The sequence below is a fragment of the Quercus lobata genome, chromosome 4 (assembly GCF_001633185.2).
Source record: "Quercus lobata isolate SW786 chromosome 4, ValleyOak3.0 Primary Assembly, whole genome shotgun sequence".
NCBI classification, from domain to species: Eukaryota; Viridiplantae; Streptophyta; class Magnoliopsida; order Fagales; family Fagaceae; genus Quercus; species Quercus lobata.
Window position 1 is genome coordinate 74,299,978 of NC_044907.1, and position 144,179 is coordinate 74,444,156.

At 34.2% G+C, this 144,179-nt stretch overlaps 8 protein-coding genes and 1 pseudogene across 11 annotated transcripts; 6 read left to right on the plus strand and 3 right to left on the minus strand.

Annotated features, from left to right (window-relative positions):
* The first annotated feature begins 15,203 nt into the window (after positions 1-15,203).
* On the plus strand, positions 15,204-16,089 carry LOC115985789 (TMV resistance protein N-like). Its single transcript, XM_031108686.1, has 2 exons — positions 15,204-15,319; positions 15,654-16,089. The coding sequence occupies exons 1-2, from the start codon at positions 15,210-15,212 to the stop codon at positions 16,087-16,089; spliced, it is 546 nt and encodes a 181-aa protein (XP_030964546.1). The 5' UTR covers positions 15,204-15,209.
* Positions 16,090-27,253: 11,164 nt separating this feature from the next.
* Positions 27,254-35,791, plus strand: LOC115985790 (TMV resistance protein N-like). Its single transcript, XM_031108687.1, has 5 exons — positions 27,254-27,303; positions 27,605-28,183; positions 32,971-34,063; positions 35,056-35,340; positions 35,599-35,791. Exons 1-5 carry the CDS (start codon positions 27,254-27,256, stop codon positions 35,761-35,763), a joined length of 2,172 nt encoding a protein of 723 aa, XP_030964547.1. The 3' UTR covers positions 35,764-35,791.
* Positions 35,792-36,548: 757 nt separating this feature from the next.
* On the plus strand, positions 36,549-38,043 carry LOC115985792 (disease resistance protein RPP2B-like). The gene is made up of 2 exons (XM_031108688.1): positions 36,549-37,358; positions 37,456-38,043. Exons 1-2 carry the CDS (start codon positions 36,573-36,575, stop codon positions 38,041-38,043), a joined length of 1,374 nt encoding a protein of 457 aa, XP_030964548.1. The 5' UTR covers positions 36,549-36,572.
* A 14,000-nt stretch (positions 38,044-52,043) lies between these two features.
* LOC115987722 (thaumatin-like protein 1) lies at positions 52,044-53,243 on the minus strand. Its single transcript, XM_031111317.1, has 2 exons — positions 53,150-53,243; positions 52,044-52,937 (listed from the first exon to the last, which is right to left on the minus strand). The coding sequence occupies exons 1-2, from the start codon at positions 53,199-53,201 to the stop codon at positions 52,255-52,257; spliced, it is 735 nt and encodes a 244-aa protein (XP_030967177.1). The 5' UTR covers positions 53,202-53,243; the 3' UTR covers positions 52,044-52,254.
* Positions 53,244-67,399: 14,156 nt separating this feature from the next.
* LOC115985793 (mitogen-activated protein kinase kinase kinase 17-like) lies at positions 67,400-68,566 on the minus strand. Its single transcript, XM_031108689.1, has one exon. It carries the CDS (start codon positions 68,564-68,566, stop codon positions 67,400-67,402), a length of 1,167 nt encoding a protein of 388 aa, XP_030964549.1.
* A 10,142-nt stretch (positions 68,567-78,708) lies between these two features.
* Positions 78,709-82,793, plus strand: LOC115986799 (zinc finger CCCH domain-containing protein 17-like). 2 transcript variants are annotated; one of them, XM_031110124.1, is made up of 8 exons: positions 78,709-78,831; positions 79,319-79,907; positions 80,286-80,471; positions 80,567-80,668; positions 81,103-81,255; positions 81,746-81,925; positions 82,152-82,249; positions 82,331-82,793. In XM_031110124.1, exons 2-8 carry the CDS (start codon positions 79,320-79,322, stop codon positions 82,455-82,457), a joined length of 1,434 nt encoding a protein of 477 aa, XP_030965984.1. In that variant the 5' UTR covers positions 78,709-78,831; position 79,319; the 3' UTR covers positions 82,458-82,793. The 2 variants fall into 2 exon arrangements, with proteins under 2 accessions (XP_030965984.1, XP_030965983.1); XM_031110123.1 differs by having other exon boundaries at positions 78,709-79,907.
* Positions 82,794-91,521: 8,728 nt separating this feature from the next.
* LOC115986800 lies at positions 91,522-95,527 on the plus strand (annotated as a pseudogene). The gene is made up of 8 exons (XR_004090886.1): positions 91,522-91,654; positions 92,136-92,736; positions 93,115-93,300; positions 93,401-93,502; positions 93,943-94,095; positions 94,593-94,772; positions 95,008-95,105; positions 95,187-95,527. The product of XR_004090886.1 is annotated as a zinc finger CCCH domain-containing protein 17-like (transcript).
* An 11,629-nt stretch (positions 95,528-107,156) lies between these two features.
* Positions 107,157-111,170, plus strand: LOC115988158 (zinc finger CCCH domain-containing protein 17-like). Of its 2 annotated transcripts, XM_031111803.1 has the most exons (8): positions 107,157-107,283; positions 107,765-108,365; positions 108,745-108,930; positions 109,024-109,125; positions 109,507-109,659; positions 110,144-110,323; positions 110,565-110,662; positions 110,741-111,170. In XM_031111803.1, exons 2-8 carry the CDS (start codon positions 107,766-107,768, stop codon positions 110,865-110,867), a joined length of 1,446 nt encoding a protein of 481 aa, XP_030967663.1. In that variant the 5' UTR covers positions 107,157-107,283; position 107,765; the 3' UTR covers positions 110,868-111,170. The 2 variants fall into 2 exon arrangements, with proteins under 2 accessions (XP_030967663.1, XP_030967662.1); XM_031111802.1 differs by having other exon boundaries at positions 107,157-108,365.
* Positions 111,171-132,937: 21,767 nt separating this feature from the next.
* LOC115985794 (mitogen-activated protein kinase kinase kinase 17-like) lies at positions 132,938-134,092 on the minus strand. The gene has a single exon (XM_031108690.1). The coding sequence runs from the start codon at positions 134,090-134,092 to the stop codon at positions 132,938-132,940; it is 1,155 nt and encodes a 384-aa protein (XP_030964550.1).
* Positions 134,093-144,179: the final 10,087 nt, after the last annotated feature.

Sequence of the window (144,179 nt, forward strand, 5' to 3'; positions counted from 1 at the left end):
GTTTAATACTTTTATTTCAGACAATAGGTCCTTTGTTTTTGGACATGTATGATGTTTTATTGAATGTATGGATTTTTGTCATTACTCTTTAACTTGTCTCCTTTTGCACTCATCGAGTTCCACCTCTCATTAGGTCTTTGGAACTTAGGGCTTTACTTGCCCCTTTGTAGTCGTCCAAGTTGAGGTAGAATAGCTTGGCTTGCTCATGTTAAGATCTAGGAGTAGTTTAACCTTTATTCGTCTGCTTTAAGGCACCCTTATGCCATTCATCAGGTTTTATTCATTAAGTTTTGTGGGACTTAAGAGTAGTTGAGCTACTACTTATCCGCTTTTAGGGTACTCTCATGCTACTTGTTGAGTTTTGTGGGACTTAGGAGTAGTTTGAGTTTTCTACTTGTCCACTTTTAGGGTACCTTTGTGCTACTCGTCAAGTTTTACTCGTCAGGTTTCGTGGGACTTAGGAGTAGTTTGAGTTTTTTACTCGTCCGCATTTAGGGTATCTTCATACTACTCATCAAGTTTAACTTGTCAAGTTTTGTGGGACTTAGGAGTACTTCGAGTTCTCTACTCGTCCGCTTTTAGGGTACCTTTGTGCTATTTGTCGAGTTTTACTTGTCAGGTTTCGTGGGACTTAGGAGTAGTTTGATTTTCTACTTGTCCACATTTAGGGTACCTTCATACTACTTGTCGAGTTTTACTCGTCAAGTTTTGTGGGACTTAGTAGTAGTTTGAGTTTTCTACTCGTCCGCTTTTAGGGTACTTTCGTGCTACTTGTCGGGTTTTACTCATCGAGTTTTGTGGGACTTAGGAGTAGTTTAAGTTTTCTAGTCATCCTCTTTCAGGGTATCTTCATGCTACTCGTCAGGTTTTACTCGTCGAGTTTTGTGGGACTTAAGAGTAGGTTGGTTTCTACTTGTCCACTTTTAGGGTACCTTTGTGCTACCCGTCAAGTTTTACTTGCTGGGTTTCGTGGGACTTAGGAGTAGTTTGAGTTTTCTACTCATCCGTATTTAGGGTACCTTTATACTACTCATCGGGTTTTACTCATCGAGTTTTTTGGGACTTAAGAGTAGTTTGGTTTCTACTCGTTCGCTTTTAGAGTACCTTCATGCTACTCATTAGGTTTTACTCGTCGAGTTTTGTGGGACTTAGGAGTAGTTGGGTTTCTACTCCTATGCTACTCATCTGGTTGAGTCAAGGTAGCTTGTCTTGCACCTTATCACTTGCCCAAATTGGGTCTTAAAGGTAGCTTCTGAATCTTCTTTGCTGCAACTTGTGCTCTGGATGTCTTGATGTGTCGAAATGCCTTAGGAAGGCTTCTATTTATAGAAGTTTGGGGTCGGTGAGTGACATGTTGCGGAGTCTGATTGGTGACACATGTCACAGCCTGATCGGAAGAGCTTTAAGACTTTTCTTCCTATACACATGGCATTGTTTGGTTAGCCGAAATGTCTTAATTTTCAAGATGACACATGTCAGCACCCAATTGGACTGCTTATGTCATTACTTACACGCGTCGATATGTGATTAGGGACGTTTCAAACAATTTTGTTAGTTAGCAACGTTTCCAAACTATTTAGGAAACTAACATCTCGAGACTTTTAGACTCGATATTACTGTAGCAACTTGAGCCTAAAAGACTTGAGGTCAATTAAAATTCATGGAACTCGAGCATATAAGACTTGATTTCCTTCTTCTTTTATTATTTATTTATTTAATTATTTTTTGGCTTCAATTACAAGCCTTTATGTTGGTCGGGATCTACAAGTAGAGCCATGAGTAAATTATATGTCTTATAGAAGAACCTAGAAGTTTGATGTCATTCAGAATGTGGCCAATTCGTAAATTAATGGGGACCATTTGCACATAGGTCCTTTAATCTCACACTCCACCACTAAATCCTGAAGCCCCAACTTTAATGCAAATTGCATTGCACTAGATAATCCTAGAGCCTATACTTCAACTCGATCATTTCCTTGTTCTATTCTTGCACACATAGCCCAAATACAATGATACCCACTATCACGATTTCGACAACGGAGCAAAAACCCAAACCCAAAAATCATGATCTTGGCAACGGAGCGACTTGGGTTTATTGATCTCAACACCAAAGGTTTGTATTCTGTGTTTTCTAGGTTGGTTTGTCTTTGATGGTGGTCTGTTTTCTGGGTTGGTTTGTCTCCAATAGAATGTTTTCTGGATTGGTTTGTTTGGGTTTTGGGTTTGAAGGAACTCGAGTCTTACAGACTTAAGTTTCACATGTAACTCGATTCTTTAAGACTTGAGTTACTACGTTGAATTCACGTCTAACAAACTCGAGATGCTAGTTTCCTAAATAGTTTGGAAACGTTGCTAACTAACGAAATTGTTAACAAAATGGTGTTATTTTGCAAAAAAAATCCTGTGATTGGCATTTTGCATGCTTTTTGTATTTTTATTTCATGACACTTAGCAAATTTCTATTGGTTTCTAAATGGTGATGTTAGAAACTAGTAGCAGTACGTGGCGCTTTGTAATTGACCATACTTTGTGGACTTGGTAGTATGATGTGTCAACTTGTGATAGGTCAAAAATTTTCCCTCTCTACAATATGGTTTACTCAATGGCAGGAAAAATATATTTTCAGGAATAAAAAACAAAATGCTCTCAATTCTCAAAGGAGCAAACTAGAGTAAGGAAAACTTCCTTCAGCAATTCAGCTTTCCCTTCAAACACCCCGACAACCATCTTTTTATATCTGAATTAAAATAAAGTGAAATAAAATAAAACAACAAAAACAAAACCAAAAAAACTGACAAACTTCACGCATTACTATTTAGCCCAATACACACCCCAAAATGTCAATTGTATAAACTAAAATATATGTATATGAACATAACCTCATAGCTGGTTACGGAAAGTTACCATGTCCTTTTCTATTGTTAAAAAACACTAAGCCTCCGTTTGGGAAGCACGTTTCCCAACAGAAGTGTTTTTTCTTGTGGGTCCTGTGCACTATTCATAGGATCCAGAAATACCATATTAAGCAACGTTTTCTTCAAAATTGAGTCCTACGACACTATTTACACATTTAAAAATTATTTTGCTATAGTGTTTTCAGTTTTTAGCAATAAGTGGTATCCAAACAAACCCTAAAACAGATAAGCTCATTAAGGGTCTGTTTGGGTCCGCTTATTTTGCTGAAACTGAAATTTTTTTGCTAAAAGTACTATAAATAAAGGTAAATATTAGTTGAAATAGTATAGTAGGACCCATGAATAATACCAAAAAGTGCAGTGGGACCTATGAATAGTAGCAAAAATAAGCTGAATAGTAAAATAAGTTGGTAAAAAATAAGCTAGTCAAACAGACACTAAGAAAGACGAGGGAATCAATTATAGACTTTGCATTTAGCGCTGAATTTTTAATGAGCGTTGATGATTATTGTCCTTTGTTAAAGGAATGGTGCCAAGAAGATCAGGGCCGACCTAAGATAGTTTGAGACCTAAGGCAGAAATTTTAAAGGAGCCTTTTACATCTAAATATCACTTGAATAATATTTATTTATTTTTCATTATATTTTTTTTATTTCAAATCAATTATTAATTCATACTTATTAATCTGACTAATTCACCCGAAGTGGACTAATGATACTTATAATATAGTTTTTATAAACTAGCATATCACCAATAAAAAAAAAAAAGTGATTCAAACATTCATTTATTATACTGTTTAAGTGACATCGATCATATTACTGTCACATTAGTTTATAAGTTTTTTGTCATAAAATTTGTATTAGCTTTAGCATTTTTTATTCACTTGATAGAGATTAGGTTGCATTTCTATTAATTCATATATATATATATATATATATACATATATATATATATATATATATTTTGTTGAGAAAATGCTAAACTTGCTATAAATTTTATTACAAAAAGCTTACAAATTGATGTGGCAATGAGGTGACACTTCAATAAAAAAATAAATGAGTATTGAATTACTTCATTTGATTAGTGACATATCAATTTATAGGACTTATGTAATAAAACTTGTAATATACTACCACAACCTTAATATTTTAGGCCTTGGGAAAAAAGGTACACCTAACTCACATATTTTCTTTAATTTAAAAAAAAAAAAAAAAATCCTTACTGCCCCCATATTTGGGGGCCTTTCCATGTTAGGGGGTCTTAGGCCATGGCCTAGGCCTAGGGCCGGCCCTAAAGAAGATGAGAAAAGAATGACACAAGATTCCTCACCTTCCCAAAATATGAACTGAAAGTGTAGACCCAGTGCCCATCCCCTGTTTTTTTCATTCACACAGCCACAATATTATATTTTTAGTCAGGTATGAACTTGCTCTACAGAAGCTAGTTCAAATTGATTTAGTAATTAGTAGCATTTTTTCTATTGGATAATTAAATTTTTGGAGAGGGCAATAAAAATGACTTACTACTCACCCCGATACACACCTCAAAATGTCAACTGAATAAACTAATATATATGAATATGAACATAACAACACCCCAAAATGTTCTATTTTAGCCTTCGTTGATGTAGAATAGAAAGTACATACCTTCTTAGAGCAGTAAGGGCACCGGAAGTCATGGTGCAAGATCAAGGGGGGTGCCAATAGAGGCAACCGAGGCGACAGTGTCGGAATTGTATGAATTTGGTACGTTGAAAGGAAATGGCATTCTGATCCAAACTCGAGGATCAAGTGTCGCCTAAATTTAGGCATATTCCTTCGTTAAGGCCCCAAAAACAGTGTTTTTGCTATTTATAGTATTATTTATTTTTCCTTAATAACTTTTAGTTTAAAATTCAAAATAAGTTTTCGTCTATTTTGGGATGACCCTTAAGGTCAATAGTTTATGATTTTGCATTTAACTCAATTTTACTATTTTTGGTAAAATTCGGTATTTTGCCATCTAATTTCGTGATTAGTGTGAATTATTGTTTCTGGGTGTTTTCCTAGCCGCTCTAGGATTTCTTTTACTATTTAAACATATTGTAGCCTCCAAGGTAATTCAGTTTTCAAATTTATTAATATACAGACTTTGTCTTTTTTTTTTTTTTTTTTTTCTAGTGGATTCTAGAACCATATCTCCTTATATTAGTAATAACAAAGAAATAAGGTTGTTTTATTGGTAAACTATGTTTTTGGTCCCTATCTTATGCGCCATATTTCAATTTGATCCATAACCTTTCAGTTGTGTCAATTTGGTCCTTAACCTTTCAATACCGTGTCAATTTAATCCTTGTTGTTATCTTTTGGATGAAAATTAATGACGTGTCTAATGACCAAAATAAAAAATTAGCTTCCATTGATGTGAGAATAAACTAAAATTTTATTTTGGTCGTTTTCCATGTTAGCAATTTTCATCCAAGATATAACAGTTGAGACTAAATTGACATGACACTAAAATGTTAGGGACTTAATTGACACCCTTGAAAAGTTAGGGATCAAATTAAAATTTAGTGTAAATGATAGGGACCAAATTTACAGTTCACCCTTATTTAATTTATATATTTAGTACTTATATATAATTATTTGGTTACTCCCATTGTGTGTGTGTTTATTTATTTATTTAAATTGGGTGCAAATTATAGTAAACCTACCTATGATTTGGCTCATTTTTACCTTACCTACCCATAGTTCAAAACTTAACACTTTGCCCACCTATGTTTAGCTCTGTTACCCACCTTTGGCTTTTCCATTAAAAAACAACTTTTACCACCAAAACATACCATAACACGAATCAAAAGGCTAGGGTTTGAATTTTTTCGAAAAATGGAAATGAACGTTACATACAAAACTCCAAACATTTACAAGTCAAATTGTTTGGAAGAGCTTAGGCTAGGAAGTTGAATTTACTGTTTGGAAGATCTCCTTGCCATAGTAGAAAATGGCATACTTGGAGATGTTGCTGAAGAAAAAGAAGTGGGAAGGAATGCTTAAAAAATTGAAAGAAACAAAGACACGAATATCTTTAAAAACACTTGAAGCTACAATTCATTTGCAGGAGCAAGTGACACAAAAGTTCAAAATATAATTGGAAAGGATGTGAACCACATAGCTATTGGTATTGAACGAAATCCATCTCCTTTCTTTGGTTCATCAATTTTTCCTTTTTCCAGTAGAGTTAATCTTGTTAATCTTTGAGTGCAAATTTGAAACTTTCAACATTTTCTACCCATTGTTCTTTTCCCAAATATCATAAACACGAAATCAAAAATCAAACAAGAAAATATAATCTCAACTTCAATTGCTTATCACATTCAAAACCCTCAAATCTCATCCTGTTGCCATTGTCCCTCTCTCTCTCTCTCTCTCTCTCTCTCTCTCTCTCTCTTGTCCACCTACAACCAATGTAATCATCATCAAAACCCACCAACACCAACGAACGCCCCACAATCCACAACCACCGCTAGCCATAAGCCACAATACCACCAAAATTAGATCAACCACCACTAGCGAACCAAAATCATATTAAACCCACAACCCAAAAGCAAAAAAAAAAAAAAAAACAAAAAAACAAAAAAAAACAAAAACCCACAAAATGGCCTGATTGGCCTCCTCAACTATAGGTGTTGCTGGGTTTTCATCTGATCAACCTCCTTATGGCCAAGTTTTCGTTGTGGTGCCAGATTGGTCTCCCTAATGCCATGGAGAGAGAAGAGATAAGAGAGAGAAAAATCAAAGATCTGAGTTTTGAGTTTGAGAGAGCGAGAGACGATGGGAGTTTGAGAGAGAGAGAGAGAGAAACAATGGGATGGGAGTTTGAGAGACAATGAGAGCTTGAGAGAGAGGATGAAGCATATGAAAATTGATACTCAGCTCTATCTATTTAGTTTCTTTACAAAATCCCCCATTTGATCTTGTTTCTTTGGATATTTTTGTTATTATTATCATTTTTTTTTAATGTTTTTGGAGGAGAGAGATATAATAAAATATAAGCAAAAAAACTTATTTACCAATGTTTTTAATAGAGGTGGATAACGGAGATCAAATAGAGTTAAACACAGGTGGGAAAAATGTTAAGTTGTAAACCACAAGTAGGTACGGTAAAAACCGGCCAAACTACAAGTAGGTTTACTGTAATTTACACTAAATCTGGTGTTGTAGTGTTGTGGTTATCTAGGTCTAGGAAGTAGAAGAAAAAGTAGTAATTAATAATTAGACACTCCCCCATAAAATATCACACCTACCCCACCTAACCCCAATAATTTAAACTTCATATTTCTCCTTTTATTCCTAAGTCTCCAAAGTTTAAACTACTTCATCTATGCTCCAGTCTTAAGTTTATCTCTCAGTTTCTCTCATTGCAGCAAAACTCAAGACAAAAAATTAGTGAGTTAAAGAAGCTAAAGGTTATCCATCTCAAGAAATAATCATGGATTACACACTCTCCCTCTTTGTAAAACACGTATCATGGTTCTAAATTTCTTTTACCTATATTTCACTTTTTTTTTGTTCAATACAATAGTATTTTGGTTTATCATCAAACATTCTTAAACTATTTTAATCACACTGGTTTTTGGTATTTTTGGTTGAATAGGGGGTTTTAGGTTTTTCATACTTTTTCTTAATTTCTAGTTTTTAATGATAACTAGATAGGGTTGGTGTCTGGTTCTCGGTTGAACCGACCGGTCCGGTCCTATTTTTAAAACGATGCATCCAACCCTATATTCCTTGTCTCTCCAAACTCAATTTGTGGAACTTGATTATGGGTTGCAGATGTGCAAACCTTTGTGACTGTTGATAGTAATTGGCAAGAGGAAAAGAATGAAAGTACAAAAAAAAAAAATTTTGAGTTTGGCTATTGCAAAATACTGCATCCTTTTGTGTGGGGGAAAGGGATTAAGATATTTCAAATGGTGGAGGGCGAAGGGGGTGGGAGGGGGAGATGAAGATGAGGAGTAACAAAGGAATGGCTAGGATTGAATTTGGAAAGAGAAGGGATTTGGGTTGGATGCATAACGGAGAGAAAACTAGATCTGTTAATTTTTCTAACGCAGACATAATTTGGATTTTTTATTGATGTGGTTGGTCTTAGTTGGGCCAAACTTGTCATATTATAGGTCATAACAATAGAGACTAAATTGATTGTAGGTTGAAAATAACAGGGACCAAATTGACTGCTATCAAAATGTAAGGACCAAATTAATTGTGACCACAAATTTAGGGTTTTCGCCTAATATTTTTAGTAGGCATTTAAAGTGTTTATGTACAACCTATAAAGCAAAATCACATTTGAATAATAAAAAAAAAATACAAAATTTAGCCACAAAATTGGTTGTAGCCTTAGGCCACAACCTTAATATCCTTTTATTGATGTGAATTTTGGCAAATCTACCATTGGATTACATCTTTTTCTTATATCCTTCATGCATGCAAAATTTCTAGAAAATTGAAGATCAATAATTACGTCATTAATAAATTGTTTATGACTATGAAAGAACTATTCATAATGTAATGCAAATTAAAAAGAAAAAAGTTTTAAAGTCAGCTCATAAATTCTGAAACAGAATCTCTATACAATTAGGCTGATGATTACAAAGTTTTGTTTAGTAGATTCATCATGATTACAGAGACAAATTAGGAATTTTACAAGATCCTTAGTAATATTATTACTATGTGAAGATTCTCCTTGCACCCCATTTATCTACATTGCAGCCACTTGATTTACTAAAATTAGTAGAGAATTATTGATTACTACTTAATTAATTTCAGTATTTTGTTTCAATTTGTTGCTGCAATAGTTTATGGGTTTTCATTTTCTGAGCATTATTTGCATTTCAGGTGGGGCGTAAGTGTAGGTTCTTCCAATGGCGTGATGATGAGATATGTGCTCATGGTAAGTTGCTTATCCCACAGCAAAGGCAGAAGATCATCACACTTGAGGCTGAGGTTGCAAGCTACAAGAAGAGGGAGAAATTTTTAGTTGTGGCTGTGGTATTGTTAGTGGTGATGTGTGTAGTTTTGTGTTTGGTTAGGTAATGTAAGTAATGTATGTAGTGTATGGTTAGGTAATGTATGTAGTGAAGGGGTGAGTAAATTGTTGCTGTGTCTGAGCACCACCTGCTATGTGCAAGCAACAACTGTTGCTGCTAGTGTGTGCTGCTGCTGCTGATGCTATGTGCTGTTGCTGCTGATGCTGTGTGCTGTTATCAATATTGTTAATAGGGTTGGCAGTTTAGATGTATGTAGGGTAGTGACTGTTATGGGAATTATTAGGGCAGTTTTAGTTTATGTTGGGCTGGCAATGTGTACAATTTTTGTATGAGATGTGTTTAGCCATGTATTACCTCCTGGTAATTTTGTGCTCCTACCAATTGTTAGCAACGTAACCCACTTCCCTATGAAATGAATACACTTTTTATTCAAGATATAAATGTAAATTCTGATTTGAATGCATCAACCTATGGATTCCACAATGTGAATGAAATGAATACACCAGTTGCAGAAAATGTATTTACCATACTATTGCTATTTCAGAAAATGAATACACTTGCTGTTTTGTAGAAAATGAATACACCAGTGTGTACTATTGCTGTTTTGTACCTGTAAATGTACTTGTTTTGCAGAAAATGTATCTACCTGTAAATGTATTAACCAGCTGGTTGTACTATTCTCAATGCAAATACATTAACTGCCTCTCATTAATGTGAGTACCAAAAGTAAAGGACATAAGATTCAATATTAAACTAAACAACACAAATTGAATAGAAATACATCTTCAACTTATCATTGACTGCTAGCAACTACAGTCACCATAATTACATAGTTCAACTACAACACTAACAACCATAGTCACCATAATTACATGGTTCAACACTATCATCACTAGAATTGCACAAAACACACTGGCATTGTTTAACTACAACACTAACACTAGTTGATACAATCACCATAATTACATAATTACATAGGGCATTGTTCCATAGTGAGGCAGATCATCATAAACTTCTCAAAACAGTAGACATAACTACACAAAATAGTTGACATAACCATACAAAATAGGTGACCCTCATCAACAAAAGGAAAAATCTACTTCTTGCTCTCTTCATTTCCTTGGACCCTGCACAGATGATTGACTTCCAGCATGTTTGATTGTTTCCATGTATCTGGATGGATTCTTAGAAGCCTTCAGAGTCTTTGATGTGAGCACCATTTTCTTTTTCTGCCTTGAGGTTGGGTTGTTGCTGTTGGAGCTGTGATGTGCACCTGACTGGTGTGGTGCATTTGGGGTGGCGCTATGCTGCTGTGTACTGGGATATGGTACAAACTAAGTGGCTGGTCTGAACTGGTATGGTGCACTTGGAGTGGATGGGCTATGCATGGCAGCCTAGGGTGGTGCAAATGATGTGGATGATGCTGTCTTGGCCTGCGATGGAGCACTTGTAGTTTTGCTGGTCTACAAACAGGGTTAGTAGTGAGTATTGAATAGCAACTATTTCACCCTAATGTCATTTTATTGCTTTATTATATGTCTTGGTTTTGTTTGCGGTGCCTGGCAGTGAAGAGTTCCCTCTAATCTCACCCTTGCAACTTCTCTTATTGTGTCCTAACTTACCACAAGTCTTACATTGCTTAGAGATGTCAGCTCTCTTACCACTTGTTGGCTCATTAGGTTCCCTTACTTTCTTCTTTTTAGGCCTGCCAGGTGGTCTTCTTTTGATAGGGGTTGAATTAGGGTCACATCACTTGGTCTCCACATATTCTGCCTATTGATTGGTGCTATGATTGGCTCTTAGCATGCTCTGTATGTAGATACATGATAACAGGGGTGAACATATTGCTCAACATCTTGTCTATTGAAAAATATGCAAGAGATTGCATGAGCACATGGTATGCTAGTTATGTTCCACTTCCTACAACTGCAGTGTGCTGTGGCTAAGTCAACAGTGAAACTTTGCAGACCATTTTTCACTTCAAACTGTGTCTACCCTGCCCAACAAGCTAACCACCTATTGGCTGCCAGCTTTTCCTTGTGCAACCTCTTCATCACCTTGGCATAAATATCTGACTCTAGCCTCACACCCTTCTCTCTGTTCTCTTGGAACCTAGTCATTAGATATAGCCTAATGCACTCAAGCTACAATCACATACAAGTACAATGAAACATTAGATATTAATTGCAACAACTGCCATAAACAGTACCAAACAATCACTATAATTAATTGTAGGTGATCATAAATATTCATACCATGCTAATTATGGGCTTAGATATGAATTTAAGAATCCTGCTGTTGAAATTCTCACACATATTGTTGAGTATAGAGTCAGTCAAGCCATCCTTACTAAACATGTGTCTGGCCCATTTTGTTGTTGAATGAGAATCCAACCACCTGTGTGCATCAGTATCAATCTCCTTTAGCTCATCCATCACCCTATCAAACTCTTGTTTGAAAGTTGCCTTGGTTGCCCTCCAAAACATATCTCTGATCAAAACACTAGGATGATCCTTCCTAAAATTGTTATAGAGGTGCCTGCAGTAAATCCTGTGTTCATACTGTGGCAAGTTGTCAATGAATGTTTGCACCAACCCCTATCACAAACAGTATCACAGGCAAGTATGTGAAGTTAGTGGACCAAAATTACAATGACTAAATACAGATTAAAACAACCAATGGAGAATAAACTACACACCTTTTGCTAGTTTGACATAAATACCCATCTCTTATTTTGGCCTATGTCTGCAAGTAACAAATTGATGAACTAGGTCCAAGAGTCCTTGGTTTTAGCCTCTACCATTGTAGATGCAAGTGGGAAATACTTTTCATTAGGATCTCTGCATACTGTAGTAATCAATTGTCCCCCTGACTTGTTTTTCAAATGGCAGGCATCCAAACCAATGAATGGCCTGCATCTAACTAGAAACCCCTTCTTACATCCCTCCAAACATATGTATAGCTTCTCAAAATAAGGCACTCCACACAGCAAGTCAGACTCAGCTGCTAAATCACCCTCATTGAAGGTATGTACCTTTATAAGTATTGTACTGGCAGAACTAAACCTCCTTAATTCCTCATAGTACTCCCATAGCTGGTTGTATTGTTGTGTATAAGCCCCATCCACATATTCTCTAACCTTATCCTTAGCCCTACTTGCTTTTCCTACACTTATGTTTATGGTATACTTCTCATGGACAGCTTCATGGATGTCTCTCAGCTTCATGTTTGGCTGTCTTTTCACCTTCTTCATCAACTTCTTCCTAATGTATGATGAAGTACACCAACGGTTCTTAAAAGTTCTAGAGCATGTATGTTCCAAATTCAATGTCCTTAGTTGATAGCTCCTCTCCCTTGGCACCTTTCCTAGATAGGCAACAAACTTGCAGTTTTCCTGGCAGACAGCTTTTACCCTTTGCAAGTCATTTTTTACAAATTTGATCCCCTATCCACCATGAATTGCATATTCTGTTATAGCTTCCTTGAATTGCTTGGGTGTTGTAAATAACATATCTTTTTCAAAAGAAATATGCTCTGCCTTAGCCACTGGCTTAAACACAGGGAACTTCTTCACTTCCTCATTTTTCTATCCCTTACCATTTTCCACATGTGTACTTCTATCATCCTCAGCATCATCATCACTGTCATACCCAAGCTCATCATCAGATGATGATTCCACCAAACTGTGCAATTCCCCACTCTTATAATCAGAGTTCATTACACTAGCACCCATTTGGCCTGGTTCAACATCATCATCATCATCATCCTTACCATCCCAACTGTCACTATTGTCTTCAACAAAGTCCCTAACACCATGGTTCAACTCTACCTCATCATCTAGCCCACTTCCCCCACCTCCACTATCACTGCCATCACTTATAATAAAAACTTGAGGTGGGTGCTCAATAATAGGTTCTTTACCTACTCTCCTTGAACCCACCTGGGAAGCAGCAACATCAGCATTAAAAGTTTGATCATTTGCATTCACCTCACTTGGCTCATCCTCATTGTTAAAAGTTTGATCATCACTATCATAAAAATTGAAAAAATCACTCCCATCATGGTCATCATCATCACTGCCATCATTATAATAACCTATAGGGCCTTGCTCCATTGCCAATGGCTGCACACCCTCACTAACATCCTTTCCTTCATCAACTAGTATAGGATCATCTATTGGGTGCTCCACATACACATGAATCTCTTCATGACCCTTCACTAATTCTGTCATGTACATGGCATCATGATCATCAACAACTAAATGGAAGTTTGCCCTTTCTTGGTCCATACCAAGCATTGTATACCACAGCCTGCTAACAGATGTGTACCCAAAGTCTCTACATATACCCTTATCTCAATCTTGGACCACTTATTAGGGTCACAATTATCAACTATATCTACTTTACCTCCCACATATATTTTAGGGTTCTCAGTAAAATAGCCACCATGATGCACGGATATACTGAATAGGTCATCCATTCTGCATGCCAAAACAACCTCAATTAAACAATGCAAGAACAATACAACACTCATTTACCAACACAACACCTAATAAAATATTTCATTTTGCATGCACACAACACAACACTCAATAAAGTATTTACCAACACAACACTAATCAAATAATTTTTCACAACACAACACTGACTTCAATGGTTTTGTCGTACTAAAATAGACATGCATAGTTATCAAATTACACAAAAAACCCTCATACAATACTGTTAGTCTTACTTAACTCTTTTCAACAGGGGCACATACGGAACACAGAGAACATAGGGAACAAATGGACCACAATCAAAAGTAAAATACAAAAGCATACAAAAAGCAAACAAAAACATTGTGGCCTTACTACCAGAACCAGCCAAAAACAAAGCAAAAGAGACTGTAGTGTAGAGTTTGCTAAGGACACCATTGCCTCTAACTATAAGCCAACCAAGCAAAAGTCTAAGAAGATCAAGTTGGTAGAGGTTGTGACTCGTGATGAGGAATTCTGAGGTAATCTAGGGATTAAAGATCAAAGATGATAAAGTAGCTGATTTCAAGTGACAAAGCTGATTTGGGGATTTTCACTGATAAAGTAGCCATGAACAGTGGGTGGTTGACACGTGAGGGACGCGTGTGTGAGTAAGTTGGGCGGGAAGGCCACATGCTAAAACAGACTGGCCACGGTGTACTTTTTATTATTTTTAAATGATTTACAGTTTTCTCCATCAGCCACATCATTAGTTGGTTGACGGTAAGGACTAAAATGTGGGGCGTTAATTGTTTTTGGAACTAAAAGTGGTAAAAAAAATGTAGGGACCAAAATAGAAAAATGTGCAAAATATAGGGACTAAAAGTGCATTTACGCCTTATTAAAATCAAGTTTCAAAATAAGGGCTTAAACCTAAATAGTTTCAAAAGAGGGACATATTGCTAAATTTTTAAAAAAATAAGGGAAAAATGCTAGAATTCCCAACCTATCTTATGTGATCTTAGGATGTGTTTCGATACTGCTTATTTTGCTGAAATTAAAAAATTATTATTGAAAGTACGATAAATAAAGGTAAAAATTGGTTGAAATAGTACAGTGGGGCCATGAATAGTGCCAAAAAGTACAGTGAAACCCATGAATAATAGCAAAAATAAGCTGAATAGTGAAATAATTTTAATTTTTCATTTCAATCCAAACGCACACTTAGCGTACGTTTGGATAGCGTTTTGCGCGTCCAACGTTGCGTGTCTAGCTATTTTTGGTGGGTTCGTATATTGTTCACAGGACTTGCAAGTATTTTTTTTTTCATAAAAATAGCTTTAAAACTAGACCCACGATCCTATTTACACATTTAAAATTTGCTACAGTATTTTCAGTTTTCAATTTTCAATTTTCAACAATAAACGATATCCAAAAAAACCATCTTATATTTTTGTTAACTTTTTGGGTCAGCCATGAGGCCTATGACATGAGCATGGGACACGCGGTGTGGGAATTGGGATAGAGACTTTAAGAGGAAAAAAAAAAAAAAAAAAAGGACGGCTATGAGCCTGCTAAAGAAAAAGGTGGAGAAGAATTCTAGAGAAATTGTTGCGTGATATTAGAGAGAAACGAGAAGAAAAGTAAGCTATCTCTCTCTCTCTCTCTCTCTCTCTCTCTCTCTCTCTTTCTTTCAATTAGGCTCTCTTTCCTTTGAATGGGTTTGGGTTTGGGTTTTGATGCTCTAATTTCCATTCATTTTACTAAAAACCAATTACTATCTGATAGGAACTGAATTCGGCCTTGTTTCAAGATGAATATCGACGATGACGACAACCTGCCTTGTTTCGAGATGAATATCGACGACTATGACCTGCCTTGTTTCAATATGAATATCGACGACTACGACGACAACCTTGTTGAGTAAGTTCTCATTTCTCACTCTTTAATTTCTTTCCTTTCACTTCCTTCCTGAAATTAAAAGATCTACATATCAAATCGTTTTCTTCTCCTAATGTTTTTCTCCAGTTTGAATTGAATTTGAATATGCTTTTTTTTTTAAACGATTTTTTTTTTTTTTGGTTTTGACATAAATTTATTTGGTAGCAATCTTAAATAAGTTGAAAAACGATTTCCTAAATTTTCTTATTTAGCTTTTTTTTGTCAAAAAAAAAAAATTAATGAAAAATAAATCATACTTCTTATGTTGATTATTTAACTTTTTTATTAATATTTACTTTCCTGGTAATAACAAAAGTTGTAGCGTTAATAGCTCTTTCGAGGAGTTGCAGATGGCATGCTTGGAAATTCCAACGAATTCCATGAGCCCTCAAAGATTGTCAACATCATCACAATCTTCTTCTTCAACACGTTGGTGGAAATACGATGTCTTTCTCAATTTTAGAACGGAGGACACGCGGAGAAGTTTTACAAACCATCTATATGATGATTTGAAAAGGAAGGGTGTTTTGACCTTTAGGGACGATGAAAAACTTGAGAGAGGAAAATCAATTTCACAAGAGCTCTTGAATGCCATAGAAGAATCCAGATTTGCTATTATCATTTTCTCAAGAAACTATGCATCTTCGACATGGTGCTTAAATGAGCTTGAAAAGATTGTTAGATCCATGAAAGAGATAGGATTGACAATTCTGCCAGTTTTTCATGACAAACTTATTTCTTTTGATATATAAAGTTATAAACGACAATAATTCTTTTACATTCAATGAAGTATATAAATAGCTATTGGAATGTATCATAAAATGCTTGATTGAAATATTAAATATAGTAGTTAAAATTCTGTTGTATTTTGGAAGTTTGTGCTTCTGTTTTATTTTCATTCTTCCCTTTTGTTGTTATTTTTATTATTTTAAATCAAAAGGATCAGAATGCAGTGCAAGTTAAAGCATGGAAAATTATGAATATACTAGTCTAGTCGCATACCCGCGCGTTGCACGCGGTAATTTTTTTAGGATGGTCTAATTAAATATTTTATTAATACTATAATTTTAGTTATTAACCATTTGATTTTCATTAGTTTTTAAGTTAACAAAAACCTTAAATAAACCTTTTTTTTTATTTTATTTTTTTTATTTTTTTACCTTTACACACACACACACACACACATAGTGAATCTTTACACATACCTTTAAAAAAACTCTATATATTTCACTTTTTTGGATGCGTAAAATTATAGACTACTACTCCATAATGATAGTGGCTAATTAATTTTTTTTTTTTTTAGTGATCTCATTTGTAACGCTTCTTACCATTATCATATATTTACTAACTGATGATTTGCATAACAAAGACGATAAATGAGAGGTAGGATTGTTCATTAGATTTTCGAAAGTAATAGTGCATGAAAATTATATATATATATATATATATATATTATAAATAAGGTTAAATGAAATGTCAAAAAATGGATTTTTAAATTTTCTAACTTTATTTCTTATTCAATTTCTACTACTATCAGAGAACATCTCTTTTTTAGTTATAATTAATATGGTTTCCATAGTTAGAATTTGATTAGTTTTAAATTTAAATTTAGTACTATGATTGTATTTAATTATTGATTGTTGATTTAATTTTTTAAGTGAATTAAACGGTTTATGTTACTACACTGTAAAGTTTTTAATGTTCTCCACACGGTAATCTCTATTTTATTTTTTACTTCTCCTAACAACCTCTTTGTTTTCCAATCAACGATTACTAATTGACGTTTGGTTTTTTTTTTTTCTTTATCTACTCTTTATTACTTTGTATTGGTTTTGTTTTTTCTATACCATCTCTCTCTCTCTCTCTCTCTCTCTCTCTCCACTGGCAACCTATCGTTTTCCAAAATTTGATGATGATTCTATGACATTAAATATGCATTATTAATTTTTTTTTTTATTTAGTGTTTCTAACTTGATTTGTTTTGTATTTCATTCTTCCTTTGATGCATTGGGTGTGAGAATGAGTGTTTCCCTATCATTACTCCACTTAATGTGGACAATTTTATTTATTTAATTTAGGCAAAATATTATATTTAAAATTTTTAAAAATAAAAAAGGAGTGGAAATATAAATAATTTAATGATATATATGGGGGATGTGGTTGAATTTAAATGTTAAATAAAATGATATGAGAAAAAAAATAAAAATAAAATATATAACAATAAACACTAACTTATCCAAATAATTCTATGTAATATAATAATAGTACATTCTTATATACTATTTTTTAATTATTTATAATGAAATATGATAATATTTAACAATCAAAGACATAAAAAATAAATAAAAAAACTTAAAACACAAAGCTAAATCCCATAAACCAAAATAGAGCTCTAAAGAATACAAAACTTTATCAGGCTAAAATAGAGATGCAAGAAAAATAAAAATAAAAATCTACCAAAAAATTGAGGTAGAAAGAGTGGGAAATAACCACTTTTCTGTGAGATAAAATTATGTAAAGAATAGAAGAGTGAATGATTTATACTAAGAGGATGATAATATAAAAAAAAAAATAAAAGAAGATAAAAGGAAAGAGGAAGAGTGATATCAAGGTAGAATTTTTGGGGAGATGAAAAGGTAAAGAGAATGAGAAAGGTTGAAGAAAGTGTAAATGTTAAAAAAAAAAAATGAGTACAATTTGATGAGCACAATTTTCTTTTATTTGAATTTAAGTAAAATATTACATTTTTTATTTTTTAAAACAAAAAGAGAGAGAAAATATAAATAATTTAATGATAAGGAGGATGTGGTTGAATTTCAATATTGAGTAAAATGGAAGAGAAGAAAAAAATAAGAAAAATTAAAAGATATAACAATAAACACTAAATTATCCAAATTATGCTATGTAATGGAATACTATTTTATTTTTATCTACTATCTTTAATTTTTTATAATGTAATCGGATAAAATTTAACAATCAAAGAGCAAAATAATAATAATAATAATAACTTAAAACACAAAACTAAATCGTATCAACATAAATTAGAGTTCTTAAAAATACAAAATTTTATCAACCTAAAGCGGAGATGCAATAAAAAATAAAAATCCACCAAAACATTGAGAGAGAGAGAGAGAGAGAGAGAGCCTTTTTGTGAGAGAAAACTATGCAAAGAATGGAAAAGAGTGACAAATTTATAGTAAGAGGGAAGGGATAAGAAGAGACAAATAAAGGAAGATGAAGAGAAGGATGAATAGCAATATTAAAGTAGAGGGTAGTGGGGAGATGAAAAGGTGAGGGAAGAAGAAAGGTTGAAGAAAATGTAAATATTTAAAAAAATAAGTGAATGTAAAAAAAAAAAAATTATAGGAAAATTGGAAATAAAAAAGAAATATATATAGATGTTAAAATCGACAAAGATGAATATGTAAAGTCAATAATCTATTTATATATATATATATATGTAAAAAAAATAGGAATAAATATTAATTATATATAGATGTTAAAACCGACAAAGATGAATATGTAAAGTCAATAATCTATATATATATATATATATATATTTGTAAAAAAAAAAGGAATAAATATTAATTATGTGGCGAATGACGTGGTGATGAGGTGGCGCAACAGGAGCTCAGCAGCTATAAATGCCACGCTTCAGCTTTTAGTAATATATTGATGATGATATGCAAAAACTAAACGTGTATGCGCATACATGGTTTGAATTTTACAATTTTATATGTAAAACCCCCTTTTCTTTCCCATTAGTTTTCTTCAACCACCAATGTCATCAGAGAAATCAAAATACAATATCTTATTACATATAACCATAGTTATTAAACCTGGACTAGATGTTAACCCGGTGTATGAGTTGGGTCATTGGTTCAACCAATGGGTCACTAGTCAAACTGCAAGGTCAAATAAAGTTTTTTCAAAATTATATATATATATATATATATATATCTCTTATAAGAGTAAGTTTGAGAAATCATAAGTTGAATATGTAAATTTAAAAAATAGACATTTACCTAAATTGAACTCGCCATTATAATTCAAAACCAATGTTTCACAAGCAATAGCATTAGAAATTCTATAAAATTCACAATCCAAATAAATGAATGTCATAAGATAGCAGCAAAGTCTTTTCTAAATAAAATCTTGTTACATATCTTAAACTTCTGTATATTAAAAAAAAAAAAAAAAAGGAGGCAAATCTCAAACTCTAATGCGCTTGCTCTCAGTCTCTCACTAGTTGGTCCAATGAGTCCATTCGTATGGATTATGATTTGGGCCTAAACTCGATGCTCCATCTTCATTGAAAACTCCAACATCAACCTCGTTATTAGATCCTCTTTTTCATTAGGCTCCTCACTCCTAGCTTCATATTGGTTACTAGGATCTCCATCATCATCTTCAACCAACTCTTCCAAGTTTAAGTTATCTACATACATTTAAACTCTTGTATAAGGCCACAAATGAAATAAAAACAAAATACAAGCACCATCATAAGTGAATTTGCAATTAATGTAACAAACTAACCAATATCATTTTGGTTGTCTTGGATCGTACAAGCTGCTAATTCATTTTGGAATGTCTCCAATTCCTCCATTGTCCAATTTGTTGGCTCATCCTGTAATACCCAATTGGTATTCTCATAAAAAACTTCAAATTTAATAGGACCATAGTTCGACGCTTGAAGTAATTTCTACACAAATTTATTATACATGTGTTAAAAGTTAGAATTTGAAAGCAATGGAAATTGGAAGGAAGCAATTTAACAATTAGAGAGTTGCATGTAAATAATAATGATTAGTACCTTTGCTGCAATCTTAGTGAATGTGTTCAAAAACAAGCCAATTGCAACCATAAGATTTAACAATTGTCCAACATTATACAACAACAACAAATTTAAACTACATCTAAAATAAAAATAATAGCTAAGAGGATTTTTTACCAAAAAAAAAAAAAAAAATCTTCTTAAATATATTTAAAAATTAATTAATTTTTTTAATTTATTTTATAGCCATCATAGGGGGTGGCTCACTAGTGTAGTAACTAAATCACTAACTACAACTTTCTAGCCGTATCATAATTGATCTACACATACAACATCAAAATTTTTTGTTTTTTGTCTCAGGTTTTTTTGCTTCAGTGATTTTGCCGTAAGGTAGATGGTTCAGTCCTATTTTGGCATCCAATTTGTAAGTTTAAGAGTATTATACAATTTTAAATATTCTCCTTGTGCTCGCTAATGTTGGACTTGGACATTTTCTCCTGAAAAATTTTTGAACTGCCAAAACTAGAGACTTATTTTCTTCTCTACATGTCATTGGTGTGATGCCACTGCCTAAGCAGTCAAGAAGCAACTCCAATTACTCACTCAACAGTATGAGCGAATTATTAATTGCTTTCTTTTCGTTTCTTTTTTTTTTTTTTTTTTTGGTTAAAGTATAATGTAAACTCAAGTTCTCACATATTTGTAGATGATGATGATGAAGATTGGCATTTCTGCAGAAGTTGGCGCTCAGGTTCTGTTTATACTTCAACTGGCTGCTAAATAAGGAGGATTTTGATAGGATGAATTTCAAATGAGTCTACTGCTATTGGATGTGCACATGCATATATTTCAGTCAGCCAGACCATGTTTTGGATTTTTTTCTCTAAATCATTGTATGTTTTAAAAAATTTGTATATCATTTCAGTCATAATGGTTTAAATTATTGAAATGACATCCGTGCATCTTGTTTGATAATGACAGTGGAGTCAGGATATATGGTTTTAGTTACAATGGTTTTCATTGGATAAATTTCAAGTGAGGCTAGTGCTATTGGATGATTTACAAGTAAGTTTCCCACATTTATCTATTGTAAGTGGCTTTGAGTTAATGTCTATGAGACAATGAGTTGTGAATTTTGGGACAAAACTTTAGAAGTTATCTGTTTTTATTAATCTAGCTATAGTATCAAATAAGCATAAATTTTATTGTTTAGTCTTGAGCATTTTCCTTGCAATTCAAAGTTGAATGTTTCAAAAAAGTTTCTTCTTTAGAATATAACCTGTTAATAGTTATGCTTGCCTTGCCATTAAACTCATATTCTACCATGCATCAGGGCTAGTTAGAAGAAGAGGCTGGCATCATGTAGGACCCAATGTCAATGCTGGGGCATGGTATCTAGGTGGGGGAGTCTAGACTGTCTAGTATGTGCCTCGTGGCCTTTGTTGTACAATTCAGAGGGAAAGATCAGATTATTGACAGGATCTACAGTACATGCATTTTACTTGTTCTTGGTCAAGTTACACTAATAGGCAAAAACAGGTTATTAGTTGAAAAAAGTCTTCATTTCGACAAAATTGACACCAACCTCTCTCTTTCTGTGCAATTTATGATCGTATAGCATACAAATTTGGAACTAGTGTTGACACAAATAAATTGGCTGGGTTAATTGGGTTTTTGCTGTGGTGCCAAATTGGTTTCCCCAATGCCACGGAGAGAGAAGAGATGAGAGAGTAAAATCAAAGATCTGAGTTTTGAGTTTGAGAGAAAGAGAGACGATGAGAGAGAGAGAGAGAGAGAGAGAGAGAGAGAGATGGGAGTTTGAGGGACAATGAGAGTTTAAGAGAGAGGATGAAGCATATGAAAATTGATACCTAGCTCTATCTATTTAGTTTCTTTACAAAATCCCCCATTTGATCTTGTTTCATTGTATATTTTTGTTATTTTTTTTTTTAATGATTTTGGAGGAGAGAGATATAGTAAAATATAAGAAAAAAAAAAAAACTTATTTGCCAATGTTTTTAACAGAGGTGGACAACGAAGACCAAACAGAGTTAAACGCAGGTGGACAAAGTGTTAAGTTGTAAACCATAAGTAGGTACAGTAAAAACTGGCTAAACCACTGGTGGGTTTACTGTAATTTGCCCTAAATCTGGTGTTGTAGTGTTGTGGTTATATAGGTCTAGGAAGTACGAGTAGAAAGAAAAAGGTAGTAATTAATAATTAGACACTCCCCCATTAAATATCACACCTACCCCACCTAACCACAGTAATTTAAACTTCATATTTCTCCTTTTATTCCTAAGTCTCCAAAGTCCAAACTGTTTCATCTATGCTCCAGTCTTAAAGTTTATCTCTCAGTTTCTCTCATTGCAGCAAAGCTCAAGACAAAAAATCAGTGAGTTGAAGAAGCTGAAGGTTATCCACCTCAAGAAATAATCATGGTTTACACAGTCTCTCTCTTTGTAAAACACGTATCATGGTTCTAAATTTCTTTTACCTATATTTCACTTTTTTTTTTTTTTTTTTTTTTGGGTTCAATACATTAGTGTTTTGGTTTATCATCAAACATTCTAAAACTGGTTTAATCGCACTAGTTTCTGGTATTTTTGGTTGAATCAGGGGTTTTAGGTTTTTCATACTTTTTTCTTAATTTATAGTTTTTAATGATAACTAGACAGGGTTGGTGTCTGGTTCCTAGTTGAATCGACCGGTCCTATTTTTAAAACCATGCATCCAACCCTATATTCCTTGTTTCTCCAAACTCAATCCGTGGAACTTGATTATGGGTTACAGATGTGCAAACCTTTGTGACTGTTGATAGTAATTGGCAAGAGGAAAAGAATGAAAGTAAAAAAAAAAAAAAAAAAAAAAAAAAAATTAGAGTTTGGCTATTGCAAAATACTGCATCCTTTTGTGTGGGGGAAAGGATTAAGATATTTCAAATGGTGGAGGGCGAAGGGGTTGGGAGGGGGAGATGAAGATGAGGAGTAACAAAGGAATGGCTAGGATTGAGTTTGGAGAGAGAAGGGATTTGGGTTGGATGTGTAATAGAGAGAAAACTAGATCTGTTAACTTTTCTAACGCGGACATAATTTGGATTTTTTATTGATGTGGTTGGTCATGGTTGGGCCAAACTTGTCATATTATAGGTCATATAAGCTTCTCAGTTCACACTGTTTGCCACATTGGCTTTTCTCGTTAGTGAGTTAACAGTAGAGATTAAATTGATTATAGGTTGAAAATAACAGGAACCAAATTGACTGCTATCAAAATGTAAGGACCAAATTAATTGTGACCACAAAATACAGGGTTTTCGCCTAATATTTTTAGTAGGAGTATAAAGTGTTTATGTACAACCTATAAAGCAAAATGGCATCTGAATAAATAAAAAATAAATAAATAACTAAAAAAGAAGACAAAATTTAGTTACAAAATTGGTTGTAGCCTTATGCTATAACCTTACCCAATTTCCTTTTATTGGATGTGAATTTTGACAAATCCACTATTGGATTACATATTTTTCTTATATCTTTTGACTTTTATGCATGCAAAATTTTTAAGAAATTGAAAATCAATAACTATATTATTAATAAATTGTTTAAATTGCAAGTTTTTGTAGTTTAAAATTATGCATAAAATATAAGTTTATAAATCATATAGTAAATAATATCCTATTGACACAAAATTTAACATATGTATTAAGAACATATAGAATTAAATAATATTATAATATTAAGTACAACTAATTTTATAACTAAATTTCTCAATTTTTTTTTAAAGGCTGCTTCATTTATAGCTGTTCACCACCGTCATGAAATTACTGTCTTTCTATTTGGTGTTAAAAAAAAGGGTAAATTTCACTAACTACCCCTAAGGTTTGGAGTAATGCCAAGCAGGTCCACAACTTCTCAAAACTAACCAATTTGGTCCCAAGTACAGACGTTATTTTTTAACTCTCAATTCTGGCGTTCTCTCTCTTCTCCTCTTTGACCCAAACTTCTCTTCTCTCTTCTCACTCTATCTCAGACATTTCTTCTCTGTTCTCCTCTCTGACTCAAAGCTCTCTTCTCTCTCAAATCACCACTATAACCACCGAGACATAATTGGTGAGACCTATAGCAGAAGGTTGCGGAATGGGCTTTTTCTTTCTGGTATTTTTTGGTGGGTTGGATTTTTTTTTTTTGTTTTGAATTGGTGGTGGTGGTTTTTTGTTTGTGGGTCTCATTCATAGGTTTGGGTTTGAGAAGTGGTGGGTTTTGTTGAATTTTCTACTGTTTCTGGGGTGCAGTTTGTGAACCTTGAGTTTGGGTTTGTGGGTATTTTCTGTGTATGTGAACCGGGGTGTGTGGGTTTAGTGGTTTGAGTGGCTGAAATTGGTTTGGTTTGGCCGTGGGTTTTTGAATTGGTTTGATTTGGGTGGCTGTGACTGTAAATCTGTGGTGGTTGGGCTCCTATTTATGGTTTTGGTTTGTGGTGGTGGGCTTTGTGACAATGGTGATGAGGTGGTGGTTTTGGTATCTCAACGAGTGGATTTGTGGGTTGTGGTGGTTTTTTTTTTTTTTATTATCTTTTGGGTGTGATTTGAGTTCGGACTTGTCGTGAATCGGCGGCGCATGTGGGTTGTGGACCTGTGGTGTCGTGGTTTGGTGGTTGGGTGTCTTGCCGTCTGAGTTTTGGTGGTGGTCACGGTGGTGGTTTGAGATAGAGTGAGAAGAGAGAGAATGCCAGAATGGAGAGTTAAAAAATAAGGTATGTTAAGTCTGTTTAGAGATTAAGTTATACCCAGGGGCGGCCCAACATAATTTGGGGCCTAAGGCGAAAAATTTATGCGGGGCCTTTAATAGATAAATATTAATTAAACAAAATTATTTAATACTAATCAAATTAAGGTTAATTTGATACATTAAATACATAAATAATACCAACTAGACTAATGTTAATTTCATATAGAGAATTGAATATTATAGTTGAATTATAAATATTAATAAAAAGAAATAAAAATATATTGCAATTGGAAAAGATACTTTATTTTGGATATAAGACGATACATAGTTAAATAAAGTTGTAATCTAATTTTTAATTTTATATTTTGATTTTAAGAGAGAGAGAGAGAGAGAGAGAGAGAGAGAGAGAGAGATATTATTTGGTGTATGGTTTTGTAGGATATTAGTTTACAAAAATCAAAGTCTCAAACTATTAGGGGAGATTAATCTATAATTGATGATTTAACACATTTGCAACATCTTTTTGAAATATTTTAGGGTTTCAATTGAGTTAAGGTTGTCTCGTACTTTGAGAGTTTTAATAGAAATGAAAAAGAAAAATGCGCTAATTAAAAGTACTATAAAATGTTCCAAATATAATGTGATATTGTTTATCATTGATGAATTTCATCAATTTAACTAATGAATGTTTATATCACATTTTTTGTGATTAATAACATGGCAATTTGTAAGCTAATAGTAAAATTTGTACATCACTAATAAAAAAAATGTACAACATTTAGAAAATATATATAATTTTATAAAAATTTGGGACTTTAACTATAAAAAATGGGGCCTTTTTTCTCAAGAAAAAATTTATTTTTTAGTGGGGCCTTAGGCCTAGGCCTTGAGCCGGCCCTGGTTATACCTGGGACTAAATTGGTTAATTTTGAGAAGTTGTGGACTTGTTTGGCATTATCCCAAACCTCAGGGACAGTAAGTGAAATTTACCCTAAAAAAAATTTACGGCCATGAAACAGACAAAGGAAACTTGGGTTTGTTTGTTGTGTGCAGATGGGTTTACACTTTTATCCTTAAAATTTTTTAATTTGAACAGTTACAGAGCATGGGCCTTTTTGGACTTTTGGCTCTATCTTTTTTTTTGGGATGGAACTTTTGGTTCTATCTTATGTGATCTATTTTTTTCGCTAACCTATCTTATGTGATCTTATTCTTATATCTTTGTTAACTTTTTGGGTCAACCATGACATGAGCATGGCATGGGAGACGCGGTGTGGGATAGAGACTGTAAGAGAAAATAAAATAAAAAGCAAGATCACTTAACCTATCTTATGTGATCTTATTCTTATATCTTTGTTGTAACTTTTTGGTCAGCCATGACATGAGCATGGCATGGGAGACGCGGTGTGGGATAGAGACTGTAAGAGAAAATAAAATAAAAAGCAAGATCACTTAACCTATCTTATGTGATCTTATTCTTATATCTTTGTTGTAACTTTTTGGTCAGCCATGACATGAGCATGGCATGGGAGACGCGGTGTGGGATAGAGACTGTAAGAGAAAATAAAATAAAAAGCAAGATCACTTAACCTATCTTATGTGATCTTATTCTTATATCTTTGTTGTAACTTTTTGGTCAGCCATGACATGAGCATGGCATGGGAGACGCGGTGTGGGATAGAGACTGTAAGAGAAAATAAAATAAAAAGCAAGATCACTTAACCTATCTTATGTGATCTTATTCTTATATCTTTGTTGTAACTTTTTGGTCAGCCATGACATGAGCATGGCATGGGAGACGCGGTGTGGGATAGAGACTGTAAGAGAAAATAAAATAAAAGTCAGCCATGAGCCAGCTGAAGATAAAGGTCCGTGATTTTCATTTGGAGAAGAAAAATTCTAGAGAAATTGTTGCGTGATATTAGAGAGAAACGAGAAGAAAAGTAAGCTATCTCTCTCTCTCTCTTTCAATTAGGTTCTCTTTCCTTTGAATGGGTTTGGATTTTGATGCTCTGATTTCTATTCATTTTACTAAAAACCAATTACTTTCTAATAGGAACTGAATCCGGCCTTTTTTCAAGATGAATATCGACGACGGCGACGATGACCGGGTTTTCAAGAGGATTATCCCCCCTGAGTTAGTTCTCATTTCTCACTCTTTAATTTCTTTCCTTTCACTTCCTCCCTGAAATAAAAAGATCTACATATGAAATCGTTTTCTTCTTCCTAATATTTTCTCCAGTTTGAATTGAATTTGATATACTAACTACTTTTAAGACTTTTTTTTTTTTTTTTTTTTGGTTTGGCTTCGACGTAATTGTATTCGAAAAATTGAGTTTTTTTAAAGAAAAATAAGCCATATATTTTTTTTTTTGTTGACCAAATAAGGTTTTTTTTTTACTCATTTTTTCTGACACTATGAAACAGATTTTTTTCTCTATCGCCTTCTCTACGACGTGCTATGTGCAGTACAGTTTGAATTGAATTTGGAAATACTTTTTTTTTAACGTTTATTTTTTTGTTTCAAACATAAATGTTTTATAAAATTGAGTTATTTAAAAAAAAATTAATTAAATTATTTTATTTTCCATAATAACCTTAAATAAGCTGAACAACAATTTCTTAAATTTTCTTATTTAGCTTGTTGTTTGTTTTTGGGAAAAAAAAAATCAATGGAAAATAATTAGCCATATTTCTTCTATTGACCAAATAAAGTTTTCATTTGATAGGATTTTTAATTTTTAATTTTTTTATACTATTAAACTCTAGAAAATGCAAAAAGCTATCCAGGGCTGTCCCAGTAGTTAAGAGGAAGCTTAGTAGCCTTCGGATTCCAACGAATTCTGTAAGCCATCAAGGATTGTCAACATCATCACCATATTGTTCTTCAACATCTAGGTGGAAATTCGATGTCTTTCTCAGTTTTAGAGGGGAGGACACGCGTAGGAGTTTTACAGACCATCTATATGATGCCTTGAAAAGGAAGGGTGTTTTGACCTTTAGGGACGATGAAAAACTTGAGAGAGGAAAATCAATTTCACAAGAGCTCTTGAATGCCATAGAAGAATCTAGATTTACTATTATCATTTTCTCAAGAAACTATGCATCTTCGACATGGTGCTTAAATGAGCTTGAAAAGATCGTTAGATCCATGAAAGAGACAGGATTGACAATTCTGCCGGTTTTTTATGATGTGGATGCATCTAATATACGAAATCAGACAGGACCTTTTCAAAATGCTTTTGATGATCTTGAAGATCAATTTAAGGGAAATATGGAGAAAGTTGAAATATGGAGAGCTGCTTTGAGAGAAGTGGCTAATCTTGCTGGTTGGCCTTTACAAAATAGGTAATTTTCATGACAAGCTTATTTCTTTTGATATATTAAGTTATAAACGACAATAATTCTTTTACATACAATGAAGTATATAAATAGCTATTGGAATGTATCATAAAATGCTTGATTGAAATATTACATATAGTAGTTAAAATTCTGTTGTATTTTGGAAGTCTGTGCTCCTGTTATTTTTCATTCTTCCCTATTGTTGTTGTTATTTTTATTATTTTAAATCAAAAGGAACAGAATGCAGTGCAAATTAAAGCATGGAAAATTATGAATGCATATGGAAAAACCATACATCTATGCGCATACACTCGTTTAAAAATTTCATATGTAAAACCTCCTTTTCTTTCCCCATTAGTTTTCTTCAACCACCAATGTCATCAGAGAAATCAAAATACAATATCTTATTACATATAACCTTAGTTATTAAACCTAGAGCGGATGTTGACCCGGTGTATAAGTTGGGTCATTTGTTCAACCAGTAGGTCACTAGTTGAGCCACAAGATCAAATAAAAAAATTTCAAAATTATATATACATATACATATACATATACATATACATACATACATACATATATATATATATATATATGTGCAAATTTATGTAAGTTTGGGAAATCATAACATGAATATGTAAATTTTAAAAAATGGACATTTGCCTAAATTAAACTCACCATTATAATTCAAAATCAATGTTTCACAAGCAATAGCATTAGAAATTCTATAAAATTCACAAGCCAAATAAATGAATGTCATAAGATTGCAACAAAGTCTTTTCTAAATAAAATCTTGTTACATATCTTAAACTTCTGTATATTAAAAAAAAGGGCAAATCTCAAACTCTAATGCATATTGTTCCCAGTCTCTCACTAGTTGGTCCAATGACTCCATTTGCATGGATTACAATCCGGGCTTAAACTTGAAGCTCTAACTTCGTTGAAAACTCCAACATCAACCTTGTTATTAGATCCTCATTTTCATTAGGCTTCTCGCTCCTAGCTTCATATTGGTTACTAGGATCTCCATCATCATTGTCATCATCTTCAACCAACTCTTCCAAGTTTAGTTTATCTACATACATTTAAACTCTTGTATAAGGTCAAAAATGAAATAAAATGAAAATACATGCACCAACATAAGTGAATTTGCAATTAATGTAACAAACTAACCAATATCATTTTGGTTGTCTTGGATTGTACAAGCTGCTAATTCATTTTGGAATGTCTCCAATTCCTCCATTGTCCAATTTGTTGGCTCATCCTCTAATACCCAATTGGTATTCTCATGAAACACTTCAAATTTAATAGGATCATAGTTTCGATGCTTGAAGTAATTTCTTCACAAATTTATTATGCACGTGTTAAAAGTTAGAATTTGAAAGTAATGGAAATTGGAAGGAAGCAATTTAACAATTAGAGTTTTGCATGTAAATAATAATGATTGGTACCTTTGCTGCAGTCTTAGGTTGAAATGGACATAGAGTAGATCGTTAAGGCGTTGATGTTCCAATCTATTCTTTTTTTTTTTTTTTGTGAATGTGTTAAAAAATACTCCAATTGCAACCAGAAGATATAACAATTGTCCAACATTATACAACAACAACAACAAATTTAAACTACAAGTAAAATAAAAATAATAGCTAAGAGAATTTACAAAAATAAAAATATTTTAGACATTAATTTTTTTTTTTAATTTATTTATAGCCATCATTGGGGGTGGCTCACTAATGTAGTAACTAAGTCACTAACTACAACTCTCTAGCCGTATCATAATTGATCTGCACATACAACATCAAAATTCACAATCAGTATCAGTAAAATTCTACCAAACACAAGTTACACAATACATAATAGATTAATTAATTGGTCTAATGTTTATCTCATAAACACTGCAACCAGAAGATATAACAATTGTCCAACATTATACAACAACAACAACAAATTTAAACTACAAGTAAAATAAAAATAATAGCTAAGAGTATTTACAAAAAAAAATCTTCTTAAATATATTTAGACATTAATTTTTTTTTTTAATTTATTTTATAGCCATCATAGGGGGTGGCTCACTAATGTAGTAACTAAGTCACTAACTACAACTCTAGCCGTATCATAATTGATCTACACATACAACAGCAAAATTCACAATTAGTATCAGTAAAATTCTACCAAACACAAGTTACACAATACATAATAGATTAATTAATTGGTCTAATGTTTATCTCATAAACACTTACTACAAAGGTGCTAAGAGCCTTATAACTAAATTGATATTTCTTTGTGAGTCCAGGTTCAAAGAAAGCAAACATAGCATGTAAACTAAGTTAAAACATAGCATAATTTAGAAATTCAGAGAAAGCAAAGTGAGTAAAATAAATCAAATATTGTTAAAGTAAGAAAGCAAACATCAATGAAAAAATGTAAAATAAAGGCCCTCAAAATGAAGTACCCAAACAACCAAACAGCAAAATATGAAGAAGAGAGCCACGATTGAGAGTTTCAATAGGGCTTAGACTTCCATAGCTGATTGAGAGAATTGTGTTGGTTTTCTAGGAGAAACACCTTTAGGGTTGGGGGGTTTAGGTTAGGCTTAAATTTTCATTTTATCTTAAAATTAAATTTTCATGATGGACATGTCTCTATTTTTTAATTATTATAATTTTTTTAACTTTACCTTTGTCATTGATTTCTAACATTTTCTGGAGAAAAAAATTGGAGAGTGGAATGTTGTATCTGTGAGGGGTATTTTCATTAAGTCAGTCTCATAAAATTACTCACATGTGTCACATATATATGTGAAAAAACTCTAGGACGAAGCCCAAAAGAATTCATTTTAGTGGAAACTTTAATGATTTAGATGTAGTAATAGAAACTTTGTGTACTAAATTGTGAAAAGACCAAACTATAAGGGTAAATTATAATTACTCTATATATTTTGACTTGCTTTGGTAAGATAAGTTTACACACTAACTTCTCTGGTCAAAGTCTAACTCTAATTTCTTTTTTCTTTTTCTTTTTTGTTTTTTATTTTTTTATTTTTATAGAAATAGTACGTACTGGTTTTATTCATGAAACTGGAACATCAGCAACAACAAAATGTAAAATATCTTGGTGGAATAGACTCCATCCAGACTAGCAAAGGAAAAGAAAGCTGTTTGTTTGTCTAGACCCTTTAAAACAGATTGTTTAACTTAATTAATTAGCTAAGTGATTACTTAGATTAATTATGAGATTTAGGTTAAACAATGATAAATCATATCATGCATAGCAACGAAAAAGTAAATAACACACAGATATGATCACTCAGGAAAACCAATAAAATAACCTTTTCAAGGTAAAAACCTAGGGAGGATTTGACCTAATTATCCTCAAGGTAAAAAAAATCCACTAAAAGAGAATTGAAGTTTTTATAATAAAATTTAACCCTAAATCTATTACTATCTCCAATAGTAAGTTATTGACACAACCTCGTGCAAGCTCCGAATACATGGACTCTTTCTCTCTTGGATTTGCTTTGCACAAACGCCCATGTTTGTGACTTTAAAATCTCACTCAAAGGTTTAGCAATACAAACTCTCCAGTTTGTGACTCTAAGACCACCCTTGAAGGTTTAAATCTCTAGCACCTTTGATAACTAGTGATGGCAGCAACTTTTACAACATCGGATCTTGAGATTCTTCAAGGAATATTGCTGGTAGAAGACTTGAGAGGGATTTGGGTACAAAAACCCTAGATCTACAATAGGAGCGACAAGATGCACTCCTCTCTGTAAAAACCCCAGCTAGGGTTAGCTTATAATGTCTTTTAAATACTACAGCAAGCAGATCACGATTTGGGTTTCAAACGGACAAGTTTGGGCTAATGGGCCAAACAAAAAATTATGCAGATACAATTTTCAATAGGTCGAACTTGACATATTTTGAATTCTTGAGCCTGTAGCTTCCATTTTTTTTGTATTCTGACTTGCAATACCTTGAGCATTGTCTAATAAATCCTACAAACTCTAAGATCTATATCTAGACAAGTTTTGTCATAGTTTGCCAATTGTTCTAAACTTTTAGGACCTAACAAGAGCCTAGCTCCAAAATTATATGATTGGGCAATCATGGACAACCATTCAACGATTCCTCTAGACTAGTCCCTTCGAGAATTTAAGTTAAACGAACACCACTTTTGAAGACGTTTATAACACTTTTGTAACTCAAATATGATGTTTTAACGATCGAAAATTACCTTTCTTCTCCAAAAAAAAAAAAAAACAAAACAAAACAAAACAAAACAAAAAAAGAAACGATCCAAAATTACCCTAAGCCAAGTTATAGACTGGATTAAGTTCATGGTGAACATGTCAGCTGTTTTCAGAATGATTTAGCTATGGTTCAATTACATTTTTTGTGTTAAATAAAATCCTCAAAAGCATATTTTAACCATTTTATTCACAAACCAATTGTTTACATGAGTATTATTCTAATTTATGGTCAATCAATGCTAACCTAAGTAATGCTATTAACTTGCTTTCCCATACTGATATTTTTGCTGCTAATAATACGTCCTGCTTCTCTCCATCTTTCGCTGCCTTTTCAATTTTCTTTTTGGTTCGATAATTGGGAAGGCCCTTAATTGTTTCTTGGGAAATAATAACAATTGCCTGTAAGTTATCAACACGGATCTGTTTAAACTGAATATAACATAAACTATAGCTCCCTACCAGCTGTCCATTTAACATTTTCTTCCTTCCACACGCTTTTATGATTGGTTTGGACCATCACGTAATTATTGTTCTATCTTTCTTGCAGGCATGAAGCAGAATTTATCCAACACATTGTGGAAGTGATATTACATAAATTGAGTTCAGGTGTTTCGAGCATTCCCACCAACTTGATAGGAATAGATTCTTCAATGGAGGAATTGTTGACTTCATATTTAGGTTTTATGAACGATGTTTACATGATAGGGATTTCTGGTATGGGGGGACTGGGGAAGACAACTCTTGCTAGAGTTGTTTATGATAAATTTCGTTGTCATTTTGAAGCTTCTAGCTTTGTTGCTAATATTAGGGAAGAGTCAGAAAAGCGTGGTTTGCTTCCATTACAAAAGCAGCTACTTGCACAAATTTTGGAGGAAAGAAATATAGATATATGGGATGTATACGAGGGAGTTGACATGATCAAGAGAAGGATACATCATAAGAAAGTTCTACTTGTCCTTGATGATGTTAATCAATTGCACCAATTAGAAATGTTGGCTAGAGAGCATGGCTGGTTTGGATTGGGGAGTTGGATCATCATAACAACTAGAGATCAACATTTGTTGGTCCAACATGGGGTGCATAAAATATATAAGCCTAATGGACTAAACCATGATGATGCCTTAAAACTTTTTTGTTTGAAAGCCTTCAAAAGAGAGCAACCCCAAGAAGGTTACAAGCAGCTCTCCCAAGCTGTTGTAGTCTATACTAAAGGCCTTCCGTTAGCTCTTGAAACTTTGGGTTCTTTTTTGGTTGGAAGAACAATAGATGAATGGCTAAGTGCATTGGAAAATTTTAGAAAAATTCCTAAAAGAGAAATATTTGACATACTTAAGGTAAGTTACGATGGACTAGAAAGAATGTGGCAAAATATATTTTTGGATATTGCGTGTTACTTTAAAGGGGAGAGAAAAGACCGCGTTATAGAGATATTAGAGAATTGTGGTTTTGATGCACAAATTGGTATAAGAGTACTTGTGGATAAATCTCTCCTAAGCATAGAAAATGAAAAATTGTGGATGCATGATCTTCTACAAGAAATGGGTAGAGAAATTATTTGTCGAGAATCACCTGATGAACCTGGAGAGCGTAGCAGATTGTGGCTTTGTAAGGATTTGTTTCATGTATTGACCAATGCCACGGTAAGAATAATAGCAAAACTAGAATTTTATTTCAGTTACATGATTATAATAACATAAATTCATTCATTAAATTAGTTTTTTTTTTTTTTTTAAATGATCGAATAGATAAGCAGTTACCTAAGTACTTAGGTAATGAAATATAAGATACAAATTTTCATTTAAGATGCTAATATTAACAAATTGTCTTTGAAGATTTCTTATATTTTACTCTGAAGACATAATGTGATTGTGTCATTGATTAAAGATTCGAATTCAATTTTGTGATTCAATCAACCAATCTTTCAATCTATAATGAAAGGCTTTTTTTTTTACAAAACATTGTTTATGGCCTTCATTTCTTTTTGTTTTTTTCCTTATCATTTTAAAAGAAATGTTGTAATTTCCTATTTAGATTTTTATTTTTATTTTTTTTTGGCTCTAAAAGGCACCTTTTAGTTTTAATGTATAACTATAAGAATAATATATAACAATTTTAATATATGAATTTTAAACACCATTCTGATGTAAACTTTTAATAAATCTGTCTTAATAACTTTTCTGCTAATAGGGCTCGTAGTACACTTTTCTATTTTTTATTGTTAGATTAGAAGTTGGTCCCACCATTTGAGGGCTTCTTTTGGTGGAGGTGGAGAGGGGAAAATTCTTTAGGTACTCTAAAGAAATGGTGCCCATTCCACTCACATTTGTGTTAGATCCTAACATGAATTTAATGTGTACCATGAATGTGAGAGGAGGGAGCACTATTTTCTGAGAGTACCTAAAAATTACTCTTGAAGAGGAGGGGATGCAAAAAATAAATTGTTTTTCTCAAAGGCTCAAATAAACGGCAATTTCCCAAGGGTCCACCAATGGTTAAGAGGAGGTTATAAATTTGGAAAACACAGGGTGTAGCTATTTTCATCTCTTTTGACACAATATAAACATGAGTAATTCTAGTTTTCTTATCTTTTGTTGTGCAATTAATTCACTGATTGTTTGCTTTTGATTCTCAGGCAACAAAAACAATTCAAGCCATAGTCCTAAACAGTTATGAATGTGAAAGAGACTGGAATTTTGAAGACTTTCCTGAAGTTTTTTCAAAGATGTATAATCTTAGATTGCTTAAAATTCACAATGTGCACATCTCGAATGGCCTCAATCATGTTTCTAATGGCCCAAGATTTCTCCAATGGATTGGGTATTCTTCAGAAAGTTTGCCATCCAGTTTCCAACCAAAAGAGCTTGTTGAACTTAATTTACAGTCTAGAAAAATTAAATATCTTTGGGAAGGAGTCAAGGTAATTTTGTTCATTAAGCTGCCTTTCTACTACTACTACTTTTTTTTGGGTAAAAAGTACTACTACTACTTCATCTTCCTCTTATTATCATCACTATTATTATTATTTCTTTTCTTTAGGAGTAGCTTCAATGCACTCCCCGCCTATTTGAGACTTTGAGTTTCCTCCTTTTAATTATTGAATTTCCTTATATTAAAATTTATTTATCTTATTAAAATAAATTCTATGTTTAATGGTAGTTTTTTTTTTTTTTAACAGTATTTGGACAAACTAAAATGCATCAATCTTCAAGATTCCTATAACCTTATTCAGACACCTGACTTCTCAGGGGTTCCGACACTTGAGACACTAAATCTCACACGCTGTAGAAATTTGGTTGAGATCCACCCGTCTATTGGACTACTTAGTAAGCTGAATCAGTAGGGGTGTGCATGGGTCGGGTTGGGTCGGGTTGAAGGGATTTTTTGACCCAACCCACCATGGTGGGTCAAAAAAAATTCAACCCGACCCAACCCATCATATAAGTTCAACCCAACCCAACCCAACCCACATGGGTCGGGTTGGGTCGGGTTGAACCCATGGGTTTGACAAATTTTTTTAGTATTATTATTAAATTGAGTAGAAAAAAAAAATATATATTAACATATTAAAAAAACTTAAAGATTAGTATCAATGTAACTCTTTAAAGGCAAACAATGCTAATAACAAAACAACAATAGTAATTTATTAGGATTTGTGTGAACTAATTGACTTTTATATAAGATAGGAAGAACTGGCTATTTGAAAAAAATTTATTAATTATATAATATACTTTTTATATATATTAAATTAGTATTAGTAGGAGAAATTGAGGAAATGCTGCTCTACAACTATTTTTTTTAATTATTAAATATAATATATATTAATATATATATATATATATATAAAAGTGCCCTACAATTGATTTAAAAAAAATTATTAAATATAAAATATATTTTAAATATATATTAAATATGGGTAGGTGGTTCGGGTCGGGTTTGGCGGGTTTGTAATTTTATGACCCAAACCCAACCCGACCCGCCATAAAAAAAATTTTTGTAACCCAACCCAACCCACCAAGCCTTAAAAACCAACCCAACCCGGCGGGTCGGGTTGGGTTGGGTCGGGTTTGGCGGGTCGGTGGGTTTTCTGCACACCCCTAGCTGAATGTTTTAGATCTAAAAAGTTGCAAATCTCTTACCAATCTTCCGAGCATGACTACTAAAATGAAGTCCCTTATAATTCTTAATCTTTCTGGCTGTTCAAATATCAAGAAGATTCCAGAATTTGAGGGGATTATGAAAAGCCTATCAAAACTTTATTTGGATTGTACTGCTATCGAGAAATTACCCTCATCAATTGAGTGCTTGACTGCCCTTACTTCACTAAATCTAGAATACTGCAGAAATCTCGAATATCTTCCAAGAAACATAATTAGTTTGAGGTCACTTGAAATACTCATTCTTTCCGAATGCTCACAACTTGCCAACCTGCCAGATAACCTTTGGAAAATGAAGTGTTTGAAGGAACTTGATTTGAGTGGAACTGCCATTAGAGAAATTCCCTCTTCTGTTCTTGTCTTGAAAGATTTTGGATGTCTCAACTTTGGAAAGGTTGTGAGGCCTGAGTTTTCCCTAAAACAACTTAAACTGAGTAGGATGTCTCAAATTGAAGAAATTGGGCTCAATGGTATTGGCTGCTTCTCCTCATTAAAGTATTTAACACTAAGTGGAAACAGTTTTGCCAACCTACCTGCAAGCATTAGTCAACTTTCGAAACTGGAAGCTCTTGATTTGAGCAACTGCAGTATGCTTCAATCATTGTCAGACCTTCCATCAACCGTGAGATATATAAATGCTCAACATTGTTATTCCCTAGAACCATCACTAACTAAACCACTAGTACTGTTTGAACCCAGCATTTTTCCAAACTCCAAGTGGCGTCCAGATAATGAGAGTGTAAGCAGTGTGGCATATACAATATTGAACCGTTACTTACAGGTAATGTCTTCTCTCTCCTGCATCCGATGCAAAGTATATAACACCTCCTCTCTCTCAATGTTAAATGAAGTTAACATTTTTTTTTTTAATGGTACAGGGAATTCGTCCAAAAGCTGGAAATGAAACTCCTACCAAAAGGAAAGCAGATAGATCTGGAACTGAATTTCAGATAATTATTCCCAGAAATGAAATTCTGCATTTGTTAACGCATCAAAACTTAGGCAAATCAGTGTACATAAAGCTGTCTCCAAATTGGTGTAATAGTAGGTGGATGGGATTTGTTCTCTGCCACCAAATTTCTTATTCTCCTAATTCTGTTGATGAGTTTGATGTTTCCGGTGAGACATTTGGTTTTAGAGCTAATGTGATAAGCCTTGGTGATGGGTCTCGCGGTCATTATGCCTCTGAAATTTTCTTTAAGGTGTCATTTAGTGTGGACCACATTTGGCTGTTGTATCTGTCTCGTGATGATTGGCTTGCTACTGTTCCGAATGGTGATCAATGCAGTCAGATTGAGGTTAAATTTGAGACCTCTAGCCCACACACTCTGGTGCGGATGTGTGGAGTCCGTTTGGTATATGAAGAAGATGTGGAATTGATTAACTCAGAAATTGCAGAAGAAGCACAATGTAGTCGTGCTTCTGAAGAATCAATAAGATTCTTCAATAATGTCCCAAAAAAATAAAGAAAAAGAAAAGGAAAGATTCTCCAATGAAGGGTAATGACTCTCAAAACATCCTTCCTGTTACAAGTCTATAATAAAAAACAAAAAACAAAAAACAAAAAACTATTCTATCTTTTTTTCCTTTCAATCTGTACAATCCAATCCTTTTTCTTTTTAACATTCTAGGACACATCCAATTTTACACCCAGAGTGCGAGAACTTTTGCTTACAATTTTTTTGTTTTTTGTCTCAGTTTTTTATGTTTTAATGATTTTGCTGTTTGGTAGATGGTTCAGTCGTATTTTGGCATCCTATTTGTAAGTTTCGGAGTATGATGCTATTTTTTATATTCACCTTGTGCTCGCAAATGTTAGACATTTTTTCCTGAAAAATTTTTGAACTGCCAAAACTAGAGACTTATTTTCTTCTCTACATGTCATTGGTGTGATGCCTAAGCAGGCGAGACGCAACTCAATTTACTCACTCAACAGTATGATAGAATTATTAATTGCTTTCTTTTCGTTTCTTTTTTTTTTTTTTTGGTTAAAGTATCATATTAACTCAAGTTCTCACGTATTTGTAGATGATGACGATGAAGATTGGCATTTCTGCAGAAAATGACGCTCAGGTTCTGTTTATACTTCGACTGGCTGCTAAATAAGGAGGATTTTGATAGGATGAATTTCAAATATGTCTACTGCTATTGAATGTGCACATGCATATATTTCAGTCAGCCAGACCATGATTTGGATTTTTTTTTTTTTTTTTTTTTCTCTAATTCGTAGTATGTTTTAATGAATTTGTATATCGTTTCAGTCATAATGGTTTAAATTATTCAGATGACATATCCATGCATCTTGTTTGATAATGACAGTGGAGTCGGGATGTACACTACAAAAAACGGAGCCTGAAGCCGCGTTTTGGAGCCGCGTTTTTGGAAAACGCGGCTTCAGCCGTTCCTTTGAGCCGCGTTTTCCAAGAACGCGGCTCAAAGGAAAGGCTAGAGCCGCGTTTTCCAAAAACGCGGCTCAATAACGCGGCTTCAGGCCGTGCGGCTAATTTTTTTTTTTAATTGTAGCTTGAGCTGCGTTTCAAAAACGCAGCTTCAGACCCCTTGAAACGTACTGTACCAGGATGGAGCTGCGTTTGAAACGCAGCTTCAAGTTTCAGTATAAACAAAAAAAAAAACGAAACGTGGAATCCCTCACCATCGAATCAGAAAACTGGCTCTCCGATCGCACAAGACCCTCACCGATCGCCCACACTCCCCTCACCGATCACCCATTCCCCTCACCGCTCCAACACAGTCCCCTCAACGCTCGCACATCCCCTCACCGATCGCAGACAACTCTCACCCATCTCAGACAACTCTCACCGATCTCACACTCCCCTCACCGATCTCAGCCCACTCTCACCGATCTCAAGCCTATGTGAATCCCCTCACTTCAACCCTATGTGAATCCCCTTCCTCCCTCCGCTCTTCCTCCTCTTCGTTTCCTTCTCACCGATCGCTGGCAGACACCCATTCTCGTAAGGCCGACTAGCAGTAAGTTTTTCAAAATTTTTTGTTTTGATTCCTGTTTTGGGGTTCCTATTTTTGCTTTACAGTTTCGATTTTAGGTTTAGGGTTTGGGCCGTCGATCTAGGGTTTTGATTTTGGGTATAAATGTTCAATTTCAATATTTGGTTTTAGATTTCAATATTTGGTTTTGGAGATGTTTGATCGATGAATTCATATTGGGTTTATTCATGTTTGTCATTTTTGCTTGGTGGGTTTTTGATATCTGTGTGTGTGTGTGTGTGTGTGTTGCTGCGGATCCTATTGTCTCTGTGTGTGTGTGTGTTGCTTGTGCTGCTGTGTGTGTGTGTGTGTGTGTGTGTGTGTGTGTGTGTGTATGTTGCTGTTGCTGCTGCTGCTGCTCTGTGTGTGTGTTGTTACTGGTGCTGCTCTGTGTTTGTGTGTGTGCTGCTGGTGTGTGTGTGTTGCTGGTGCTGCTGTGTGTGTGTGTCTGTGTCTGTGTTGCTGCGGATCCTATTGTCTGTGTGTGTGTGTGTGTGTTGCTTGTGCTGCTGTGTGTGTGTGTGTGTGTGTGTGTGTATGTTGCTGTTATAGGATATGCTGCTGCTCTGTGTGTGTCTGTGTGTGTGTTGTCTAAGGTATTGAATAGTGGACATGCATGTGCCAGCACAAAGGAACCAACCTTGATCTCTTACAGTGCCTTACATATCTCATCCATCCTCATAATTGCTCTTTCAGGCAGATACTAATTTATATTTAAAAAAGAAGTAAAATTGTTTAGATTGAATAAGAATTCTAATAATTCATTGTATAGCTTGTCAAATATCAGTGAATTAATAGTAAAAGAGGCTTGTAGTTTGATTTTCTTTTTATTGTTATTTACAATTGGTTTTGCTACCTGACCATAAGACAAGTGTCACCTTGTATCCCTTTTATATATGTTCACTATTTTCACTCTAAAGGATGAGTTTATGGAATAATTAAAGATAATAGACCTTCTGTGCACTGTACTTTTAGTGGCATATGCTTTTTACATTTTTTTTTCAACTTACTTAGATAAGACTCAAATAATATATATTTTTTCTGTGACAAAGGCTTGTGTAATTTATCACTCCTTAGTTTTTAGTTTAACTGTAACTGTTAATTACCTTTTCATTCGAGAATTTAACCTTTTTTGTGGTTATTACTTGAACATTGTCTGGTCTCATGAAAATATGCCTGTGAAGATGGTAGACCACATTGATAATGAGCACAGTATTGACATTAATCCTATATACCATATGAAAGTGAAGTTTAAATGGTATGCATATATGTGTGTTTCCTTTCTTATTAACAGTCATTATTCCTAGAATGTATCACTATTATAGCTAGTGAAATCCCATCATGAAGATCAAATTTCAATTTTAATCAACACATTGGAATATGGAATTGTACGGCACGGGACCCCAGACCCATTTGGGCCTTGGGCCTTGAACTCCAACTTTACATTACGGCCCACGGGCCCAACCCACTTGCCCAAAACTAGACCCTAGGCTTGCCACTGGTGCTGCTCTGTGTTTGTGTGTGTGCTGCTGGTGTGTGTGTGTTGCTGGTGCTGCTGTGTGTGTGTGTGTGTGTGTGTGTGTGTGCTGTGCTCTGTGTGTGGGTATGTGTGTTGCTGCTGCTGCTGCTGTGTGTGTGTGTGTGTGTGTGCTGCTGCTCTGTGTGTGTGTGTGTGTGTGTGTTGCTTGTGCTGCTGCTCTGTGTGTGTGTGTGTTGCTGCTACTGCTGCTGTGTGTGTGTGTGTGTGTTGCTGCTGCTGATGCTCTCTGTGTGTGTGTGTGTGTGTGCTGCTGCTCTGTGTGTGTGTGTGTGAGTTGTATATAGGTCAAGCAAGTCTATGGATATCCTAATTACTTCATAGATTATAAAATAAACTCATTTAGCTATATATAGGACTAGGAGAAATCCTAAAATGAGGCTCCTATGGGTGGAGCTAGAAATCTTTATAGGAAGAGGGAAGAGGGGTGGGGGTGTGGAAGAGGGATTTTAAGTGAATCGCCCAACTTCCAATTTAAACAATGTATAGATGCAATATTAGGAATACTAGCAGGACATAAAATAGTAACAATACTGTACTAATTATGACAAGGTTAGAGGAATTTGTTTTATATTTTTTGATAAATAGAACTTTTAAATATTAGTCGACCTGTAATGAAAAAGGATGAAATATAATGTAATTATTGGGAAGTTGTTTTACAAGGCTTTCGACAAAGTTGTTTGGGGTCATCCAATTTCAAGTTGTATGGTCGTGCACTTGTGCTGCATCTGCAATTTAATTGTTAGTGTTTTTTTCAATGACAATAGTGCATCTGTCACTAATTAGCTTATTTTTCAAAATATAAGTTTTCTTTTTCCTGTTCTTTTCTTTTTGGGTTGCTGTATTTGGGTGGCAAAAATGAGGGCATGAATTCAAAATGGATAGACATCTAAGAGTTTCTCCAGTATTGAAATTTCATTTCAACTAATCAAATTAAACCCACTTATCTATCACAGGATTTGAATCGATTAGTTATTGCACTTAAAATGTAAAGAAACTTTTTAATATTCAGCCTCATAGTCTTTTACCCTTTTTTTTTTTAGAGATTTTTAATCTATAGCGTCCGATAGATTTCAGAATTATTGATAATAAACTAATAATGACATTTCATTGTTATTGATAATTTGTCCAATTTGGTCCATGTCGGTCTATTCAGTCCACCTTAGTCCTTTCGGTCCACTTCGATCCATTCAGTCTATTTTGGTCCTTTCGGTCCAATTCGGTCCTTTTAGTCCACTTCAGTCCTTTCGGTCCATTCAGTCTATTTTGGTCCTTTCGGTCCTTTTAGTCCATTTTGGTCCTTTCGATCCAATTCGGTCCTTTTAGTCCACTTCAGTCCTTTCGGTCCATTCAGTTCACTTCGGTCATTTTGGTCCATTCAGTCTATTTTTAATTGTTTAATTTAATTATTTATGGTATTATTTACTATCTTTCTTTATGTTCCACCTACATGATATTATTATTATTACCAACTCTTTATGTCTTTCTTCTTTTATTTCTTTTACATTTTATGTATGTTGGGATGGCTCCATATAGTTTCCCGCTCAAGGCAACAACTTTAAGTTAGAATTTTTCTATATTTGAATATTAACTTTTAATATTATATATATAAATTTAAAATCCATAAATTCTTGCCTTTTGAGATGCAAAAATTTATAATTCAGTTTTTGTATTTTTAGTTGATAATCTTTCTAATTGATCTACTTAATCTTGTTGTGAAATAGTAATTTTAAGTACGATTGTATAATTTTTTTTTTTTTAAATTCTTTACAAAACAACTGTAACAAGTTTTGTAAGTAAAATTCTACAAGCAATAGATACATTTGGGGAAAAAAATCTAATATTTTTATATAGCCAATAATGATGACATTTCATGTCTCAACATTGTTGTGATTATTTTTCTAGTAGAAAAAGAATATATAATAAAAGAAACACTATCTACAATATAGAATTATAATATGACAATGATAAATAAAATTTAAAGCATAGAAAAATATATTCTAATATATTAAAGGCACTATTTCCTCACCTAAAAATGGAATCACCTAATGGCCTCAAGATGCCTAAGTAAAGGCAAATCAACACATAACTTAATGAATTAGTACCAATCAAGCCAATATATTAATTTTAGATAGAGAATAATTAAAAGTACACAGTTCAGGTATAAAATTTAACAAAAAGAGACGAAAATTATTATTATTATTTATTTCAAAAAAAAAAAAATTCATTACCTTAGGTAAGGCAATGCATGATGAAGGAAAGCTGAAATCTAATTCCCAACTTTGGTTTTTGTATTGAAAAATAGAGTGATTGTTTGGTGTGTGACAACATGGGAGATTTTGTGTCTTATATTGACAATCTAACTTGTGGGAGTTTGGCTTACAAAAATTGAAACCTAAAAAATGTTAGATGCAATTGATAATCAATGATCATTTGACATGCTTACAATATATATTGCTACGACTTAGAGTTTCAAATTAATTGGATTTCTACTGAGCCACAATTTTGGGAACCTTCTTTAGTGGTGGAGAGAGCACACAAGTCATCTATATTTTATAGTGAAAAAAACTACAGTTTTGGGAGCTTTATCTAGTGGGGGCCTTAGGCTAGATGTGGCGAAATTGGACCTGACTTGAACTTGAATTTTTTTACTCAACACAAAATTAAAACAAGTAGACCCTTGACCCGACTCAACCTAATTAATTTGGAACCCAATCCAATTTTCTTTTTTTGGGGTCAACCTTTTTCTTTTTTCTTTTCTTAAAAGAGAAGGCGCCAGGTTGGAGGATTATTAAATTTGGACTTAGCTAAGCTTCTTATATGAAACTATTATCATTTGGTTCACTCTATAAAGAGTGAGAGTATTTGGGTTCTTTTCTTATCTGCTTTTCTAGAAGTTGTATAATGATTGTGGAAGTATTTATGTGCACCTTGACCAAAGCTATTGCTTTTGACATCAAAGTAGTTGCAAAAGAATTAGTATATTTATCTATTTTTATTCTCCTCTACCTTTGTATTCCAACATCTATCTATTTTCATTCTCCTGTAATATAATTTAGCTTTCGACTAATATAAATTGTTCATAGTAAAATCTTCTCTTTTTCTTCATAACTTTGTCCTACTTGTCCTTTTACCCCTATGGTGGGAACTTTTATTTTATTCATGAGTTGTGAAAGAAGGGAGTTGTGTGTATAGCAGGAAATTGTGTGTATAACAGGAACTTCAGGAAGCAGGGAAAAAAAATAAAAAAAATAAAAAAACCTATAGCCGCGTTTTTGAAAACGTGGCTATAGCTTAGTCAATATTGCTGGAAAATGGCTATAAAACGCCGCTATAGGTGGCGTTTTCAGCTTGTCTGTGATACCTATAGCCGCGTTTTTTAAAACGCGGCTATAGGTCCACGGATATAGCCGCGTTTGAGACGCGGCTAGAAGATGTCCTGGAGCCGCGTTTTTTGAAAACGCGGCTATAGGTCTGGTTTTAGCCGCGTTTTCTGAAAACGCGGCTATAGGCTTTGAGCTGCGGACTTTAGGCCGCGTTTATAAACGCGGCCATAGAAAACGCGGCTAAAAGCCTATAGCCGCGTTTTTGGGTTCTTAAGCTGCGTTTTTCAAACGCAGCTTAAGACCCCTTTTTTTGTAGTGGTATATATATTTTTTTTTTCAGGGGATCTATTCCTTCATAGACCAATTATATGGTTTAGTTTACAATGATTTTCATAGGATAAATTTCAAGTGAGGCTAGTGCTATTGGTTGACTTACAAGTTTAGTTTCCGACATTTATCTAATGTAAGTGGCTGAGTTAATGTCTATGAGACAATGAGTTGTGAACTTGGGACAAAACTTTAGAAGTAGAGGCCGTTTGGATTGAGCGTTTTGCGTGTTTTTTTTTTTTTTTTTTTTTTTTTTCACGTGTTTCAGGGAGTAATGTGGCTACTGTTCATGCACTGTTTATAAATAGTAGCCGCAAAGGAGAACTTTTTCACGGTGAACAATACATCAGTGCATTGTTCACGGATCCACAAATTCTACTTTTTAGCAATTTTTTCATTAAAAATAGGTTCCATGGTACCATTCACACATTTAAAAATTATTTTGTTACAGTGTTTTCAGTTTCAGTTTTCAATTTCATAAAAAATAAGCTCATTTCAGACAGACTTGTAATCTGTTTTTATGAACCTAGCTATAGTATCAAATAAGCATTAATTTTATTGTTTAGTCTTGAGCATTTTCCTTGCAATTCAAAGTTGAATGTTTCAACAAAGTTTCTTCTTTAGAATATAGCTTGTTAATGGTTAGAGCATCCGTAGTAGATGTTCCAAAAATTATGTCATTTTATCACATCAAATGCCTATTTTATTATTTTACCACATCATTTTACAACATCTCATTTATTAGATGTTTTATAATTCAATTCTATACATTAAAATAATATTTACTATTCATCAACACAATAAACAAACAATAAATAATATGTCACGGTACTGTTGAATGTCGCAAAAAAAAAAAAAAAAAAAAAAAAAAAAAAAAAAAAAAAAAAAACCATATCCCACATTTGCTAAATGGTCTCAAATTGGGTTTGGTGTGGGATATGTGCCAAATATTTAACATTTGGCACATATCCCACATCTACTGTAGGTGCTGTTATGCTTGCCATAAACTCTGTTATATTCTACCATGCATCTGGGGTTGTTAGAAGATGAGGCTGACATCATTTAGGACCCCATGTCAATCTTGGGGCATGGTATCTAGGTGGGAGTCTAGACTGTCTAGTATGGGCCTCATGGCCTTCGTTGTACAATTCAGAGGGAAAGGTCTTTGGATCAGATTATTGACAGGATCTACAGTACATGCATTTTACTTGTTCTTGGGTCAAGTTACATTAATAGGCAAAAAAAGGTTATTAGTTTAAAAAAGTCTTCATCTCTACAAATTTGGCCCTAACCTCACTCTTTCTGTGCAATTTATGATCGTATAGCATGCAAATTTGGAACCTTAGAGCATTTATATCAGCCAGTCTAAATTTTTTCTTTTATTTTAGTATAAGAATCTACTTTTTTTATTTTATATAGTCACTTTTACAAAACCCCACGCTAGGAAAAACTGGTTAAGGGAAAACATTATACATTCTAGGCTTGTTAGACCAAACCAGTTTTGAATTCTTAGTTCGATATATGATATTTCAGCCTTTCAAACATAAAAAACAATAGAGAATATTTGAGCGAACTGAGTAGGATAGGAAAATAATTTATTTGTAAGTTGTTACCCAGGACTCAATTTTGCATGAAACTAATTTTTGTTCAATACTTCAATTCATTACATTTGTATTTGTATTGAGAGTTAAAAAGGGGCCAAATACTCATTCATCACTCTTCATTTTGATAATAACAAGATATTAAAGTTTTCTTTGTCTACTTGCAAAGAGAGAGAGAAATGAGAACTTATATAAGAAGTTACACTGGGAAGGTGTGGCCTTTGTACAGGAGAGAGAGGGGTCTTATTACATGCGTGCCACTTACACAAAAATATCAAATCAAATTGGCTTCAATTTGATAATTTTGTTTTATTATCTTAAAAAGACATGGGAAAACACTAGAAAGCATCAAAGGAACTGGTTAACAAGGATTGACATTGAGAAAATGAAGAAACTATTTGCCTTAATGCCTGTTGTACTTCCTTGAGAATTAGCCGGAAGTTTGATTTGAGATTTGTGTGATTTTATTTTGTTTTTTTTTGTTTTTTTTATAAATAAATTTGATAGTTAGAAGCTGAGAATTTTAACTTTAAATGCCTTCAATAAAAATACCTAGAAGATACCAAAATTTGTATGATTTATTGTTAAATGGAAGGAAAATTATGTTTTTTTACATTTACAAATGATAATGTACAATTTATGTTGTCGATTAATTAAACATGTACACCATTGTACACATTTGCATGAATAATATACAAGATTGCATATTGTGCATTGTTCATGCAAATGTATACACTTGAACCATAAATGTAAACATATAGAGGTTAATAAACCGGAAATTTTTAATATTAAAATTAATTATTATTTTTTTTTATAAAAAACTTTTAAAAATATTTTCGAACCAGGTAACTTTTCCACTGTCCTGGATTAAATGGAACTATTAAGATTTTAAAAGATGTGCAATCAGCTAATAACATATGTCAAGATTGGGAGAAAGAGCTTGGCTTCAGTGAATGGGACAGAGAGGAAAAGTGAAGTTATTAAAAAGCATAATAAGCCGTAATCATAAATGTCAAAATTTTGAAATGTGCGTCATTAATCAGTTTTATCAAGACACAACATAGATATTTTCAATTTCAATCATAGATGAAAAGAGATCTTATTAGTTAGCCTAACTAAATTACTTTTGTGGGTAAAAATACAAATTAACCTTTTGGAAATATTCAACTAATAAAACAAGCATTTCTTTTTTTTTTTTGGCTAAACAACAACTTTATCATTCAACAAACAAAACAAAGGCTGTCATTCTTACATGCATCAACAATTACTACAGGGAGACTATACATACTGAAATAACAAGCTCTACAAAATTTCATTGCATACTTTGCAGCCACATGGGCATCAGTATTGCAACATCTCCTAACCCAACTAAAATTACAATTCAAAAAGAGTTTACGAGTATCATGTATATTACTAATAATAGTAGCAATGGACCAATCAGGCTGCAATGCAGATGTGGTTAGGGGATCAAAACAGGACTTGGCATCTCCTTCGATGATGATATGCTGCCATTTTTCTTTTTGCGCTAGCTGGATTGCCCAATATACAGCTGCAGCTTTAGCTTGCATTGGAGAGCACCATTCATGCCTTTTAGCCCAAACTTTAAGCACCTCTCCATCGTTAGTTCGTAGTACAAAACAAAACAAAGCACTGAGAGAAATAGTACAAATTATCAAGAAAAAAGCATGTTAGCCACAGACCACGGTGAATGTTTATTATTTAGAGAGTGAGTCAATGCCATGACTATTTTTACAATTTTACCACGGCTTGTTCGTGTGGTAACTTGTGAGTGATGGAATGATGAACCCATATAGACCTATTATTTTCTCCCACTACTTACAACTTGTAACATCAACGAGTTGTGACTAAATCTGTAAAAATTGTTGTGATAGTAAACTTATTCTTATTTAAGGAGTATTAATAAATACTCTTTTTAAATATTTAATATACAATTTTCGAAATAAAAGGAAATGGTGAAATAATTAACAGGGAAAGGCAATGGTGAGATAGGATAATCGTGATATAGTCATCTAATGTTAATTTAAAAAATCATTATAAATACCTCATGTGGGGGCCAGTTAATCAGGAGGTACTGTTAAGGCTGTACTAACTGGGTCTATAGCCTAATCTGAGGACATTAGTCAATCTGAAGATGTCCAAATAAGATTACAAAGGGAGCAGAGTAAAGAGAAAAGTAGAGATAATATGAGATAAGTCGAGATAATATGAGATAAGTCCTACGAATGTCCGAGGAGAAAAGCCATCTCGGCAACAAGGGTCCGAGGCCAGTAAGAGTGCCATATCATCATGGACTTTTTTCGAAGTTACATCACAACTAAGAGTTGGACATTGGACAAGGGGTAAGAAAGGAGGAGGGAAACAAATATCTTCAAAAAACTACTACCTCCACATTAAATGCCTCCCAACCAATTCTCTGGCTGCATTAATGTGGAGGTGATGCCTGAACAGTGGTCAAGTAACCTTACAGCTATTAGTTGATAGTTCTGGGAGGCGTTGGATAGGATAGGAAGGAGTTCTCAGAATCTAACCTACAAGTGTATGGTAGGGATGATACCAAGACTGTGGTATATAGCATGGAAAGATGTACTAAAAAAGGGAGGGAAGAAATCAAACAATTTTTTACGATAAGACTGTGAACTCTTGTAACTTTGTTGATCAACAAGACAATATAATATAAACTCCTCAGGCCACTTCGAGGATAGATTTTCTCATCTTACTTGTGTTTAATAGCTTTATATTAGTAAATTTTATCGTTTTTCTTCTAAAGTAGATCTATTTCTTTTATCCACGCTCTAAAAATTTATTGTTTGGGCTTCTTGGGTTAAAACCCAATCCTATATTGGGTCCAATCCAATTTTAGTCCTTACACCTCATTTTATAATCAGACTAAAATTTAAATTTTTCAAAAACCTTGGTCTAGGGGGTAATATTGTCATTTCACAAATTTCAAGGGTAAAAATTGAAAAAAAAAATGTCATTTCATGCAATCACAAGGCTTGAGAATTTCACCCAATGGACAATTAGAATTTCCAAAGATATTAAAACAATCACTTTGCAAAGGAAATCAAAACTCTAGATTGAAAATACTGAAGAATAAAATATCATTAATTGAAAAATATCCTTGAAATGGACTAGGCAGACGATTGTAATTTTTCTTTTTTCTTTTTTGGAGAAAAAAAAGGAAATTGATTGTAATTGGTCTTTCAGGAAAAATTACACTTTACCACCTTAAACTATTTGAATGCACACTTTGCATTCTAAACTATCATACTTTTAACACTTTACACCATGATATTACTTTTACTATTAAATTAGATAGAAGTTAATAGCACATGACTTGCACATGATTTTGTTTAGTTGACATATTGTTTAAAGACCAAAACACCATTTCCACACACAATTAAAAACATTATTTATTTATTTTTCAGGTCTTTGTCTTTCTCGTTCAACAGCTCTTCTCCTCGTTCTCATTGTCCAGTTGCTCCTTTCCCCAAATCATACATACAAGTTATCTCTAAGCCCAACAAAATTGGACCCTTTCTAAGCATAGTAGTTGATGAAACTATATCACCTTCCATGGCTGCCTTGCATCTTAATTTCCGTAATGGCCAGATAGTAGCTGAAGCATTATAGATATAGAAAAACCATGTTCAGTAGATTACCAGTCAACCAAGTAGATACCAAAGCCTTAATGAGTTTGGGAACCAACTTAACCACTAGGATTATTAATACGACTTGTGTAATCTTTTAATAGTGTAGCGCGCGATTCAATCTTCGTTCATCGGTTAATTGGTTCCTACTATTCGTCATGTTGAACTCGTAGAGGCCCAGTTTGTATGTGATCTTGATTTTGCAACTATTCAACCTTTCAAGCATGGCCCAACAACTAAAGTTTTTACCCAAAACGGAACCATATTGATATGTGTTATGGAGCGTTTCTTGTACATCATATTTCGTTTTGATACCATTGATGATTTTTTTTTGGACATAGAGATAATTTGTATGTTTGATTTGGGAAAGAGGAGCAACTGAACAATGAGAAAGAGGAGAAGAGCTGATGGGTGAGAGAGAGGGGATGAGTGGTTGGGCAAGGGAAACCTGAAAAAAAAAAAGAAATAAAAATAAAAAGCTTTTGTTTTCAATTGTTTGTGAAAAGGGTGTTTTGGTCTTTAAATAGTGTGCCATCTAAGTAAAAATCATGTGTGAGTTATGTGTTATTAATTTCTATCTTAACTTAATAGTAAAAGTAATGTCAGGGTGCAAAGTGTGATAAGTGTGATAATTTATGGTACAAAATGTGCATTTGAATAGTTTAGGATGTAAAGTATAATCTGGTGTATAGTTTAAGGTGGTAAAATGTAATTTCGCCGGTCTTTTAAATAAAAACTATAATCAATCACCTAAAATTCTCATTGTTCCAATCAAAATAAAGGATGAGCATATATGTATGGAATGAAAATATAGAACATAATTGAGAGTTTCAATTTATAAATTAATTATTCCTTTTCAAAAATGAATAATTAATTTGATAATTTGAAAACCTAGAGCTTCATTTGGATTGCGTCTGCGTTTTCACGCGGATGCGTTTTTGACTTTTTATTTTTTTTATAATAATTCTAGCGTCTGGTGTACTGTTCATGGGACATGAACAGTGCATCAAGGAAAATGCACAGTATTTTCATTAACGAATAGTAACCGAAAAATATTTTTTTATTGTTTTCAGTTTTCAGTAAAATAAACGGTATCTAAAAGCACACTTAGTCTCATTTAATTAGAAAGCCCATTTCAACATTTTGATGACAGGGCATCACATCTTAAAAACATTGTCTTATCAAATAAAATAAAATAAAAAATCTTAAAAACATTGAGTAATATCTTCTCAATAAAGCAAAACAAACAAACAAAAAATTGATCAAATTTTTGTTTGTTTGTTTTGCTTTATTGAGAAGACATTACTCAATGTTTTTAAGATTTTTTTTTTTTTTTTTGATAAGACAATGTTTTTAAGATTAAACACATGGTTGGTTGTTTTTTTTTTTTTTTTTAAAAGCCCAAACTTAGGTTTTAGTTATCTTAATTAGAAATAAACACATAGTTGCATTGTATTTTATCAATTTTTTGTTTGTTTGTTTTGCTTTGTTGAGTAAACATTACTCAATGTTTTTAAGATTTTTTTTCATAAGAAGATGTTTTTAAGATTAAATACATGGTTTTTTTTTTAAGAAAAAAAAAGCCCAAACTTAGGTTTTAGTAATCTTAATTAAAAATAAACGTATAGTTGCATTGACTAATAAAATACAAGTAATGTTATCATTTAATTTTAATGTACCTACATGTTTAAATTTGATTGTAGAACCTAATATTACCACAACTGTTAAGGATGAGAATATCTTCAAATGATACAAATAATATTGATACATGGTAGAGCCTACCTTTCTAATTCTTATCAATAGGCAATCAACTTTTAACAAGGTAGACGCATGGACATTACTCTCTTCTTGAACAATTTCTTTTTTCCCTTTTGCTAGTAATAAGTCTTTTGGTCCTTTAAGATTCTAAATCAAAAGCTAAAGAACCTAAATTCTACCACTTAAGAAGTATACTCCGGTTTCTAGATGACTTTTTCTAGTGAGTATGAAAGCTCAAACCCCATAAATAATTAATTACATATTCAAATAACACAATTATTTGTTGCCATATATGCAAGAAATGTTTTTGACAGCTGAAAAACATGATAAGAAATTATAGCAATACATTTATCAATCAGCCGGAATTTCTTTTTGACTTATTGGATCCTTGTTTATAAAGCTTTTCAACTTTTTTTCTTCCAAGGGGTCGGCTGTTAACTTATTATATGTATTAAGGACAGAAAGTTATGGCATAGTCTGCCCCACCAGTGCAAGTAAAGGTGCTAGATTTATCATCATAAGCATAGCTATATGCTTGTGGACATTGGTCCTTGAAAATCCTTGAATAGTTAGATGGCGAGCATGTATCTGGCGAACCAAAATCACCTGTACAACAGTATTGTGGCTGTTTGAATGCCAAACATGCACTCTTGCAAGCAATTACACTACCATCTGATGCTTTCACAGCCAACTCGAGAGGACAAACTGTGTTCACATTAGCTCTGCAGCTTGTGGTATGACACCCTTCTTTTCCACCATGGGGGGTTACTGAGATTGGCAAATTAAAGCCATCCACAAGACTAACATCATAGAAATCTCGTCCACCATTTGTTGCAACTGTGAATTCCACTAGGGATGCTGGTGGAATTGCACCAGCACCATTGCATGCTATTTGACCTGATCCACAGTCTCCACTGCTGCAACTAAACTTTCCAAAGTGGTCCTTAGAACATTGATATCGTGCCCAAAACCGACCAGACCATGGGGGATGGACATTAAGAGAGGATGAAGCACCGGATGCTAACTCCAAACCAGTTAATAGAGATAACTGAGGACCGCCGGAGCCAGTTAAGGTTCCTGGCCAGACTTTGAATGGGCAGTTGTTTGTGATTGCAAATGTAGCTGAGTGAGCCCCTATGTACAAAACATATAAACAGAAATTTTTGTAAAATTCAAAGAGGGGAGAGGGGGAGGGGGTGAGTTCACGTATTGCATGCATTAATTAAAATAATTGTATCTTATAGTCAACAGAATATCATAGTTGGTTAATTTATGTGAAAATGTACTTAAATTGATGTAAAGTATGATGAAAAAAAAAGAGATAAATATTGAAATAGCTTGCTTGCCTGAAAAATAGAGCGAGGCCAAAGTGAGGAGAAAGACTACTCGAATCCCCATTGATGAATGTTTTGATTTATCTAAAGGTTTATAAGAGCTAGTATAGATAGAGGATAGAAAGAGGTGGTGGTATATATAGAGGGATCTGATCACAGATCTAACAGTAAATAATGTAAACCCTTTAATATTAATATACTATTGTAATATAGATATAATCGAGTGTGTTTTAAGGCTTACGGTGTACTATTGTAATGTGTTGTCGGCATACGGTGTAATACAAATACCAATAAATAAAATGATTTAGAGAATCTATAGATTCATACTCTAAAATATATATGCATATATATGCTTGCAAGACATGTGACACTCTTGGATACACGTATGATCAGGATCATATAGTAATTTCTTATTTTATTAACATAAGATGGGATGCATTAGATCATAATCTGTAAATTTTTTATCTAGTACAAAATAATTGATTTTTAAAAGATAATTGTTTTATAGGCCTATATCATTCACAATTTAGTAAGAAATTCTGTTAAAATGAAATTTTATATTTGTTATTTTGCAGTGAATAGATTTGTTGTATTCTAGAGGTAAATTACTCTTAATTAACTAGACAACAAGCTCTTTCAAGTGTGAACACTTATCCCCTAAAAAACAGAGTGTGTTCCACACGTCTCAAAGTCATATTATTTTTGATTCATTATCAATTTCCTCAATGATATGTCTAATACACAGCCTAATGTTCCAAGAATTTTCCATGATGTTACATCATTATGTATAAACTTTTTGGTCTGATTTGTTAGCATATATAACATCCTCCAATGCTTTTATTCAATGAACTAAAGGGACATGTACGTTGTCACGTGTAAGTAGAAATATGCATATATTTTTAAATGACCATAAGATAAATTATGTATATTTTGTAGACTCCAAATAATGTTCAGCGAGATGTTTGGTACAACAACAATGTAATAGACAAACTATGATTTCGGTCCTTATTAAACTTCCAATAACATGTTCAAATAGTTCCTATTTTTTAAAAGAGAAATGATATGTCTCCAATATTTTTACAACATTTTACAATAAATCATAAGTGGCAGGTTGTTATTGTTGGAGCAAAAAAGTAATCTTAATGTTAGATTCAAATTTGAACTAATAACAACTAACCACCTATGATTTGTTGTGAAAATATTGTAAAATTATTGTGAACATAGTATCTCTCCTTTTAAAATTACAACGACGTTGTGTCTTATCTTCGCAAATTGTTTATGTTAGAGATATAGATCTTTTTTTTTTTTTTTGTTAGAGATATAGATCAAATGGTCTTCAAAACCCAAGAATTGTTTCCTAGTCAAGAGGTAGAATTGAGACCCCAATCCTTTGTATTATCGTAGACTAAATTGTGTTAGGAATTCTTCTTGAGAAAAAGGTTGTAACTCTCGTTAAGACAAATTCGCCAAATCGGCTAAGATTACATCATTAAGATGTGTGGAATATCCTCTATTCACACCGATAAATCTCAAAAATATCTTGCATGTCTAGCTAGCTAAGTTGTGAAGGAATCCTAATTTTGATTTTACAAATAGTCTGGGATTAACAATGAAGTTAAGTTAGTCTGAATTAACATAGGATTATTGTCCAAAATTGTTCCACCATCAGATGATCCTTCTTGATCCACCTCTCTTGAGATGCTTAAGTGCTTTGTGGCACTAAATGTAGAAACAGAATCAATAACATAATACATTTCTTCATTGTCAATAATTACGTATCAGTATCTTTTTTCTTTTCCTTCTTACAGTGAAATTAAAGAGTAAAATCACCCATATAAGCAAGCTATAGGATCAAGAAGTCATGAGGCAATGAAGATTTTTGGATGACATGTGTTACCAGAAGTCAGACCCAACATGCTCATCCATTTTAGGACATTATATACTACAAATACAAATGGAGGGACAAGTACCAAAATTATCAATATGATGGTAACAGTACATTAAACTGCAATGATATGAAACTGAGATGTGATATAATGGATCTTAATCTAAAAGAAAATGAGTTTGAAAATCACAAAAATCAGTCTCAAAATACCTAACTAGCCCATTTAGGAGAGAATGACCACAAGGATTTAAAAAAAAAAAAAATGCTTTGCAAAACTACATTGAAGTTGAAGTTAAGGACACTAGTGCTGTTATAAGCAATATTAGGCCAAGGGTGTTCTACAAAGTGTCATTTGACTCCCAAGCTTCCAGGTGAAGCATCAAATAAAGTTGCATAAGAATAAGAGTACTGTGAAATTAGCTGAGCAAACCTAAGATAATAAATGAGAACTATATTACTGCTGAAAATCAGAGAGCATTAAAGGGTTCAGGAATGAATTTTCAATCAAACCTGAAGAAAGCCAAGATCTTTCATCCCAACTTCATAGGAAGAGGCCCGCTGGGGACCTCAATAAGAGCAAGTTAAATGTGCTTTTCTGGAAAAAAAGTCTTCCCAACAAGAAGACATGCCAAAACTCATAAGTAGAGTAATGCTATTTTTGGTTCAGTTAGCATCTTAAAGCATTAAAGCGATATGAGTGATTCTGTGATTGTACTACCAATCTCCAGAACGTGCAATCACAAAATAAGAGACAGCAAAAATGATGGAAGTACCAAAAATTGTCCAAGAGAGTAGCATTGGAAAGTAGCCCACCATCATCTGGCATTCTGCCCAAAACTTCAAAGTAAGGTCCACAGAAGTAATGCTAGAGCTCATTAAGCACATGACCAACCCTACTAATTTGGTAAAATTTTCAAAATGAATTATGAACCTACCACCACTGTGGACATTAGACCTATTACGCAAACCTACTAATTACAACTAAATTGTAGATATTATCTTATGTTACAAAATACATAGTTTAACTTGTCAAAGGCATATAAAATAAGGTTTGTCCAATGTAGAAACTAGGGATCCAGTGGATAACAAAGCTCATCAAAAGGGTTGAGATAAGCTATATCTTGAACAATGCGAGACCCACCTTGTTAATCTGAGATTGAGTAGCTTTGTAAAAAGGTTAGGGTGCTAGTTATTAACATAGATGAAGTCATAAAGTAGTTTTTTCACCTAATCCTAGATTGATACTACCTATGGTTTTCCATAGCCTTTGGAAGGAAAAGAAGATTCTTCTATACCTTCTTTTCTTAGCTCAAACAGAAGATCATTCAGTAGTGAATAGATTGCACTGCAGATTGTGGGTGACAGCCATTCGTGGCAACAGAAATATGGGCGGTATTGTTGCTATTGATTCAGTAATACCCTGTAACTTCTAGACCCTTCATCAAACTTTGCATCCTAAGTGCCTCTACTGCTGTCCAGGATCATGATTTTATATGAAAGCAACACTTGGTAGCCAACAAAACCTTAGGCTTTTGTCTAATCCCCACATATGAAGGCCCAAAAAAAAAAAAAAAAAACCTCAGAAACCAAACAATTATTTACTAAAATTTTTGGCAGAAAGTAACCAAGTTTAATACATTAACTCAAACAAAAGCCAAACCCAGTTCAGCATTGAACCTATGGAACTAGAAATGGGTGAAATAGGATAGGAGTACACTACAAATATAGATGAAAGTTAATTACTTGCTGTGTACTTAAAGCATTATTTTTACAAGGTACAACGCCACTTTCAAATTATATAATGAGATGAATCCTCTGCTGATACAAGAAAATTGTTAACAGCAGCATTGACAAAGAAGGTCTATGAGATGCTCCTCAAATATAGTATATATGCTACCAATAATCTAAATTTAAAAAACAAATAATAGTGTACAAACTACAAATAGGGAACTATTTTACAAGATTCTGAATTAAGAATGAGAACATTTCCTCCTAACTCTCTAGGTCACTGGTTTCTTCCCTTGCTTCTTTTTTATTTTAATATGCGGGAGCTCCTAATTTACCAATTTAGCAACTCACAACAGAGATCTTACCTGAAAATCCTTAAAAAACAGTGCTAGCAAAGTGCATTTGTTGGGTTGACGCTTTTCTAAATTAGGTAGAACTAGCTAAGTTAGTAAACCTTTTCAAATATCAGGGAGTAAAAAAAAAAAAATCAAGTTTTTGGCAGCAAGTAATCGACATTAAATACAAACAACACCCGAGCCCAGTTCAGCATTTAACTGATGTTACTAGAAATAGTTGAGATATGATAGGATTAGGAGTAGAAAACAAAAAATAGATGAAAAGTAAGACAGCAATCCGTTAAAAAGCAAGTACTCATATGGAAATTTTCTTCATACAAGAAAATTGCCATACGAGTTGCTATTGGAGTACTTGCTGCCATACTACAGAAAGCCATACAAGAAAATTGCCGTACGAATCCTCTGCTCATAGGAGTACACTACAAATAATAGATGAAAAATTAATGCAAATAGATATCATACCTGGAACACAAATCTACTTGATCCAAATTGCCAAATTCTAAAGCCACAGAGAGAGAGAGAGAGAGAGAGAGAGAAACCATTATTCTTACAAATTACAACACACCTTTCAATTGTGAGACAAATACCCTACTGATATAAGGAAATTACAAGTCATGCAATGTGGAGTGGTTGGAATTGTTGCTTTCCAAAAAAGAGGTTTAACTAGCAAAGTACATCACATATCAACTGTTATACATAGAAAATGTATAATATAACTCTAGTTTCATCTTTATCTCTTATCCTTATTTAAATAGACACTCTATTTTCCTCTTCATCTCAGGCGGGCTCTTCATTCCAAGGCGGTCACAGGACCACCTGAACTATAAAAAATTATTATTATTATGTATAAATTTTAAAATATTATGGTTTTTTTTATCCTTAAAAAAACTTTTTGATTACCCTAAATATTTTTTAGGTCCAACATAAATAAACCTTAGATAAAATTTGACAACAAACTTGATTGTAAACTAAGACTACAACTTCAATCAATTTTTTTTTTTTTTTTTTTTTTATTGAATGTGAATTTTAACAAATCTACCATTTAATTATATTTTTTTATATATCTTCCATACTAGCAAAATTTCAAGAAGAGAAAAGATCAATAGCTATGTCGTCAATCAAATGTTTAAATTTCGAATTTTTATAATTTAAAATTATAAATAAAAAATAAGTTTAGGGATCGAATAGTAAATAACGTCTGATTGGCATGAAATTTAACACGTGTTTTAAGAACATAGAGAACATGCAATTTAGCTGTTAGATTTTCAAAATATATAGCAATGTTAATTTGTTTAGTGAGATTGTAGTATTAAGTTACAACTAAGTTTATAACCAAAATTTGACCTTAAACTTTGGTCTCCTTAACAATATATTAGGTTCTTACAAATAAAAAGAAAAATTCTAAGAAAACTTTATTTAACTAAACTTTTGAAGAGATATAGATTGCAACATTGATAATGAGACTATCATGTAACGATTTCAAAATAAGAAAATTCAAAAAAGGAAATTGTAAGACTTTATGTGTTTGCGCACATGTGTTTTTTCAAAATATGAAGTTATCTTTTTATTAGATTTTGTATAATTTAAATTTCTTAATGAACACCCTCAAAAAACTTCATGAAGTCGCCACCACCACATCTCTTATATCATTTTTTTAAAATTTAAACAGATGCAATTTGTTTTCTCTTCTTTCTTCTTCTATGTCCTCTTTTATTTTTCATTCATTAATCTTTTTTAGTGTCATAAAATTAAAAGGATTTTTTCCCGTAAGTTTTAGATAAATTTGGAAAAACAGTTATTAAGGAACGTACCTTTGGATTGACTATCGTGACTAAAAATCTATGGCAGATTTGAGTTTGTTAAAAGCTACTAATTTTAGAATTATAACTTCTTTTTTCTTATTATTATTATTATTATTATGCATGGATCAATTAAAAATTTAATATGTACAAAAATTATATATTCTACAAATATAATCAAAATTATCATAATAATTAGTGATTCACTTGAAACTAAATAAGCTATCATAATATAATGAAGATATTTAGTAGAAAGAGTTCCTAGTTTGCAAGTATTATTATATTAAATTATATAATTATGGTATATGATTAAATAATTAAAATAAATATGAAATTATATTCTTTTTTTAATAGAATTTATAAAATTTTAGTTTCAGTGAAAATTTGAATTTCTTAAAACTAAAATAATTGAGTTTTACCTAGATTAAACTATACAACTAAAATTATATCTTTCTTATTGGTTAAGAAAGTAACAAAGAGTATTACTACAAATAAAATGGAGAAAAAAAATGTATATGGTTGACTCTAACTAATATGTTTAGGATTTATAGCCGATCCCAAAAATTTGGGACTCTCATTGCAGTTATTGTAGAATTTGTTAACCACAATAAATTATTTTGTTGGGACCTATATTATACACTGAATATCTCAAAATATGGGATAAATCTTCATTTAGCCTTATAAAAAAATGGTGTTGATGATGAAGAAGAAAATTTAAATGGTTTAGATCAGTTGAAATTTGTCTGTCCAACCAAGAAGAAGAAGAAGAAAGGAATTAAAATGGTGTTGATGATGAAGAAGAAAATCTTACATGGTTTAGATCAGTTGAAATTTGTCTGTCCAACCAAGAAGAAGAAGAAGAAAGGAATTAAGGGAGGATTTAAATTTTGTTAAACAATATGGGTTTAATTAGAAGATGAACATGTCATATTTAATTAAGTAATTAATAAAAATAAAAATAAAGTTATTAAAGGTAAAAAAAAATGTTATTAGTGAGTATTATTATTTTTTTTTTTTTTGAGAAACTTATTAGTGAGTATTAATTTCTAACTCTAGGTCTCATACTTCATGTTTTATTACTCTTTATAGATATTTTTTATTTTTTTGGAATAATTATTTTTTATCATGTAGCATTATGCTTCTAAACAAACTAAACAAATAAAAAAGTAAATTCTTAATTAATATTCACAACATGCATGACAAGAATAATATTTTTCCTTCTTCACAAATGAATAAACAAATGTTCTTTCTCAAGAAAATGAACAAACATATGTTTATACATTTATTTCTTTTACATTAGAACATTATTAAAAGCTAATACATTTTATACACCTGTGGTTGAAGTCCTTTAGGGTGTGTTTGTTTGGATGTGAAACAAAATGGATAGAAAACTTTAGAGTGAAAATGGGAAGGAAAACTTTTTTAAAATGTGTTTGGTTGGGTGGAGAAGAAGGAAAGTAAATGGTGGGACCTAGGTGTTTTCTCCTTGGGCCCACCAAAAAGTTTTCTCTCTAAAATGGAGAGAAAGCTGAAAAAAGAAAATGATACTGCTTAATGGAAAAAAATACCCATGTGCACTTGCATATGGACAATTGCCCATTTCCTCCCTTTTTTTTTTTTTCCTATATTTTCTGCTTTCCTGGGCTATGGGCATGTTGCCGCTTCCTTTTTTATTTTTATTTTTCTTTCTCTTTTTCTTTTTTTTTGATTTCATGAGCTATGGGTGTGATGGTTTTTTATTTTTTTTGTTTAACTAGACATGACTTTTTTTTGGGGACATGATTTTTATGTTATAATAAATTGGATGATTTTTTTTTTTTTTTTGGTGTCACTTTTTTGTTTTAATTGGTCATCATTTTTTAACAAAGATGTATAAGTAAATTTATACAAACTCACTTTTTCCATCCCTCCATTTTTTCACTCTCAACCAAACAAAAAGGAGATAAATTAAAATATTTTATATCCTCCCACTTTTCTATTCTCCCACCATTTTCTATCTTCCGACTTTTCCACTCTTCTAACCAAACGAATCCTTAGCATTACCTACCAACAAGTTATTACCCAAGGTGGGCTCTATCATGTAGTTGTTCATTTCCCACCTCTAAAGCTGCTTTTGTTTCGCCTGAAAAGCATTTCAGAAAATCATTTTACACCATACCGTGTGTTTGGTTGCGCATGGAAAATTTGGTCAAATGGAAAATCTGGTCAAATGGAAAATCATTTCTGTTGACTGTAAAATGTGGCTAGTTGAAGTGTAAATAGATCTATGATCTATTTTACCTTCAAACCATTTCCAAAGAAAAAAAAAAAAAAAAAACTGAACCGAGAGAGAGAGAGAGAGAGGTCGATCACCTTCAGAGAGAGAGAGAGAAAGTGAGAGTGAGCCGCCCACAATTAGAGAGAGAGAGGCCGGTCACCTAAATTTGAGATCGATGGCACCGCTGTCTAGGCCGTGCCTCTCCCTCATCACCGATCACCAGCCATCACCGATCCACCCCTCCCTCATCACCAATCCACAAACACCCAAGACCCACCTCTCCGATTGCCAACCATACACCGACGAGTACAGGTTGAGCTCCGATCTTGACAATCGACTGCAGGCCATGCACCGTTGTCACCACCCAAGACCGATCTTATCGCCGCCACTGAAGACTGATCTCTCTTTCCCAATCTATCTCTCTTTCCCTCAATCTCTCAATCTCTCTCTCTTTGATCTCTGATTTTTTTGTTGTTGTTGTGGTGGTGTGGGTGGTGGTGTTTTGGTGGTTTTTGTGTTGTGTGGTGGTGGGTTTTGTGTGGATAGTGGTGGATTTTCTATGGGTGTTGGTGGATTTTCTATGGCTGCTGGTGTGTGGGTGGTGGTGGATTTTCTGATATAAAATTTGTTTAGAAGTTGAGAAAATGTGAAAATTTGTAGGAAAATAGCATTTTCAGAATGTTACCAAACATCAGAAATCGTTTTCCTTACTATTTTCCATTGCACACCCAACCGCTTGGATTTTAATTTCCTTACGGGAATTAATTTTCCTCTGCATTCATTTTACACTCGGAATTTGATTTACATCGAACCAAACATAGCCTAAGTTTCACCATTAAAACAAGGGTATTAAAGTCTTTTTCTTTCTTAATTCTCATTATCCTTCTCCTTTCTCTTCCATCTCTTCTTCCTCTTATCCTTCTCATTAATAGCTGTGTTGACTAGGAAATTGAACTGGGTGAGCTTTTGAATTTGTAGTAACACTAACTTGATGGCTACCTTTGAGTCAATTTTATGCTATTGAAGGGGGTAGAATGATGAGATTGACAAAAAGAATCAGCAATAACCTTAGTGGCTCTTTCCTAACAACTTTCAAAGGATTTTAGTCTTTTTATGCAAATGAGAGTATCTCCTCTATTTGTTGAGATGACATTATGTATTTGTTATGTTGAGTTTTAAATTCTTCATGGCTCAATTTTGACGCACATGTGCAGAAAAATTCATCAATTGCAAGCTGGAATCGACATTTTTTTTTTTTTTTTATACAAAAAATGAAATTATGAGTAGTTTGGGTCGAAGTGTTTGCTCGAAACTTGAACTGGCCGGGCCTCTAACTGCCAATCATCACTCAGAACTTCCATGATTTAGTGTTAGAAGAATGGTTGTTTGCAAGTTGAGTGGCCAATTTCGAGCCAAAATATATGTGAAACCAACATGTCCTTTGAGATGGGTCCAAATTGGAACGCATTCTCTTAAGTGAGGTGATTAATATCATGGGGTCACTTGTTAAAAACCATTAAGGAGTGACTGAGATTTGACTTATAATGTGGCCACTTGAACGTAGTTCAAAATAGAAAAGGAAGAGTTATTTTATGATTTTATTTTTTATATGCTCATGGGTTAGACATTGGGCTCGGCTTAGGTTTGTGGGGGCTGAGTCCTCCAATCCATATAATAATTTATTTTTATTATTTTTTGGTGTCAATTAGTCTTTGTACAAAATTTTATTCATGACCAGTGTGTTAATTTTTATGTTGTCCCTCGTTAATAAATGTAAGTTCTTTCGCATAAAATATATTTTATGCGTAGAGTCAAATAGAGAGAAAGAGACACAATTTTATTCTCTATATTATTTAGATCGTGGGGCTTCTTCTAATTGTTGTGCGTCATTGTATCTTGAGTGACAAATGTCTAAGAGTCTCAAAACATCAATTGTGAGGAGTAAAATATGTCTTAAGGAAATTGTGTCAAACACATCTAGTCTGTAAGTTTTTCTATTTAGTTTTACAGATTTCTATTTGTTGTATATGTATACAAATGTATTATTGTTTGTGTTTTTGATTACTATAAAATTAGCTTGTGTTTGTCCTGTCTAAGGAATACCTCTACTTAAACGATATCCCTTCTTTACTCCAAAAGCTCCCAAGTTAGAATGAGGCCAAACCACACTGCTCAAGATCCAATTTTGGAAGAGGATTGCGGATTTTTTTTGCAATATGATAAGCATAAAGTTAAAAAACTGGCCTAAGTCTGCTATCTAAAATCTTTGACATGATCTTTTATGTGCCACATTACCAAAGACTCATAGGCCTATAATCATTAACTGTTTCAAGGCTGGTATAATTAACAATGATAAAATAAGGCTGGTATTATTAAATAAAGATAAAACAGCTTTAGTGACAGAGTTACTCGTTAAGCTCCAAAAGCTCTGATAAAAGAAGACTGGTATGCTATCAGATCTAAGGCCTATCCATTCACTTTTTTGACACATTGCCTCAGCAAATTCCCCCTGTCAATGGCCTATCCAAGAACTCCTGTTCACTAGTCAGCATAGAGATAGGGAGCCCCTGCGACTTAGAAACAAGGTTGTGCACTACCCTTCTGTCAGGTGGAGAAAAATTAGCTTGAAAATGCCTCAAGAATTCCACTTGGATCTTAGCTGCTACAGCCCTACTCAATATGCAATTTGTTACAGTCACTTCAAAACTGTTTACCTTTGGTAGTTTTTTTTTTTTTTTTTCAAGACAATGTTTTATCAATATCTAAGGATGTGATTAGTAAGTCATACAAAACTACAAATGTGAAAAGAGCAAAGTTGCTCTATTCTAAATACAAGCCCACTGTTAGTGCATTGCTCTGCAATTAGGTAATCAGGTGTAGTGCACATTAATTTTTGAACTTGCCTTAATATAATTCACAACATCAGACACAGTCAAAAGTAGCACAAGGAATTACCCCAGCCCCCTCATTTGGCATAAGGGCAACTAATCCATAACTTATTTAAATCATAGTTTTAGAAAAAATACAATAAAAACAAACAATCTGTATCCCTTTCTAAAAAAGGAAACAGAATAGAGAAAAGAAAGATTTTTCCTTGCCTCTTTTATGCAGAGTGTGACCACGAGGATAAATAAAATGTTTTTCTTAAACAACACTAAAGTTGCAGGGAGAACACTAGCATTGTTTATTAGCAAGATTAGGCCAAGGTTTTTCTACAAAGTAGTGGGGGGAAAGTCACATCAATCAGATTTTGGTCTCTCACTTACCTAAAACTTCTCCCAGATAGAAAAATATACCATGCATTGGATGCGTGAGTCCTTCCTCTCACATGAAGGTGGACTCCACACCCTTTCCTCACACTTCTTTGTGGTATCTCATGATCCTGGGCAAAAGGGACTACAGCTCTTGCTTTGACTCTCTCTCAGTACAGAACAGACCAGCCACTTCTCTTTGGCTTCTTTATTTTTTGTTTGCTCCTTTCATCTTTCTCTGGGACACAAAAACTCAAAAAGATTTGCACCGAATAAAAGGCTGAAGAACACGGTACTAGGAGATTTTTCCGCTATTACTTTGTCTTTGTGGGATTTCTCATCTTTTCCCACTGGTTCATTAACTTAACCATCAGAGCCTACAAGGAGGTACTGCATTTTCTCTTTCTTAGCAGGCGGTGTGTCAGGTTCACAAGAATTCATCACTGTTTCCTCATTGAAGTCCTTATTGCAATTCTGTCTCATCCCTAAAATTTTACTCACCTACATGTAACATTTTCACTCCCAAGCTTCTAGGTGAAGCAACAAATAAAATTATATAAGAACAACAGTATAGTGTGATTAGCTGAGCAAACCTAATAATACATGAGCAATATTTTACTGCTGAAAAATATAGAGAATCAAAGAGCCATGAATAAATGTTCAGTCTAATCTAAAGATGCAAAGTATGTTGAAGAAGGCGAAGATATTTCATCCCACTTTCATTGAAAATGGACCCCACTTGAGACCTCAATTAGAGCAGGTTAAACATGCATTTCAAGAACAAGAAACAGGTCATAACCATCATAAATCATTATGAGTGAGTGTACTATGATAAGAAATCTGCAAAATATGAAATTCCAGACCAAAAGATAGCATGATAAACTGCCAAAATTATCCAAGAGAGTAGCATTTGAAAGTAGCTCACCAGCATTTGGCATTCTGGCCAAAATTAAGTATATTATTACAAAAGCTCATTAAACCCATGGCCAATCAAATTTATTTGGTGAAAATTTCAGAAAGAATTATGAACCTAACACCACTATGGACATTAGAGAAATTGCACAAACCATAATTACTACTTACAACTAGATTCTTGGTTTCATCTTATGTCACCAATGCATAGTTTAACTTGTCAAAGGTAGAAACTAGGGATCCAGTGGGCTCATTGACAACAACACACCTTGTTAATCTGAGATTGATACTAGTTCTATCAGAAACTTTAAGAATATACAATTAGGCTCCAACAGCAGGTATGGTAGTAGAATCAAGAATATACAATTAAGCTCCAACTTGAGGCAATTTGTGCTCATCAGCAATAAGATTGAACAGATCCAGTCTGTCCAACTCTAACCCTATCCCAAGGAGATTTCCTAGTCAACATCTCACAAACAACATAACCTAAACCCCAAATATCAGAGGGAGGCTCTTTCACACTCCCAATCAAACATTCAGGTGCCATATAAAATGTTGTGCCTCTCAAAAAAACCCCCAAAAACTAAACAATAATTTACTGAATTTTTTTGCAAAAAGTAGTCAACTTTAATACATTAAAAACAAACAAATCCAAACCCAGTTCAACATTGAATCCATGGAACTAGAAATGGCTGAAATATGATAGGAGTACTGAGCACATGACAAAAATAGATGAAACTGATTACTTGGTGTGTACTGTACCCATTATTTTTGCAAGTTATGACACAACTTTCAAATTATATAATGAGATGAATCCTTTGCTGATACAAGAAAATTGCCAACTGCAGCATTGACACAGAAGGCCTATGAGATGCTCCTCAAATATAGTTTATATGCAACCAATAATCTAAATTTATAAAACAAACAAATAGTGTACAAACGACAAACAGAGAACCATTTTACAGGATTCTGAATTAAGAATGAGAAAACATTTCCTCCTAACTCTCTCTATCTCTCTGGTTTCTTTCTTTCCTTCTTTTTTATTTTAATATGTGGGAGCTCCTAATCAACCAATATAGCAACTCACAACAGAGATCTTACTTGAAAATCCATAAAAAACAGCTCATGCAAAGCGTGTTGGTTGAATTAGTGCTTTCCTGAATTAGGTATAACTAGCTAAGTTTGTAAACCATCTCAACTATCAGGGAGCTAAAAAATGAAGTTTTTGGCAGCAAGTAATAGACTTTTTTACATTAAATACAAACAAAACCCAAACCCAATTCAGCATTTAACTCATTTTACTAGAAATCGTAGAAATATGATAGGATAGGAGTACACAACAAAAAATAGATGAAAAGAAGACAGAAATCCATTAAAAAGCAAGTACTCCTATGGAAATTTTCTTTATAAAAGCCACGCAAGAAAATTGCCATAAGAGTACTTGCTGCCATACAAAAAAAAAGCCATTCAAGAAAATTTCCATAAAAATCCTACGCTCATAGGAGTACTTGACAAAAAATAGCTGAAAACAAATTCAGATAGATATAATACCTGAAACACAAATCCACCAGATCCAAATTGCCAATACTAAAGCAATAGAGAGAAAAATATCCATTATTTTTACAAATTACAAAACATCTTTCAAATTCCATTGTGAGATAAACTCCCTACTAATACAAGGAAATTACAAGCCAGAACATGCAATGTGCAGTGGTTGGAATTGTTGCTTTCCGAAAAAAGAGGTTTAACTAGCAAATATGTCAAATACCACAACTCTTAGCCATCAAACAACAACACAAAATGAAAGGGAAACGAGAAAATAAATTGTAAGGAAAAAGCACAACCTTGTTATAGCAAAATTGGGTTATATTATATAGTTGAAAATGTTTCAAGAATAAGTACAATTTTGTGCATGCCTACAGCCTTGTACACTAATCATATAAGGAATACTCTATCTAATATTGTTATAATGAACAATTCAGTGCCTAGTTAAGATAGTATATGAGGAATACTCTATCAGATATTGTAAGAATATACAATTAAGCTCCAACAGCAGGTATGATGGAACATACAGTCAAGCTCCAACAGCAGGTATGGTAGAAGCAGGGCACTTCAAAGTTCGACGCGCTGCTCTCTCACATATATGGTTATCATAACAAGTAACCCTCTTCCTTTTCTGGCCTAAAACAGGCACATTTTCATCTGATCTCCCATCCAAATGTTCTCCCAAATCATCAAATTGCGAAGGAGGAAAACATAACGCCATACCATCATCAGGCAGCAAGCTCAAATCACCAGAAGAACAACTTAACTCATAATCTTCTGAGAAACAAAAAACCTCATAATCGGCCTCATCTGTCCCAAAAACACAGGTAACAGCCGGTATTTCTTCATCACCAAGTCCGTCAAGAAACGGGTGATCCATCAACATCTCAGCAGTGAACCTATACATATATTTCTTTACAAGGCACGCTTTCAGAAAATCTTTGGCTTGACTTGAAACCCCAGTTGGAATTTCAGGCAATTCGCGCTCGTCAACAATAAGATTGAACAGATCCCGTTTGTTAAACTCTTTTCCCCTATCCCAGGGAGATTTCCCAGTCAACATCTCACAAACAACACAACCCAAAGCCCAAATATCAGAGGGAGGCTCTTGCACACACTCAATCAAACACTCAGGTGCCATATACAAAGCAGTGCCTCTCAAGTCCATCCTCATCTTCTTCCTCTGCCATGACCTCTTGGCCAACCCAAGATCAGCAATCTTGGCCACAAAATGAGCACCATCAGTAGCACTAGCACTCACATTCACAAGCAGAACATTCTCAGGCTTGATATCACAGTGTACATACCCACATCCATGAATATGATTAAGCCCTTTTAGAATACACTTGGTGTAGCGTTTGACATCACTTTCAGGCAAACCACACCCACTAGAATTATGAATCAAATCTCTCAAGCTTCCACCAGAAGCGTACTCAAGCAACAAGTTATAAACCATGTCACCGTTATCTTCAACCGTGGAGTCTTCACCAAAGCAGTGAATGACAAAAGGGTAGCCCTGAACATTGTCAAAAACCTCTTTCTCCTTCTGAAGTGTAGCAGAAACAGAAATCTCCGCTGACTTCACTGCCATCAAAGAAGGAAAAGAGCGAAACTTGGATGTGGGTTTGGCCAGAAACACAGACCCAAATGCTCCTTTGCCCAGCAACGGGCCTCTCTCCCACAATACTGAATACATTTTTCACAATCTTTCAACAAGGGTTTGTAAAATTGTGGAAGGGAATTGGAACTCAACAAGGTTTCGTTTTGATTTCTAATTCCAACGGTCGGTAAAGAAATTACCTTTATTTATATTTATTTATTTATTTTATTACGGGTTTAGAAACCGTAGTCAAGTCGGAATAAAAATAAAAATAAAAAGCCACTTTTAACTTTTCAAAAAAAAAAAATCCGCTTTGTTATTAAAAAAAAAAAAAAAAACCCTTTTATTAAGAGAAATGTTTTCACAACATTTTGCCTAACAAATACTACGTAGCAAGTTGTTATTGATTACTATTAGTGGGTAAAAAAATAATTTCAATTCTAAATTCAAATAAAAATTAGTAACAACTTACCACCTAATATTTGTTGTGAAAATATTATAGGCATAGAAAGTCTCTTTATTTTTTTAATCTTTTTTTGGATAGGTTTTGTTTTTCTTTTTCTTTTTTTCATGCATAAAAAAAAATGGCTAGAGGGCGACCTTGGCTTATGTACTACACCTTCATAACTCATAAATTTAAAATAAACAAATAAAATCTAATTTTAGAATTATAACTTTTTTCTTTAAATTATGATTATGTGTTACAGTATTTTGGTGAATCAATTTTGATTTTATTACACTTTTTTAAGACTAAAAAATTTACAGTTAACATAACACATAAAAGGTAAGCCTAAAGTCTAGAAGTCGTACTCAGGTTGGCTCAAGATATTTTGGGGCTTAAGGCAACAAGTTTAGACAACCATTTTCAATCCTAAAAGATAAATAAATAAATAAAAAATCATATGTAATATTTTATTTAAAATATATTGTTCTTGTCTTTAAGAAGCAAAACTATTGATTAAGTTTTTATATCCAAGATCAATTGATAATTTAACTAATCTACTTCATTTTTCTTGTAATAGCGTCAATCTTTTATTATAGAATTTGATAATTAGTAATACCCAACCAAATAGAATGAGCCATTTATATAAACAATTAACAATTAACAAAAACTAATTTTCTTAACAACCGATAAGATAAGAGAGTTAGTGTTTTATTACAAATAAATAAGTAAAATGATGTGACAACACAATTGTGTAAACAGTAAACACTAAAACATGGCTATGTTGGAAAATTTTGCTAAATAGTATCTGATCAGAGTTATTTAATTATGTAGCATCTTTTTGGAACTCGAGTTCCAAAAAGATGCTACATAAAAATAACTTTGGCCCGATACTTTTTTCCTAAATTATTCTTATAATTATGCTATTTAGTCAAAATAATACTTATCATAGTTTTAATAGTGTTCAAATACCTCACTACAACACATTGATGAAATGACTTAATTTCAAACAATACATTTCATTAATGGTATGAATCCAAATTTTGAAATTTTAGGAATCAAAATCAAAATTATCCCAAATTTTAAGGGTGTAGACTTGCAATTTAGTCTAAAAATGAAATATTCAGAAGGCATATTGATCTTTTAAGTCATGTTAGATTTAAATTTTGTCCTTAAAATATATATTATTCAATTATATAAGATTTAATGAGGGTTTTGTTTTGTTAAAATTTGTTATCTATTTATTTCCAATGTTTTTGGCTAGGTTTGTTTATTGGATGCATTTGTATTTTTATTACGGATATAATTTCAATTTAGTTAAACTTCAATTACTAAATTTACCTTAATATGATGTCATGAGTCTTATATCTTTTATATATATAAGTCTTATGAGACAAGGCACTGCCTAATTCTTTTTACACATAATGTTTGAATCATTCGTTAGAGCATCGTAAACATTTGCAAAATACAAAAAACAACCAATTTTATACATTTTACCCAATAAATCTTCCACACCAGTCCTTTTAAAATTGTGCATATTTACACATTTGCTGCAGTAACCGTGCATATATACATGGTTACTATAGCTGTGTAACATATTATTTTATTAATTTCCCATTTCGCTCCTTTTTTTCTCTCTTCTCTCCATCTGCAAAACCAACTCAGACTTCTTCTCTCCCTCATCATCTTCTTCTTCCTCTAATACACACAAACACACCCATATAGACAAACCAACACAAAGACGCACAAAAACACATGGACTGATTGATGCATGTGGATTGGTGCTGCAAGGGAGATCGAAGCTTGCTAGTGGCAGAGATCTGTTAAAACAAAACCCAGAACCCACCATCTCTCACCGTCTCATAAAACCTACAAGAGCACCATCCACCCCACACTGTCCAACCATCACCACCCAACCACTACCACCATCAACTGTTAAAACAACCACCACCACCAAAACTCGTTAAAAAAATGGAAACCCAAAATCAAACCAAAATCCACAAAAAATCAATTCAAAATTAAACTATTCACTAAAAACCCATAACCTAAACTCAAAATCAAAATCAAATACAAACCCAATGGTGGCAGAGACTTGTGGGATCTGAGAAATAAGGAGAGAGATGAGGGATTTGAGATGCAGAGACTTTAATGAGGTTCTGCTCTCAGAGGAAGAAAAGAGGGGTGGAGATCTCTCTGAAATCCGTAACCCTTCTTTTCACTCTGAATGCATGTGGAGCTGATGATTTCCTTATGTTTCAATCATCTTCATCTTCATCATCATCATCATCTTCTCTCTTCCTTGTAGCTTACGAACTGTCCAAAAAAAAAAAAAGATGCAGAGACTTTGAGGAATGAATTTGTGGGTTGGGGAAAAGAGAGAGGCGGAGAGTTTGAGGGTTGGGGGAAAGTAGAATAAAAAAATATTATTTATATAAAATAGAGTGTATAATAGATAAACTAATGTGGGTGTTTTGTAAAAATGAGTGTATAAAATAGAAAAAGTGTGTTTTTTCTTGCAAAATAGACTGAAATTATGCACCATTTGATGCGATTGCTCTTAAATTGTTATAAGAAAAAAAAAATTATACTTGTGACATACATGGGTCACAAAAAAATTATATATAAACAAAATCAAATATTTCAATAATATAACTAAAATTGAACACTAAAATATATACTAACACAAAAGAAAAATATTTATTTTAAGTTATATATCGAAGTATATTGTGTAGAGTAAAGTTTTTATTATAAAAAAAATCCATAATAAATTATTAAAATAATTTAAAATACAATAAATTCCTTAAGCTTCATGTGGGGCCCGAAATCTAAGGTCCCAGCCCACTTTGTGTAAAGGGCCCAAAGCCTAAGCCGAGGAGCCTTACTGCCGAGGACGCACGATGAAAGCTCCTTGAAGGCCCAAGGATGTGGCTGAGGACAATCTCACGCTCAACACCTCATAAAAACGCACGAAGAAAATGACAAACTTAGTACAAGAGCAGTACACGGGAGAATGCTGCCAACACCATAATGTGGAGCCCAGCACCTGACAAGCCCATACTCATACCATACTATCCAGTTTTTCCCAACCACTCTGACGTATGGATTGATAAGACGAGTAACTACCCCGAATAAGGAAAAACGGACACGTAGGTGAAGAACGGGAAGGAAATACTAGTATAAAAGGGAAAGAGAGCTGAGAAAAAAGAGGGGGAGACCCCATAAAAAAAGAAGAATGGCGAGGATGAGACACTCCTCGGACTAAGTCCGAGGAGATAAACCTTTCAAACCATATCCGTGTAAGGCTTAGCTATACAGGCCAAATCCACCTTCGTAGGGGCTTCCATGTAAATCATGAATAAACCGCCGTCTGACGACCAAGGTCCTACCTTTCCAAACCCATTCTCTACAAATCGCATTGTTCGGGCCCTTTACACACGAGCCCAACGTTATCCTTGGGCCGTTAAAAATCGTGTTCCTACAATTGGCGCCGTCTGTGGGAAGGCTTGCGCGTTGGCGCAGATGGCGGTGGAGTCAAGCCTCTATCAGGCAGAAGTTCGCAAAGTTTCCTCCATCTTTAGCGACATGCAGTAGTTGCTCCGACATAAACTTCAGCTAGGGGCTTCCGGCCTCGAGCTAACTCTCCCCGCCCTGGTCTAGGGGCTAACCTTCAAAAAATAAATAAATACAAAGAAAAAACTACAAGTTTTGGACAGAACCAAGGCCTTGCATGGTCCTCGGACTCAAGCCTATGGGGAAACCAAGTACTCAAAGAAAAAACTACAAGTTTTGGACAGAACCAAGGCCTTGCATGGTCCTCGGACTCAAGCCTATGGGGAAACCAAGTACTCAAAAGAAAAATTGCAAGTTTTGGACAAAAACAAGGCCTTGCATGGTCCTCGGACTCAAGCTTATGGGGAAACCAAGTACTCAAAGAAAAAACTACAAGTTTTGGACAGAACCAAGGCCTTGCATGGTCCTCGGACTCAAGCCTATGGGGAAACCAAGTACTCAAAAGAAAAATTACAAGTTTTGGACAGAACCAAGGCCTTGCATGGTCCTCGGACTCAAGCCTATGGGGAAACCAAGTACTCAAAAGAAAAATTACAAGTTTTGGACAGAACCAAGGCCTTGCATGGTCCTCGGACTCAAGCCTATGGGGAAACCAAGTACTCAAAGAAAAAACTACAAGTTTTGGACCGAACCAAGACCTTGCATGGTCCTCGGACTCAAGCCCATGGGGAAACTAAGTACTCAAAGAAAAAACTGCAAGTTTTGGACAGAACCAAGGCCTTTCATGGTCCTCGGACTCAAGCCTATGGGGAAACCAAGTACTCAAAGAAAAAACTGCAAGTTTTGGACAGAACCAAGGCCTTGCATGGTCCTCGGACTCAAGCCTATGGGGAAACCAAGTACTCAAAGAAAAAAATGCAAGTTTTGGACAGAATCAAGGCCTTGCATGGTCCTCGGACTCAAGCCTATGGGGAAACCAAGTACTCAAAAGAAAAATTACAAGTTTTGGACAGAACCAAGGCCTTGCATGGTCCCCGGACTCAAGCCTATGGGGAAACCAAGTACTCAAAAGAAAAATTACAAGTTTTGAACAGAACCAAGGCTTTGCATGGTCCTCGGACTCAAGCCTATGGGGAAACTAAGTACTCAAAAGAAAAATTATAAGTTTTGGACAGAACCAAGGCCTTGTATGGTCCTTGGACTCAAGCCTGTGGGGAAACCAACTACCTAAAAGAGCCAACATGGGGTTTGGGCACGACCTGGACGTTACATGGACCTTAGAATCTATCCAAGGAAAATTCCCCGTTGATAATCGGGCTAATCCCTAAACTACATAGATTACCCGATCTATCCTCGGATCCTCAATACCCAGAGGATTGATGCAATATAGGGTAATATGTTGCCAAAAACACACAGTCGAAGTCCCTCACTGTTCGGCTACCCTTTCAGACAAATTATTTAGAGTTTATCGTTCTCGGACGATCGCCTTGCATGCATTACGAAGCACTCAGCCATTATCCCGGTTAGTTTTATGAGTTTTAATTCACTGGAAATTATCATTATTATGCTTGTTAATGTCGGTAAACTAGAATTAGTAGGTTTCTGTTTCAAGGTTTCCTGCTCTAAGTATCATCAAAGGAAAGCACACATGTAGCACACCCATGCACAAAATAATTGTTACAGAAAGGAAAAATATTTAAAAAGAAATAAATTCATCTTTTATTAAGACAAAGAAACAGTACAACGTACATTAAAAGAGCTCAAATAAGCTCATACTGAAACTAACTACACAAAACAAAAAGAGAAAATACAAGGGAATTAAGAAAAAGCCGAAGAATAGGTGCAGGGGAGAGACGTGCTGCCACTTCAAAATTTCGTCTAGGGGAGCCATTCCGCAATACTTTTACATGCCTTCAACTCAGGCAGTAAAAGAGCCCAACTTGAGACTTGCACTGTTGAAGAAAAGGTGCAGAGAGCCCGACTCCGGGCTAGCGCCGCTGAAGAAAAGGTGCAGGGAACCCAACCTGCGGCCAGCACAGTTGAAGAAAAGGTGTCGGGAGCCAGAAGTTGATGAACCTCCACAAAATCATGCCTGCGATAAAGTAGACGGCGCTGATGGCGGAAAACCTTGCTTCTGACGCACCAAGAATTTGGTGCAACCAGTACCTGCTTTAGATTTTGACTGAAAGAGGGAGAAATACCATCTCCCCCTTGTCAAAACGGGGGACTGACTTGAATCTGTGCCTTCCTTGTCTGTACCACATCACCTTGAGTATCATGAGGATTCGGTGCCTCTGAAGCGTGTGAAGACCTTTCATCCCCACCCACGCCTCAAACATCTTGCTTTAAGGCAGAATGGCAATAGAAATGGAGATCGTAGGTATGGCGGAAGGAGTATGATTCTGAAGGAAACAAGAGAGTTCATATGTAAGGGGAGTGACCCCCTATCCTATTTATACAGAGAGCAAACCGGTGGCATTTAATTCATGCAAGTTTCCAAGGAATGCTACGGACAAGGCAGACTTGGCTCAATTTCCAACCTCATCCGCAGCCGTAGGATCTGAAGATCCTCGTGAAGGCGCGCCTCAAGTATCGAAATGTCAAAGGACTCCACGTGAGTGAAAAATAAAGGAGTGCCTCTTATTTTGGCACGTCTCCCATGTAAATGGAAAAACACAAGTACTAGTAGAGTACAGGATTTGAGCGAGCCATAATGTGGGCCTAACGTCACCAAAACCCTCCTCCCTAACTAAAAAGTCGGGCAGCAGGATTTTGAGGGGCTATTGTGGGGCCCGAAATCTGAGGTCCTAGCCCACTTTGTGTTAAGGGCTCAAAGCCCAGGCCGAGGAGCCCTACTGCCGAGGACGCGCGATGAAAGCTCCTTGAAGGCCCAAGGATGTGGCTGAGGACAATCTCACGCTCAACACCTCATAAAAACGCATGAAGAAAATGACAAACTTAGTACAAGAGCAGTACGCGGGAGAAAGCTGTCAACACCATAATGTGGAACCCAGCACCTGACAAGCCCATACTCATACCATACTATCCAGTTTTTCCCAACCATTCTGACGTATGGATTGATAAGACGAGTAACTACCCCGAACAAGGAAAAACGGACACGTAGGTGAAGAACGGGAAGGAAATACTAGTATAAAAGGGAAAGAGAGCTGAGAAAAAAGGGGGGGGAGACCCCATAAAAAAAGAAGAATGGCGAGGATGAGACGCTCCTCAGACTAAGTCCGAGGAGATAAACCTTTCAAACCATATCCGTGTAAGGCTTAGCTATACAGGCCAAATCCACCTTCGTAGGGGCTTCCATGTAAATCATGAATAAACCGCCGTTTGACGACCAAGGTCCTGCCTTTCCAAACCCACTCTTAACAAATCACATTGTTCAGGCCCTTTACACACGAGCCCAACGTTATCCTTGGGCCGTTAAAAATCGTGTCCCTACACTTCATTTTGAGCAAACTAAGTTGATACTTTTAATGAATTCATTATGATCCATATGAAATAAAGAGAAACAAAGGGTAAAAAAAAAAATTATAAAAGATAAAAATGAGAAGGCATCCACTTAGCATAATCACTAAAATTATGGTAGATTATTAAAATAAATGATGAAACATCTTTAAATTTCTAAAACTCTTGGTATAAGAATTTTACTTAGAGCAATGTTCGGAACTTTAACAATAGCTATAAATCATTATATGACATGAGAGAGAGAGAGAGAGAGAGAGAGAGAGGGCACAACCACAACATGTATGACACAATTTTTTTATTTATGAGAAACTTGGTATATATAACTGAAATTGAATTACAACAAAGATATGAAAAGGCTACTGCTTTATAGGCAATTCAGGTGGATGAGGTGTCTCACCATTGGAGGAGAAACTCCTTTCCAAACCTTGCAAGTCTCATTGCATCTAGCAAAAAGAGCAAGTTCATGAGTAACCTTGTTATAGTCTCTTTTTAGGTGTATGATCTTCCAGCTATTGAAGAAATCTAGAAGACTAAGATTTCCTTGGACAAGATGGCCGATTTCCCTACTAACTTCCTTTGATAAAATGTTTTGAACAATTGAGAGTGAATCTAACTTGATGATAACTTGCTGAAGTTCCATTTCCTTCGCTAGCAGGATTTTAGTTTCCCTAACCATAACTTCAATCTCCAAAACCATATAGTTGCAGGGAGTGACTTGCATAGCCCAGTTGCAACTTCACTCTTGGAATCTCTTATGATCACACCCAGACTTGATTTCCTCCCATCTTTCAATGTTACCTTATCAACATTTATTTTATAAACCCTAGCTAAGGGTCTTTTATAGCTTAACTCACATGTTGTTGGCCCATAAAGGAAATAATTAGAAGCTTCTTTATAATCTAGAAGAAGATTTGTGAAGTTCCATATCAAATGGCGAGATGATGGAAGGATAAAGAATTAGGCGCTAACACGCCGTGGCGCAGTGGCTCTAGTTCTACCGCCTCTCTCTTTCTCTCTCTTTCTCTCTCCACCAATCTGTTCATCTTTTTTCTTTCTATCACATTCAAATTTTTGGGACTATTCTATTTTTTATCTCAATAAATAAATAAATAAATAAAAATTGGGACTGTGTATTTTTTTTTTGAGTTCACGTGAGTGTCATGTGCCACTTCCGTTAGTGTTTTAATGTTAGACTAACTGATGTATTGATTTGGCAGTCGTGGAATGTTTAAGGAGTAAATTGGCCAATATAAAAGTTGAGGGGGTGTTTTGACCATTACTCTAAAGTTCAGGGGGGTGTGTGAGCATTTTTCCCAAATAAAAAATATAATATCCATATCTCTAATTCTCTAAAACAAAATAAAAGTTTTGTATTTACAAAATAAAGAAGGTTTTTACTAAAGATACTTATCTATTTAGAGAAAAACACACACACACACACACACTATATATATATATATATAGGGTAATTGTATCGTACCCCCCCCCCCCCCCCCCCCCCCCCCCCACAAAAAAAAGGGATACGGTATCCACTAATAAGTAACTTGTTATACTAGGTTACCAAAACTTCACATTTAACGATTCTATACTCATATTGTGTAGTTCCAATAGTTTCTTTCTTCCTTTTTAGGTCATCCAACAACCGTTGAATCCCGAAGCATTCAGCCTACTAATTTTCGAGCATTATTAAGTTCCATTCTCATATTATACAATTCCAACATCAGATATGATAGTTCATTTGTCACATTCAATGGTTCCCTTATTTTATTTTCTCACATTTGACGGTTTCATCCTCACATTGTGTAGTTCCAACATCAAATTTAACAATTCTTTTGTCATCTTATTTTTTTCCTCACATTTTACAATTTCATTGTCACATTTGGCAGTACCAACATCACATTTGATAGTACTTTTGTCACACTTGATGGTTCATTTATTTTTGTTATCACATTTGATGGTTCCATTGTCACATTAGGCAGCACTAATATCACATCTGACTCCACTTTTGTCACATTCAATGGTACCCTTTTTTTGTCTCAAATTTGACAGTTCTATTATTACATTTGGCAGTGTCAACATCACTTATAACTGTACTTTTGTCATATTCAATAATTCCCTTTTTTTTTTTCCCCCTTTTTTTTCTTTTATTCTTACATTGGATTTCATAGTAAACTACATTGCATTTCATAACATCTATATGATACAAATAGCTTCCTGATCCAACTTCTATCAATTGCATTTTAATTATGAGTAACACTAAACTACACATTTACAATATGTATGTGTATTACATCATTAAAAAAAAAAATTTAAATACATGATTGAATCAAACAGTATGACATAACAAATGTTGTCGTCTTAAAAAATAATTAAATTCAACATAATCATAAATTTAATTAAGAAACCTCTCATTAAACAGTACAATAGAAACATTTTTATTTTTTTAATTATTAAATTCTACACACATATTTAAATTTAATTAGATAGCCTACTTTTACATTGGACTTACACTTTAATTAGTTGCCTCAAATAAAACTGTGAGCTTTTTCTTAATTTTAAATAAAGTAATGTTAAGAAAAAGCTTGCCTTATTCATTAAGGAGCCAAAAAAAAAAAAAAAAAAAAAAAAAAAAAAAAAAGAAGAGGCTTATAGCTTTTTATACTGCCCAATTAGGATTTTCGACCTTCTCAAATTAAAAAAAAAAAAAAAGATTTTCGAATTAATACCAACGGTCGGAAGGGCAACCTTATTTCCATTATAAATAGACACCGCCACTCTTACTTTTCAGTACTCTTCGTATTCTCTCTCTCTCTCTCTCTCTCTCTCTCTCACACACTTTTCAAAATTCAAACCCTAATTTCCATCGGCGATTTGAGATTGTTTCTGATTGAACGAAGATCTCGGCGGCTCGATTTTCAAAGTCTCTCAGGTTTGCTATTGCAATTAGATTTAGTTTTAGATTTAGAATTTCTTTAGCTATGATCGCACCGACTTTTGTAATGATCGAATCTATTCTCAGCCTTGGACAATGTTACCAAAGTAATTTACTTTCTCTAGGGTTTGCCGATGGATCGGCGATTAGGTTTTGGAAGTTTGTATTTTGTTATGTATTTGATAAGGGATTTTGGAATTTTCTATAAGCTGTTATTGCCAAATCAGAATTTCAAGATTCTTCGGCTTCTTTAGGGTTACTGTTATAGCAAGAATCCTAAAAATGGTGGAACTGGGAATTTTCTGGATACTTTAGTAGGGTTTCTGTTTTGGGAGAACTGAGAATTTAAAATCCTTGATTGGTTTTTGATTTGGAAGATTTTCTTCCATGGAAGAAAGAGATTGGTTTTTGTTTTTGGCTGCTTCACTTTGTGGAAGGCTTTATTCATTGGTTTCCTATTCCTGTTATTTGTGGGTGTTTATAGTATGGAGATTAAAACTGCAAGAAGAGGGCCACAGGGAAAAGAAAGTTCTGTTTTTGATCGATTAGGAGCAGGACGAGGAGGGCATTTAAACAACAGCAGCAACAAGATATGCAAATTTTGGCTCAGTGGTAGATGCCTTAAAAACCCATGTAGGTTTGCCCATTCAGAAACACCTGATGTGGCCACCATTCACCGTCCCAGGCAGACTCCTTACTACCCTCACTCCAGCAACGCTTTAGTTTCGAATACTTGGCGAAGGGCTCCTAGGATTTCACAAAATGTTCAGGAGAAGGTTGTTAACCACAAGTCTTGCGAAAATGTTCCTGGGAAGTCTGAATCAGACTTGGAAGATATTAAAAAGAAGTCGCCAGAAGGTTCTTCAGAATGTTCTGTTGTTGAAAATGATTCTAATCTGGAGAATGTGGTCGAAGAAAAGCCTCTGGAGCATGTTCCTAAGAAAACTGCAGAAAGGGTTTGTGAGTTCTGGGTGCAAGGGACGTGTGTCTATGGTGATCAGTGCCCTTACCTACACTCATGGTTTCGTGGGGATAAGTTCAAAAGGTTGGCAGAGCTTCAAGGGCACAACAAGGTACCTATATGTGTTTGATGAACTTTATTCTTCCATTTCCATTAGGATTTTGGTGTAAATTTTTTTAATTTGGAATCTGATTTCATAATGAGACCTGAACTCAGTTTATGCCAAAGTTAAACCTGGCCTAGGCCAGCCTAATTAATTGTTTCATCATTTGAATACTAATATAGCCCATTCATGATATCTAGATTATAGAAATTTGATTTGTTCCTGAATAAGAACATGGAGCATTATATGCTTCCCTCCTATTTTTACAATGGGATTCATAAATGACAATTGATAGAAGACCAAAAGATATCGTTGGTTTATAGAAATTATATCCTAGATAGAGCAAGTTGTTTTTGAAAAACCATATTTATGAGTTTTTGATAACAGGCAGTCAATGGAATTGCACTTCCTCTAAGATGCAACAAGCTTTGTTCAGGTAGTAGTGATGGAACAATTCGGCTTTGGGACTGCCATACTGGTCAATGTGCTAATGTGATTAACCTTGGTGGGGAAGTTGGATCTGTTTGTAGTGAAGGCCCATGGCTCTTTGTTGGCATGCCAAATGTTGTGAAGGTGAGCTTGAAACCGAGTAATGTTGTGATTTTTTTTTTCCTGAATTTTGTCAGTGCAAGATGTGACCTTGATTTAGCATGTTGGTGATGCTGCAGGTGTGGAATACCGAATCAGGTGCTGAATACAGTCTCAATGGACCTGTTGGGCAAGTCAATGCATTGGAATCTGTTTACAATTTGCTTTTTGCTGGGGTAGAGGTAGGCTACTTTGCTGACAGTTTAGAATTCTTGCATTCTCTATCTAGCTTTTATTCTTTCTATTTGATTAAATTTGGGCAATGTTGAGTTCAGGGTGTTTCTCTTTTCAGAATTTCTTTTAGTTGTTTGAGCAAGAACTTATCTGATTTAATGTACTTTGATATGTGAGTCATATCCATAGCAGATGCTTGGGGTTGGTGCAGTTGGTTATCATGCTTGACTCACACAATATAGTTTCCCAGTTTGAACTGGGGGCTAAGACACTACTGTCAAAGCCTTTTACTTATTAAAGAGGCGGGGGGTGTGTGGATTAATGACCAATGTTAATGCTCGAGGTCTCACTAGATTTTGGTGTTGAGTGTTTCATGTGTATACATCACTTCTTTCTAATTAAAGTTGGTCCGAAATTAATTTAGTATTACTTTTGATTGCAGGATGGTGTTATTTTGGCATGGAAAGGCACTTATGAAACTAACCTTACATTTCAACTTGCTGCAACCCTTAAAGGCCACACACATGGTATAACATCTTTAGTTGTTGGAGGAGGCAACAGGTTGTACTCGGGTTCCAAGGACCACACAATAAGGGTTAGTTTTTTCTCTTTAAGAATTTTTTTTTCCTGTTGTTCTATCTTTTTGTTGTTAGTAGTTAGTATTTGAAGAGAGATTAATTATTTAACATCATTGGTGCTTTCTTCTGCTTTACTTGCTTCTTCTATACTGAAAGGACTGTGGTTGGATAGTATCTCATTTAGACCTGGTGCTGACCTTTTGCTTTAGTGATTCTGTATTGTTTTAGTTCAAAATTTCCCCTTTTCAAATCTTGCATTGAACCAATATGATGTACTCTCCCTCACGTATTTTGCAGGAAACAATAACATATCCTTGTTTTAGTGACTAAATTATTTACGATAAATTGATTAAGTTCTATTCTGTAAAACTTAGCAATATATATCTTATATTTTCGAAATTTTTGTCTTAGTTGTCATTTTCTTTATATGTGCACAAGGATCATATATTTTGTTTTGATTTGTCAGGGAAAAAAAAAATTAATTTTTGTTCTTATATTTTGTTTCAGGTTTGGGATCATGAAAATTGGCAGTGTATTATGACACTGAATGGGCATGATGATGTTGTGAAGTCTCTCATGTGCTGGGATAAGTATTTGCTGTCTGGTTCATTGGATTGCACGATAAAAGTTTGGGCTTCTACTGATGATGGCAGCCTGGAAGTAATCTATACTCACAGTGAAGAACAGGTAAGTTATTGAACCACAATTAGTTTCATTTTACTCCCCCCTTAAGTAATTGAGGTGTGCTACAGTCGTTGAGCAGTATCAATTGGTCTGGTAATGGCAAAATTGTATTGTTATGTCAGAAACTCAATAGGTGTATTATTTTGTTGCAATGTCATGTTGTTGATACTGTAGCCTTAGTTTTTAAAAAGTGTAAACTAATTGGATGGCATGATTGTTCATTGTACAGGGCATCATTGCACTTGCTGGGATGACTGATCCCGATGTTAAACCAATCTTGTATTGCTCTTGTAGTGATAAATCTGTCCACCTCTATGAACTGCCAATGTGAGTACAATTTTCCCTTCATGAAAAATCTTTCATCTCTTCCCTCTTGGATTCGACTAATATTAGTGATTTTTGTTTCAGATTCACTGACAGGGGCAGATTATTTTCAAAACAAGAAGTCCAGACTCTTCAAATAGGTCCTGGGGGCCTCTTTTTTACTGGGGATCAGACTGGTTTGCTGACAGTGTATACATGGGTAGCAGACTAATGGCTGAGACGTGCCCAAGACTAAGTACAGCATGCTTTTTATTAGTTATGGCAAACAATGTACAGTATTTTGAGTACATTTTCCAATGTACAGTATTTTGAGTACATTTTCCAATGTACAATATTTTGAGTTTAGAAATTCATGTTATTATGAATATTGTGGATAAAACAATGTAAACTACGTAATGAAAATAAATAACTACATAACCTAAGGAAAGGACTTTGGTTTACTGTTTTTGTCTACTGCCCCCCTTACGGGTGAACAAAGTTACAAAATAAAGTGGGATTGGATGATATTCAAATCACCTCTTCCCTTTATTAGATTTTTTTGAGGTCTACTTGGAGGTTCAGAAGTCCATTTTCCAGCAATTGCTTGATTTAGAGAACTCTCACGAATAATATTGAATGTATTTCAACAACAAATCATGTGCCCTGAACCAGATCCTTATTTCTTATTAGATTACATGAATATAATTTCTTATTCAATTACTCCTTTTACAAAATGTCTCCTTTTCTATTGAAGAGATGGACCATAGAAAGTCATTCCACACTTCCTACACATTAAGTGCTCCACTTGAGATTTTTAGGTGCTCTACCTGAGATTTTAAGTTTTAGCAGTTTACTGAATCAACTGTGTTTGGGCTCTTGTTGTGTTTGCCCCTCATTATATAATGAATGGTGACTTATTAACTCAGCATGTCCAATTTTCTTCCTCAGCAAAGATGTCAAGTGGACTGAATCAATGTCAATCCCCACAACAACAATCTGACTGCTATACCTTTTAAACATGCTGATTCAACACCTTAAGAACCAAAAAGAAAAAAAGTATGATCATTAATTTTTAATTCCTAAATGAAACTTGTTGAGCATAATTGAAGTAATTTAGAGAGTAAACAAGTATGTAAAGAAAAGGTAAATTTGGTTCAATTTTAATAATTCAAAAAAAAATATGATTACCTTGTACACCGAATACAATTTGCATGGCCCTGGACCGAGCATTGTGCCATTATTTATTCTGACCTGGATGGATCACTATGTTTTGCTGAAAAAAAGTTCGAGTGTCAATTATTATGAAATAAAAGCATGCATGACTGTAATTTCAATACTTTTCGGTCATTATACTTTCTAGTGCTCGGAGTGTGCGTCTAGAGCATGTTGATATGGAAGGATCAATCGGAAATATTTCTTCATAATTTCCGGAACTATCTAATTGACTTGGAGACCTGGCTGGTGGGAAGAATGTTTACCCAATCAAAGATTAAATCATATTGTACTTTGCTTGAGAGTTCCGTGGTTTCATATTGGAATTGTATTCCAAAAAACCACTAATTTTGGGGAAAGGAAGAGATCATATGAACCACGTCCTCTTGGTGATTACAGATTTCTTTCTGAGAATTGATATTCTATTCATAAAAAATTTTGCAAATTAAATCATACATCCAATTGATGGTTAACAAGTTGCATGATGCATGAGACATAGAAACTAATTAATTTACTAATGTACTCCCTAGAGCGATTTGAAAGACTAATAACTTTTCCAAGAGACTTATAACTCAAATAACATCTACGATTTAAATTCCCACACCTCCAATTATAGAATTGTAAAATAAATAAATAAACAATGAAATTAAAAACCTGAATATAACCTTATAAATTTTCCTCATAAACTAAAATACATATCCATTGTCTTCTGTAACTCATCTCGATTTCCCAACTCTCTTAACCCACAAGACCCATCTTACTGTGCTTGACCCGACCCACGTAGGCAAGACCCATTGCAAAGAGCACCGGATCCAGCGAAGTCATACTTGGTGAGATTTTGTGACACACCGTCGTTGTTTGTTGTGTAAAGCCTTTCATCATTGTGGTTCGGACGTCGACCCAAAACAAAACAAAAAATAAAAAAGAACGAAATCCTTGGATTCTACTTATTGAGTTTCTAAGAAATCCAATCATGCGAAGTTCCAAGCTCCTTCAATAAAAATTTAAAATAACTCTTTTAAGTTTTGAGTTGTAAATATAATTAAACAAAAAAATAAAATAAAATAATCTCCATTGAAAGCAGGCTCAATTCCATGCAAATATTGTGTGGCCGGAGAGTTTGGCACTGAGAGCCAGACTCTCAATTCCATGCAAAATGTAGCTTTATTGGCAATTTGACACCTTATAAAGTTCCATAGGCGTTTTGCAACTTAAGAATAGGAATAAAAGAATTTCGTGGGTTGTGATGCCTAATATGGTTTAGTCGAGGAATATGAATTGATGATTTCAGTGCGTTTAATTTAAGTGGAAGAATTTGTCAAAATGCATCAAAGTTTTTATATTTAATAATCAAGTATCATCCATATATATGCATTTGGACTTAATATGTGTCCTTTGCTCTTCATGGATCGACAAGATTAATAAACTCTGACCACTTTGGGATACTCAAGTCTCTATGACATTGCTGAAATGGTTAAACAATAACTAAGTGAATTCTATTCTTGAATGAACGTATAAGCAATCAAGAGACTTTATTACAAAGTCCTTGTAAAAATAAGATGGAGGGTGGTGGTAATGAGTTCAATACTTACACACGTTGCCCCTTTGATTTATCGTCAAACATTAACTTTAGCTTTTTTTTTCTTTTTTTTTAAATATAACTTTGTTTATTTTAGTTTTGAAGGACTTCTTAGATTATGTGATTTGTCAATTTTGTCAGACTAAATAAAAAGTTACATTCTTAAGTTGATTTGTCAATTTGGCTAGACTAAATTGCAATTTACACTTTTAAATTTGATAAATTTAAATTTTATCTTTTAAAGTTTCAAAATTTTGGATTTACACCCCTACCATTTCATAATGTTTGCAAAAAGACCCTTCCGTGCCCCTATTCATGAATGAGGACACCATTATGTCACATTATCTTAGAACAAATCTGGTTTTGAATAAATCAATTAAATCTTGAAATTGTAGTTTATCGAGTCACCATCACATTTAACTTCAATTAAATCTTGAATAGTATATCCAACAATCTTGATTTTATAATTTTTGACATTCTTAATCAATTCAATTTTCTTTGCTTTTGACCAATTAATCACACCTTACCCCAAACTTGGGTTAGCTATTATAAACTTCAAGCAAAAATTAAAGTCTTCTTTTCCACTTATTTCAAACCACTGTTCAATTTCAATAGAAAAAAAAAAACCAACCTATTCCACAAGTAATTGCTAATAACGCACAAAAATGCAAGAACGGAGGCTAGCATGAATCCAAACTGTATAGTAACTAGACAGAATCACTGATGACCGTATTGACTGGAGACAGTCTATGCAAAGGGACCCATGCAATGGAAAATTAGCTTGCTTTAATTGGGAGACGATGACACAATGAAAAATCCAAAAATCTTCCAGCTAGAGAAGCAATATTTCTTTGATAGTAATAGGATCTTGAAATTTATGAAAAATAAAAAAATGTGCTAGATGCTGCTGCATTAGGAGGAAAATCCAACTAAAAAATATCCAAGATATATGCTTTTACACTGGACTAATCTTCTTCAACTTTTTATTACTTGTAGCTTTACTCCTTGTAACTTCCATTGTTATTGTATCCTTGGTTCCAATGTGACCCAATTATATTTTATCATCCACTTACTCTCGTGGTAATTATCCAATATGAGATTTTTAAGAGTTCACAAACTGCATCACTCCCATGCGAGTAATGTCGTGGCAACATTTTTTAAGTAAAAAATCTTAAACGTCTCTCCTCTCCATTTAAAATTAAATTTCTAGAGCAAACTTGTTCTCATGTGGCTGAATGGGCATTGAGTTATAGGGGAACTGGATTTGATCCAATTCATACCTTGTACATATTATTGGGGACCTTTAATATGGACATCAGATGAGGTGAGGTCCCGATTATTCCCTTAATTGGTGTTCATCATTGCCTTTCGTTATCACCAAAAACTTTGTCTCCACCTCGTGCATCTATAGATCTAGTCCCTATATGTCTTGTACTTCGTGGTTTATTGAATTTGCAAACAAAATGAAAGTTTCTTTGCTTTGTCTTTTCTGGGTCTTTGAGCTTGAAGCTTCAGGCCAAGTTCATGGAGAGTGCCATAACCGAATAGTGTGAAGTTGAAGTATGGATGTTGGCAACGGCGACTGGATCTGATCAGTGTGGGAGAATTACAGAATAACATGAAATGTGTTTTGGTTCAATAGTAATTGCTAAGCTGGCTTTGTACTTGTTTATAAGGCAATTTTGACATGTCTTATTTTTATTGTGCCATCTCTTACATATTGCAGGAATTGCATGTTAAGCAATTGCATATAGCCTGCACTCCTAAATAATGTTGCCACATCATTAAAAATATGTCAACTCATATTTTCGTTAGACACACAAGCAAAAAAACTAAAGGAAGTTAGTGGAGTGACCAATTGTGCTTCGTTTTGAGATTTTAGGGACCAATAGCGCTCAGTTGAAATTTCAAAGACTAAAAGTGTTCAGTAGGTAAATTTCAAGGATTAATAATGTAGTTTTGCCTAAAAATTTTATTTGAAGAAGTATGAAACTATATACATAAAAAATGTATGTTATACAAAATCAATCTCATTTGTATAATAATTTTGATACCTATTTGTTAAAAGCAATATCCACTCATTAAAAACTTCTAAGAATGATAACAAATATCATCATCTTTCAGTAATAAGCAACTGAGTTTTGCTAAAACACTATCGCCATATTTAAATTTTCGCAATAAATGATGTCTGTAAGGACACGATTTGGTGACGAACCTAAACAGTATTGGGTTCGTACGTAAAAGGCCCAGACAATATGATTTGTAGAGCGTGAGTATAAAGAGCTAGGTTAACTGTGGTATCTACCTCCAAGATTTTCTCTCAAGCCCATACAAGGTTTTCCTTCTTTTTCGTTGGTATAATCAACGTTTTTTCTTAAGTCCCTAGTGTTACTCTCTCTCTCCTCCTTCTTACTTCTTTCTCTTCAGTTTTATGTGTGTTCTTCTTTTTTCTCGATCCCCTTCTTCATGTTCTTCGTTTAGTTTATATACTCCCCTTCGCGATCCATCCTCGTCGAACACGTGTAGATTGTGTCCGGGGGATTTCTTTCTGTCCCATCTGGCACCTCCTGAAACTTCCTATGGGCAGCTGTAAGGCTGCTTCCCTACTGCTCAGGTATCACCTCCACATTAATGCGGTCAGAGAGTTGGTTGAGAGGTCATTAATGCGGAGGCAGCTATAGTTTCAGATATTTGTTTGCCTTATCTCTTTCATCTTTAGTCGGCTACTCTACCCTTTGAGATGACCTAATTCTGAGATCTGATCGCGGTGAGACCACGTCCTGATCGTCCTCGGACGCGATCGTCCTCGGACGCATACTGCCGAGGAGCATGACGTCCTCGGACGGGTATACGGCCCCGGATGGGCCACTGGCCCAACAATCCTCAACCAATTCTGAATCCTATGGGCCTATCAACCGAATGATCCCCACAATGTCATATGCTATAATTGAAACTCTTTATCAAATACCTTCAACCATACACAATGAAAATTTTCTCATTCATACTTTCTTCTTTATCATTCTAAAATCGTCTAGGTGCAATCTTTAACTTAATTAGTTTTTAATGAACACCAATTTTAGGCAAAAAAAAAAGGGGAAAAAAAAAAGATAACAAAAGACAAGGAAATAAAATACCTTATATTACTGTTCCAACTATCTAAGCATTACTATCATCTAAAACTCAAAATACGTGAAGGAAATTTTTGAGATGTTAAAATTTAGTGGTAGTATTTTAAACATTACACAATGGAATATTTTAAGAAGCATAAGCTTTCATTAGGGTTTAATTGAGATAATAACAATATGACATATTTGTTTTTTTCCAAAATATTAAGGGGGAAATTACTTGATTTTAAAGTTTAAGGAGGAATTATGAATTGTCCCAAACATAAAGGATGAAAAGTATTTTAATCCTAAGTTTTTGTTTTTGTTTTTTTTTTGTTTTTTTTTTTTGTTTTTTTGTTTTTTGTTTTTTTTTTTTTTTTTTTTTTTTTTTTTTTTTTTTTTTTTTTTTACGTGTGTGTGTGTAAAACTATGTGTTTTTACTTGGTGTAGAAAGAAAAAAAAATACAAACAATCAACCTAAGAAAATTGTATGCGAAACAGTGAATTTTGGCTCAACAAAAATTGACTAATAAATTTTATTTTTTCTAGAAATATAAAGAATGACACAACAGTTTCATAAGACCTTTATAACTTTGTTATATTTTACTTTAACTTATAAAGAATTGACACCTTAGCAGTTGTGAAAATATTGTAGCAACAACAAAATGTCTTAAAATTTATCACAAGAGAAATGTTATGTCCACACTATTTTCATTACAAATCATAAATGGTAGATTGTTATGGGTTGTTATTGGTGGGCAACAAAGTAATTTCATTGGTAAGTTTAAATTAGAATAACAATTTACCACCTAAAATTTGTTATTAAAATGTTGTAAAAAATGTTGTGGATATAGTTTTTTTTTTTTTTTTCCCCACAATACCTTTATTTTAATTGTGGTAATAGTATTAATTTTTTTTCCACAATACCTTTATTTTAATTGTGGTAATAGTATTAAATACTATGTGTTACATCAACAATATTTTTACAACAAATCTTCAATTATATGTTATTAATGATTTAAATTTGAATCCACTACTAAAATTATTTTTCCTACCAATAATAGTAAATAATAACTTGTTACTTAAAATTTATTGTAAAAATGTTGTGGGTATAATATTTTTTTAAGGTAAAAAATTTTTCTTTCTCACTAAACTCACCCTTTTGGCTGGTCTCAAAAGTAAAGGTTGAATAAACCAAATGTACTATAGCTAGAGCAAGGGACAAACTTAGGATTTCAAGTTAGGAGGGGCCAAAGTATAAGAAAAAAAATATTCGAAATAGGCATCTATATAATATTAGCAAATTATAAATATACAAATTTGTTGCTTCTTAATACAGTAAGATGCAATCATCTACCAATAAAGACTAAAAAAATAATAATAATAATGTCTTTTTAATACACGGCTGGCTAGGTTTTTTTTTTTTTTTTTTTTTTTTTTAATTTATTAAGGTTAGATCATTCATAGTAATGGTACTAAAAAATTTTTACTTTTAGCATCTCAAAATACTATGTTATCTATTTTATTATCTCACTTTACAGTACACCCAACATCAAATATTCTATTTGTTTACCACTTCATTTAAAATAAAATAAATAATCATTAAAATAATAAGGGAAAAGAGAAAATTTGAGTTTTTTAATTGAAGGAAGAAAGATAATTTTAATAAAATATTGTATTAAAATAATCTTAATAGTTAACTGTAGTTTCAAAAAATTTAGTTTTATCTTCTCAAACAACACATGGTTTTTTGGTTCTTTAGCAATAAAATAGTTTTTTTTTTTTTTTCCCCGCTAAAATACAACTACATTATAAATGTTTTTATTATTTTTGTTAAGTTTTTAGGTTAGATAGTTACTAATTAGGCTGAGGAGAAAGAGAAGGCCAAAAGTTTTGGACAACAGGCCAACTATAAAAATAAAATATATGATAAATAAATAAAAATTGAGCTTTTTTTTTTAATAAATAAAGTAATGTTAAGAAAATGCTTGCCTCATTTATTAAGGAACCCAAAAAAAAAAAGTGGCTTAGAGCATCAATAGTGGGGCTTGTATATGCCAAATGTTAGGAACATTTGGCATTTAAGTCCCAAAATTGCTCAACAATGGGAAGGCCAAATGCTAAAAAGGCCAAATTTATTTTGAGATATAGCTACAGTACCATCTCAAATGTAAGATGGTACTATAGCTGAATTGCATAAATTTTTTTTTTTTAATACTCTCATTTCTCTTTCCTCTCTCATTTTAACTCGGCAATTTCTCTTTCCTCTCTCATTTTTTTCTCTTTCTTTTCTCTCTCTTCCTTCTCTCTCTTTCTTTCTGCTCTCTCTTCTTCTTGCTCTCTGATTCTTCTCAATATCTTCACTCTCTCCGGCAACCCTCTAGATCGGCGTTGGGTTTCTAGATTGGTGGTGGGTCTCTAGATCGGCAGTGGGTTTCTAGATCGGTGGTGGGTGGGTCTCTGCTTTTTTCCTTCTCCGGCAACTCTCTCTCTCTTTCATTTTTCCTTCTTCGTGTGGGTCAACAAAATCAACTTCCTTCAAGCTTCCCAACGGCAAATCTGCTTCCTTCGAGCTGCAGCAGTGGTGGGTCTGGTTTTTGACCGTGGGTTGCTGTTTTTTTTTTTTTTTTTTTTTTTGGTGGTGTTGATGGGCGAGAGGGTGGTGGTGGTGGTGTTGATGGTCGGAGGGCAGTAGGTGTAGTGGCGTGGTTCTGGTCTTTTCTCTAGGTTTTTTTTTTTATTTTTTTTATGTTGACGATAGATTATGGGTTGTCGGTGGTGGTGGTGGTGGTGTGCAACGGTGGTGGTGATTGTGGTTCTTGAACAGAAAGCATGAGAGAGAAAGAATAAATAATGTTCTTGGGCTTGGTGTTTGGGTGATTGGTGTTTGATGGTCTAGGGTTTTTTTTTTTTTTTTTTTTTTTTGTGTTGATGATAGATTATGGGTTGTTGGAGGTGGTGGTGGTGTCAGGTGTGTGTATTGCAGCGACAGTGGGCGGTGGTGGGCATGTGGTGATGGTGTTTTTTTGTAAAATTTGTGGTTGTTGAACAGAAAAAATGAGAAAGAAAGAATAAATCACTGTAATTGGAGGATATATTATTTTATTGTGTAGATATATTATTTTAATGAGTAATAGGAAAATAAAAGTTTAGGATGTTGAAGGTATTGTAAAATGATATGTTATAATTAATAAAATAACTTTTTGGAATGTTAAAATAAGATAAGATATAAAAACAAGATGGAGATACTCTTACAGGCTATAGCATTTTTTAATGGCCAATTAGGATTTTCGTCCCCCTCAAAAAAAAAAAAAAAAATTAAGATTTTCGAATTAATACCAACGGTCGGAAGGGGAACCTTATTTCCATTATAAATAGACACCGCCACTCTTACTTTTCAGTACTCTTCGTATTCTCTCTCTCTCTCTCACTTTTCAAAATTCAAACCCTAATTTCCTCTGTTTTCCATCGGCGATTTGAGATTGTTTCTGATTGAACGAAGATCTCGGCGGCTCGATTTTCAAAGTCTCTCAGGTTTGCTATTGCAATTAGATTTAGATTTAGAATTTCTTTAGCTATGATCGCACCGACTTTTGTAATGATCGAATCTATTCTCCGCCTTAGGCAATGTTACCAAAGTAATTTACTTTCTCTAGGGTTTGCCGATGGATCGGCGATTAGGTTTTGGAAGTTTGTATTTTGTTATGTATTTGATAAGGGATTTTGGAATTTTCTATAAGCTGTTATTGCCAAATCAGAATTTCAAGATTCTTCGGCTTCTCTAGGGTTACTGTTATAGCAAGAATCCTAAAAATGGTGGAACTGGGAATTTTCTGGATACTTTAGTAGGGTTTCTGTTTTGGGAGAACTGAGAATTTAAAATCCTTGATTGGTTTTTGATTTGGAAGATTTTCTTCCATGGAAGAAAGAGATTGGTTTTTGTATTTGGCTGCTTCACTTTGTGGAAGGCTTTATTCATTGGTTTCCTATTCCTATTATTTGTGGGTGTTTATATTATGGAGATTAAAACTGCAAGAAGAGGGCCACAGGGAAAAGAAAGTTCTGTTTTTGATCGATTAGGAGCAGGACGAGGAGGGCATTTAAACAACAGCAGCAACAAGATATGCAAATTTTGGCTCAGTGGTAGATGCCTTAAAAACCCATGTAGGTTTGCCCATTCAGAAACACCTGATGTGGCCACCATTCACCGTCCCAGGCAGACTCCTTACTACCCTCACTCCAGCAACGCTTAAGTTTCGAATACTTGGCGAAGGGCTCCTAGGATTTCACAAAATGTTCAGGAGAAGGTTGTTAACCACAAGTCTTCCAAAAATGTTCCTGGGAAGTCTGAATCAGACTTTGAAGATATTAAAAAGAAGTCGCCAGAAAGCGTTTCTGAGAGTTCTTCAGAATGTTCTGTTGTTGAAAATGATTCTAATCTGGAGAATGTGGTTGAAGAAAAGCCTCTGGAGCATGTTCCTAAGAAAACTGCAGAAAGGGTTTGTGAGTTCTGGGTGCAAGGGACGTGTGTCTATGGTGATCAGTGCCCTTACCTACACTCATGGTTTCGTGGGGATAAGTTCAAAAGGTTGGCAGAGCTTCAAGGGCACAACAAGGTACCTAAATGTGTTTGATGAACTTTATTCTTCCATTTCCATTAGGATTTTGGTGTAAATTTTTTTAATTTGGAATCTGATTTAATAATGAGACCTGAACTCATTTTATGCCAAAGTTAAACTTGGCCTAGTCTAGCCTAATTAATTGTTTCATCATTTGAATACTAATATAGCCCATTCATGATATCTAGATTATAGAAATTTGATTTGTTCCTGAATAAGAACATGGAGCATTATATGCTTCCCTGCTATTTTTACAATGGGATTCATAAATGACAATTGATAGAAGACCAAAAGATATTGTTGGTTTATAGAAATTATATCCTAGATAGAGCAAGTTGTTTTTGAAAAACCATATTTATGAGTTTTTGATAACAGGCAGTCAATGGAATTGCACTTCCTCTAAGATGCAACAAGCTTTGTTCAGGTAGTAGTGATGGAACAATTCGGCTTTGGGACTGCCATACTGGTCAATGTGCTAATGTGATTAACCTTGGTGGCGAAGTTGGATCTGTTTGTAGTGAAGGCCCATGGCTCTTTGTTGGCATGCCAAATGTTGTGAAGGTGAGCTTAAAACCGAGTAAAGTTGTGATTTTTTTTTTTTTTTCCTGAATTTTGTCAGTTCAAGATGTGACCTCGATTTGGCATGTTGGTGATGCTGCAGGTGTGGAATACTGAATCAGGTGCTGAATATAGTCTCAATGGACCTGTTGGGCAAGTCAATGCATTGGAATCTGTTTACAATTTGCTTTTTGCTGGGGTAGAGGTAGGCTACTTTGCTGACAGTTTAGAATTCTTGCATTCTCTATCTAGCTTTTATTCTTTCTATTTGATTAAATTTGGGCAATGTTGAGTTCAGGGTGTTTCTCTTTTCAGAATTTCTTTTAGTTGTTTGAGCAAGAACTTATCTGATTTAATGTACTTTGATATGTGAGTCATATCCATAGCAGATGCTTGGGGTTGGTGCAGTTGGTTATCATGCTTGACTCACACACTATAGTTTCCCAGTTTGAACTGGGGGCTAAGACACTACTGTCAAAGCCTTTTACTTATTAAAGAGGTGGGGGGGGGGGGGGGGTTTGGGAATGACCAATGTTAATGCTCGAGGTCTCACTAGATTTTGGTGTTGAGTGTTTCATGTGTATACATCTCTTCTTTATAATTAAAGTTGGTCCGAAATTAATTTAGTATTGCTTTTGATTGCAGGATGGTGTTATTTTGGCATGGAAAGGCACTTATGAAACTAACCTTACATTTCAACTTGCTGCAACCCTTAAAGGCCACACAAATGGTATAACATCTTTAGTTGTTGGAGGAGGTAACAGGCTGTACTCAGGTTCCAAGGACCACACAATAAGGGTTAGTTTTTTCTCTTTAAGAATTTTTTTTTCCCCTGTTGTTCTATCTTTTTGTTGTTGTTAGTAGTTAGTATTTGAAGAGAGCTTGATTATTTAAGATCATTGGTGCTTTCTTCTGCTTTACTTGCTTCTTCTATACCGGAAGGACTGTGGTTGGATAGTATCTCATTTAGACCTGGTGCTGACCTTTTGCTTTAGTGATTCTGTATTCTTTTAGTTCGAAATTTCCCCTTTTCAAATCTTGCATTGAACCAATATGATGTACTCTCCCTCATGTATTTTGCGGGAAACAATAACATATCCTTGTTTTAGTGACTAAATTATTTACGATAAATTGATTAAGTTCTACTCTGTAAAACTTAGCAATATATATCTTATATTTTTGAAATTTTTGTCATGGTTGTCATTTTCTTTATATGTGCATAAGGATCATATATTTTGTTTTGATTTGTCAGGGGGAAAAAAAGAATTAATTTTTGTTCTTATATTTTGTTTCAGGTTTGGGATCATGAAAATTGGCAGTGTATTATGACACTGTATGGGCATGATGATGTTGTGAAGTCTCTCATGTGCTGGGATAAGTATTTGTTCTCTGGTTCATTGGATTGCACAATAAAAGTTTGGGCTTCTACTGATGATGGCAGCTTGGAAGTAATCTATACTCACAGTGAAGAACAAGTAAGTTATTGAACCACAATTAGTTTCATTTACTTTCTTATTTGCTTCTCCCCTTAAGTAATTGAGGTGTGCTACAGTCATTGAGCAGTATCAATTGGTCTGGTAATGGCAAAATTGTGTTGTTATGTCAGAAACTCAATAGGTGTATTATTTTGTGGCAATGCCATGTTGTTGATACTATAGCCTTAGTTTTTAAGTGTAAACTAATTGGATGGCATGATTGTTAATGGTACAGGGCATCATTGCACTTGCTGGGATGACTGATCCCGATGTTAAACCAATCTTGTATTGCTCTTGTAGCGATAAATCTGTCCACCTCTATGAACTGCCAATGTGAGTACAATTTTCCCTTCATGAAAAATCTTTCTTCTCTTCCCTCTTGGATTCGACTAATATTAGTGATTTTTGTTTCAGATTCACTGACAGGGGCAGATTATTTGCAAAACAAGAAGTCCAGACTCTTCAAATAGGTCCTGGGGGCCTCTTTTTTACTGGGGATCAGACTGGTTTGCTGACAGTGTATACATGGGTAGCAGACTAATGGCTGTGACGTTTCCAAGACTAGTACAGCATGGTTTTTATTACTTATGGCAAACAATGTACTGTATTTTGATCACATTTTCCAATGTACAGTATTTTGAGTACATTTTCCAATGTACGATATTTCGAGTTTAGAAATTCATGTTATTATGAATATTGTGGATAAAACAATGTAATACTACGTAATGAAAATAAATAGCTACATAACCTAAGGTAAAGACTTTGTTTTACTGTTTTTGTCTACTGGCCCTTACGGGTGAACAAAGTTACAAAATAAAGTGGGATTGGATGATATTCAGATCGCTTCTTCACTTTATTAGATTTTTTTGAGGTCTACTTGGAGGTTCAGAAGTCCATTTTCCAGCAATTGCTTGATTTAGAGAACTTTCACGAATAATATCGAATGTATTTCAACAACAAATCATGTGCCCTGAACCAGATCCTTATTTCTTATTAGATTACATGAATATAATTTCTTATTCAATTACACCTTTTACAAAATGTCTCTTTTCTATTAAAGAGATAGACCATAGAAAGTCATTCCACACTTCCTACACATTAAGTGCTCTACTTTAGGTTTTTAGGTGCTCTACCTGAGATTTTAAGTTTTAGCAGTTCACTGATTCAACTGTGTTTGGAATCTTGTTGTGTTTGCCCCTCATTATTGAATGGTGACTTATTAACTCAGCATGTCCAATTTTCTTCCTCAGCAATGATGTCAAGTGGACTGAATCAATGTCAATCCCAACAACAACAATCTGACTGCTATCCTCACCTTTTAAACGTGCTAATTCAACACCTTAAGAACCAAAAGAAAACAATCTGATCATTAATTTTAAATTCCTAAATGAAACTTGTTGAGCATAATTGACGTAATTTGGAGAGTAAACAAGTATGTAAAGAACAGGTAAATTTGGTTCAATTTTAATAATTCAAAGAAAAACATATGATTACCTTGTACACCGAATACAATTTGCATGGCCCTAGACCGAGCATTCTTTTTGCTATTATTTATTCTGACCCGGATCACTACCTTTCGCTGAAAAAAAAGTTGGAAGTGTCAATTATTATGTAATTAAAAGCATGCATGACTATAATTTCAATTCTTTTCGGTCATTATGCTTACTAGTGCTCCGAGTGTGCGTCTAGAGAACCATACATTCTCATATACTCTCAAGCCGTATTCCTTTCTGCGTGACTGACTAGGCTGATGGCCAAGTTCACTTTCCAGAAGAAATAAAAAAGTAAGAGGTTGAAGTTTTCCCTGTGCTCAACAGTTTTCTTACTAGTGACAAAGTGCATTTGGTAGCTCTATCTGTGAGTCAAAAATGTGAATTTGGAGAGCATTCACATCTTGCTGCGGCTCAATTGCCATATCAGTTTAATCCGGAGCTTAACTTGGCTTTGGTATATTTATAAGAGAGATATTAACAGATGCTTTAAACATGTTTGGATAAAGGGTTTGGCTTACCTCTGGTATTTTTTTAACTAAAATCTCCTTTTAATTTTTTTTTTAAAAAGTACTACTAGTGATAAGTCAAACATTTGGATAAAATGAGTTATGTATGGTAGAAGATAATTTTTGGACATTTTTTAATGGGAAAAGTTAGAAAAGATAAATGATCATATCATTGACATAAAAAATGTTAAAATTCTTTAAAAAATAATTAAATTCAACATAATTATAGATTTAATTAAGAAACCTTACATTAAACAATACAATAGAATCATTTTTACTTTTTTAATTTTTAAATTCTCTAATTCAGCAAAAAACAAATTTATTAAATTCTCTACACACATATATTTGAATTTAATTAGATAGCCTACTTTTACCATTTGAACTTTTACTTAACAACTAGTGTGGGGGGCACGGGCAAGGCATGTGCTACCTCTTGAGTGAAAAAATTAAGATAAAATTTTGGCAAAACTAAATTATTGATCTCTAAATTTTACCTACTAAGCACTTTTAGTTCCTAAAGTTTCAACTAAGCACTATTAATCCTTAAAGTTTCTAAACTAAACACAATTAGTCCCTCCACGAACTCTTTTCTCCCCATCGCCAAACCACACCCCTTGAATCTCTTGACCAAGAGCCCACCTCCCATGTATTGGCTGGGTACATGTAGGTGATGCTCTAGGCCTTGTACGAGTGCCACTACCATTTGGGTTTGTCTTGTTTCATTCCCATGCCATTTCTGCCACTCCTGTGCCGTATTCTTCTGCCATGCGTATTTGGTAATGTTTGTTTTCTATGGCATGAAGCATGTGTGGGCTTTTGGGCTTACATTACTTTTCTTCGCCCCTCTGCGGAATGGGCATTGTTGAGATAAGGGCCTCTGCCCGTATAACCTATTGGGTTCTTATTCTTGCCATTCCTCCTATTCTTCCCATGGGATTGCTAGTTGTTATTCCTCCCATGTTGGCCCATTGGGTTTGCTACATCTTTTCTTGGGATTCCTCGGTTCACTTACTTCATCTTTACCTCTTATTCTTCTCATGGGTCTGCTGGCTGTTATTCCTAACATGTAGGCCCATTGAGCTTGCTACCTCTTTTCTTAGGCTTCCCCGACCCACTTATTTCATCTTTACCTCTTATTCTTCCCATGGGCCTGCTGGCCATGTTATTCCTGCCATGTTGGCTCATTGGGTTTACTATCTTGCTTTTATCTTTCTTATTTCTTTTTCCTTCCATTTCCCTTCTTGTTGGGCTTCTTCTATTATTGGGGCTTTCATAAAAAATGGGCAAAAACATTATCTTTATCAAAGATAGCTCCATCAAAATTTACTTTGTAATAGAGAGATTAGGAGCTGTCCATGAGGGTACTTGTCGAGTCGGGTGTCCAAGTGCAATCATAGGGAGGATTGAAAATTCCAGTATATATTCTTTCGCTTGTTCCAACAATTGGCTGAGGGTGATAATTTGTTTACCTAATCAAAGATTAAATCATATTGTACTTTGATTAAGAGTGTAAAGTGGAGGGTTTTGCTAATGGTGTTAGGCTGCTTCCTGCTGCACTAGGCCCAAGTTTTCTGGACAAGGAAGTTGGAACCGGTTCAACTGTAACTCAATTTGGTCTGGCTTATGCGCAAACTATGCCTTTTTTGCTAGAAACATGCTTGCGGCAGGCAGAGCTGTTTCAGATAAGTTGTGACAGACAAACATAATAACAAAATAAAATATCCTGACTACTTAATAGAAAAATGACCAAATGATCCCTATTCAAGAAGCATAATCACGGTAATAATATTTACTTTTAGAAAAGAACAAAAGGAACAAATGGTAATATATATGGGTGAATCAAAAGGTAAGAAGTCAGATTGAATCCAGTCCACAGGAGCAAAACCAAAAAGGAAAGAACGTTTCTTTTCAATGTAATTAATCTCCTAGGAAAGTCCTGTCGTGGAAATTAACTACCTTGAGGGAAATGGACCTAAATGGTTGATGTACAAAGGACTCCTCTTGGTTTTGACAGAAAGCAGGATCTTTTGAGGGAGAAAGGGAATCAATCTATTAGTGCATGTCTGCCGTTCTAATACTCTATCTATTTTCTTTCTGGTTGTTCTCTTTTATTTCTTTCCCTTACACTCGTTTCTTTTCTATTTCCTGGTATATCTTTTCGAATCCCTATTCCTTAGTTGTGGTTTCCATTTTTGTTTTTTTTTTTCTTTTTTGCCCACGGCAAGGTTCCCTTTTTATAGTGCTTGCCGTAACCGGATTTTACTATTTTAGCCTTTAACCTCCTTTGTCTGGTTTGGGTGTACTGGCCGACTACCACTGGTCCGTCTGTGTGCCACCCCCCATCACCAGACAAAGAAGGGTATTTTGTTTGTTTGTCTGCTGTGGCTCCCTTTTCTGCTACGGTCTAGGTTCTTTCTCTCTCCCTATCCCTTATGGCATGCACCTGGTGGTTCCAACTCAATTTGCTTCTTTTAGGTAGCATGTCATCCCAGCAGGACACTTCCCCTAAAAGAGCCTGAGCCGGAACCTCAAAAATGGATTTTTCCCCTCTCCCTACCACCAAACCATGCCTTCTTACCTCTGACCCACAACCTCACTATGCCCTGTATTGGCTGGGTACAGGCTGGTGGTGTCTGGACCTTACACGTGCCTCCCTTCCATGTGTGTCCAAAATCTGCCTGCTACTCATTCGTCTGCCGTGATTTGGAGGCTTGCCTGCATAGTCTGCCGTCTATTTTCTTTGACCTTTTATGTGAGCTGTTTTTCGATTTCTGGCTTCTCTTAGGAGCTAGGTTTTATTTGATACTGGGTCTTACATTTCTTTCGGCCCATTTCTTGCCATATTACTCTGTCATTCCTGCTGTAATAACTCAATTCTGCTGGACCTCTTCAGGCCAACCGTTTACTTTTTCTCCCAGTGGCTTGGCATGACCATTGGTTTTCCTACTTATAGGCTCATGTGTCCCTTTTGTCATTCTCTTGGGCATCCTTGGCCCATTTGCTTTCTTTGAGTTTCCTTGGCCCTTTTACTAACTCTGCATTCCCATGGGCTTTTACTAACTTCATTGGGCTTTCCTAGCACAATTACCTTATTCTCATCCTTGGGATTCATAGGCTTGCCATTAACCCCCTACTTTTTTTGTCTGCATTACTTTGGGCCTGCGGTGGCCCTTTCTCACTTTTCCATATCATATACTGCCCATGGGTATGCTATTTCTCTCTTTTCAGACTCCTTTAAGCCTACTTGACTCTTCAAGGCCCATTTGTTTATTTCATGGGTCTGTGATCCATTATTCTTGCCATTTGGACCTAATGGTTTTGCTATCTGTTTGCTAATCATTTGCTGCCCTTGTCGTTGGGCTTTCTTCTTTCTACTTGAATTCTCAAAAATGACCCTCAATAGAGAATACCATGGTTTCATATTGGAATTGTATTCCAAAAAACCACAAATTTTGGGAAAAGGAAGAAAGCATATGAACCACGTCCTCTTGGTGATTATAGATTTCTTTGTGAGAATTGATATTCTATTCATAAAATTTTTGCAAATTAAATCATACATCCAATTGATGGTTAACAAGTTGCATGATGCATGAGACATAGAAACTAATTTACTAATGTACTCCCTCTAGCAATTTGAAAGACTAATAACTTTTACAAGAGCCTTATAACTCAAATAACACATCAAGGATTTAAATTCCCACACCTCCAATTATAGAATTGTGAAAAAAAAAAAAAAAAAAAAAAAAACAATGAAATTAAAAACCCGAATATAACCTTATAAATTTTCCTCTTAAACTAAAATACCATATCCATTGTCTTCTGTAACTCATCCCGATTTCCCTAAAAATTCCCTAACTCTCTTCCACAAGACCCATCTTACTGTGCTTGACCCGACCCACGCAGACAAGACCCATTGCAAAGAGCACCGGATCCAACAAAGTCATACTTGGTGAGATTTTGTGACACACCGTTGTTGTTTGTTGTGCAAAGCCTTTCATCATTGTGGTTCGGACGTCGACCCAAAACAAAACAAAAAATAAAAAAGAACGAAATCCTTAGATTCTACTTATTGAATTTCTAAGAAATCCAATCATGCGAACTGCCAAGCTCCTTCAATCAAAATTTAAAATAACTCTTTTAAGTTTTGAGTTGTAAATAAAATTAAACAAAAAAATAAAATAAAATAATCTCCATTTAAAGCTAGACTCAATTCCATGCAAAGATTGTGTGGCCGGAGAGTTTGGCACTGAAAGCCAGACTCTCAGTTCCATGCAAAATGTAGCTTTATTGGCAATTTGGCACCTTATAAAGTTCCATAGGCGTTTTGCAACTTAAGAATAGGAATAAAAGAATTTCGTGGGTTGTGATGCCTAATATGGTTTAGTCGAGGAATATGAATTGATGATTTCAGTGCGTTTAATTTAAGTGGAAGAATTTGTCAAAATGCATCAAAGTTTTTATATTTAATAATCAAGTATCATCCATATATATGCATTTGGACTTAACATGTGTCCTTTGCTCTTCATGGATCGACAAGATTAATAAACTCTGACCACTTTGGGATACTCAGTCTCTATGACATTGCTGAAATGGTTAAACAATAACTAAGTGAATTCTATTCTTGAATGAACATATAAGCAATCAAGAGACTTTATTACAAAGTCCTTGTAAAAATAAGATGGAGGGAGGTGGTAATAAGTTCAATACTTACACAGGTTGCCCCTGTGATTTATCATCAAACATTAACTTTAGCTTTTTTCTTTTTCTTTTTTTAAATATAACTTTGTTTATTTTAGTTTTGAAGTACTTCTTAGATTATGTGATTTGTCAATTTTGTCAGACTAAATAAAAAGTTACCTTATCAAAAAAAAATAAAAAATAAAAAATAAAAATAAAAAGTTACATTCTTAAGTTGATTTGTCAATTTGGCTAGACTAAATTGCAATTTACACTTTTAAATTTGATAAATTTGAATTTTATCTTTTAAAGTTTCAAAATTTTGGATTTACATCCCTACCATTTCATAGTGTTTGCAAAAAGACCCTTCCGCGCCCCTATTCATGAATGAGGACACCATTATGTCACATTATCTCAGAACAAATTTGGTTTTGAATAAATCAATTAAATCTTGAAATTGTAGTTTATCGAGTCACCATCACATTTAACTTCAATTAAATCTTGAATAGTATATCCAATAATCTTGATTTTATAATTTTTGACATTCTTAATCAATTCAATTTTCTTTGCTTTTGACCAATCACACCTTACCCCAAACTTGGGTTAGCTATTATAAACTTCAAGCAAAAATTAAAGTCTTCTTTTCCACTTATTTCAAACCACTGTTCAATTTCAATAGAAAAAAAAAACCAACCTATTCCACAACTAATTGCTAATAACCCACAAAAATGCAAGAACGGAGGCTAGCATGAATCCAAACTGTATAGTAACTAGACAGAATCACTGATGACCGTATTGACTGGAGTCAGTCTATGCAAAGGGACCCATGCTATGGAAAACTAGCTTGCTTTGATTGGGAGACGATGACACAATGAAAAATCCAAAAATCTTCCAGCTAGAGAAGCAATATTTCTTTGATAGTAATAGGATCTTGAAATTTATGAAAAATAAAAAAATGTGCTAGATGCTGCTGCATTAGGAGGCTAGAGAAGCAATATTTCTTTGATAGTAATAGGATCTTGAAATTTATGAAAAATCCAAAAATGTCCTTGATGCTGCTGCATTAGGAGGAAAATCCAACTATTAAAAAAAAAAAAAAAAATCCAAGATATATGCTTTTACACTGAACTAATCTTCTTCAACTTTTTATTACTTGTAGCTTTACTCCTTGTAACTTCCATTGTTATTGTATCCTTGGTTCCAATGTGACCCAATTATATTTTATCATCCACTTACTCTCGTGGTAATTATCCAATATGAGATTTTTAAGAGTTCACAAACTGCATCACTCCCATGCGAATAATGATGTGGCAACATTTTTTAATTAAAAAATCTTAAACGTCTCTCCTCTCCATTTAAAATTAAATTTCTAGAGCAAACTTGTTCTCATGTGGCTGAATGGGCATTGAGTTATAGGGGAACTGGATTTGATCCAATTCATACCTTGTACATATTATTGGGGACCTTTAACATGGACATCAGATGAGGTGAGGTCCCGATTATTCCCTTAATTGGTGTTCATCATTGCCTTTCGTTATCACCAGAAACTTTGTCTCCACCTCGTGCATCTATAGATCTAGTCCCTATATGTCTTGTACTTCGTGGTTTATTGAATTTGCAAACAAAATTAAAGTTTCTTTGCTTTGTCTTTTCTGGGTCTTTGAGCTTGAAGCTTCAGGCCAAGTTCATGGAGAGTGCCATAACCGAATAGTGTGAAGTTGAAGTATGGATGTTGGCAACGGCGACTGGATCTGATCAGTGTGGGAGAATTACAGACTAACATGAAGTGTGTTTTGGTTCAATAGTAATTGCTAAGCTGGCTTTGCACTTGTTTATAAGGCAATTTTGACACGTCTTATTTTTATTGTGCCATCTCATACATATTGCAGGAATTGCATGTTAAGCAATTGCATATAGCCTGCACTCCTAAATAATGTTGCCACGTCATTAAAAATATGTCAATTCATTTTTTCGTTAGACACATAAGCAAAAAAACTAAAGAAAGTTAGTGGAATGACCAATTGTGCTTCGTTTTGAGATTTTAGGGACCAATAGCGCTCAGTTGAAATTTCAAAGACTAAAAGTGCTCAGTAGATAAATTTCAAGGATCAATAATGTAGTTTTGCCTAAAAATTTTATTTGAAGAAGTATGAAACTATATATATAAAAGATGTATGTTATACAAAATCAATATCATTTGTATAATAATTTTGATACCTATTTGTTAAAAGCAATATCCACTCATTAAAAACTTTTAAGAATGATAACAAATATCATCATCTTTCAGTAATAAGCAACTGAGTTTTGCTAAAACACTATCGCCATATTTAAATTTTCGCAATGAATGATGTTATATGCTATAATTGAAACTCTTTATCAAATACCTTCAATCATACACAATGAAAATTTTCTCATTCATACTTTCTTCTTTATCATTCTAAAATAGTCTAGGTGCAATCTTTAGCTTAATTAGTTTTTAATGAACACCAATTTTAGGCAAAAAAAAAGGGGAAAAAAAAAGATAACAAAAGACAAGGAAATAAAATACCTTATATTACCATTCCAACTATCTAAGCATTACTATCATCTAAAACTCAAAATACGTGAAGGAAATTTTTGAGATGTTAAAATTTAGTGGTAGTATTTTAGACATTACACAATGGAATATTTTAAGAAGCATAAGCTTTCATTAGGGTTTAATTGAGATAATAACAATATGACATATTTGTTTTTTTCCAAAATATTAAGGGGGAAATTGCTTGATTTTAAAGTTTAAGGAGGAATTATGAATTGTCCCAAACATAAAGGATGAAAAGTATTTTAATCCTAAGTTTTTTTTTTTTTTTTTTTTTTTGCAATTTTGGCTCAACAAAAATTGACTAATAAATTTTATTTTTTCTAGAAATATAAAGAATGGCACAACATTTTCATAAGACCTTTATAACTTTGTTATATTTTACTTTAACTTATAAAGAATTGACACCTTAGCAGTTGTGAAAATATTGTAGCGACAACAAAATGTCTTAAAATTTATCACAAGAGAAATGTTATGTCCACACTATTTTCATTACAAATCATAAGTGGTAGATTGTTATGGGTTGTTATTGGTGGACAACAAAGTAATTTCATTGGTAAGTTTAAATTAGAATAACAATTTATCACCTAAAATTTGTTATTAAAATGTTGTAAAAAATGTTGTGGATATAGTTTTTTTTTTTTTTCCACAATACCTTTATTTTAATTGTGGTAATAGTATTAATTTTTTTTTCCAAAATACCTTTATTTTAATTGTGGTAATAGTATTAAATACTAAGTGTTACATCAACAATATTTTTACAACAAATTTTCAATTGTATGTTATTAATGATTTTAATTTGAATCCACCACTAAAATTATTTTTCCTACCAATACTAGTAAATAATAACTTGTTATTTAAAATTTATTGTGAAAATGTTGTGGGTATAATATTTTTTTAAGGTAAAAAATTTTTCTTTCTCACTAAACTCACCTTTTTGGCTGGTCTCAAAAGTAAAGGTTGAATAAACCAAATGTACTATAGCTAGAGCAAGGGACAAACTTAGGATTTCAAGTTAGGAGGGGCCAAAGTATAAGAAAAAAAATATTCGAAATAGGCATCTATATAGTATTAGCAAATTATAAATATACAAAATTGTTGCTTCTTAATACATTAAAATGCAATCATCTACCAATAAAGACTAAAACAAAATAATGTCTTTTTAATACACGGTTGGCTAGGTTTTTTTTTATTTTTTTATTTATTTTTATTTTTTTATTAAGGTTAGATCATTCATAGTAATGGTACTAAAAAATTTTAACTTTTGGCATCTCAAAATACTATGTTATCTATTTTACCATCTCACTTTACAGTACACCCAACATCAAATATTCTATTTTTTTACCACTTCATTTAAAATAAAATAAATATTCATTAAAATAATAAGGGAAAAGAGAAAATTTGAGTTTTTTAATTGAAGGAAGAAAGATAATTTTAATAAAATATTGTATTAAAATAATCTTAATAGTTAACTGTAGTTTCAAAAAATTTAGTTTTATCTTCTCAAACAGCACATGGTTTTTTGGTTCTTTAGCAGTAAAATAGTTTTTTTTTTTTGGCTAAAATACAACTACCATTATAAATGTTTTTATTATTTTTGTTAAGTTTTTAGGTTAGATAGTTACTAATTAGGCTGAGGAGAAAGAGAGGGCCTAAAGTTTTGGACAACAGCCCAACTATAAAAATAAAATATATAATAAATAAATAAAAATTGAGCTTTTTTTTTTTAATAAATAAAGTAATGTTAAGAAAAAGCTTGCCTCATTTATTAAGGAACCAAAAAAAAAAAAAAAAAAAAAAAAGTGGCTTAGAGCATCAGCAATGGGGCTTGTATATGCCAAATGTTAGGAACTTTTGGCATTTAAGCCCCAAAATTGCTCAACAATGGGAAGGCCAAATGCTAAAAGGCCAAATTTATTTTGACATATATATAGCTACAGTACCATCTCAAATGTAAGATGGTACTGTAGCTGAATTGCATAATTTTTTTTTTTTTAATACTCTCATTTCTCTCTCCTCTCTCATTTTAACTCGGCAATTTCTCTTTCCTCTCTCATTTTTTTCTCTTTCTTTTCTCTCTCTTTCTTTTTGCTCTCTCTTCTTCTTGCTCTCTGATTCTTCTCAATATCTTCACTCTCTCTGGTAACTCTCTAGATCAGCGTTGGGTTTCTAGATTGGTGGTGGGTCTCTAGATCGGCAGTGGGTTTCTAGATTGGTGGTGGGTGGGTCTCCGCTTTTTTCCTTCTCCGACAACTCTCTCTCTCTTTCATTTTTCCTTCTTCGCGTGGGTCAACAAAATCAACTTCCTTCAAGCTTCCCAGCGGCAAATCTGCTTCCTTCGAGCTTCGGCGGTGGTGGGTCTGGTTTTTGACCGTGGGTTGCTGTGTTTTTTTTTTTTTTTGGTGGTGTTGATGGGCAGAGAGGGTGGTGGTGGTGGTGTTGATGGTCAGAGGGCAGTAGGTGTAGCGGCGTGGTTCTGGTCTTTTCTCTAGGTTTTTTTTCTTTTTTGATGTTGACGGTAGATTATGGATTGCTGGTGGTGGTGGTGTGCAGCGGTGGTGGTGATTGTGGTTCTTGAACAGAAAGCAAGAGAGAGAAAGAATAAATAATGTTCTTGGGCTTGGTGTTTGGGTGATTGGTGTTTAATGGTCTAGTTTTTTTTTTTTTTTTTGGTGTTGATGTTAGATTATGGGTTGTTGGAGGTGGTGGTGGTGTCAGGTGTGTGTATTGCAGCGACGGTGGGCGGTGGTCGGCATGTGGTGATGGTGTTTTTTGTAAAATTTGTGGTTGTTGAACAGAAAGAATGAGAAAGAAAGAATAAATCACTATGATTGGAGGATATATTATTTTAATGAGTAGAATAGGAAAATAAAAGTTTGGGATGTTGGAGATATTATAAAATGATATGGTATAATTGATAAAGTAACTTCTTGAGATGTTAAAATAAGATGAGATATAAAAACAAGATGAAGATGCTCTTACAGGCTATAGCATTTTTTAATGACCCATTAGGATTTTCGTCCCCCTCAAAAAAAAAAAAAAAAATAAGATTTTCGAATTAATACCAACGGTCGGAAGGGGAACCTTATTTCCATTATAAATAGACACCGCCACTCTTACTTTTCAGTACTCTTCGTATTCTCTCTCTCTCTCTCACTTTTCAAAATTCAAACCCTAATTTCCTCTGTTTTCCATCGGCGATTTGAGATTGTTTCTGATTGAACGAAGATCTCGGCGGCTCGATTTTCAAAGTCTCTCAGGTTTGCTATTGCAATTAGATTTAGATTTAGAATTTCTTTAGCTATGATCGCACCGACTTTTGTAATGATCGAATCTATTCTCCGCCTTAGGCAATGTTACCAAAGTAATTTACTTTCTCTAGGGTTTGCCGATGGATCGGCGATTAGGTTTTGGAAGTTTGTATTTTGTTATGTATTTGATAAGGGATTTTGGAATTTTCTATAAGCTGTTATTGCCAAATCAGAATTTCAAGATTCTTCGGCTTCTCTAGGGTTACTGTTATAGCAAGAATCCTAAAAATGGTGGAACTGGGAATTTTCTGGATACTTTAGTAGGGTTTCTGTTTTGGGAGAACTGAGAATTTAAAATCCTTGATTGGTTTTTGATTTGGAAGATTTTCTTCCATGGAAGAAAGAGATTGGTTTTTGTTTTTGGCTGCTTCACTTTGTGTAAGGCTTTATTCATTGGTTACCTATTCCTGTTATTTGTGGGTGTTTATAGTATGGAGATTAAAACTGCAAGAAGAGGGCCACAGGGAAAAGAAAGTTCTGTTTTTGATCGATTAGGAGCAGGACGAGGAGGGCATTTAAACAACAGCAGCAACAAGATATGCAAATTTTGGCTCAGTGGTAGATGCCTTAAAAACCCATGTAGGTTTGCCCATTCAGAAACACCTGATGTGACCACCATTCACCGTCCCAGGCAGACTCCTTACTACCCTCACTCCAGCAACGCTTTAGTTTCGAATACTTGGCGAAGGGCTCCTAGGATTTCACAAAATGTTCAGGAGAAGGTTGTTAACCACAAGTCTTCCGAAAATGTTCCTGGGAAGTCTGAATCAGACTTGGATGATATTAAAAAGAAGTCGCCAGAAAGCGTTTCTGAGAGTTCTTCAGAATGTTCTGTTGTTGAAAATGATTCTAATCTGGAGAATGTGGTTGAAGAAAAGCCTCTGGAGCATGTTCCCAAGAAAACCGCAGAAATGGTTTGTGAGTTCTGGGTGCAAGGGACGTGTGTCTATGGTGATCAGTGCCCTTACCTACACTCATGGTTTCGTGGGGATAAGTTCAAAAGGTTGGCAGAGCTTCAAGGGCACAACAAGGTACCTATTTGTGTTTGATGAACTTTATGCTTCCATTTCCATTAAGATTTTGGTGGGAATTTTTTTAATTTGGAATCTGATTTAATAATGAGACCTGAACTCAGTTTATGTAAAAGTTAAACTTGGCCTAGGCTAGCATAATTAGTTGTTTCATCATTTGAATACTAATATAGCCCATTCATGATATCTAGATTATAGAAATATGATTTGTTCCTGAATAAGAACATGGAGCATTATATGCTTCACTGCTATTTTTACAATGGGATTCATAAATGACAATTGATAGAAGACCAAAAGATATTGTTGGTTTATAGAAATTAAATCCTAGATAGAGCAAGTTGTTTTTGAAAAACCATATTTATGAGTTTTTTCATGACAGGCAGTCAGCGGAATTGCACTTCCTCTAAGATGCAACAAGCTTTGTTCAGGTAGCAGTGACGGAACAATTCGGCTTTGGGACTGCCATACTGGTCAATGTGCTAATGTGATTAACCTTGGTGGCGAAGTTGGATCTGTTTGTAGTGAAGGCCCATGGCTCTTTGTTGGCATGCCAAATGTTGTGAAGGTGAGCTTAAAACCAAGTAATGTTGTGATTTTTCCTTTTTTTTTCCAGATTTTGTCAGTTCAACCTTGATTTGGCGTGTTGGTGATGCTGCAGGTGTGGAATACTGAATCAGGTGCTGAATACAGACTCAATGGACCTGTTGGGCAAGTCAATGCATTGGAATCTGTTAATGATTTGCTTTTTGCTGGGGTAGAGGTAAGCCACTTTACTAATAGTTTAGAATTCTTGTGTTCTCTTACTAGCTTTTATTCTTTCTAGTGGATTAAATTTGAGCAATGTAGTGGTTATCGTGCTAGTCTCGCACGCTAGAGGTTCCCGGTTTGAACTGGGGCTAAGATGATACTGTTAAAGCCATTTGCTTTTACTTATTAAAAGAAAAAAAATTCCATATTGATGCTCAGGGTCTCGCTAGATTTTGGTGTTAGAGTGTTTCATGTGGGTTATATGCTGTCCTTAAATCCATTCACTTTTCAACATTGTTTTATCCTACTTGCTTTTTACACCATTGTTCCATACATAATTTATATTCTTATTAAAGTTGGTCCGAAATTAATTTATTATTACTTTCAATTGCAGGACGGTGTTATTTTGGCATGGAAAGGCACTTGCGAAAGTAATCTTACATTTCAACTTGCTGCAACCCTTAAAGGCCACACACATGGTATAACATCTTTAGTTGTTGGAGGAGGCAACAGGCTGTACTCAGGTTCCAAGGACCATACAATAAGGGTTAGTTTTTTCTCCTTAAGATTTTTTTTTTCCTGTTGTTCTATCTTTTATGTTATGAGTAGTTAGTATTTGAAGAGAGCTTGATTTTTGATCATTGGTGCTCTCTTCTGCTTTACCTGCTTCTGCTATACTGGAAGGACTGTGATTGGATGGTATCTCATTTAGACATGGTGCTGACCTTTTTTTTTAGCGATTCTGTATTGTTCTTGATCGATTTTTCCCCTTTTCAAATCTTGCATAAAACTAATATGATGTACTTACCTCATGTATTTTGATTAACTTAAATTGATTAATTGAGTTCCACTCTATAAAACTTAGCAATATGTATCTGTTGTGATACTGATATGATTATAATTGATTAAATATCTTCTTTTTTTTAGTTGTAGTTGTCATTTTCTTTATATGTGCACAAGGATCATATATTATGTTTTGAGATACGTCGGGAAAAAAAAAGAATTAATTTCTGTTCTTATTTTTGTTTCAGGTTTGGGATCATGAAAATTGGCAGTGTATTATGACACTGAATGGGCATGATGATGTTGTGAAGTCTCTCATGTGCTGGGATAAGTATTTGTTCTCTGGTTCATTGGATTGCACAATAAAAGTTTGGGCTTCTACTGATGATGGCAGCTTGGAAGTAATCTATACTCACAGTGAAGAACAAGTAAGCTATAGAACCACAATTAGTTTCATTTACTTTCTTATTTGCTTCCCCCCTGAAATAATTGAGGTGTGCTACAGTCGTTGAGCAGTGTTATTAATTGGTCTGGTAATGGCAAAATTGTACTGTTATGTCAGAAACTCAATAGGTGTAGTATTTTGTTGCAATGCCATGTTGTGGATATTGTAGCCTTTGTTTTTAAAAAGTGTCTACTAATTGGATGGCATGATTTTTCTTGGTACAGGGTATCCTTGCACTTTCTGGGATGACTGATCCGGATGTTAAACCAATCTTGTATTGCTCTTGTAGTGATAAATCTGTCCACCTCTATGAACTGCCAACGTGAGTACAATTTTCCCTCTGAAAATCTTTCTTCTTTTCCCTCTTGGATTTGACTAATATTAGTGATTTTTGTTTTAGATTCACTGACAGGGGCAGATTATTTGCAAAACAAGAAGTCCAGACTCTTCAAATAGGTCCTGGGGGCCTCTTTTTTACTGGGGATCAGACTGGTTTGCTGACAGTGTATACATGGCTAGCAGACTAATGGTTGAGACGTGCCCAAGACTAAGACTTGTAAAGCAGTGTTTTTATTAGTTATGGCAAACTGTGTACAGTATTTTGAGTACATTTTCCAATGTACAGTATTTTCAGCTTAGAAATTCTTGTTCTTATGAACATTGAGGATAAAACAATGTAATTTTGTTACTACATAATGAAAATAAATATAGCTACATACCCTAAGGTAAAGACTTTGGTTTACTGTTTTTCTCTACTGCTCCTATGGGTGAACAAAGTTACAAAATAAAGTGGGATTGGATGATATTCATATCTCCTTCTCCTTGATTTATTAGATGTTTTTGAGGTCTACTTGGGAGTTTCAGAAGTCCTTTTTCCAGCAATTGCTCGGTTTGGAGAACTTTCACTGATAATATTGAAGAAATGTACTTCAATTTATGATTTGCTACCCATTCGGTCATCCAGTTATTGCTCAAGCCTGAGGCAATGAGCACAAAAACAAAATATTTCTTGAAAATTTTGTAATAAAGTTTATAAGCGGCAGGAAAATGAAGTACACAAACAAAGAGTAGACCAATAACCATTAAAAATTTCAACAATTTTTAATTTTTTTTTTTTAAAAAAAAAAAAAAAAAAAAAAAAAAAACTGCATTCTTGACAGGAGCAAATATGTTGCTATTGATTTCAGTATTTAGGGATAAAGAATTTGGGAATGGCAATTTAGCCTAATGCATATGAGAACGTGTATAGGTTAAGGAAAAATGACAAAGAACAGGCTTACAACTGACAAATAAATTATCAAAACAACAATCAAGGTTGATAGAGAACAAATAATGGTCTTTCTACCGCCAACTAAGTCTACCAAAATTAAGGATTCATGCGATCAAAAGATTCTTAACAAACTCACGTAGGGTCTAAATTTCCTCTTTTTTTTTTTTTTTTTTGCCACCCAACTCCATTGTTGTCACCCTATAATAATCAACAGTATTAAAACCCGATAAACGTTATATTCACGTGGTTTTCTTATATTCGTTTTCATATATGAGTTCTATTTGAACTCAAATTTGTTTTTTAAAACTCAAATTGATATTTGTAGCATTGTTTGTGGATCTGGAACTTATTTTGAATGTTGTGAATCATTAATGCACGTGGTTTTCTTATATTCACATTTTCATATATGAGTTCTATTTGAACTCAAATTAGTTTTTTAAAACTTAAATTGGTTTTTTTTTTTTTTTTTTTAATTTTAGTTGAATGCTAACTTAGAATTTTAGAAAAAAAAATTATTATGATTTAGAGCCTAAAAAAAAAAAAAAAAAAAAATTAACTTCCACGTAAAATACTACCTACTAAATAGGACCACACTTTTTTCATCATTATCCTTTACATATCATTATCTTTTCTTTTATTTTATTTTATTTGGTCAGTTTGATGGGTATTTAATATTTTCTCTAATTAGTGAGTATTTTTAAAAGAGTGGGAATGATATATATTGATTTGTCTATTTTTTTTGTGGTTATCTAGTTTGACTCATTATTTTAGTGAATGTGTTCTAATTGGTGCTCTCTCTTTCTACTATTATTTTTGTATGTTATTTTCCTTACATTTAAGCCCTACTCTCTATTTGTTTTTTTAGGGTGACATATCAACAATTTTTTAGATTGCATAGCATGCACATTGGATGAATTCGGATGAGTGAAGTGGTAGTCAATCTATCAAGTAGTTGTTAAAGACCATTTTTTGTAAATATCCTACCTATATATGCCTAAATTTATTAATTTGTGTAACACTGCATTTTCAATTAATTGAAACTGTTACACTTTAGCCTTTTTTTTTTTCAATCACATCTCTTCCATATGAAATTTAATATTGTTCTTTGTTGTGTCTTTCATTGCACATGTATTTAAAAAAAGAGAATACATTTATTTTTCTAAATTAAAGGAATGGTAACGTTGATAGCCCTTCTTAGTTTTTTTTTTAAAAAACTTTTTTAAGCATGCTAAAATTTAGTTATGGATATGTACTAAGTGCCTATCTTTTAGGATTAAATATAATTACATAACTACTATTTAAAAAAATTGAATAAAAAAAATTCTACATTTACAACATGAGTGTCTTTAGCATTTGAAATTTTTGTTATGGTTATGGATGTGTAATAACTAGCTACCTTTTAGGACTAAATGGCTACCTTCTAGGATTTTTTTTTTTTTTTTTTTTTTAATTTTGAAAACTCTCATTTAAAAAAAAAAATGAAGTAATTTTTTCATATTGAGCCGGTACCCACAGATGAGGGTACTCATACTGAAAAGGTTAGTGAGGCCACTCCCATTCCTGTCGAGACGCTTACTCCCCAAGAGGGAGCCATTCCTCTTGCTGCTGTTCAGACTAAGGTTACTTCTCCTACCACACCTCTTGTTATCTCCACTAGTGACCCCTTCGCGATTCTATCTCAGGCTGTGAAGGAAAATTCTTCTTTAGTGATTACCCCTTCTTCCATTCCCACCTCTGCTACACGTGGGCCTGATGTGAACTTGTCCTCTAAGGGATCTAACGATGTTCTTGAGGATCCTGACAATGAGCCTACCATAAAGAAGATGATTTTTTATTCTGATGAGGAGGAGAGTGTTGACTTTGAGACCGAATTCATGGGTATGTGCCTCTTTCCCCTTCTTCTTCTTTTTTTGCTAAGTTCCTCCCTCCCTCTTTTTGTTATCTCCCCTTTATACATATATATTTGTTTCACTCCTTCACTACGGTTTTCCTTCATTTTATATGCCCATTTCCCTGATTGCATAGACCTTTGAAGAGCTAGGAGTTGCAGCAGACATAGGGATGCCCACAGCCGCTCCTTCTACCACACCCATAGCACCCGTTTCTGCCGTTTCCATAATGCCAGTTTCTGCCGTACCTTCTGTACTTGTTTCTATCCATCCTACAGCCCCCATTCTCACGGGTCTTGGTGAGTTTCTTTTCCCTTATCTCCTTCTCCATTTCTTCCTTGTGAGTTTATCCTTCTTAGATCACGGTTTCTCATATCATGATCTATGCTTTATGTTAGGTCCGCTCCTTACTGTCCATTCTCAGTTTGAGGCGGGCAGTAGTTCTGTCACAGTTCCAGACCCTGTGAGTGAGGCCGTAGCTTTCTTTACACGCTTTGATAAGCCTGAGGTTAATGACCTCGATCCTGCAGATTTTTGGGGTTCTAGGCCTCCTTACATAGACTTCCATGGTTTCAAGGTTCCCGAGGATTGTGCTTCTTATTTGGTGGCGATCTATAGTAGCCACGGTGACTTTATGCAAGGATTCCACCTTGGCCGTTCTGCCAGAGAGCACTTCTTAAAGATGCTAGGGAATGCAATGAACGATATTGACCATAACTTTGTTGACACTGTCTCCACTAAGAGGATACTGCAGTGGAGGGCTGCGATTCAGGAGCTTGTTAGTGTGAGATTTGCTGTGGAGTTCATTCTGGACCATCTCCGTGAGATTGCCAGAGCCTTCTTTATAAGGAAGGTTCAACCTGCTATTGATGCCATCGACACACGCATTGAGACTCTGAGGAAAGTGGTGGCTGACTTGGAGAGCTGCCGTGAGCATCTTCTTTCCAGCATTGGTGGATCCAGTCGTTTTGGAGATCAGCCCCTTATTTCTGGGCTTCGTTGATGATGATGTAGTTCCCCCCTTTTTTGTTGTTTTCCTTCTCTTATTACCTCATTTAGTACACTTTATGTTTCCTATATCACTTATTTGGCAAGTTCTGCCACAGTTTGGGTTTGCAACTATGATGCTACACTTTGTTACTGCTTTTGCTATTGCTATGATGTAGAATGCTTTTATAATACTTCATACCTTTTTCTTTCATTACATACTATCAAAAGTATGTTACAATCATGTCTTGTGACACAGTCACTTGAAGGAAACAAAAAAGAACATTAAAAGGAACAACTACATAACTTCTTCTCTTTAAGCATAATATCGTTTCAACCACTTTCCATTGATGGGATCCATTAGGTCTTTGCCATCCATCTGGGTCAAACAGTAATACCCACTTGGATGCGCCTCTCTTATCACAATGGGTTCTTCTCATTTTGGTGCAAACTTAGATGGTCCTACCGTGCCTCGCCTGACGTGGTCTACTACTTTAACACAAGTTGCCCTTTCGCGAACACTCTCTCTTTAGTCATCCTGCCATAAGCTTCAGTCATCCTTTGCTTATATATGTGGCTGCACTCTTGGACCTCTTCCTTTCTTTCATCAAGCCCTTTTAGATCTTCATACCTTTCTACCACAAAGACCTCCCTTTCTTTTTCCTTCTCCTGCATCTGCATAACTCTCAAGGATGGAGTCGTTACTTCCGTCGGGCTCATTACCTCTGTCCCGTAAACCAAGGAAAAGGGTGAAAACCTTATGGTTGACTTTGATGGATTTCTATAAGCCCAAAGTACGTCCAATAGGTGGGTTGCCTATCCTCCTATATACTCTTGGCTCATTTTACTGTTGATCTTTATGAGGATCTTGTTTGTCGCCTCTGCTTGCCCATTTCCTTAAGGGTAATAGGGTAATAGACTTTTTCCTCTTGCTAACTTCTATCTTGGTGCTATCCCCTTCGAAAATTATTTGTGAGCCTAATGTAGCCAACGCATTCACAAATCGGTTTTGGTTCCTCGGAGTATGTTCTATTTCGAAGGTTGAAAACTTTTCGTCCATCTTCTGGGCCATTGTTCTGTATAGGGCTAGGCTGGGTTTTTTAAGGAGAAGCTTCCTTTGGTCTGGCAGACCACTAGGTTCAAATCACCCATTACTCTTAAATGCTTGACTCCCATTTTGAGGGTTGTGACTAGCCCGGTTAGATAGGCTTCGTATTCTGCCGTGTTGTTTGAACAGGAGAATTCTAGTTTGAATGATAGTGTCACTGCCTCATCTTCTTCATGGTACAAAACTACTCTCACTCCCCTTGATTGGGCGGTAGAAGACCCATCAAATTTCATTACCCATTGCTCTCTGACCTCTTCTGCCATGGCTACTTCCCCTGGAACTTCGTCATCCAGCGAGAATTCTTCTTCTCCTGGAAACTGTGCCAACAAGTCTGCTATAGCCTGGCTTCTTACCACCTTAGGCGTTCCCATTTTTAAGTCGTACTGCGACAATTGTAACAACCACTAGGATATTTTGCCAAAGAGGATCGGTTGCCGCAACAAAGTTTTGATGGCATGAGACTTAGTCATTAGCCATACTCCGTAAGCCAAGAAATAATGGCGTAGCCTCTACGAAGTATAGACAATAGCCAGGCATGCCCTTTCTACCCTTAGATAATGAGTTTCTGCATCTTTTAAGGCACGACTGATGTAGTACACTGGTTGCTCAATGCCACCTCCATCCTTTTGGGCGATTAATGCACCAATGGCATACAAGTTGGTCGCCAAGTAGAGTAACAACGGATTTTTGTGGATTGAGGCTTGCACAGTAGGAAGGTTCATCATGATCTGCTATAACCTTTTGAAGGCTGTCTGTTGCGCTTCTCCCCATTTAAAGCTTTGCCCTTTCCTAAGTAATTTGGTCAAAGCAGAAGTAATTGATGCCAACCTAGGGATGAATCTTCGGATATATGAGACTTTCCCTAAGAAGCTCTTTAACTCCTCTATCGTGGCTAGAGGTCTCATAGTTGCTATGGCCGTGGCTTTGGTAGGGTCCACATCTATTCCCCTACTGTGAACCTGGAAACCCAAGAATTTCCCAGAGGACACTCTAAATGAGTACTTGAAAGGGTTCATTCTCAGTTTGAAAGCTCTACACCTCTTGAATACCTTTCTCAACACGTGGAAGTGTTCCTCTCTCCTCCTTGATTTTACCACTATGTCATTCACATAGTCCTCTAGTTCCTGATGCATCATGTCATGAAATATGGCCATCATTGCTCGTTTATAAGTTGCACCTGCGTTTTTCAACTCGAAAGGCATCACAGTGTAGTAGAAGTTGCCCATGGGTGTTCTGAAAGTAGTTTTCTCTGCATCCCTTGGTGCCCTTCTAATCTGATTGTACCCACTGAATCCGTCCATGAATGAGAACATATCACTTCCTGCCACAGAATCTATCAGTAGATCCATGTTTAGTAATGGGAACTCGTCCTTTGGACAGACTTTGTTGAGATTTCTGAAATCTATACAACATCTTATCTACCTGTTCTTCTTCTTTACTGGTACTATGTTAGATAGCCAGCGTGGGTGTTGAATAGGCTTAATGAATCCTATAGCCAGCAATTTATGCACCTCCTTAACTATTTGCCCTTCTATTTCAGTGTGGAATATCTTGGCAGGCTGGGCCGTTGGCTTGGCCACTGGGTCCACATTCGACGTATGTGCCACTAGCCTGGGATCTAACCTTGGCATTTCACTGTAATCCCATGTGAAGACGTCTTTAAACTCTTTCAACAACAGTATTAGTTCTGATTTTTCCTTTTCCGTTAGACTTGCACTAATTGAGATAGGGCTTGGTTCTTGTGAGTCAGACCCCAGGTCAACTTCCTCCAACTCTTCTTCTGCCATAACTTGTACATCCTTTTTTTCCACGACCTCTTCATCTTTCTCTTCACTACCTTCTTCCTCCGAACTTTCTTGAGCCATGCAACACGCCAAACTCTTGTGCTGCCACTCTTACCTAGGGCCCGCTTGTATTCCATACGTGGGCCCCACACGCCTTCATAATTTGTACACAATCTTGCCATCAGGGCCTCGGACCTTGACACATTGCGGTGTGTCATCTGATTCAGCAACATGTGCTTCCTTCCTTTTCTTCTTTCGTGATAACAACTCCCTTAGATTAGGTTTTGGGTCACTTTGGATGTCTTCCTACTTAGGTACGAAAGTGCCTCGTGGCTTTGATACTGAGCTTTCCCCAAATGGTGCCCATTGGTCGTAGAACATAGTTTCTACTAGATGGGCTTCTGCCTGCTCGAATGGCGATTGATTTGCCATTATGCATATCATCCTACCATTCAATCTTCCCTTCATGCACTGGTGATAGGTGGACGGGATCAATCAATGTTTGTGCAACCATGGCCTCCCCAAAAGCACATGATATGAGACCTCCGTCTTTAACACATGGAACCGAGCTAAGGAAGCTATGGGGCCACCTTTAACCACAGCTGGATGTGGCCTACGGTGTATTCGCCCCTTCCGCCAAACCTTGTCACTTCCATTGGGCACCCCTAAATCTTTCTTTCTGAGATTCCTGCCGCTTATAAAATGCTCAATGGAATGAGATTTACAAAAGCACCTGTATCCACCAAGGCTCTCTTGAAAGGGATTTGATTTATGGATGCTGCTAAGTAAAGGGGCCTCTTATGGTCTGGGTACCCCACCTAAATATCCTCATTGCTAAAAGTGATTTCACTTGATTCCTATAAGAGGGCTCTGTCATCTATGACTTTCGCTAATAAACATTCTATTCCTGCCCTGGAGGCAATGCTCACCAAAGCCTGTGTGGCTATCTTTTCCTCTTTTGTCATAAGCCCCAACTGGTCAAACAAATTTTTGAATTTGGGGCTTTGCTATAAGGTGGTAATTGCTGCGGCAAACAAGGTTGAATTCTCCTCTTCATCCTCCCCTGGATCTGCACAGATTACTACCGCTGCTACACACTTCCCTTCGTGGTTTAGGAGTGGGTTTCTTTGAACTTCCTGCTGGGATAGTTCTAGAGTCCCTTCATTGATCCTGCGGTGTACCAATCTACGAAGCACCCAACATTCTGCGGTAGGATGTTGTACGTAGTTGTGAAAACTGCAAAAATGTGGGTCCCTCTACTCTTCCTCCATGGGTTCTCTAGAAAATTGATTAGGCTTAAAGACTCCGTCTGTTATCCACTTGTCTAGCAGCACATCTAACTCCTTTGGGGTACACGGTATTGGTGGGGGAGTATCGTATTCCTTTCCATCATTTTTCCTTCTTTGTTCACCGGTGGATACTGCCATAGCCTGCGGAGCTTTCCTCTTGTCGGAACTTGGTTTCACTGACTAGGCAATCTTCTTGGCCTTTTGCAACAACTGTACAAACTGGGAGATTTTTAAGTTTTCCAGGACTACCCTATACTCCCTGATCATGTTTGTCATACACATTTACACCAATGTTCTTTCTTCACAATAATCATAGCAGTCAACTGCTATGTCCCTGAACCTTTTAATGTATTCCATTAAATCCTCACTACTTCTTTGCTTGGTTGCTTGCAGGGTTACAAGCGTTACTGTTTCTTCCCCATGGAAGTATTTAGTGCAAAATATGTCAAACATGTCATCCCAAGTTGGGATTGATCCTGGCTTTAGGCTGATGTACTAGGTGTATGCCCGGTCACATAATGATTTGGAAAACTTCCAAACACATAAGTCTTTGTCTATAGCGTTAGGGCCAAGAGTATCAATAAACTTGCTCACGTGCTCAACGACACTTCCTTTCCTGCCATCATACTACACAAAGGCCCGCAGCTCATACCTCTTGGGGTATGGTTTACTGAGTACCCTTAGTGGGTACAGAGGTCTTCGTGCATAGAATCTTTCCTTAAGTGCTCTGGCCCTTTCCTATTTCAGGAGGGCCACTACTTCAGCCATAGTGATGAAACGTTGGTTCGTATTCTGCAGGACACCTCCTGCTGGTGTCTCCTATTTTTCTATCGCATGCTCCGGGACATGCTGGCTGCCTTTCTCTTTTGTCTTTTTTGTTTTCAGCTGACGGATTTCTTCTATCATTTGTTGTTATGAGTGTTGCAATGATTGCAACACTTTAATGAAGACGTTGACATTGTCTGTGGGAATTCTTGGCTGTGGTTGGGGTTCAGCCCCCATTCTGTTGGCACCTTCCGTTTGGTTAGGCTGCTGTTGGTGAGGTGTTGTTGGCTTGGACTCTGCTTGTAAGGGCACGACGCTCATGTTTCACGTCTTCTTGGATTTTTGGGGCATTTTTTGTGAGGGCTTCTGTATTCCATCCCTATCTGTTTCCCAACTCCCTAGTGGAGTCGCCAATTTAAATATGGTGGGACTTTTTGTAATATTGGGCTGGGCTACCTCCTGTCGTACTAGACCTAAGTTTTCTGGATAAGGGAGTTGGGACCAGTCTAATTGCAACCCACCTTGGCCCAGCTTGTGCACAAATTACGCCCTGCTTGCCAGATTTTGATCACATGCCCATGGTAGGCAGAGCTGCTACGGGGAAGTTATGGCAGGCAAATATAATAAAGATAACACAAGAAATACTAGACAAAATGAATAAATGGGAACGACAAGAAGCACCCTGTACATAAAAAATAAAAATAAAAACAACAACAACAACAGAAATAAATGGGGCAATAATAATAATGGGCTTGTTGGATCAAAAGAGAAAAAAAATCAATCTGCCATGCCAAGTAATGCAACGGAGCTGAAACCAAGAAAGGAAAACCACTTCCTCAATGTGAATAATCTTCCTAGAAAAAAAGAAATTAATTGCTTTGAGGGAATGTGCCTGAATGGTTTGTGTCTAATGAGGATCCTTTGTCTTGGATAGAGAGCAGGGCTTTAGAGGGAGAGAGGAGACTAACCTATTGGTGCATGCCTGCCATTCTAAGTTCTCTGTTTTTTCCTTTGTTTTTTTCCCTCTTCCTTTCTTAGTGCTTTCTCCTATGTTGTGATTTTCTCCTACAGATTACTATTACCGTGATCATGATCCCCCCTGTTGTGCACGGCAAGGGCCCTTTTTATAGTGTCTGCCGTGACTAATTTTTACTATTTTTGCCTTTAACTACCTTTGTCTGGTATGGGTGTTCTTGCCAACCACTACTGGTTCGTCAGTCGTTCGGCCATCACCACTTACCTGTGTTGGCTATGTCACTTCCCATTACTTGACAAAGAATGCTATTTTGTTTGTTTGTCTGTCGTGGCCCTTCTACCTGTTACGATGTGGGTGCTCTCTCTCTATCTCTCATGGCATGCACCTAGTGGTTCCAACTCATCCTTACTTCTTTTGGGTGGTATGTCATCCCAACAGGACATTTCCCCCAAAAAGGCCTGAGCAGGAACCCCAAAATAGGTTTTCCCCTCTCCCCTCCGCCACACATGCCCTCTTACCTCTGACCCATGACCTCACCACGTCTTGTATTGGCTGGGTACAAGTTGGTGATGTCTGGTTCTTACGCGTGCTTCACTTCTATATATGTCCAAAATATGCCTGCTGCTCATGCGTTCGCCATGGTCTAAAGGCTCGTCTGCACAGTCTGCCGTTCATCCTTGACTTTTTATGGCATGAGCTATTTTCTAATTTCCCATTCTTTTTATGACTTGCTCCCTTTAAGGGATGGGCTTTATTTGATGGTGGGTTTTTCCTTCTTTCAGCCTACTTTTTTACTTCTTCCGTAGCCTTGCTATCATTTCTTGCCATACCACTCTGCCATTCCTGCTGTTATGTTATTTGACCCAATCCTGTTGGGCCTCTTTGGTCTTGCCATTTATTCTTCTTCCAATGACTCAGTATAGTCATTGGCCCTTTTATTACATTACTTGCGGGCTCCTATGTCCCATTTGTTTTCTCTTGGACATCCTTGGCTCATTTGCTTTCCTTGACCCTTTTCCCAACTCTGCATTCTCATGGGCTTTTATTAACTTTTTTGGGCTTCACTAGCACAATTACCTTATCCCTCATCCTTGGGGCTTATGGGCTTGCCATTAACCCCTTACTTTCTTTGCTTGCATTACTTCGAGCTTGCTGTGACCCATTCTCACTTTTCTACATCACATACTGCTCATGGGTTTGCTACTTTTCTCTCTCCGGACTCCTTTAGGCCCATTTGCTTCCTCAAGATCCATTTGTTCATTTTATGGACCAGTGATCCATTATTCCTGCCGCTTGGGCTTAATGGTTTTTCTATCCACTTACTAACTCTTTTTTGCCCATGTTGCTGGGCTTCTTCTTTCTACTGGGCTTACCAAAATGAGCATCAACAATTATCTAATTAGATTAGAAATATTTTTGACATTTTTTGAAACCATAACTAACTTCTGAACCTTTTTAATATATACTAGCCTCATCACACGCCCTCCGCACATGCGATGAGTCTTTTTTTTTTTTTTTTTTTTAATTTAATGTAATTTTTAAATTTTAATTTATCTATTATTAGTGAAGTTACATAAGAAGGGATTTTTATGAAAGTAAAATATAGGATTTGAAATAGAGTAAACTGTTAGGTTTAGTATGTGCTAGTTTTTAAAGAAAAAATTGTATCAAAGGTGCGTGAGATATATTTAAATAGAGAGTGTGCTAACTTTTAGGAAAAAAGTTCCTCTGGTAGTCTTTTTTTTTTGTTGAATTATAATTTTAACCCTATTTTTTTTTTTTTAAAGAATAAAGATTTGAAGTCATAACTAACTTTCTGAATCATCTTAATATATATATATATTCACTATTTGTTTTAATTAACTTTGTTAATTTTGGAGGGAATTTTTGGCCCTACAAACTTTTCCAAAATTTATATTCTTTGATAAAATCTTTCTTGGACATTTTTGTATGTGACCACTTTTTTTTTTAATCACCATTCCCCCCCCCCCCTCTCTCTCTCTATGTAAAATACATCATTTTATATTATTGAAATGATATTTTTATGTTGTTCATCTAATCCTTTTTTCTCTTTACATATTTTTTTATATCTCTCTATTTGTGTTTTAATTGTCTTTGCTCTTTATTCTTTAAAGCTATCTCTATACTTCTAAAAAATGTTTTCTATCCATTTTTTCATTGTTGTCTTCTCTCTTTAAATCCCTTTTCCTCGTGCATAGCCAACCTTAGTGGGAAGATGGTGATTTATCATAGATGGGTTTCTCCTAAATGGGTTATGAAGCTTGTTCCTAAGAACAATACAGGTATGCTTCTAGGAAAATGGTAGAGGTCCCTATGGTTCCTTTTTCCCAACATGGAAGAGAACCCATAAGCTTGGATGTGACAAGATTTAAGGTTTATTTATGAGAAATTTCTTTGAAAATAATTTTAAAACAATCCATTTACTTTATGGCTTGCTCTTAAATTCCTTTAAATACAAGCTTTTACATTATTGTCTTGCACTTAAATTCCTTTAGATACAAGCTTTTCCTTACGAGAGATACTACGTCTACAACATTTTTACAACAAATCACAGGTGATTAATTGTTATTGGTTCAAATTTGAAACTAACACTAAGATTACTTTTTTTCCCTAACAATAACAATCAGTAACAACTTGCCACTTAGGATTTATTGTAAAAATGTTATAGACATATCATTTCTCTTTACAATATGTCTTGCTCTTAAATTCTTCAAAATTTTGCCCATACATTCAAGTCTTTAAATGTTGTTCTCCTTTAATTTATGCACTTTACCCTTGAGTTTGCTTTATCTTCCACATTCCCTTTCTCATGTTAAAAGGGTTTAAGGGTGCTAGCTCTCTAGCTAGTACCATAAACCCTAGATTACCAAGTAGCAATAGCTTGGATAAGCAAACCTCTAAAAAATGTGATTTCAAAAGGTTTTTTTTTTAGTCTCCAATGGCCATCCTTTTTCTTAAAATGAATCATTTTCAAAAGAAAGCTTCTATTTAAATTCTTAAAAAATGCCTTCCAAAGGGGCATTTTTTAAACTCTCCATTTTGAAAACCTTGTTTGGTTCTTTTCCTTTACATTAAAAAAAAAAAAAAACAAAATCTGAAACCCTTTTTCTCAAAAATCCTTATTTAAATGGTTTTGATTTATGTTTTGGGTATCTTTTCAAAGAACATGGAAACTTTTTCTTAAAGAACAAAGTAGTTTTAATCTAAAACTTTTCCCCTTTTAAAATTTAAGTGTTCTACCCTAAAAAGTGAACAAAAGCCTTTTTTTCCAAACAAGCTTGTTTTTCCCTTTGTTTTAAACTTTTTCCAAATGATTTAAAATGGATAAGTTCTCTTTAAAAAGTTTGATGATTCATTTTCTCAAAAAAGAGAAGGTAGGTTTCCAAAAGGTTTTTTTTAACTTTAAAAGTTTAGGTTATGTTTGGTGACAGTTTTTGTTTTCTATTTTCAAAAACTTGTTTTTGGGAATATAAAGAAAAAACAATTTTCTTGTATTTTTGAAATTAAAAACATGTTTGGTTAGTTGAAATTAAAAAGATAGTTTTTTGAAGAAAAAAATAAAAAATACTAAAATATGTTGTTACTAGGATTTGAATTCCAATGTTAACTCATTAAATGAGGCAAATTTATTAAATTAAATGCATGTTTTCATTGACTTTTGAAAATTAATAACTGAAAACAGCCTTTTGCATGTTTTCAGTTTCCTTCACAAATTGAGTTTTGAAAACAGTTTTTATTTTTTGTCCATTTTGGTTTGCCAAACAAGTTTTTTAGTCTCAAAAATAGAAAATTGTTTTTGGAAAAAGAAAATAAGGGGAAAAACAGTTACCAAACATACCCTTAGTTTCTTTAGAGTCTTGTCAATAAAAATGTTTTCATTTTTAGCACTTTCTTTATGTTGTTTCATTAAAGGAAACTCATTTTCATGTAAAACCAAGAGAATACTTTTTTAGGTCATTTTTTCCCAAAACAAATTAGTCTCAAAATTAAACTTTTCCAAGAGTCATGAGTTTTCCTAAAAGAAATTGCTCATCTTTCCAAAGGTAAGTTTTAAGGTTGTTTTTGTATGCTTTGTTTTAAACCTTTTGGAATTGCATTCTTTTTGAGGTTTGTGTCTATGGTTCATTTCCATTGAACCAATAGACACCAATCAAGCTAACATATTCCCCCTTCCCCTTTGCATTAATGTTTTGGTTCTTTATGTTTGTGCATGAGAATGAGAAATTGGAGGACAAATTTGCTAAAAGGTGACATTTTTCCTTCCTTCTATTTTATTTTTTTTATGTACATATTCACATGTTGAATATATAATAAATAATACTCAAATGTTATATTATATATTATCTTTGCAACATAGTAACTCACACATGTTATGTATATTTACTTCACATATTTTGCTTGTTAATAATTATTTGTCATGAATATTCACATTATATGTTATATGTAAATAAATACTCATATGTTCGTGTGTGTGTGTATATATATTGTTTGTAAAAAATCTTTTTCAAAAACCAAATGCCAAGTATCTAATTATTTCTCTAAAACGTTAATATAGAAATTAAAATTAAAATGAGGTATTATCCTTTGGATAGGCAGTGTGAGGTGCCTAACACCTTTCCCACCTGTAACCGAACTTCCAAGTCCAAGATCTTTGGTTCGAGACTTTGGTTTACCTTAATTAATTAATTACCCTTGAATTGGTTTTTAGTTAATTAGGTAACTAAAAAGAATTAGAAAAATAGGTGACTAATCACACCTAATACAAAACCAATGGTTGGTGGCAACTCCTAAACATAAAATAAGAAAAAGAGACTCACACACACACCTCACCCTAGAAACACATGCACACAAAAGATTCACGTCCCCAAGGACCTAATATACAGTAAACCAAAAGCCTTTTTTGGGGTGCCCATAGTTCTGAATACTTAGAAAATGTGCAAAGCTGCTGTGTGTGATGTTAGAGTATAGAAAATAGGGTTTTATAACACATGGAGGGTAAAATCAACTATCTCAAGCTTGATTTTTTATTTGAGGCATAAGGTTGGTATTTATACAAGTGACCTAGGGTTTTTGGGGCCTTTTAGAGGCTTTTGGATGTTCCTAAGGGTGTAAGGGGGGCCCAACCCAAAGATTGAAGATTTTGGCACTAAATATAAGAATAAGAAATTCTGGAACTGAAGGTGCGCATGCAGGATCGTGAGTGTGTGTAAGCAAAACTCCAATTTGACTGGGTTATTGGCCCGACTTCAAATATCCATAACTTACTCTCTTTAAATCCAAAATAGGTAAAATTTGTATTCAAATTGAAGTCCAGGATGTTTACTTTCCAATGAAAATAATCACATTCAATAATGTTGGGTTAAGATAGCTTGACCTCGGTTAATTAATTCAATTACCTAAGTTGATTAATTAGGTTCAATTATATGCAAATTGTGAAGGCACCAAAAAATCACCAAATTAACTAAATAAAGCGGAAAATAAATTGATACGATGATTTGTTGACAAATGAGGAAAATCTCTCGTAATCCGAAAACCCCATTAGGTGATTTTAACTACTCCCAAGAATCCGTTAATCAGCAATCAAGCGATTACAAGTATAAGGAATCTTAACAACTACCTTTACCTATCCCAAAATACCAACCTACAGTTGAACCTTCGCTTCAATACCCAATCAAACTTGATCTTGTGTAGCTTTCTTTCCTTTGATGCGCAAATCTCCAATCTGTGACTAACCCTTTGCATGGATCCCAATACGTGACTAACTCCAACAACTTTGAACGATGTTGTTGGCCGCAAAGTTCTTCACTTCATCAATAATGAAGATCAGGAAGCACTTGGTTACAAAACCCTATGGCGTACAAGTGCAGTAGCTTCTCACAGAAAAAATAAATCTCTTGGTCTTTGTATCCATATGTGATGGCTCTTAAAAAATCCTTATATATGTCTAGAGTTGTAAGAAAAGAAACATTTAACAAATACATAAGCCTAGGCCAAATTTCAGATCTGGAAAACTGAAAATCGTAAATCTTGATAGATCGAGCTGCTGTTGAGCTATCTATTTAGTTTCACATTAAGTCTCGATAGTAGGCATCGGTCGAGCTGTCTATCGAGACTTAGTGAACAACTTTTCTTCACTTGTTTCTTGGACTAATCTTCATGTATTTTAATACAAACACTTGATATGCTTGAACAACATATTTCTTGATGTATTAAACCCATCTTAGATCTACCAAATTACAAGTAAAGTGAATTTTATCAAAAGATTAGCTAATTACATAAAATATGACCCTAACAAATAATTATTTGAGGTTCAAAATTATGGACAAGATATAAGCAAAGGTCATTTTTCAACATCGTTTTCAAAGTTTAAGCACTTTTGAGTTATGATTACCTCTGAACTATTGGTAACACTTTAATTACCCTTGGTTGACGTATGTCGAGCTCATCATTGAGGATGGGGACTAATGGTTATTAATGAGTACAATATGAGGTGTCTATAGTCTCTCATTCATAAATGAAAGTTCTTTTGCAGAAAATATATTTTTTTGCATAGAGTTAAATAGAGAGAAAGAGACACGGTTTTGTTCACTATATTATTTAGATTGATATGTTTCTTCTATTTTTTGTGATCGTTATATCTTGAGAGACAAGTGACCAAAAGCCTCAAACCATCAATTGTAAGGATGTAAACCTGTCTTAAGGAGATTATGTCAAACACGAGCCTTGACCATAATCAATTTTAATTTTTATACACATCGATATTTCAAATTTTTCTAATTTATTTTACAAATTTCTATTTGTTTTATTTGTATACAAATGTATTATTGTTTATTCTATTTGATTTGAGTTTTTTTTTTCATTTTTTTTAATCTAAGCGAGGTAAGATATTTGAAAAGAAGTCCTTAATCTTAATCTTTCTTTTTTTAAAATGCTTTATTACTCAATTTGATACTTTATAATTAATAAATGTTAATAGAATTTTTGATTTTCGAAATACGATATTAGAATTGAATTAAGGTATCAATTCATTCCATGGTTGTGCTTATAGTTATGTTTGACATTATATTATTGTATTTGTGTTTACACATATGTTTCATCATGTAATCAAAACTGAATTAATTTTTCTCAACTCTGCTCCTTTCCATTCTTGATCCATCATGTGTGAAAGACGGAAATTTAAGAATTAAAATTCATTATATGAATAGCGTTAACCTTAAACAAATACTCAAATCTCAGAATCCTTAGAAAGGTCCTCAAGCTAGGTGAATATACTAACATATGTAAAAGTATGACATTCAGAAACCCAAACTTGATGAAAAACCTAAGTTTTACCATATCTTTTCTCCATTCACAAAAATTAAAAAAAAAAAAAAAAAAATGATGGGTATGCCTCAAAATTTAGGAATATTGAGCGGTAGAACAATTTAATGCAGATGAAGTCTAAAAGATAAACTTCAGAGTTTATGATAATATGAATAATGGAAAATTGTTTTCAAAGCAACAATCAGGGTTGATAGTGAACAAATTAGGATCTTCTTATAGCAAACTAAGTATGCTAAAATTAATGTTGCAAGTGATCAAAAGATGATTAAGAAACTCACGTAGGGTCCAAATTTTTTTTTTTTTTTTTTTGGTAGCCACCCAACTCCATTGTTGTCGGCTTGTAATAAACAATAGTTTCACAACCCGATGAACATTTAATCACCCAAACACACCTACTACTACTGTTTTATACATCTATTTATTTTTTTAGAGAATTTAGTAAATTTATTAGAAAGCTAGGGCCTACTAAATTTTATTTAAAACGTCATTATGATATAAAATTTGGACATTTTCAAATTTAATAATTGATACTTTCTTCCTATACAATGCCATTATGGAAGGATCATGGTTGAACTAAATGAAAATCATCCTTTCCAGTAGGATATCTATTTTTCGCACATTGTGGTGTATATAGTTATGTTTATAATCTATTATTATGTTTATGTTAAAACAAACATATGTCAACTCCAAATTAATTTTTCTCAAGTTATCTATAAATGAGACACATAATTCAAAAAATTTACCATTTCAAACCAGAATTTCATTCTTCAATTAGTTGCCGCAATTTCAAATACTAAAAAAGGAAAATCACAAGTAAAGAGATTTCCTTTCACCATACCACAAGTTATAACTATCCACTAGTCCTACCAAGGATTTATTTTATAAATTTTCACCAAGAAAAATAAAAGAAAAGACAAAGCAAAATGTTCAGCCTACCTGTTGAATAAATACCATAATACATTAATCAGCACTACAAGGTCAAGCAGCAATGCCTTTGCACCAAAACTTTGATGTCTCTGGAAGCCCAACTTCATCTCCAACTTATTGCTCCTCGCCTCACCCTCATCAACTTGTCCTTCAATAGTTTAATTTCTCAAAAACATCTACTATGATAGATTCATACTCGATTTTGCCAACTCCTCCTTCAGCAAAAGGATTTCCTAATTCATTTGTTGCTCCATCTCATTCACTTTTTGCCCACAAAATAGCTGAATAATATGAGAGCTCAACTGACTAAATGTTCAGTCTAATCTGAAGATACAGAGTATGTTGAAGAAAGCCAAGATATTTCATCCTAGCTTCATTGAAAGCGGACCCCACTTGAGACCTCAATTAGAGCAGGTTAAATTTCAAGAACAAGAAGCAGGTCATAAGCATCATAAAGCAATATGAGTGAGTGTACTATGATAAGAAATCTTCAAAATATGAAATTTCAAACCTAGAGATAGTGTGATGAACTAACAAAATTTTAAGTATATTACAGCAAAAGCTCATTAAGCCCATGGCCAATCCTTTTTATTTGGTGAAAATTTTAGAATTAATTATGAACCTAACATTACTATGGATATTAGAACAATTGCACAAACAATAATTACTACTTATAACTAGATTCTTGGTTTCATCTTATGTCACCAAATGCATACTTTAACTAGTCAAAGGTAGAAACTCGGGATCCAGTGAGCTCATTGACAACAACCCACCTTGTTAATCTGAGATTGATACTAACTCTATCAGATGCTCTTAAGAATATACAATTAGGCTCCAACAGCAGTCAATAGGTATGGTAGTAGAATCAAGAATATACAGTCAAGCTCCAACTTGAGGCAATTCGTGCTCATCAACAATAAGATCGAACAGATCCAGTCTGTCCAACTTTAACCCTATCCCAGGGAGATTTCCCTGTCAACATCTCACAAACAATACAACCCAAACCCCAAATATCAGAAGGAGGCTCTTGCACACTAAATTAAACATTCAGGTGCCATATACAATGCGGTGCCTCTCAATCCCAACCTCATCTTTTTCCTTTTGGCCAACCCAAGATCCATAATCTTTGCCACAAAATGTTCACTATCAGTAGTATTAGTATTAGTACTCACATTCACAAACAAAACATTCTCAGGCTTGATAAGCCTCAACGAGGTTAAGTCTTAATAACATTAAACTTTTTTATTGCCATAAATACAAGTCAAAGGAGGTCTATTTAGTTTTAAAAAATACAAGTTATTCTTGAAATTATGATAAGATGCAAATGAAGTTAAAGTATGTTACACGAAGGATGGGGCAATGGAAGTTCATAAATATATAATCAAGAAATCAGAAGGCAATGAAGATTTTTTGGATGACATGTGTAGCAGGAAGTCAGCGTCTTCATGCTTATCCATTTTAGGACATTATATACTGCACATACAAATGGAGGGACAAGTGCCAAAACTTTTAATATGATGGCAAATAGTACATTAAACTGCAATGATGTGAAATGGAGATTTGATATAATGCATCTTAATCTAAAGAAAATGAGTACAAAAACCACAAAAATCAGTTTCAAAAAGCCTCACTAGCCTATATAGGAGTGAATGACCAGAAGGATAAAATAAAAAGAAGCTTTTCAAAACAACATTGAAGTTGCAGTAACAACAGTAGTGCTGTTGTAAGCAATATTAGGCCAAGGGTTTTCTACAAAGTACCATTTGACTCCCAAGCGTCCAGGTGAAGCATCAAATAAAGTTGTATAAGAGTAAGAGTATTGTGAAATTATCTGAGCAAACCTATGATATTAAATGAGCAACATATTACCGCTGAAAATCAAAGAGCATTAAAGGGATCATGAATGTTCAATCAAACCTGAAGAAAGCCAAGATCTTTCATGCCAACTTCATGGGAAGAGGCCTGCTAGAAAACTCAATAACAGGAGTTAAATGTGCTTCTCCAGATATATAGTCTTCCCAACAACTAGACATGCCAAAAGTAGAGTGTTGGTATTTTTGGTTCAATTAGCATCATAGAGCGGTATGAGTGAGTGTACTCTAAATCTGCAGAACATGCAATCACAAAACAAGAGATAGCAAAATTGATAAACTACCAAAAATTGTCCAAGAGAGTAGCATCAGAAAGTAGTTCACCATTATCTGGCATTCTGGGATAAACTTCAAAGTAACGTCCACAAAAGTAACGCTAGAGATCTACATATAACAAAAAGGAAATGCTGGAGCTCATTAGACCCACGACTAACCCTACTAATTGGTTGAAGTTTTCAAAATGAATTATGATCTTATTACCACTGTGGACATTAGGCCTATTTTGCAAACCATAATTACTAATTTTAACTAGATTCTCGATATTATCTTATGTCACAAAACACAAAATTTTACTTGACAAAGGTATATTCAAGAAAAAAAAAAGGTTTGACAGAGGTAGAAACTAGGGATCCAGTGGATACCAAAGCTCAACAACAATAGTTGAAATAAGCTAATTCTTTTCAAATATGGCTGACACTCATCCATGGCAACACAAATATGGGTGGTATTGTTGATATCATTCCGGTTGCACCCTATACCTTCTAGACTCTTTTTCTTTCATCAAACTTTGTGTCCTAAGCACACTAGATTGCTGTCTAGCATCATTCTTTTATTTGAAAGCAACACATGGTAGCCACAATTTGGGAAAACAAAACCCAAAGCATTTGTCTAATCTTAACAGAATGCATCACATATATGAAGGCCTAAAAAAAATACCCCAGAAACTGAACAATAATTTACTAAATTTTTTCATAGAAAGTAGTCAACTTTAATACATTAAACGCAAACAAAATCCAAACCCAATTCAGCATTGAATCCGTGGAACTAGAAATAGCTGAAATATGATAGAAGTACTCATTATTTTTGCAAGTTATGACACAATTTTCAAATTATATAATGAGATGAATCCTCTGCTGATACAAGAAAATTGCCAACTGCAGCATTGACACAGAAGGCCTATGAGATGCTCCTCAAATATAGTTTATATGCAACCAATAATCTAAATTTATAAAACAAACAAATAGTGTACAAACTACAAACAGAGAACTATTTTATAGGATTCTGAATTAAGAATGAGAAAACAGTTCCTCCTAACTCTCTCTCTCTCTCTCTCTAGTTTCTTTCTTTCCTTCTTTTTTATTTTAATATGTGGGAGCTTCTAATCTACCAATATAGCAACTCACAACAGAGATCTTACTTGAAAATCCATAAAAAGCAGCGCATGCAAAGCGCGTTAGTTGAATTAGTGCTTTCCTGAATTAGGTATAACTAGCTAAGTTTGTAAACCATCTCAACTATTAGGGAGTCAAAAAATGAAATTTTTGGCAGCAAGTAATCAACTTTTTTACATTAAATACAAACAAAACCCAAACCCAGTTCAGCAGTACTCATTTGACTAGAAATGGCAAAAATATGACAGGATAGTACACAACAAAAAACAGATGAAAAGAAGATAGAAATCCATTAAAAAGCAAGTACTCCTTTGAAAATTTTCTTTGTAAAAGCCATACCAGAAAATTGCCATAGGAGTACTTGCTGCCATACGAGAAAAAGCCATTCAAGAAAATTTCCATACAAATCCTCCACTCATAGGAGTACTCAACAAAAAATAGATGAAAACAAATTCAAAATAGATATCATACCTGGAACACAAATCCACCAAATCCAAATTGCCAATACTAAAGCAATAGAGAGAAAAATACCCATTATTTTTACAAATTACAAGACATCTTTCAAATTCCATTGTGAGATAAATTCCCTGCTGATACAAGGAAATTACAAGTCAGAACATGCAATGTGCAGTGGTTGGAATTGTTGCTTTCCGAAAAAAGAGGTTTAACTAGCAAAGTATGTCAACTACCACAACTCTTAGCCGTCAAACAACAACAAAAAATGAAAGGGAAACAAGAAAATAAATTGTAAGGAAAAAGCACAACCTTGTTATAGCAAAATTGGGTTGTATTATATACTTGAAAATGTTTCCAAGAATAAGTACAATTTTGTGCGTGCCTACTGCCTTGTACACTAATCATATAAGGAATACTCTATCTAAAATTGTAATAATGAACAATTCAGTGCCTAGTTAAGATAGTATATGAGGAATACTCTATCAGATATTGTAAGAATATACAATTAAGCTCCAACAGCAGGTATGGTGGAATATACAGTCAAGCTCCAACAGCAGGTATGGTAGAAGCAGGGCACTTCAAAGTTTGACGTGATGCTCTCTCACATATATGGTCATCATAACATGTAACCCTCTTCCTTTTCTGGCCTAAAACAGACACATTTTCATCTGATCTCCCATCCAAATCATCAAATTGCGAAGGAGGAAAACATAACGCCATACCATCATCAGGCAGCAAGCTCAAATCACCAGAAGAACAACTTAACTCATAATCTTCTGAGAAACAAAAAACCTCATAATCGGCCTCATCAGTCCCAGAAACACAGGTAACAGCCAGTATTTCTTCATCACCAAGTCCGTCAAGAAACGGGTGATCCATCAACATCTCAGCAGTAAACCTATACATATATTTCTTTACAAGGCACGCTTTCAGGAAATCTTTGGCTTGACTTGAAACCCCAGTTGGAATTTCAGGCAATTCGCGCTCGTCAGCAATAAGGTTGAACAGATCCCGTTTGTTAAGCTCTTTTCCCCTATCCCAAGGAGATTTCCCAGTCAACATCTCACAAACAACGCAACCCAAAGCCCAAATATCGGAGGGAGGCTCTTGCACACACTCAATCAAACACTCAGGTGCCATATACAAAGCAGTACCTCTCAAGTCCATCCTCATTTTCTTCCTCTGCCATGACCTCTTGGCCAACCCAAGATCAGCAATCTTGGCCACAAAATGAGCAGAATCAGTAGTACTAGCACTCACATTCACAAGCAGAACATTCTCAGGCTTGATATCACAGTGTACATACCCACATCCATGAATATGATTAAGCCCTTTTAGAATACACTTGGTGTAGCGTTTGACATCACTTTCAGGCAAACCACACCCACCAGAATTGTGAATCAAATCTCTCAAGCTTCCACCAGAAGCGTACTCAAGCAACAGGTTATAAACCATGTCACCGTTATCTTCAACCGTGGAGTCTTCACCAAAACAGTGAATGACAAAAGGGTAGCCCTGAACATTGTCAAAAACCTGTTTCTCCTTCTGAAGTGTAGCAGAAACAGAAATCTCTGCTGACTTCACTGCCATCAACGAAGGAAAAGAGCGAAACTTGGATGTGGGTTTGGCAGGAAATACAGACCCAAATGCTCCTTTGCCCAGCAACGGGCCTCTCTCCCACAATCCTGCATACATTTTTCACAATCTTTCAACGAGGGTTTGTAAAATTGTGGAAGGGAATTGGAACTCAACTAGGTTTCGTTTTGATTTCTAATTCTAACGGTCGGTGAAGAAATTACCTTTATTAATATTTATGCTTTTTTTTTATTACGGGTCTAGAAACCGAAGGCAAGACGGAATAAAAATAAAAATAAAAAGCCAATTTAACTTTTCAAAAAAAAATAAAAATCTGCTTTGTTATGAAAAAAATAAAATCCCTTTTATTAAAATAAATGTTTTCACAACATTTTTATAACAAATATTATATTGTAGGTTGTTATTGGGTACAATTGGTGGGTAAAAAAACAATTTCAATTGTAAATTCAAATAAAAATTAATAACAATTTACCACTTAATATTTGTTATGAAAATATTATAAACATAAAAGGTCTTTTCATTTTTTTTAATCTTTTTTTTGGATAGGTTTCTTTTTTTTCCTTTTTTTCAGCCATAAAAAAAATGGTTAGAGGGCAACCTTGGCTTATGTACTACACCTTCATAACTCATAAATTTAAAATAAATAAATAAAAACTAATTTTAGAATTATAACTTTTTTTCTTTAAATTAGGATTATGTGTTACAGTATTTTGGTGAATCAATTTTGATTTTATTACACTTTTTCAAGACTAAAAAAATTACTGTTAACGTAACACAAAAAAGGTAAGTCTAAAGTCTAGAAGTTGCACCCAGGGTTGACTCGAGATATTTTGGGACTTAAGGCGACAAGTTTAAACAGTCATTTTCAATTCTAAACATTAAACAAAAAAAAATCATCTGTAATATTTTATTTAAAATATATTGTTCTTGTTTTTAAGAAGCAAAACTATTAATTAAGTTTTTATATCCAAGGTCAATTGATAATTTAACTAATCTACTTCATTTTTCTTATAATAGAGTCAATCTTTTATTATAGAATTTGATGATTAGTAATACCCAACCAAATAGAATGAGCCCTTTATATAAACAATTAACAATTAACAAAAACTAATTTTCTTAACAACCGATAAGATAAGAGCGTTAGTGTTTTATTACAAAGAAATAAGTGCAATGATGTGACAACATGATTGTGGAGTAAACACTAAAACACGGCTATGTTGGAAAAATTTGCTAAATAGCATCTGACCAAAGTTATTTAATTAAGTAGCATCTTTTTGGAACTCGAGTTTGTCAAACTCCAATAAACACTAAAACATGGCAATGTTGGAAAAATTTGCTAAATAGCATCTGACCAAAGTTATTTACAAACTCGAGTTCCAAAAAGATGCAACATAAAAATAACTTTTGCCTGATGCTTTTTTCCTAAATTATTCTTAAAGTTATGCTATTAATCAAAATAATATTTAACATAGTTTTAATAGTGTTCAAAGACCTCACTACAACACATTGATGGAATGACTTAATTTCAAACAATACGTAACATTAATGGTATGAATCTAAATTTCGAAATTTTAGGAATCAAAATCAAAATTATCCCAATTTTTAAGGGTGTAGACTCACAATTTAGTAAACATGGCAAAACGGGTGGGTCAGGTCAAGTTAATCGGGTTGCGGGTCACGGGTCAAAACAAGTCGTTTTAAGCGGGTTAAAAAAGGGGGGTTCGGGTCAATCGGGTTGCGGGTCGGGTCGGTTGACCCGTATTTTACACATGAATTTTTTTTTTTTTTTTTAAAGTTTTATAAAGAAAACAATATGTATTTGCCATTTGGAAAGTTATGCAACATATTACTTGATGTAAAATGCATTATTTTAAATTCACCACTTATATCAAGAATGAACTCAGTTAACCTTATGAATACTTATTCAATAATTTTAAAATTATATAAATCCTAACATTGCTATCTAAAATAAAATAACACAAAGATAAGTAAAACAGATACACAAGTTTTATTTTTACACAATATCAACATTCCAAAAAAAAAAAAATTACAAATGACTTATTGGATAACTCATTTGATAAAGAATAAAAACATATAAGAAAGTTACAATTTCGAAAATTAATTTTATAATCTATTATTAATTGTGGTTGACACTCTATTTCAATTTGAGATATACATTAAAGTTTGATTGCTTACTTATTTATACATGGTCTCTTTTATGAAGATCATATCATTGTTAAGCAGCAAAAACTCTAAGAAAATATCATAATTTATTTTGAAACGCCGTTTATTTTGAACATAAATTGTTAAAAAATAGGTCTAAGCATTCATAATTTATGCTAATTTGATACTTTGGCTTTACTATTTTCACACTTGTGAATGTGTCTCACATATGTCTACAATTTTAAATCTGTTTTTAACTCTATTGTAATCAAATTATCTTGGCATATACTTTGCTATTTGATATCTAAAAATCTTTACGCATTACAGAATGCTCAACCATTTATCTTTCAATTAATTTGCATGCAGTTATGTAAATGTATCAATTGTTTCCTTAAAACTCACAATAAACAATTAAACCAATATTGTCTTAATTTCACTATTTTTTTACCAAAAAAAAAAATTAAAAAAATGGTTCGGGTTCGGGTTCAGGTCGGGTTGACCCACAAAAAACACAGGTCGAGTCACGGGTCAACCTGTTTTTACTTCGAGTCAAAAAAATCAAGTTCGGGTCAGGTATTTTTCGGGTCAGGTCAAAAAATTCTGACCTGTTTTGCCATGTCTACAATTTAGTCTAAAAATGAAATATTCAAAAGGCATTTTGATCTTTTAAGTCGTGTTAGATTTAAATTTTGTCCTTAAATTATATATTATTTCATTATGTAAGATATAATGAGGGTTTTGTTTTGTTAAAATTTGTTATCTATTCATTTCCAATGTTTTTGGCTAGGTTTGTTTATTGGATGCATTTGTATTTTTATTAGGGATATAATTTCAATTTAGTTAAGCTTCAATAACTAAATTTACCTTAATATGATGTCATGAGTCTTATATCTTATATATATATATATATATAAAGTCTTATGAGACATGGCACTGCCTAATTCTTTTTACACATAATGTTTGAATCATTCGTTAGAGCATCGTAAGCATTTGCAAAATACAAAAAACAACCAATTTTACACATTTTACACCAAAAATCTTCCACACTAGTCCTTTTAAAATTATGCATATTTACACATTTGCTGTAGTAACCATGCATATATACACGGTTACTGTAGCTGTGTATCATATTATTTTATTAATTTCCCATTTCGCTCTCTTTTTTCTCTCTCTTCTCCATATGCAAAACCAACTCAGACTTCTTCTCTCCCTCATCATCTTCTTCTTTCTCTGATACACACAAACACACCCACACAGACAAACCAACACAAAGACGCACAAAAACACATGCACCGATTGATGCTTGTGGATCGGTGCTGCAACGGAGATTGAAGCTTGCTGGCGGCGGAGATCCGTTAAAACAAAACCCAGAACCCACCATCTCTCACTGTCTCACAGAACCTGGAAGAGCACCATCCACCCCTCACCGTCCAACCATCACCACCCAACCATTACCACCATCATCCGTTAAAACAACCACCACCACCAAAACCCATTAAAACAACGGAAACCCAAAATCCATAGAAAATCAACTCAAAATTAAACCATTCATTGAAAACCCATAACCCAAACGCAAAATCAAAATCAAATACAAACCCAATGGTGGCAGAGACTTAAGGGATCTGAGAATTAAGGAGAGAGATGAGGGATTTGAGATGCAAAGACTTTAATGAGGTTCTACACTCAGAGGAAGAAAAGAGGGGTGGAGATCTCTCTAAAATCCGTAACCCTTCTTTTTACTCTGAATGCATGTGGAGCCGATGATTTCCTTATGTTTCAATCATCTTCATCTTCATCTTCATCTTCATCTTCATCTTCTTCTTCTTCATCATCATCTTCTCTCTTCCTTGTAGCTTTCGAACTGTCCAAAAAAAAAAAAAAAAGATGTAGAGACTTTGAGGGATGAGAGAGAGGCAAAGACTTTGAGGAATGAATTTGTGGGTTGGGGAAAAGAGAGAGGCAGAGAGTTTGAGGGTTAGGGGAAAGTAGAATAAAAATATATTATTTATATAAAATAGAGTGTATAATAGATAAACTAATGTGGGTGTTTTGTAAAAATGAGTGTATAAAATAGAAAAAGTGTGTTTTTTCTTGCAAAATAGACTGAAATTATGCACCTTCTGATGTAGTTGCTCTTAACTTGTTTTAAGAAAAAAAATTATACTTGTGAGATACATGGGTCACAAAAAAATTATATATAAACAAAATCAAATATTTCAATAATATAACTAAAATTGAACACTAAAATATATAGTAACACAAAAGAAAAATATTTATTTTAAGTTATATATCGAAGTATATTGTGTAGAGTAAAGTTTTTATTATAACAAAAATCCATGATAAATTATTAAAATAATTTAAAATACATAAATAAATTCCTTACGCTTCATTTTGAGCAAACTAAGTTGATACTTTTAATGAATTCATTATGATCCATATGAAATAAAGAGAAACAAAGGGTAAAAAAAATAATTATAAAAGATAAAAATGAGAAGGCATCCACTTGGCATAATCACTAAAATTATGGTAGATTATTAAAATAAATAATGAAACATCTTTTAAATTTCTAAAACTCTTAATATAAGAATTTTACTCAGAGCAATGTTCGGAACTTTAACAATAGCTATAAATCATTATATGTGAGAGAGAGAGGGCACAACCACAACATGTATGACACAATTTTTATTTATTTATGAGAAACTTGGTATATATAACTGAAATTGAAGTACAACAAAGATATGAAAAGGCTACAACTTTATAGGCAATTCAGGTGGATGAGGTGTCTCACCATTGGAGGAGAAACTCCTTTCCAAACCTTGCAAGTCTCATTGCATCTAGCGAAATGAGCAAGTTCATGTGTAACCTTGTTATAGTCTCTTTTTAGGTGTATGATCTTCCAGCTATTGAAGAAATCTAGAAGACTAAGATTTCCTTGGACAAGATGGCCGATTTCCCCACTAACTTCCTTTGATAAAATGTTTTGAACAATTGAGAGTGAATCTAACTTGAAGATAACTTGCTAAAGTTCCATTTCCTTCACTAGCAGGATTCTAGATTCCCCAACCATAACTTCAATCTCCAAAACCATATAGTTGCAGGGAGTGACTTGCATAGCCCAGTTGCAACTTCACTCTTGGAATCTCTTATGATCACTCCTAGACTTGATTTCCTCCTATCTTTCAATGTTACCCTATCAACATTTATTTTGTAAACCCCAGCTAGGGGTCTTTTATAGCTTAACTCACATGTTGTTGGCCCATGAAGGAAATAATTAGAAGCTTCTTTATAATCTAGAAGAAGATTTGAGGCAAAGTTCCATATCAAACGGCGAGATAATGGAAGGATAAAGAACTAGGCGCCGACATGCCGTGGTGCAGTGGCTCTAGTTCTACTGCCTCTCTCTCTCTCTCTCTCTACCAGTCTGTTCATCTTTTTTCTTTCTATCACGTTCAAATTTTTGGGATTGTTCTATTTTTTATCTCAAAAAAATAAATAAATAAAAATTGGGACTGTGTTTTTTTTTTTTTTTTTTTGAGTTCACGTGAGTGTCACGTGCCACTTCCATTAGTGTTTTAACGTTAGACTAACTGATCTATTGATTTGGCAGTTGTGGAATGTTTAAGGAGTAAATTGGCCAATATAAAAGTTGATGGGGTTGTTTTGGCCACTACTCTAAAGTTTAGGGGGGGTGTGAGCATTTTTCCCAAATAAAAAATATAATATCCATATCTCTAATTCTCTAAAACAAAATAAAAGCTTTGCATTTACAAAATAAAGAAGGTTTTTACTAAAGATACTTATCTATTTAGAGAAAAAAAACACACACACACACACACAAAATATATATATAGGGTAATTGTATTGTACCCTCCCTCCTAAAAAAAAGGGGATACGGTACCCACTAGTAAGTAACCTTCTATACCAGGTTATCAAAACTTCACATTTAACAATTCTATCCTCATATTTTGTAGTTCCAACATCACATGTGATAGTTCTTTTGTCACATTTGGTGGTTCCCTTACTTTTTTCTCACATTTGATGGTTCCATCCTCACATTGTACAATTTCAACATCACATGTGAGCTCTTTTGTCACATTCAGTGGTTCCCTTATTATTTTTTTCTCACATTTAACAATTCTGATGGTGAGCGAAATCACACTCCATATGTCCATGTAGTTGTCCATGACCAAACCACGTCCAAGTCGATTCATGAGAAAGGGAATCAAGTAAAAAGTACCACAAGAAATGAATAAGCTTTGTCCAAGGGTTCAATGATCATCCAAAGTAATTTGGTCGTCCATGACACAAGAAGGCATGGACGACTATTCAACACTTAGCAAATTTCAGAGGATTTTCTACAAATACAAAGTAATCGGACGACGTTCCACTATTCCAAGACATGGGGGTGAGTTCTTTGAAATCTGCTTTAACTTTCCCACTAAGTCCACAAATCTCCCATGATGGTAGTGGAGCCTAACAAGTAGACCCACTCAAGAACTCTCTATAAAAGGGACCTAGCCCCATCAGCCCAAGGTACTTTTTTCACTATTCAAACACTTACAATACCTGTTTTTCACTATTCAAATGCTTACAATACCTGAGTTTTAATGAGAAAACTGAATTAACCGTTGGAGAGTCCTTAGCTGGTTAACCCCAATCACCTTCAATAGTTTCTTTCTTCTTTTTCAGGTCATCCAACCACCGTTGAATCCCGAAGCATTCAGCCTACCAATTTTCGAGCATTATCAAGTTCCATTTTCACATTGTACAGTTTTAACATCACATATGATAGTTCTTTTGTCACATTCAGTGGTTCCCTTATTTTATTTTCTCACATTTGACGGTTTCATCCTTACATTATGCAGTTTCAACATCAAATTTGACAGTACTTTTGTCATATTTGGTGGTTCCCCTTTTTTTTTATCATATTTGACGATTTCATTCTCACATTGTGCAATTCCAACATCACATTTGACAGTTCTTTTGTCATCTTATGTTTTTCCTCGCATTTGACAGTTCCATTATCGCATTTGGCAGTACCAACGTCACATTTGGCAGTACCAACATCATATTTGACAGTACTTTTGTCACATTTGATGGTTCCTTTATTTTTGTTATCACATTTGATGGTTCCATTGTCACATTAGGCAGCACCAACATCTAACGCTACTTTTGTCACATTTAATGGTATCCTTTTTTTTTTTTTTTTTGTCTCAAATTTGACAATTCCTTTATTACATTGGGCAGTGTCAATATCACTTATAATTGTACTTTTGTCACATTCGATAATTCCCTTTCTTTTTTTTTTTCTTACATTGGATTTCATAATGAACTACATTGCATTTCATAAAATCTGTATGACACAAATAGCTTCCTGATCCAACTTCTATGACTTGTGTTGGCATTCAATGCATGCAAAACCTTTTCATTAAATCAACTCCACAGTTGCACATTTTAAGTACATGGTGTGGTAAACTTGATTAAATTTGTCCATTCTATAGTGACTTGAGCCATCTTTCTTCTCAAATCATCGGTTCACACTCCATTTGACCCTTTACATTGCTTTAAGTGCCAAAGAAGCACTACCAAATGACTCTTCTTCTTCTTTTTTTATTTGACCAAATGACTCTTATAATTGTGGCAATTCTAATTCCTCCTTGCCATGCCTAAACCATCCAAAGAAACTTCCTCTGACTCTATTTTTAAATTATGTTTTTATTGAATTCTGTTTATTGAATGCTTTGGGGCACAAAAAGAAACTTTTTTTTTTTCCTTTCCTCTTCTTCTTCTTCTTCTCCTTCTTCTTTTTTTTGGTGTGTGTGTGTGAGAGAGAGAGAGAGAGAACTATGAGTGTTTCTTTGAATTGTATTACTATACAAAGTTATTCCGGCCAAATATTTGTGGAGATATGGATTGTGCCTTTTAGACATTATTAGAAATTGGTGAATTGGTGTTCTTTATGAAAAGTGATTAATTAACTAAAACTATAAATCTAGGTGAAATTGGTGTTCTTACAAATCTAATCTCATCCCAACTTAATGGAAAAAGATAGAAAAGATAAATTATTGAACTTGAAATTAATTGAGAGGGAGAGAGAGAGAGAGAGAGTTTTTCAATGAATAATGCTACAGCCACAAACTACTTTATAACATTTTTAATTACAAACTGTTGATGCGATCAATTTCATATTAGTTTTTACCTAAGTCCACTATTAACATTGCTTTTTCATTTACTAATAATTACTCACTATATCAACAATTTGTAAATTTTTTTTGTAAAAAAGTTTGTATTCTAGCATTACTCTTTTTTAATTATGAGTAACACTAAACTACAAATTTACAATATGTACGTGTACTACATCATGAAAAAAAAAAATTTAATACATGATTGAATCAGACAATATGACATAACAAATGTTGTCGTCTTCAAAATAATTAAATTCAACATAATCATAAATTTAATTAATAAACCTCACATTAAACAGTACAATAGAAACATTGTTATTTTTTTAATTATTAAATTCTACACACATATATTTAAATTTAATTAGATAGCCTACTTTTACATTGGACTTATACTTTAACTAGTCGCTAACCCGTGCGATGCACGGGATAATTCAATAATAATCATATATATTTAATTTGCTTGAAGGTACATTAATAATTTTGTAAAAAAAGAAAAAAAAAATGTACAATGAAATCCCTAATTGATAGCACACCGTAACATCAAAGATAGTAAAAGACTTAATTAAATTCAGTTGGATTTTAGTTGATAGGTGGGGAAACTAAAGCATAACTTGCTTAGAAAAATTTTCATTTTGATAAGACCAAACCTTGAATGTCACAAAGGCATCAGGCCAATGTTCTTATCTTCAATGCAAGGTCTCAATAGAAATTCTCAATAAGTTTAGTCACTCCAAGCCTCCAATTAAGAAGATTTTAATTCGAATAATTAAAACAAACATAATTCATAAACTATGAAAGATGTAACCAAAGAAATAAAAATTATTTGAATACGTTGGCTAGGACACTCGCAATGCAAGCTCTTGTCCATTCACTTACAACAAAAGTATCAAAACATGAAAATCACAATAACAAAATACAAATTTTTAACTAAATAAAAAAGTGCATTAACCTATATTTTACAATAAATACCCATAGAGCAAAATATAACAAAGGAATAAATATGTTTGAAGAATAAATATAGAGCAGAAAATAACAAAGGAAAAATAGTTCAAATTAAAAGTCTCTAACGTCAGATTAGTCACGAACACAAACAAAGAGAATGTTAATTTGTACAATATTGAAGGGTGAACTACAACAAACCAATGAATGCTTCAAAAATTAAATGTAGCCTAATTTTGGTTACTACTACTAAATTCAATCTAAATTATTGCCAAGACCCCTCTTACCATGCTACATGTTTTCATAATCCATATTATGCATCTATACAGTTAACACTACCTTAGTCTTTGGCAATTCTAAATAAATGTATATTGTCTTGTGGCAACTTTAAATTAGTGATCTACTTTTACAGACATCAATTTAGTGTTGTGAAGCTGTGAAGGTAAACATGTAGAATTTCATGTTCAAAAAGTCATATAATTGAAGGTCTATGCAATAGTAAAGATATAATTTTGGTACACACATACCTTTCTTTCGGCTGATCTTCTAGCCTCCAATTCTCTCTCAACCTCTTCTTTCTTCCTAGTTGTTTATTCTTTTGCACTCTCTTTGATTGTGTTTTTTCTATATTCAATTTCTTCTATCTATCTACTTACAACAGCATGTATTGTTCAGTGTTTTCAATCATTTGCTTGATGATACCTCATTGCCTGCAAATGAGGTGTCGTCATCAGTGCTTGTTGCAACCTACTTAAGTGCTGCTTTGCAAAATGGTAAGGGTGCTATTGGAGGGGGGAAGCCAGCAATGAATGGTGAAGTGGAGAAAGGATTGGTGACATTGATTTCCTCAGACAGTCCCGGTCTTCAGGTGTCTTCCTATTACTTGATGATGACTTTGA

What these genes read in the sequence shown, in the direction of transcription:
- LOC115985789 (XM_031108686.1), top strand. Translation starts at nt 15,210, where the DNA reads ATGAATATCGACGATGACGACAACCTGCCTTGTTTCGAGATGAATATC. An exon ending in TACGACGACAACCTTGTTGA is followed by an intron (nt 15,320 to 15,653) that starts GTAAGTTCTCAT and finishes TAATAACAAAAG; the next exon opens with TTGTAGCGTTAATAGCTCTT.
- LOC115985790 (XM_031108687.1), top strand. Translation starts at nt 27,254, where the DNA reads ATGAAACAGATTTTTTTCTCTATCGCCTTCTCTACGACGTGCTATGTG. An exon ending in ATGTATTGACCAATGCCACG is followed by an intron (nt 34,064 to 35,055) that starts GTAAGAATAATA and finishes TTTGATTCTCAG; the next exon opens with GCAACAAAAACAATTCAAGC. An exon ending in ATCTTTGGGAAGGAGTCAAG is followed by an intron (nt 35,341 to 35,598) that starts GTAATTTTGTTC and finishes TTTTTTTAACAG; the next exon opens with TATTTGGACAAACTAAAATG.
- LOC115985792 (XM_031108688.1), top strand. Translation starts at nt 36,573, where the DNA reads ATGACTACTAAAATGAAGTCCCTTATAATTCTTAATCTTTCTGGCTGT. An exon ending in TATTGAACCGTTACTTACAG is followed by an intron (nt 37,359 to 37,455) that starts GTAATGTCTTCT and finishes TTAATGGTACAG; the next exon opens with GGAATTCGTCCAAAAGCTGG.
- LOC115987722 (XM_031111317.1), bottom strand. Translation starts at nt 53,201, where the DNA reads ATGGGGATTCGAGTAGTCTTTCTCCTCACTTTGGCCTCGCTCTATTTT. An exon ending in GGCCTCGCTCTATTTTTCAG is followed by an intron (nt 52,938 to 53,149) that starts GCAAGCAAGCTA and finishes TTTTGTACATAG; the next exon opens with GGGCTCACTCAGCTACATTT.
- LOC115985793 (XM_031108689.1), bottom strand. Translation starts at nt 68,566, where the DNA reads ATGTATTCAGTATTGTGGGAGAGAGGCCCGTTGCTGGGCAAAGGAGCA.
- LOC115986799 (XM_031110123.1), top strand. Translation starts at nt 79,320, where the DNA reads ATGGAGATTAAAACTGCAAGAAGAGGGCCACAGGGAAAAGAAAGTTCT. An exon ending in TGCTTTTTGCTGGGGTAGAG is followed by an intron (nt 80,669 to 81,102) that starts GTAGGCTACTTT and finishes TTTTGATTGCAG; the next exon opens with GATGGTGTTATTTTGGCATG. An exon ending in CACCTCTATGAACTGCCAAT is followed by an intron (nt 82,250 to 82,330) that starts GTGAGTACAATT and finishes TTTTTGTTTCAG; the next exon opens with ATTCACTGACAGGGGCAGAT.
- LOC115988158 (XM_031111802.1), top strand. Translation starts at nt 107,766, where the DNA reads ATGGAGATTAAAACTGCAAGAAGAGGGCCACAGGGAAAAGAAAGTTCT. An exon ending in GCATGCCAAATGTTGTGAAG is followed by an intron (nt 108,931 to 109,023) that starts GTGAGCTTAAAA and finishes GTGATGCTGCAG; the next exon opens with GTGTGGAATACTGAATCAGG. An exon ending in CACCTCTATGAACTGCCAAC is followed by an intron (nt 110,663 to 110,740) that starts GTGAGTACAATT and finishes TTTTTGTTTTAG; the next exon opens with ATTCACTGACAGGGGCAGAT.
- LOC115985794 (XM_031108690.1), bottom strand. Translation starts at nt 134,092, where the DNA reads ATGTATGCAGGATTGTGGGAGAGAGGCCCGTTGCTGGGCAAAGGAGCA.